This window comes from Polypterus senegalus, chromosome 10, assembly GCF_016835505.1.
Source record: "Polypterus senegalus isolate Bchr_013 chromosome 10, ASM1683550v1, whole genome shotgun sequence".
NCBI classification, from domain to species: Eukaryota; Metazoa; Chordata; class Cladistia; order Polypteriformes; family Polypteridae; genus Polypterus; species Polypterus senegalus.
In genome coordinates, this window is record NC_053163.1 from 157,253,140 (window position 1) to 157,397,318 (window position 144,179).

The 144,179-nt window shown below is 43.9% G+C and overlaps 2 protein-coding genes and 1 non-coding gene across 5 annotated transcripts in view; 1 reads left to right on the forward strand and 2 right to left on the reverse strand.

The window, feature by feature from the left end:
• Window positions 1-11,812: 11,812 nt before the first annotated feature.
• On the reverse strand, window positions 11,813-64,739 carry gipc3 (GIPC PDZ domain containing family, member 3). 2 transcript variants are annotated; one of them, XM_039764628.1, is made up of 6 exons: window positions 64,010-64,739; window positions 56,063-56,248; window positions 51,462-51,642; window positions 31,340-31,452; window positions 23,407-23,488; window positions 11,813-12,390 (listed from the first exon to the last, which is right to left on the reverse strand). In XM_039764628.1, the coding sequence occupies exons 1-6, from the start codon at window positions 64,229-64,231 to the stop codon at window positions 12,239-12,241; spliced, it is 936 nt and encodes a 311-aa protein (XP_039620562.1). In that variant the 5' UTR covers window positions 64,232-64,739; the 3' UTR covers window positions 11,813-12,238. The 2 variants fall into 2 exon arrangements, with proteins under 2 accessions (XP_039620562.1, XP_039620563.1); XM_039764629.1 differs by lacking the exon at window positions 64,010-64,739 and adding an exon at window positions 63,319-63,453.
• An 11,885-nt stretch (window positions 64,740-76,624) lies between these two features.
• si:zfos-943e10.1 (GRAM domain-containing protein 2B) overlaps window positions 76,625-144,179 on the forward strand; it is a 167,898-nt gene continuing 100,343 nt past the window's right edge. The window contains exon 1 of one of the 2 annotated variants that reach the window (XM_039767111.1): window positions 76,625-76,758. In XM_039767111.1, the coding sequence (XP_039623045.1) occupies window positions 76,667-76,758 (92 nt within the window). In that variant the 5' untranslated portion in view covers window positions 76,625-76,666. Of the gene's footprint in view, window positions 76,759-92,118; window positions 92,226-144,179 lie in introns of those variants that run through there. The other variant, XM_039767112.1, reaches the window with a different exon arrangement.
• Window positions 77,147-77,218, reverse strand: trnae-cuc. Its single transcript has one exon. It is a non-coding gene; the product is annotated as a tRNA-Glu (tRNA).

Consider the following 144,179-nt stretch of genomic DNA (forward strand, 5'->3'; position numbering starts at 1 on the left):
CACAGTCCTGTGCCTCTCTTTCTCCTGGCCGCCTCCAGTCCTCACTCCAGCTCTGTCCTCTTCCACCCGACTTCCGCCAATGACTGGAGGGAGGCGGCCCCTTTTATAGGAACCGGATGGGCTCCAGCTGCTCTTTTCATGTATATCTATCTATCTATCTCATTGTATTCTGAACTGAACAGTGCTTTTTATATTTATTTATCTATACCCTTCATGTTAGATAGATTGATTGATAGATACTTTATTAATCCCAAGGGGAAATTCACAATTTAATTTGGCATCCTCCGCTCCCACCTTCTCCTGGCATGAGAACTGCAGAGGGTCGAGGGCGTGGTGGACCTGTGGCCTCAGGTGGTAAAGCAGCAGCTGTTCCATGGTCTTCATCGCATGTGACGTCAGAGCGAGAAGCTGGAAGTCATTCAGCTCACTAGGATGTGATACCTTTGTGACTGGGGTGATACAAGATGTTTTCTAAAGCCTCGGGACTCTTTCCTGTTCTAGGCTCAGGTTGAAGATGTGCTGTAGAGGACTTCCCAGCTCCAACGCACTGACCTTCAGCAGTCGTGGCGATACTCCATCTGGACCCACTGCTTTGCTGGCACAAAGTCTCCTCAGCTCTCTGCTCACCTGGGCTGCTGTAATTGTAGGTGGGGATGTCTCTCCTATGCCGGTATCGCCAGAAGGATTGGTGGTGGGTGCAGTACTCCGAGTTGAGAGTGGGTTAGGCTGGTCAAACCTGTTAAAGAAGTTGTTCATTTGGTTTGCTCTCTCCACATCTCTCTCGATGGTGGCACCCCGCTTCGAGCTGCACCCAGTGATGATCTTCATCCCATCCCACACTTCCTTCTGCTGTTATTCTGCAACGTCTGCTCCAGCTTTCTCCTGTACTGCTCCTTTGCCACCCTGAGCTGGACTCGAAGTTCCTTCTGTACGCACTTGAGCTCATGATGTTCACCGCCTTTAAAAGCCCTTTTCTTCTGGTTCAAATGGCCCTTGATGTCACTTGTAACCCATGGCTTGTTGTTAGCATAGCAGCGTACTGTTCTTCTTGGAACTACAATGTCCATACAGAAGTTGTTATACTATATAGTACCTTCCATGTATATCTGTCTATCTATACCTTTCATCATTCCTCATATTCTGTATAATGCCTTTCATATCTATCATTCTATAAAGTGCCTTTCAGATTTATCAGTCCCCTTCTGTCTACTGCTCTTTTAATCTTATCCCCTGCTTTCCACATTTACCTACCCTTCACCATTTCATTGTATATTTTGTGCTTGCCAGTGATCTCAGTTTCCTTTTCTTTAGGCTCATCCTCTCTTATCCTGTGCTCCTGGCCTCCCTGCCTTATTGTCTGTAGGTGGTCCAATGTCAGGAGGTGCTGCATAATCATTGTAGGGTATCGCTTTGCCTGGTCACTGTACTGCTGTCTCTCGTGTCAGTCAAAGGTTGTTGACCCCACCCTGGTACCGTCCTTCAAGTCAGAGTGCTTCTCCTTGTAGGTCTGCCACAGTTCTTAAAGGCTGACATGCCACTTCACCCCATTGGCAAGCTCCCAAACTGCTGCTTGAGCCAAACCAGCAGCCCCAAACTCAATGGCACTTTCAACACGAGTATCTCAATTTCCGATCGGCTCCTGCACATTCCCGTCTGCTAAAGCTGCTTCGAGAACGTCGCGCTTATTTTACTCCGATTTTATCGTCAAAGGATTTCCTCATCAAGAAAGCAAAATCACAGTGTGTGCCATCCCAGAGAGTTGTATCCTGAAATGTCATGGCACGGTGGAAGTGGAAAACATAAACCGCCCTCTTAATTTGAGCTGTAAATGTCCTCCTCTCTCCTGGGGTGTCTCTGGTATGTCAATGCTTTTAATGCTCTTCCTTAATTTGTTTGAAAACATCTAACTGCTTAACACAAATAAATGAATCCTCCGCAGTTTAATAAAATGGTTCCTTTTCTGGATCATTTTCCATAACTACTTTAAGATGTTGCCTCACATCTCCTCAAACAATGGCACATTTGAAACATAGGAATGCTGTGGCCAAAGTGCTTCACAATAATAGAATAAAAGAAAACATACAATTAACATAAATAGAAATAAAACAAATGAACATAAATAAAATAACTAATAAATAGAAGTAATGTTATATAATCACAATGAGGAAACCATCAGTATTACTGAAGGTCATGGAAAGCAAGTGACTAGAAATGAGTCTTTAATGTCGTTCTGAATTGTCGACGACTCCTTTATGTGACGAGGTAAAGAGGAGCAGCAGCTGCACAAGTCCTGTCTGTCCCCCTTAGTTTCACACTCGGTATGAGGGACAACAAGAGACAACTGACCAGAAGATCTAAGCACTCTGGATGGCTGGTGTAAAGCACACAATTCAGATAAATAGGCAGCAGCGAGCCCATGTAAAGATTTAAAAAATAGCAACAAGATTTTAAATCAATTTGAAAACTGACAGGCAGCCAGCGTAAAGAAGCTAAGATTGGAGAAACAGAATCGGACTTTCTTGCCCCAACCAGAAAGCGAGTGGCAGCACTCTGGACCAACTGTAACCTGCGTATCAGAGATTTGCTAATTCCAGAATACAGCGAGTTGCAGTAATCAAGGCGAGAAAAAATAAAAGCAGGAGTAGCTTTCTCAAGATCCCTAGAAGAAGATAAAGGCTTGATCTTACCTAACAGACGAAGCTGGAAAAAGCAACTCTTGACTAGAGAATGAATCTGTTTCTCAAAAGAGAGGTTACTGTCAAAGATAACACGAATATTGGGGACTTGAGGTTTGCAAAAGACCGAGAGAGCCGAGAAGTCTAGGACCGATTTGGGCTTTAGCTGATGGACCCACTATAAGTACCTCCATTTTATTTTAATTCAGATCAAGGAAATGATTAGCCAACCAGGATCTTAGTTCAGGAAAACCAGTTGTGCAGTTGATTTATTGCAGAGTTGCAGACGGGAATATAAACCTGAGTGTCATCAACATAGCAGTGAAATGAAATGTGAAATTAAAAATAGCTCCAATAGTGTGAAGGCATATAGATAATAAGATAGGACCAAAAATGGATCCCTGAGGAACACCACATTTAAGAGGAGCAGTAGACGAAAAAGAGGAATTTAAAGTCACTGTCTACCAGTTAGATCAGACCTGAACCAGTTAAGAGCAGCCCCTTTAAGACCAACAAGATGTTCAAGTCACAACAGCAATATCTCACGGTCAATCGTGTCAAAGGCAGAGGACCGGACAAGGACTGCAGTGCCACCCGAATCAGTAATAATAGAGATGTGATTGAATACTTTCAGGAGGGCCGTCTCAACACCATGATAACGCCTAAAGCCAGATTGGTAGATCTCAAATAAATTATTAAAGTTGAGGTGATCAATTGATTATAAATAATTCTTTCTAATATTTTAGCCAGAAATGGGGGAAATTGGGCAAAAATTGGCTAAAACTCCAGGATCCAATTCTGCCTTTTTTAGACAGGGACGTACCACAGCATGTTGCAAACAAGCTTGGATACTCGCTAAGTGGGGATTAAATGTGGTTTAAATTAAATGTGATTAAATGAAGCACTGACTTCAGCTGCAGTCCACTCTTTGTGAATCTCCCCCACAGTTTTGTCTCACAGTCCTCTCCAGGGTACAAGCGGTTATCTCCATTGCTTGTACACTTTTTTCTACCCCATCTTGTCCTTCCCTTCGCCTCTCTATTAATGTGCTTGGACACAGAGCTCTGTGAACAGCCAGCCTCTTTAGCAGTGACCTTTTGTGTCTTGCCCTCCTTGTTCAAGGTGTCAATGGTCGTCTTTTGGACAACCGTCAAGTCAGCAGTCTTCCCCATGATTGTGTAGCCTACAGAACTCGACTGAGAGACCATTTAAAGGCTTTTGAGTTCATTAGCTGATTAGAGTGAGTGTGGCACCAGGTGTCTTCAATATTAACCTTTTCACAATATTCTAATTTTCCGAGATATTGAATTTGGGACTTTCATTAGTTGTCAGTTATAATCATCAAAATTAAAGGAAATAAACACTTGAAATACATCAGTCTGTGTGAAATGAATGAATCTAATATACAAGTTTCACTTTTTGAATGGAATGGAATAATATATGTGTATATATATGTTTGTATGTATGTGGGTGTGTGTGTATATTGTGATATGGCTGGCAGTTTATCCCGGCCAATACCCCCACACCGCTAGATGGAGTCCGCCCTGCAACATGGAGGGGCCCGGAATTCCAGCAGGGCATCATGGACATTGGAGTTTTACTTCACAGCCCTGCTGGATACCGTGGGGGCCGCCAGGGGACACTGCAGGGAGGCACGAGTATTCTTATGACCCGGAAGTACTCCCTAATCACGGGGGCAGAAGGAATTAAGTACTTCCGGGCTGAAGAAGGAGGAGTTTTCATCTGACCCGGAAGTGCTATGAAATCACATGGACTGAGGGAAAGAAGCTCTTCCGGGTCAGGGAATATAAGAGGACAATGGGAAACCCCAGCAGGGAGAGCCGAGTTGGGAGGAAGAGTGACGAAGCTGCTGGGTGGAGAGGAGGATTTTTTGGATTATTATTGTGATTATTGTATTGATTTATTGAGGATTGTGGAGGTGAAGGTGCTTTGTGCACATTATTGAAATAATAAATTAATTATTGGGACTTTTTACCTGGTGTCTGAACGTGTTGTCTAAGGGTTCAGGGGTCAACAGCGCCCCCTATCTGTCACAATATACAGTTGTGCTTGAAAGTTTGTGAACCCTTTAGAATTTTCTATATTTCTGAATAAATATGACCTAAAACATCATCAGTTTTTCACTCAAGTCCTAAAAGTAGATAAAGAGAAACCAGTTAAACAAATGAGACAAAAATATTATACATGGTCATTTATTTATTAAGGAAAATGATTGAATATTACATATTTGTGAGTGGCAAAAGTATGTGAACCTTTGCTCTCAGTATCTGGTGTGACCCCCCAATAACTGCAACTAAACGTTTCTGGTGACTTCTGATCATTCCTGCACACGGGCTTGGCAGAATTTTCGCCCATTCCTCCATACAGAACAGCTTCAACTCTGGGATGTTGGTGGGTTTCCTCACATGAACTGCTTGCTTCAGGTCCTTCCACAACATTTCGACTGGATTAAGGTCAGGACTTTGACTTGGCCATTCCTAAACATTCACTTTATTCTTCTTGAACCATTCTTTGGTAGAACAACTTGTGTGCTTATGGTCGTTGTCTTGCTGCATGACCCACCTTCTCTTGAGATTCAGTTCATGGACAGATGTCCTGACATTTTCCTTTAGAATTCTCTGATATCATTCAGAATTCATTGTTCCATCAAGGAAGGCAAGCCGTCCTGGCCCAGATGCAGCAAAACAGGCCCAGACCATGAAACTACCACCACCATGTTTCACAGATGGGATAAGGTTCTTATGCTGGAATGCAGTGTTTTCCTTTCTCCAAACATAACGCTTTTCATTTCAAACCATAAAGTTCTATTTGGTCTCATCCGTCCACAAAACATTCTTCCAATAGCCTTCTGGTTTGTCCACATGATCTTTAGCAAACTGCAGATGAGCAGCAATGTTTTTTTTTGGAGAGCAGTGGTTTTCTCCTTGCAACCCTGCCATGCACACCATTGTTGTTCCGTGTTCTCCTGATGGTGGACTCATGAAGATGAACATTAGCCAATGTGAGAGAGGCCTTCAGTTGCTTAGAAGTTACCCTGGGGTCCTTTGTGACCTCGCCGACTATTACACGTGTGCCTTGCTCTTGGAGTGATCTTTGTTGGTCGACCACTCCTGGGGAGGGTAACAATGGTCTTGAATTTCCTCCATTTGTACTCAATCTGTCTGACTGTGGATTGGTGGAGTCCAAACTCTTTAGAGATGGTTTTGGAACTTTTTCCAGCCTGATTAGCATCAACAACTCTTTTTGTGAGGTCCTCAGAAATCTCCTTTGTTCGTGCCATGATACACTTCCACAAACGTGTTGTGAAGAGCAGACTTTGATAGATCCTGTTCTTTAAATAACACAGGGTGCCCACTCACACCTGATTGGCATCCCATTGATTGAAAACACCGGACTCGAATTTCACCTTCAAACTAACTGCTAATCCTAGAGGTTCACATACTTTTGCCACTCACAAATATGTAAAATTCGATCATTTTCCATCCATCCATCCATCCATCCATCCTCTTCCGCTTATCCAAGGTCGGGTCAGGCAGCAGCAAGCAGAGAGGCCCAGACTTCCCTCTCCCGGCCACTTCTTCCAGCTCTTCGGGAGAATCCCAAAGGCGTTCCCAGGCCAGCCGGAGACATAGTCCCTCCAGCGTGTCCTGGGTCTTCCCCGGGCCTCCTCCCGGTTGGGCGTGCCGGAACACCTCACCAGGAGGCGTCCAGGAGGCATCCTGATCAGATGCCGAGCCACCTCATCTGACTCCTCTCTCGGAGGAGCAGCGGCTCTACTCTGAGCCCCTCCCGGATGACTGAGCTTCTCACCCTATCTTTAAGGGAAAGCCCAGACACCCTGCGGAGGAAACTCATTTCAGCCGCTTGTATTTGCGATCTCGTTCTTTCGGTCACTACCCATAGCTCACTACCATAGGTGAGGGTAGGAGCGTAGATCGACTGGTAAATTGAGAGCTTTGCCTTACGGCTCAGTTCTTTTTTCACCACGACAGACCGATGCAGAGCCCGCATCACTGCGGATGCCGCACCGATCCGCCTGTCGATCTCACGCTCCATTCTTCCCTCACTCGTGAACAAGACCCGAGATACTTGAACTCCTCCACTTGGGGCAGGATCTCTCCCCAACCCTGAGAGGGCACTCCACCCTTTTCGGCTGAGGACCATGTCTCGGATTTGGAGGTGCTGATTCTCATCCCAGCCGCTTCACACTCAGCTGCGAACCGATCCAGAGAGCTGAAGATCACGGCCTGATGAAGCAAACAGGACAACATCATCTGCAAAAGCAGTGACCCAATCCTGAGTCCACCAAACCGGACCCCTTCAACACCCTGGCTGCGCCTAGAAATTCTGTCCATAAAAGTTATGAACAGAATGGTGACAAAGGGCAGCCCTGGCGAGTCCAACTCTCACTGGAAGCGGGCTCGACTTACTGCGGCAATGCGGACCAAGCTCTGACACGGTTGTACAGGACCGAACAGCTCTTATCAGGGGTCCGGTACCCCATACTCCCGAGCACCCCCACAGGATTCCCGAGGGACACGGTCGAATGCCTTTTCCAAGTCCACAAAACACATGTAGACCGGTGGGCAAACTCCCATGCACCCTCAGGACTCTGCTAAGGGTGAAGAGCTGGTCCACTGTTCAGCGACCAGGGACGAAAACCACACTGTTCCTCCTGAATCCGAGGTTGACTATCCGGCGGACCCTCCTCTCCAGAACCCCGAATAGACTTTTCCAGGGAGGCTGAGGTGTGATCCCTCTATAGTTGGAACACACCCTCCGGTCCCCTTTTAAAGAGGGGACCACCACCCGGTCTGCCAATCCAGAGGCACTGTCCCGATGTCCATGCGATGTTGCAGAGGCGTGTCAACCAAGACAGTCCTACAACATCCAGAGCCTTAAGGAACTCGGTATCTCATCCACCCGGGGCCCGGCCACCAAGGAGTTTTTTGACCACCTCGGTGACTTCAGTCCCAGAGATGGGAGAGCCCACCTCAGAGTCCCCAGGCTCTGCTTCCTCGTGGAAGGCATGTTAGTGGGATTGAGGAGGTCTTGAAGTACTCCTCCCACCGACCCACAGCGTCAGTGAGGTCAGCAGCGCACCATCCCCACCATATCACGGTGTTGACACTGCACTGCTTCCCCTCCTGAGGCGCGGACGGTGGACCAGAATCTCCTCGAAGCCGTCCGAAAGTCGTTCTCCATGGCCTCTCCAAACTCCTCCCATGCCCGAGTTTTGCCTCAGCAACAACGAAGCAGCGTTCGCTTGGCCTGCGGTACCTATCAGCTGCCTCCAGAGACCCACAGGACAAAAAGTCCTATAGGACTCCTTCTTCAGCTTGGCGGCATCCCTCACCGGTGTCCACCAGCGGGTTGGGGATTGCCGCCACGACAGGCACCGACCACCTTGCGGCCACAGCTCCGGTCAGCCGCCTCAACAATAGAGGCACGGAACATGGCCCATTCGGACTCAATGTCCCCACCTCCCTCGGGGCGTGGTTGAAGTTCTGCGGAGGTGGGAGTTGAAGCTACTTCTGACAGGGGACTCTGCCAGCCGTTCCCAGCAGACCCTCACAACACGTTTGGGCCTACCAGGTCTGACCGGCATCTTCCCCACCATCGAAGCCAACTCACCACCAGGTGGTGATCAGTTGACAGCTCCGCCCCTCTCTTCACCCGAGTGTCCAAGACATATGGCGCAAGTCCGGCGACACACCACAAAGTCGATCATCGACCTGAGGCCTAGGGTGTCCTGGTGCCAAGTGCACATATGAACACCCTTATGCTTGAACATGGTGTTCGTTATGGACAATCCATGGCGAGCACAGAAGTCCAATAACAAAACACGCTCGGGTTCAGATCGGGGCCATTCCTCCCAATCACGCCCTTCCAGGTCTCACTGTCATTGCCCACGTGAGCATTGAAGTCTCCCAGCAAAGCGAGGGAATCCCAGAAGGTATGCCCTCTAGCACCCCTCCAGAGACTCCAAAAGGGTGGATACTCCAAACTGCTGTTCGGCGCATACGCACAAACAACAGTCAGGACCCTAACCCGGAGGGAGGCCACCCTCTCGTCCACCGGGGTAAACCCCAACGCACAGGCTCCAAGTCGGGGGGCAATAAGTATGCCCACACCTGCTCGGCCTCTCACGGGGCAACTCCAGAGTGGTAGAGAGTCCAGCCCCTCTCAAGGAGATTGGTTCCAGAGTCCAAGCTGTGCGTCGAGGTGAGTCCGACTATATCTAGCGGAACCTCTCACCTCGCGCACTAGCTCAGGCTCCTTCCCTTCAGAGAGGTGACATTCCACGTCCCAAGAGCCAGTTTCTGTAGCCGAGGATCAGACCGCCAAGGTCCCCGCCTCGGCCACCACCCAACTCACACTGCACCCAACCTCCTTGGCCCCTCCCATAGGTGGTGAGCCCATGGGAAGGAGGATCCACGTTACCTCTTCGGGCTGTGCCCGCCGAGCCCCATGGGTGCAGGCCCGGCCACCAGCGCTCGCCATCGAGCCCCACCTCCAGGCCTGGCTCCAGAGGGGCCCGGTGACCAGCGTCGGGCAAGGAAAACGTCGTCCACAGTTTTTATTCTTCATTGGAGGTGTTGAACCGCTCGTTGTCTTATCCCTCGCCTTGGGTGGCCCTACCAGGGGCATAAAGCCCAGGACAACATAGCTCCTAGGATCATTGGGACACGCAAACCCCTCCACCATGATAAGGTGACGGCTCAAGGAGGAGTCGATCATTTTCCTCAATAAATAAATGACCAAGTATAATATTTTTGTCTCATCTGTTTAACTGCTTTCTCTTTATCTACTTTCAGGGCTTGAGTGAAAATCTGATGATGTTTAGGTCATGTTTATGCAGAAATCTAGAAAATTCTAAAGGGTTCACAAACTTTCAAGCATATATAATGTGTGTGTGTATATATATATATATATATATATATATATATATATATATATATATATATATATATATATATATATATAATGTGTGTGTGTGTGTATTGAAATTGTCAGAAAAAAATTGAAATGTAGAGATGTCAGGCAATTGAAAGGAACTATTCTGGGCATCTCTCTCCTAGTGTGATTAAGATGATACGCCCATGGAGCCATGTAAGTATGGGCCAGTACCGAGAGATTGAGAAAAAGAGAGAGAACAGAGGTAGAAGAGCAGTCTCAGGACGACAATCAGGCCACCTGGAAGAGGAAAGGCAGCACAAGCTGGGGCCCTGCGAAGGAGTGTAGGCTGTGGCGCGCTAGGGGCTGGCTTGCCTCACTGAATAATGGCATTGAGCGGGGCGAGCATGGCAGATGACCTTCCTATGTAACCGAGGTGCGACTGCAGGAGCGCAAAGGAAGACAGGAGGAGAGCCGACCTCGGACGGCTTGGAGGCAGCTGATAAGGGTCAGAGGATGACATTCGTTGCTGCTGAGTCTCCGCCGGCAGTGTTAGTGATGGGTGAGCTGGGGAGACGAAGAAAGAGGTGTGCTGAAATTGGGAGGAGCCCGTGACTGCACTTTAACCTTTGGTTTTAATGGATTTATTTATTATGGTTTTTATCCCCCACTTTTCTTTTGGATTTTATGGATATATTTATGGACATTTTGAGCACACTGCACTGTGGACACTGTTTTTGGTTGTGTTTTTTTTTTTTTTTTTCATTTTTTTAATAAAAGCACCTTTGCACTTTTCCACCATCCCCTTGTCAAAATGTGAGATTTATCTCCATTAGTCAACTCAGTTCGGTCATAACTATCGACGGTGTTGGTTTCGAAGGGCTCCCAAAAGAGAAGATGGAGTCTGGAGTGGACCCGCATCATTACAGTCCCAACAAAGTGGGTCCAGGCCATATTAGAAGATCTTTGTAGAATAAGCAACACTTGATCTCTTGTCACGCTTGCTTTGCTGTACTCGATGACATCTCAGATCTATCCATGGCATACAGGAGACAATTGCTTTTTGTGTCATTACTGTTCAGGGGGCATGCAGCACTTTTTTTAATGAGCTGGAATGCGAGCAACAAATTTGTCCACATCTGTAGATACTGGTCAAATGAAGATCAAATTCTGAGATGTCCACATGCCCTGTTTAGGTGTTGCTCCTGCTTTGCATCTTGTGCCTACCCAGATGGGCTCCAGCTTCCACACAACCCTACTCAGGATAAAACAGTCGTAGAAAATGGATGGATGGTGTCACACACATGTGAATAGGAGACTGCTTAAGGACCTGAGTAACAGTAATTCCATTCCAGACCAGAGGGTGGGGAGGTGCACGAACTGTCTTTCTCAATCTCTTGCAGACCATTCTCAGGAAATCCCGCACGGCTCTGGCGCCTTTGATGATGTCACTTACGGTCCTGAAGACGTCACTTTCAAGTCTGCCGCTATTGATGACGTCACTTCCAGTCCCCACAACGTCACTTTTGGTTCTGGTGCCTCTGACGTCACTTCCTGTCCTGAAGGTATCACTTCCGGGTCCGGCGCTATTGATGACGTCACTTCCAGTCTCAATGATGTCACTTTCGGTTCTGGTGCCTCTGATGACGTCACTTCCGATCCAGAAGGTATCACTTCAGGGTCCGGCGCTATTGATGACATCACTTCTGGTCCCTACACTGGCCTTTAAAGCCGCCATCTTCATCTTCAGTTCTGTTTTTGGACTCTTGGTGAACATCTCGCAATTATTTCAAATCCCTTTTGCAGCCAAGGCACGTTATACGGGTGGCTGCCCCAAACCTTTACGAAGTTTTTGTGTCTCTGTGACAATGGACATGTCCAAGTATGTTAAAAGGAATAAAAACTTTTAATGAGGTGTCCTTACATTTTCAAATGTATTCAGTTATTTGCTCATCTGTTTATTTCACTGACGCCACACATGACCTGAAAGACCCCTCGAGATTTAAACTGTCATTTTCACCCATTAAAGTTAAGATGGTGGGCTCTAGTGATTACTGTCTTTTGGCTCCAAACCCATACTACAGACTGGGAATTGGTCCCTGAAATGGTAAGGCAGCAGCACTGCGGAGGATTCCCCCTAAATAAGCCATGTTAGCACACGGATTCAGAAAGCAGAAGCTCAGCCAATCAGTTTATAAGTTTTATTAGAAAAATGGAGACAAAGGAGAAGCTTTGGTGCACTCAAATCAGAGAAAACGGAACAAAACCCAACCTCCCATTGGTGGCCAGGCAAGTCACAATGGACACCGTCAGACCTCTGTAGTGACAGCTGATCCAAAGGGGCTCCGTGATGGACTGGTGACAGAAGTCATCTTAATTAGTGCCCACCTGGATAAGCGTCTTTATCGTCATTGTCTGACGGCCACGGGTAAATCCTTTTGAAGAGACTTTATCTAGGAAAAGGATTCAGTCCAACCCTGTCAGTGCAGCAGAATAGAGGAGCAGGACAGATTGACACACAAGTGGACATACCCACCCCACCCAAAGTTGATGTTCATCAGCTGATGGTTGAAGCGAGATGACAAATATAGTAGAAGAAATCTCAAGGTGACACAACTAAGACATGGGTCTTCTGGTTGCCCCTGCTAGATCCTTCCAGTCTTCACATCTCCGATGGCCCCCCAGACATCAAAGAGAAACACATCAGGGAAGGCAAAGTCACCCAAGACGGAGTCGAGAGCCTCAGCAAAGTCGCCCGGGTTCTTCTTGTCCTTCCCTGCTTCCACTATTGTGGATGCTGAAAGAGAAAAAGGACATGCTGAGGTGACTAACACTCTGGAAGCCTGACACACTTGGTGTAGAGTATTCAAACTCGTAGAGACACAAGGAGAACATGCAAACTACACCCTGATAGCAGACCCCCCTGGCTTTGAACCCAAACTACGTTTTAGGATACATCAAAACAAACCTTGAAACGGGGATGCCTGCTTTTATAACGTCTCGTCTAGATGACTGCAATGCACTTCTTCTTGGAATTAGCCAGGCCTCCATTGCTCGCCTACAGCAGGTGCAAAATGCTGCTACTCAATGTTTAAACGATACAAACAGGCAGGAGCACGCTACCCCAATTTTGGCTTTTCTTCATTGTCTTGTAGTTCATTTTTGAATCCATTTTAAGATTCCTGTATTTGTTTTTAAATCCTTTAATGGTTGTGCCCCATTTTATCTGTCTGAACTGCTGCACCCTTCTGTACCGTCTCGCTTTCTGAGGTCAGCAGACCGGACGCTTTTACTCGTCCCTAAGACACAATGCAAACTCCTGAGGTGATCGGGCTTTTTCAGTTGTAGCTCCAAAACTCGGGAACGATTTGCCGTTGCACGTTAGGCAGGCCTCCGTCACTTGCTGGCTATAAATCTTATTTAAAAACACACTTTTACTCCCTGGCCTTGGACCCAGTGTGAGATGTTGACTATCTGCGCACTATTTTATTATGAATTTCTTCAGCTCTTAAGTCTGTCTGTTTCTTTTACCATTTTGGTTATTGTGTGTCTGATATGTTGGGTTTTATTATACAGCATTTTGGTCAGCCTTGATGTTCTTTCTAAAGTGCTTAATAAATAAATACATATATACATACATCTCTCTATTATATAATAAAATCCTGTGACAAGAGAAAAGTTTTTCAAGTCCCGCCCTCCTCTCACCATTTCCGGTTCACGGCCCACGCCCGCGGTCCTCTCACCTCTCATTCGTGTAAATGCTTTTGTCAGACACAATTCCTGTGCTCTCAGTTCTTATACACGTTTATGTTTTTCCTCACTTTAAATTGCCAATTAAAGAAGACGTATTACAGTACACCCCCAAAATTCGTGGGGGTTACGTTCATAGAGCACCCGCAAATTGTGAAAAACCACGACTTTTGGTTGTGGTTAAAAATGCCTTTTAAATGCCTACTTTTATAGTTTAAATCTTAAAAACAGTATACCCCCAAAGCACTTTAATTTTGTTGCAAACTCAGCTTAATACATTAATACATTACCTAAAAACAGAATGTAAAGGTAAATCTGTATACTGTACAGTACCGTGTACTGCTATGTCTCCCGCGGTGCTAGAATGTAAAATAGAGATGTTACCGCTATACGTACTATAATTCATGCAAGCACGTTTTCTTTGGTATGCACTGTCATTTTCTTTGTTATAAGTAGAGTAAATACATAATAATTTCATTTAATTAAAATAGATAGATACTTTATTAATCCCAAGGGGAAATTCACATAAAGCGTCTGTCTGTCTGTCTGTTCTAATACAGTAAAATGTACGGGTATTCACCAATGATGAATGATATTGATGATGATGTGCAGTACAATGCAGAGGATTTAAAACTCCTCGGGTGGCACCTCTTCAGGCGCTTCAGGAGGAGTCGTATCTTTGGACGGGTCTTCTTCTGGTGGGATTTCATGCCGGCTTTTCTTTATAGGTTTCAGGAGCATTGTGATGGGAAGTTGCTACATTGTCTCCTGTAGCAAACTGCTGATACAATTTCCATGCTTTCTCACAGTTGATGTTACCGTCCAAGGGGATGTTCTTCTTCCTGCAGTCGGTGATCCACAATTCCAAGGCAGATTCTGTCCTGACGATATTTTTATTCCTTACGGTTGTTACCTTTTTGGCACTATCACAGAAACTTTCAGATACGGTACTCCAGATTGCTGCTTCGTTCTTCTTTATGTAGCGTGCGGTGCTTTCATTAATGCCATAGTGGCGCGCTACTGCAGCATAACTTTTTTAGTTCCAGGAGCAAATCCAGTAGTTCAGTCTTCTCCTGGAGTGTTTTAAACTTCTTCTGGCGCTTAAGCTCAGTGCCAGAAGCCTTAGAAGGTGCAGGGCGATTCGGCGAAATCGTGTGCGTTTAAGAAGAACAAAATGAATACAATAACAAAATCGAAAACACGAGGGCACTCAGCTGGAGTCGCGTCACAGGGCAGTAGTCAATCAGCAGCAAGGAGCAATGAATAACGCTCTCGGATTGGCTACTTTCACCATTCCAAACCGCGTTTCCCTCAGTGGTTGCTTCCGGTTCTCTCTACAGCACAGTATTGCCACGAAAAAAGCCATAAAAAATTGCGGAGGATATTTCCGCTTTCCGCTAACAATTAATAGTTAGGTTCTAAGGAAAAGTCCGTGAACCCTGAACCGCAACTTCGCCAGAATTTCATCATGAAGGGTTATCAACAGAACACGGTGTCAGTCCTAGCACTGAGAAACGATGAAGTCAAACAAATTAACGTGAAAATTGTCGTTCAGTTACACAGTAAACTGATTAAGTGCATATCAGTAGACTCTGCTGAAACAGCTGGATGCTGATGGTACAGAAGATGAAAACATCAACTTACATTATCACGAAGAATATTTACAACTGTTAATACGCGCAGAGGATTAACAAACAATGCAGCAGCACCAGAGACACACATCGTATGTGGCAGAGCATTCAGACAATTACAAACTACAAGCCCAACCCACACAGCAGTGATGGTGATGCCTTCCTTCTGGATGAGCTGAATAACTTCTTTACAAGGTTTGAGGCGCAGAACAAAGAGCCTGCGAGAAAAGCAACACCTTCCTCCACTGACCAGGCACTCTGTCTCTACATAACTGACGTGAAGAGGACTCTATCCAGAGTCAATTCACGCAAGGCTGCAGGACCTGACAACATACCTGGTCGTGTGCTCAAAGAGTGTGCCAGTCAACTGGTTGGCGTCCTCACAGACATCTTCAGCACATCTCTGAGCCAGTCGTCAGTCCCAGCATGCTTCAAGTCGACCACCATCATACCAGTGCTGAAGTCGTCATCAGCGACATGCTTGAATGACTACCGACCAGTTGCACTCACGCCAATCATAATGAAGTGCTTCGAAAGGGTTAGTCATGTCACACATAAAGGCGAATCTCCCTGCCTCCCTTGACCCTTCAGTTTGCATACCGCTCAGACAAGTCAACTGAGGATGCCATATGTTCTGCCCTTCACCTCTCCCTGACACATCTGGAGAAAAGTGACACATATGTCAGGATGCTATTCATAGACTTTAGCTCTGCCTTCAACACAATTGTCCTTCAAGAGCTGGTTGTGAAACTGAGCAGGTTGGGCCTGAACAGCACCTCCTGCAATTGGATCCTGGAGTTCTTGACAGCGAGGCCCCAGTCAGCTCAGATGGCCTGCAACATCACACTGAACACTGGAGCGCCGCAGGGCTGTGTGCTTAGTCCACTGTTCTTCACCCTGCTGACTCACGACTGCACAGCCACGCATAGCGCCAACCACATCATCAAGTTTGCGGATGATACGACGGTGCTGGGACTGATAAGCAGGGATGATGAAACAGCATACAGAGATGAGGTGGAACGGCTGTTAATGGTGTGAAGATAACAATCTGTCTCTCAATGTCGACAAGACAAAAGAGATCATCGTGGACTTCAGAAAATCACATCCTGCCCGCATCCCACTCAGCATCAACGGTTTATATGTGGAGACTGTTAGGAGTACCAAGTTCCTTGGTGTGCACAAAACTGAGGACCTTATGTGGACGCATAACACCTCATCACTGATCAAGAAAGCCCAGCAGAGACTACACTTCCTGAGGCGGCTGAAGTGAGCAAGTCTTCCCCCTTCCATCTTCACCATGTTCTACAGAGGCACCATTGAGAGTGTGCTGACCAGCTGCATCACCGTCTGGTATGGCAACTGCAACATATCCGACCGCAAGCGCCTGCAGAGGATAGTGAAGACAGCAGAGAGCATTATTGGGGTGTCTCTCCCTTCACTACAGGACACATTTTACAAACGCAGTGTCTGCAAGGCCTGCAGCATTGAGCAGGACCCCCTTACACCCCTCACATGGACTTTTCACACTTCTGCCATCCAAGAGAAGATACTGCAGCATCAAAGCCAGATCTTCCAGGCTGTAGGAGAGTTTTTACCTCCAAGCTGTCAGACCCCTTAACACCAGGCTGCCCCCTGAGATCTTCCACACGACCTCAACCACCTCTAAAAGCAGAACTTTTATACATCAAGTCACTGACCTGTAAAGACAAGTGTGCATGTAGAGAAGAACTGAACATCTCATACTGACCTTTAAGGATTTTGACACTCTTGATATCCTTGTGCTGTGAAACATTCTGACCTGTCATTGATTACACGTCTTCAACAACTATCATCATACACTGATCATTTCTGTATTATCTACTGTATATCTCCATCCCATCCATCCATTATCCAACCTGCTATATCCTAACTACAGGGTCACGGGGGGCTGCTGGAGCCAATCCCAGCCAACACAGGGTGCAAGGCAGGAAAAAATACCCGGTCAGGGTGCCAACCCACTGCAGGGCACACACACACACCAAGCACACACTAGGGACAATTTAGAATCACCGATGCACCTAAACTGCATGTCTTTGGACTGTGGGAGGAAAATCTATATCTATTTATTTATTTATTTATTTATTAAATTACATATCGATTGACTATATTTATGTATCTAGATTGCAAATACCATACATTGCATCAGTGTTCATATTGCTAACTACACGTCAATATTGCTGTTACTTCTTTGTCTTGTCTTTGCACAGTGTCTTGTCTTGTTTGTGTTTTAATTTTAAATTCAAATTTTAATTCTGTTTTTAATTTATTATTTGCACGTCATGTTGTTACTCTGTGGACCCTGAGCTTCGCAATTTCATCTATATGTATACTTGTATATGGTTGAGATGACAATAAAGTTCACTTTGACTTTGGGGGAAAAAAAAATTCACTTTGACCGCCCGGTCTTCCACCGGCAGAATTACTGTAGAAAGAAGGACGTATCCAAGAAAGGTAACGGAGTACATCTAACATTAGACAACAAAGGAGGTCTTGATATGCCATTCATATTAAAACATTAACATTAGAACACTCGAGACGAGAACAGGCCATTCAGCCCAATAAAGCTCGTCAGTCCTATCCACTTATTTCCTCCAAGAAAACATCAAGTCGAGTTTTGAAAGTCCCTAACGTCTTACTGTCTACCACACTACTTGGTAGCTTATTCCAAGTGTCTATCGTTCTTTGTGTAAAGAAAAACTTCCTAATGTTTGTGTGAAATTTACCCTGAACAAGTTTCCAACTGTGTCCCCGTGTTCTTGATGAGCTCATTTTAAAATACAAGTCTCGATCCACTGTACTAATTCCCTTCATAATTTTAAACACTTCAATCATGTCACCTCTTAATCTTCTTTTGCTTAAACTGTAAAGGCTCAGCTCTTTTAATCTTTCCTCATAACTCAACCCATGTAGACCTGGAATCAGCCCAGTCACTCTTCTCTGGACCTTCTCTTGTGCTGTTATGTCCTTTTTGTAGCCTGGAGACCAAAACTGCACACAGTACTCAAGATGAGGCCTCACCAGTGTGTTATAAAGGTTGAGCAGAACCTCCTGTGACTTGTACTCCACACATCAAGGCGCTATATAACCTGACATTCTGTTAGCCTTCTTAATGGCTTCTCACCAGTGTCGTGAAGTTGATAGCTTGGAGTCCACTATGACTCCTAAATCCTTCTCATAAGGTGTACTCTCGATTTTCCGACCGCCCATTGTGTATTCAAACCTAATATTTTTACTTCCTATGTGTAATTCTTTACATTTACTGACATTAAATTTCATCTGCCACAAATCTGCCCAAGCCTGTCTGCTATCCAAGTTCTTCTGTAATGATATAACGGATTCCAAATTATCTGCTAATCCACCTCTCTTGGTATCATCTGCAAACTTAACCAGCTTGTTCCTTATATTCCTATCTAAATCATTTATATATAATAAAAATAGCAGCGGCCCCAGCACTGCCCCTGCTGGTCACCACTCTTAACATTGGCCAGTTCTGATGAGGTTCCTCGCACCATCACCCTCTGCTTCCTGTGTTTGAGCCAATTCTGCACCCATCTAAAAACATCACCCTGAACTCCAACTTCTTTTAATTTGATGCCCAACCTCTCATGTGGCACCTTATCAAATGCTTTCTGAAAGTCCAGATAAATAATATCATGAGCTCCACTTTGATCGTATCCTTTTGTTGCCTCCTCATAGAATTCCAACATGTTAGTAAAACACAACCTCCCTCTTCTGAACCCATGCTGACTGTTCAGTTAAACTCCTGTCCTTGTCATGTGTTGCTCAATCTTATCCTTAATAATTCCTTCCATTAATTTTCCTGTGATGCTTGTTAAGCTTACTGGCCTATAGTTGCTTGGATCTGCCCTGTCACCCTTTTTATATAATGGGATGATATTTGCCAATTTCCAGTCCTTCTGAATTTCTCCAGTGTGCAATGACTTCCTAAAAATATGTGTCAAGGGTTTATATCTGTACTCACTAGCCTCCTTAAGAACACGAGGTTGAATATTATCTGGTCCTGGTGATTTGTTTGATTTCATCTTATTTAATCTCAGCAGCTCTTCTCCCTCTACAATTTCCAAATCCCTCAGCACCTCCTTAGTAGTCCCTGTTACTGCTCTGAGGTTATCCACTTGCTCACTTGTGAACACCTCAGAAAAATGTAAGTTTAGTGCATCTGCTATTTCATTTTCTGTATCTTTCAATTCCCCTTTGCTATTCCTGATGAACTTCACCTCCTCCTTAACTGTTCTTTTACTACTAAAATACTGAAAGAATCTCTCAGGGTCGTCTTTTGCCTTATCTGCTCTGTTCCTCTCCAACTGTCTTTTAGCCTCCCTGATATCCTTCTTAATGGTTGCCCTCATGTTCTCATTAGCGCTACGGTTCTCTTTGCAGTCATTAGTCTTATATGCCTTATACAGCGGTTTTTTTCCTTTGCAACGTATCCAAGAAAGGTAACGGAGTACATCTAACATTAGACAACAAAGGAGGTCTTGATATGCCATTCATATTAAAACATTAACAGTTTCCCGTTATAATAGCTTTCGCAAAGACAATCAACAAATTCCAGAGCAAAATATTTGAAAAAGTCGGTTTATTTAATAGAGAGAAAGAAATGATATTCACTCACGGGCAGTTATACATTGTCACGATGAAAGTCCAAGCACAGAATCACAATTCAGAGCGGAAATTGATGAAAAGTAAATTCAAAAAATTGTTTTTACTGAAGTTTTACAGCAAGTTTAAAATTTTTGTGTATTCATTTCAAAGCCAAATAGAACAAAATTGTATTACGCAACAAATAACTCTAAAGCAACAGTCAGTCAGTCAATCAGTCATTTTCCAACCCGCTATATCCTAACTACAGGGTCACGGGATTCTGCTGGAGCCAATCCCAGCCAACGCAGGGCGCAAGGCAGGAACAAACCCGGGCAGGGCGCCAGCCGACTGCAGGGCACCTCTAAAGCAACATGAAACTTAATTTAATTTCAAATTATTACGTATTTACTATTTTTTAATATGGTTAATTACTCGCTGTAATGTAAAATAGTAAATTGTACAGCTGCATCCCCATACGTGAGCGGCAGAACTGCAAAGAGACTAGCGTGTAGTGCAAGCAAAGCCCCCTAGTACATACAGAAAAGTAACTGCCATGCAGAGCCTGGCCCTGTCTAAAAACAGAAAGGCACAAGTACAAGCCTTTGTAGAATTATTATGTGAGGTTTTCTGCACCCTTACTGCATAATCTCCACCACAGGTCACCCTGCACACACTTGGTCTGGAATCGCTCCACAGCATCTGCATTCGGTGACCTAAAGCAGACCCCAATGTCCGCATGTGTTTTTGATTACTCCGAAAGCCTCCCATCCTTTTATTCTGTAGATGGACTTCTCTGAGTCCAGCCTGAGTGCTGTGATCTGTGAGAATGTCAACAGTTTTGGACAGTCCGTTTTGTACTGAAGCTGGAAACTGCAGAACTGGGAATCCGGTGTGCTGTGGTCGAGTGGAAAGCTCTCACTATTAGCATCTTTCTGGACAAATATTTTTTATATGCCTATCAGACAGCCGAGGTCTCCCAATCCCTCCTAATCCATTAACAGCTGTGTTTGGGGGGCTCACAGTGGGGCTTAAAGTGGAGAAGGACAAACAAACCTATAATGGCCTTTACTTCACTATTAGCACATAGACTTATCTTGCTCAACTAGAAGAATCCCAGCCCACCTCTTTTAAGTCAGCGGGTAACTGATGCTATATACTATTTGAAATTGGAAAAAATCAAATTCACACATAGAGGATCTGTGCAAAAGTTTTGGTTTTTTTTTTTAAACCTGGCAGGATCAAATCGATAGCATTTTAGAATAAGCCTTTATATCGAGGAGAAAGACACCTTTTCTCTCTTTTCTACTCTTAAAGTAGTTACTCTGGCTGTTGGCCTTCCTCTCTTTCTCATAGGTGGGAGTTGATTTGGATTTAGTTTTGTTAAGATTGACTTGATTGTATTCTTCTTCTTTCGGCTGCTCCAATTAGGGGTTGCCACAGCAGATCATCTTTCTCCATATCTTTCTGTCCTCGTCATCTTGTTCTGTCACACCCATCACCTGCATGTCCTCTCTCACCACATCCATAAACCTTCTCTTAGGCCTTCCTCTTCCCTGGCAGCTCTAACCTCAGCATCCTTCTCCTAAAATAGTCCTCATCTCTCCTCTGTCCAAACCAACTCAGTCACACCTCTCTGTCTCCTACCCATCAACCTGAGCTGCCCCTCTAATGTCCTCATTTCTAATCCTGTCCATCCTCGTCACACCCAATGTAAATCTTAACATCTTTAACTCTGCCACCTCCAGCTCTGTCTCCTCTGCCACCGTCTCCAGCCCATATAACATAGCTGGTCTCACTACCATCCTGTAGACCTTCCCTTTCACTCTTGCTTATACCCGTCTGTCACAAATCACTTCAGACACTCTTCTCCACCAATTCCATCCTGCCTGGACTCTCTTCTTTTCACCTTCTCTTCCACAATCCTTGATCCCAAGTATTTAAACTCATCCACCTTCACCTTCTCTACTCCCCTCATCCTCGCCATTCCACTGACCTCCCTCTCATTCACACACATGTATTCTCTCGTGGTGGTCCTACTGACCTTCATTCATTCCTCTCCTCCTCATATCTCCACCTCTCCAGGGTCTCCTCCACCTGCTCCTTACTCTCGCTACAGATCACAATGTCATCAGCAAACATCACAGTCCACGGGGACTCCTGTCTAATCTCGTCTGTCAGCCTGTCCATCACAATTGCAAATAAGAAAGGCCTCAGAGCCGATCCCTGATGTAATCCCCCCTTCGTCACTCCAACCGCAGACCTCACCACGGTCACACTTCCCTCGTACATATCCTGTACAACTCTTACACACTTTTCTGACTTTGATTTTACTTCTATGACCTGATTGTATAGATATGTTAAATGTTTTAAATAAATTCAATAAAAGATAAAGTGAATGTCAACACTTTTGGACACTCCGTTTTGCACTTAAGCTGGAAACTGCAGGACCAGTGGTCCGGTGTACTGTGGTTGAGTGGAAAACTCTCGCTATTTAAAGGGCTGTTACAAAACCCAAGTAATACGTCGTAGGTCGAGTGTTGGCAGAGGAGAAGGTTATTCTCCTGTAATTGTTCAGCTCTGGGCAGAGTCTTGGTTGTTCCAAACTTCCTACATTTAGGAATCTTGGAGGCCACTGTGCTGTTGGAGACCCTCAGTGCTGCAGGAATTAAGTTTTGTAGCCTTCTGAAACCTGTGCCACAGAGACACCATCCTGACTCTAAGCTCTGCAGATAATTCCTTCAACCTCATGGCTTGGTTTTCGCTTAAATGTGGAACCTTCTACAGACAGGTGTGTACTTTCACTAATCAAACAAGAAACATTGCAGTGGTCATCATTGGCGTGGCATGCACTCGAGCCTAAGCAGAGGTTCAGAATAAGGCGACGTTTAAATATTTTATTTTTTTTTTAAATTGGTTGAAATCAAAGTAATCAACGTAGAGCTTGTCATTAATGTTTGCAACATGTTTGGAACTGGAATGTGTTTTGTAATGCATGTAGTTTTAAAACACATTACATTTGTCATTCCAACTGATGGTGCAGCACAACAACTACAAATATTTGTGATGTGCCTTCTGTTCGAAAGACAAATGCAATGCATTTTATTACTGCAAATGTTTGTTATGCACCATGTGTTGAAATGAAAAATGCAAAGCTTTTCATTGTTACAAATGTTTGTGATGGGCCATCTTTTGGAATGACATATGCAGTGCATTTCATTGCTACAGTTCTTTGTGGTGTGCCATATGTTGGAATGACCAATGCAATGTGTTTTAGTACTACAAATGTCATAATGTCATAATCTGTTGGACTGATAAATGCAAAGCATTTTATTACTACGAATGGTTGTGACGTGCCATTTGTTGGAATGACATATACAGTGCATTTTATTATTACAAATCTTTGTGGTGCACCTTGTGTTGGAATGACCAATGCAATGCATTTTATTACTACGAATGTTGGTGATGAGCCATCTCTTCAAACAACAAATGAATTGCATTTTATTACTACAAATGGTTGTGGTGCACCATCTGTTGGAATGAAAATTTTATTACTGCAGATGTTTGTGATGGGCCATTTGTTGGAATGATAGACAATATAGCAACTGGACAGACACACAGATACACAGACAGTTGTACTTTTATTAAAGTGGATAGATAAATATGAAAGGCCCTGATAAACAGACAGATATGAAAGGCACTATATAGTAGATAGACGAAGACACTATATGATAGATGGAACATTTTACAGATATTGTTGATAAAGGCTCCGAGGTACAGGCCCCACTTACCAAGCTCAGTGTCTCGAATGCCCATGTAGCTCTCCAGGAGGTCATCCACTTTCTTCGTGGCCCTTTCCTCAAATTCATTTGGCTGCAGGAAGGAAAGCAGAAAATCAAAATGATTAGGAGAACAATGCAGGTGGAAATTCTTATCGCTCTTCAGAGTGGCCCGAGCCTTTGGATCACCACAAATGGGCACCGAAAACACATTAAAGATGAAAACACAACAATGGAAACCTCCCTTTCCGGCTGCAATACCCAGACCCATTTACTATCGAGTGGCAGCCATTTATATTCTGGATGTTTCATGTTTATGCTATGAAGGGAGAAACAGGATTTCTCACTTTTCAGCAGTTTATGTCTGATTTTCCCTTTTCCTTAACAAAATTCAGTAAACCTACAGGAAATCTTGAGATTTCTGGGAATGACCGCTTTGGATGTTGCAAAAGAGGTGAATTCTCGGTTAAAAACACGTCAGAAAATGCGTTTAGTGACTAAATTAACTGACATGAAACTCGGAGCATTTCACAGTTTTCATTTACTTTATCCAAGAGTCTGTTATTATTACACTGTTGTTTATTAAACAGATTCGTAACAACGAGTCAAACTCACAAGTAATAATAATAAGAGAATGCAATTCCATGTGTTAGTAGACAACATTAAATATGCAGTTTTTACAATGTCATGTAGTGGTGGTGGCGGCTCAATGGCTTTCATACACAGAAGACTGCAGTTCAAGTGGCGTGAGAATGAAATCAACTGACGTGCTGTTAATAGAACTTTATTTAGCCCCAGGGGGACATTTGGTACTTTACAGTTTCTCATTGGATAGATAGATAAATGTGAAAGGCACTACATGTGCCGGTCATAAAATTAGAATATCATGACAAAGTTGATTTATTTCAGTAATTCCATTCAAAAAGTGAAACTTGTATATTAGATTCATTCATTACACACAGACTGATGTATTTCAAATGTTTATTTCTTTTAATTTTGATGATAATAACTGACAACTAATGAAAGTCCCAAATTCAGTATCTCGGAAAATTAGAATATCAATTAAGACCAATGCAAAAAAAGGATTTTTAGAAATGTTGGCCAACTGAAAGGTATGAACATGAAAAGTATGAGCAGGTACAGCACTCAATATTTAGTTGGGGCTCCTCTGGCCTGGATTACTGCAGCAATGTGGCGTGGCATGGAGTCGATCAGTCTGTGGCACTGCTCAGGTGTTATGAGAGCCCATGTTGCTCTGATGGTGGCCTTCAGCTCTTCTGAATTGTTGGGTCTGGCGTATTGCATCTTCCTCTTCACAATACCCCATAGATTTTCTATGGGGTTAAGGTCAGGCGAGTTTGCTGGCCAATCAAGAACAGGGATACCATGGTACTTAAACCAGGTACTGCTAGCTTTGGCACTTTGTGCAGCTGCCAGGTCCTGTTGGAAAATGAAATCTCCATCTCCATAAAGTTTGTCAGCAGCAGGAAGCATGAAGTGCTCTAAAACTTCCTGGTAGACGGCTGTGTTGACCTTGGACCTCAGAAAACACAATGGACCAACACCAGCAGATGACATGGCACCCCAAACCATCACTGACTGTGGAAACTTTACACTGGACCTCAAGCAACGTGGATTCTGTGCCTCTCCTCTCTTCCTCCAGACTCTGGGACCTTGATTTCCAAAGGACTTGCAAAATTTACTTTCATCAGAGAACTTAACTTTGGACCACACAGCAGCAGTCCAGTTGAGACACTTCTGACGCTGTCTCTTGTTCAAGAGGGGCTTGACACAAGGAATGTGACAGCTGAAGCCCATGTCTTGCATACCTCTGTGCCTGGTGGTCCTTGAAGCACTGACTTCAGCTGCAGTCCACTCTTTGTGAATCTCCCCCTCAGTTTTGTTTCACAATCCTCTCCAGGGTACCAGCGGTTATCCCCATTGCTTGTACACTTTTTTCTACCACATCTTGTCCTTCCCTTCGCCTCTCTATTAATGTGCTTGGACACAGAGCTCTGTGAACAGCCAGCCTCTTTAGCAGTGACCTTTTGTGTCTTGCCCTCCTTGTGCCAGGTGTCAATGGTCGTCTTTTGGACAACCGTCAAGTCAGCAGTCTTCCCCATGATTGTGTAGCCTACAGAACTCGACTGAGAGACCATTTAAAGGCTTTTGAGTTCATTAGCTGATTAGAGTGAGTGTGGCACCAGGTGTCTTCAATATTGAACCTGTTCACAATATTCAAATTTTCCGAGATACTGAATTTGGGACTTTCATTAGTTGTCAGTTATAATCATCAAAATTAAAAGAAATAAACACCTGAAATACATCAGTCTGTGTGTAATGAATGAATCTAATATACAAGTTTCACTTTTTGAATGGAATTAGATAGATAGATAGATAGATAGATAGATAGATAGATAGATAGATAGATAGATAGATAGATAGATAGATAGATAGATAGAAAGGTACTATATAATAGATAGATAGATAGATAGATAGAGTAAGGCACTATATAATAGATAGATAGATAGATAGATAGATAGATAGATAGATACTGTAGATAGATACTTTATTAATCCCAAGGGGAAATTCACAATTACTGAATTACTGAAATAAATCAACTTTGTCAGGATATTCTAATTTTATGACCGGCACCTGTATATGATATATGAATAGATAGATGGATGTGAAAGGGCATTATATAGGAAGATAGATACGAAAGGCGCTATATTAGTTAGATAGATAGATACAATTCCAGTAAGGCACTATACAAACATATTGCTGTTGGTAGAGCCCCAGTTGCATTTCTTGACACGCTTCTACTGAATAATTTATTTTCTTAAAGTTGTCAGTGTTGTGTCACAGAGAGAGAGGATGTGCAGCGTTCATAATGACACTCAGCTTTGTCTTCATCCTCTCCTCCATTACTACCTCCAGGGGGTCCAGAGTGTGTCCTCTAACTGATCCTCTCCTTTTAATCAGCTTGTTGATTCGGTGGCCAGCACAAAGATGTGAAGGCTGTCACTTCCTACATGAATGCCGTCTCCTAAGAATGAAGAGCCTTCTTTCTCTGACCTTCTTCTGCAGTTCCTCTGTGATAAGAAGCCAGTCCAGCTTGCCGTTGATGTGGACCCCCCCTCACCCAAATACTTGTAAGAGTGGACCACCTCTACATGCACTCCCTGAATAGTGACCGGTCATAGAGAGTCTTTTGTTTGGTGAAAGTCAATAAGCAGTTTGTTGGTTGTGCTGATGTTTAGCTGCTGACAATTCTCTCCTTTGTCTCATTCCCCTTATCAATACACCCCCATAAGTGCAGAATCATTTGTGAATTTCACAGGTGACCTGTCCTGGTGTTATATTTATAATAGGCGGCACACAAAGTGAGGAGAAGTGATGACAGGCCTGTTCCTTTTGGTGCTCCAGTGTCCCCCTCTCAGTCCTCAAGCCTCACAAACTGCGGTCAGCTGGGCAGACAGTTGTGGAAGGTCTGCGAGTGTTTTTTCGTGTTAGGTTTCCCCCTTTTGTACTCGTAGACTTTACCAACATGTCTCTCACCACACTGCCAGGTATTGTAGTCCAGCACTTCTCCATTCCTTATTAAATTCTGTACCACCAGGCAATTAAACAGAATAAAAGAACAGGCAGATGCTAAGTGACCCATTCATTTATGTATTACAAATAATATGTCCAAAGATAATAAAACCAAGTAAAAATGAGTGCTGGCAATGTAATAATAATATCACCTGGGTAATCCGTTCATCTTGCTTAAACCCCCAGGTGGCTCCGTGTTCGATCAGTCTTTGGTCCAGCCTTGGCCAGCACGGCCCTTGAATGGTATATTTCTTGGCTTCCTCCTCCTTCTCCTTAGGTGGAAAATGGCAGAGAAGCAGGCAGGAAGACCAAATGTATACCAGTTCCTGTCACACGTCATGGACCCAATGGGGTGTCATGGTACAGAGTGGCCCTCCTTATTCATTGGCCAACCCTACACAACCACACCAGCCCACCAGTCCCTATTTCGACAAGATGCCATGACTAAATGCCAAACCATTCAGTCCAGCTAGACTGCACTTTCACCTCCGACTAGCTGCTCAGTTTATGACCTACCTGGGTGAGATGGCTCATTGAACGTCCTGCATAGACTTATAACAAACCACCCTTTAAAACCGGCTATGGCATCTCTAAAAGTTTGGGGAGCTCACAATGACTCGCTTAGAGAAAGTTATTTCCTATTTTAAATTACCAGATTATTCTTAAACTAGCTGTGCTACCCGTATAAGATGGTTTGAAATGTAATTAATTAACAAGGACCTCGGCAATAACATTTGCAGTGTGCCATCTGTTGTAATGTAGTTTGTAATGCATGTAGTAATAAAATGCATTGAATTTGTCATTCTAGCATATGGCACATCATAAACATTAACACTGCTTTTAATAATTCCATGCCAGAGATATATTCATATATTTATCAATCCAACAGATGACACATCACAAACATTTGTATTAATATAATGCATAAGATTTGTCATTCCAACAGATGGTGCATCACAAACAATAGCTGTGATTTTATAAACCACATACCAAATGGCATGTAAATGAGACATATGCATTGTAATTGCCATTCCAACAGATGGCGCATCACAGACCTTTACAAATGACATACCAAATGGCATACAAGAGACACATGCATTGCATTTATCATTTCGAACAGATGAGCCATTACGAACATTTGTCATGTTAAAATGCATTGCATTTCTCATTCCAACAGATGGCCCTTTACCACCATATAAAGTGCTTTTATGAATCCCATACTAAATGGCATATAACAGCGACATATGCATTGCATTTGTCATTCCAACAGATGGAACATCACAAACTTTAGCACTGTTTTTACTAATCCTGTACCAAATGGGATATAACAGAGAAATACGTATTGCACTGCAAATGTTAACGCTGAGGTCTATGTTGATTACTTATATTTCAACCCATCTTGGACGGATAGCACAGCTAGTAACAGGATTAGGGTCAGTGTGGTCATTGTTTTTTCTATGTCTTTGTCATTCCAACAGATGACGCATGGCAAGCATTAACATTGCTTTTTTCAAATTCCATACCAAATGCCATATAACAGAGACATCTGCATATATTTATCATGATGCATCACAAGCATGTGTATTAATAAAATGCATTGCATTTGTCAGTCCAACAGATGGTGCATCACAAACAATAGCTGTGATTTTACAAACCCCATACCAAATGGCATATAACCGAGATATAAGCATTGTATGTGTCATTCCAATAGGTGGCACATCACAAAGTTTTACGAAGAGCATACCAGATGGCATATGCATTGCATTTATCATTTCAGCAGATGAGGCATTATAAACATGTGTCATAACAAAATGCATTGTATTTTTCATTCCAACTGATGGTTCAACACAAACATTAAAAGTGCTTTCATGAATCCCATACTAAATGGCATATAACAGCAACATATGCATTTCATTTGTCATTCCAACAGATGGAACATCACAAACATTAGTGCTGTTTTTACAAATCCTATACCAAATGGGGAAAAAACAGAGAAATACATATTGCATAGTGAACTACAAATGTTAACACTGAGGTCTACGTTGATTACTTATATTTCAACCCGCCTTAGATGGATAGCACAGCTAGTAAAAGAATTAGGGTCTGTGTGGTCATTGTTTTTCTATGTCCTTGTCATTCCAACAGATGATGCACAGCAAACATTAACACTGCTTTTACAAACCCCATACCAAATGGCATATAACAGAGACATCTGCATATATTTATCATGACGCATCACAAGCATGTGTAGTAATAAAATGCACTGTGTTTGTCATTCCAACAGATGGTGCATCACAAACAATAGCTGTGATTTTACAAACCCCATACCAAATGGCATATAACCGAGATATATGCATTGTATGTGTCATGACAACAGGTGGCACATCACAAACTTTTACAAATAACATACCAGATGGCATACAAGAGACATATGCATTGTATTTATCATTTCAGCACATGAGGCATTACAAACATTTGTCATAATAAAATGCATTGCATTTTTTATTCCAACTGATGGTTCAACACAAACATTAGCACTGTTTCTCCAAATCCTACACCAAATGGGATATAACAGAGGAATACGTACTGCATGGTGAACTGCAAATGTTAACACTGAGGTCTGCGTTGATTACTTATATTTCAACCCGTCTTAGACGGATAGCACAGCTAGTTAAAGGACTAGGGTCTGTGTGGTCATTGTTTTTTTATGTCCTTGTCATTCCAACAGATGACACATAGCAAACATTAACACACTGCTTTTACAAATTCTATACCAAATGGCAGATAACAGAGACATATGCATTGCACTGCATTTATTGAAGAGCGCAGTCTGTAATAACAGCACTATTGTACTTTGCACTTTCTCTTGCCCATTATGTGTCCTCATTGCCCTGTTCATCCTGGTCTCGGGTTTAAGGACATGACGACAGCTGCAGCCAACCCGTACCATCACAAGGAGAGATTTCAGATTTGATTTTAATACATTGGCAGTCGTTTCTGAAAACATGTTTTCATTTTGTCATTATGGGTTATTGTTGACTGATTTTCAAAAATGGCAGCGTTATCCACACAATAAAGTGTAGAAAGTGAAGGGGGTCCAAGTACTGTTTGAATCCGCTGTGCGTTAAGTAACTCATGAAGGCCACAAGCAGTAAAATCAAAGGTGGTAAATTATCAGACCATTTTAAATGGAGGTGTAAAAGGCAAGGTGGTCAGCAGAAAGTTGATTGGAGTTAATGGTGGTCAACCAGATGGCTAAATGGGTGTATTTTTCTGAAAACTAATTCTAATGTACTAACTGTTGTCAATAGGTAATAATTGCTAATGGACAATATGGTTAATGGAGGAAGTTCATACTAATGGACAAGTTAATAATGTTGTGTTTCAGCCGGATTTTGTTCCTTGGCTTATGTTTATTGCCCTTTTTGTTACTGTAGTTTTGTTTTTTTTTATCTTTAAGTACCTTGGGGTCTTGATCAGAAGTGAGGGGAAAAGAGATGGAGAGATCAACAGATGGACTTATGTGAGCTCTGTACTGATCCATAGTGGTGGAGAAGGAGCTGAGTCAGAAGACAAAGTTGTCAGTTTACAAGTTGATCTTCATCTTCATCATCCTCACCTATGATCATGAGCTTTGTGTAATGGCAGAAAAAATGAGATTGTGAGTACAAGTGGCCGAAATCAGCTTTTTCTGCAAGGTGGCTGGGCTCTCCCTAAGAGATATGGTGACATGGCTCAGAGTAGAGCCGCAGACCCTCCACATTGAGAGGACCCTATTGAGGTGAGGATAAGGATTCCTCCCAGATGCCTTTCTGTAGAGGTTTTATGGACGTGACCAGCTGGGAGGAGACCCCAGGAAAGACCCAGGGCTCGCTGAAAGCATTATATGTCCCACTTGCATCTGATCTCCTGGATAGAGGAGTGGTTGATTTCCAGTTGTTTAAAGATCTTTCCTTCCCCAACTCATGGACCCTTCTTTCTGAAGCCCGAGAGACCTCTTTTGATCTCGGCATGGTGACGGCATACACTTCAAACCCAACTAAACGTTCGAGTTTTAAATTAAATAAAATTTAAGATATTTGAGGTGGTGATTATTAGAGGTGTGCACTTAGCTTTTTCTCAAGCAAAATTTGAATATATGTTTATTTAAATTAAACAATGGACAACAAAATGGAATGTGCCCTGATGTTTGTTATATGATATCAGCTTTATCTACAGATACTGACCACAAAAAAGGGAAAAAATAATAATCAATGGGTGCACTTACTTTTTCACACAAGTGTATATTGGAAACGTGTAGTTTCACTGCAAATGTAATTTCACGCGGTTTGCTTCATTCATCCCTACTTACCGCTTCCTGTACTGTGGCCGACCCCTTTGACCGTAATCGTAATGTCTCTCTGCCGCTGGCCACCTTTGCCTCACAGCTGAACTTCGCAGATTTCGTCCTCTGGCCGATCATATCTACAAAAAAATGCAATTAGATTCATTGGCCTTTTTCTTTTTTTTTTTTGTCTTTGAAATTTTGAAATCTAAGCTGTTGGAAATAACCAAAAAACCAAAGGGTGTCAGTCATCTGTTCCTGTTCTTTAGGGTCTTGATTCACTGGAGCAACAAAAAATCAGGGGATAGTCCTGTAGGTGGTCTGAGTTCTGGCTCCACAAAACTCAAAAGGCCTGAAAACTCAAGGTAGGCCTCAAACTATTAACACTAGAATTACCAGAGCCTACGAAAAAAACTCGTAGATCCGTCCCACCTTAAATCGCTTCGCACCTCTCCATCAGCGTCTTTTGTCCTGTAAATGTGTCGATAAGCAGCAAGCAGCCTACTATCACATCCTCCTCTGGTGCACAGTTTTCTCAGCTCAAGTCTGTTTACCTGTGTGTCAGTTGCTTAGAGTTGTACAGAGTGAGAAGTCAAGCAAAATGACACCTTTTATAAGTACAGTGGTACCTTGAGATACGAGTGCCCCAACGTACGAGTTTTTTGAGATACGAGCCATCACTAGGTCAATTTTTTGTCTTGACTTACGAGGCAAAATTCGAAATACAAGCCATCAAAGAGCTTGTTCCCACACATTCCGAGGAACTGACGACAGAGGAGTTGACGGAACTACAGACGCAGCAACATACGGAGGTTCTGCAGGAGATCGGCATCGCGGAGGAGTTTATCTCTTAAAGTGAGACAAAGGAAGTGTTTGCAATGTGGGAAAAAGTTTCAAACTGTAAAGAAAAGAAACACCCTGAAAAAGTTACAACTGATCGTGCAGCGGCGCTATTTAACGACACTTGCCTAACGCCTGACTTTATTGAAAAGAAACTGATCGTGCAGCGGCGCTATTTAACGACACTTGCCTAACGCCTGACTTTATTGAAAAGAAACTGATCGTGCTGCGGCGCTATTTAACGACACTTGCCTAACTCATTTCAAAAACATTCTAAAGGGGAGGACTAAACAAAGCTCCTTGGACAGGTTTGTATTGAAACGCCCTGCGAATGAAAGTGACGAAAGCGTGGCAAAAAAGAAAAAAACTAGTGAAGAAGAAAATTAAGTTAAGCAAAAGTGAAGTGAAAGAAAAAAACATTACAATACGCTAATCGGCTTCGCCAACATCTGTTTATTTCTTTGGATTCTCTTTTATGTATTAGGTTTTATTTTGTCAGTGTACAATATTTGTTCTTTATAAATACATTTTTGTTACGTTGAAAACATTTAACAAAAAATTGGGGTTATTTTTTGGGGGCTGGCACGAATTAATCTCATTTCAATTAACTTCAGTGGGGAAAATGAATTTGAGATACGAGCATTTTGACTTACAAGCTCGGTCACGGAACAAATTAAGCTCGTGTCTCAAGTTATCGCTGTACTATATTGTTATTTGGAACACTTGCATTTCATCCATTCCGCAGTTGCTAAATTACAAACAGAGCACCCTGAGGTGCTTGTGCAAATCTCTGGAGACTTTAACCATGTGATGCTGGACAAAACATTACCTGCCTTCTCCCAGTATGTGGACTGTAACACAAAGGAGCAGTACAGGAGAAAGCTGGAGCAGAAATTGCAGAATAACAGCATGAAGGAAGTGTGGGATGGGATGAAGATCATCAAAAGAGACGTGGAGAAAGCAAACGAGATGAACAACTTCTTTAACAGGTTTGACCAGCTATGCTGATACCAGCATAGGTGAGACATCCCCACCCACAATTACAGCAGCGCAGGGGAGCAGAGAGCTGAGGAGACTTCGTGCCAGCAAAGCAGCGGGTCCAGATGGTGTATCGCCACGACTGCTGAAGGCCTGTGCGCTGGAGCTGGGGAGTCCTCTACAGCGCATCTTCAACCTGAGCCTGGAACGGGAGAGTCCCAAGGCTTTGGAAAACATCTTGTATCACCCCAGTCCCAAAGGTATCACGTCCTAGTGAGCTGAATGCCTGTCGCTCTGACGTCACATGTGATGAAGACCATGGAGCGGCTGCTGCTTCACCACCTGATGCCACAGGTCCGTCATGCCCTTGACCCTCTGCAGTTCGTATACCAGGAGAAGGTGGGAGCGGAGGATGCCATCATCCACATGCTACACCGATCCCTCTACCACTTGAACAGAGGCAGTGGTGCTGTAAGAATTATGTTCCTGGACTTCTCTAGCACCTTCAACACCATCCAACCTCTGCTCCTTAGGGATAAGATGACTGAGATGGGAGTAGATTCATACCTGGTGCCATGGATCTTGGACTATCTTACAGCCAGACCTCAATATGTGCATCTCGGGAACTGCAGGTCTGACATTGTAGTCAGCAGCACAGGAGCGCCGCAGGGGACTGGACTTTCTCCGGTCCTGTTCAGCCAACGTACATCGGACTTCTAATACAACTCGGAGTCCTGACACGTGCAAAAGTTCGCTGATGACACTGCTATGGTGGGCTGCATCAGGAGTGGGCAGGAGGAGGAGGAGTACAGGAACCTAATCAAGGACTTTGTTAAATGGTGCGACTCAAACCACCTACACCTGAACACCAGCAAGACTAAGGAACTGGTGGTGGATTTTAGGAGGACCAGGCCCTTCATGGACCCCGTGATCATCAGAGGTGACTGTGCAGAGGGTGCAGACCTATAAATACCTGGGAGTGCAGCTGGATGATAAATTGAACTGGACTGCCAATACTGATGCTCTGTGCAAGAGAGGACAGAGTCGACTATACTTCATTAGAAGGCGGGCGTCCTTCAACATCTGCAATAAGATGCTGCAGATGTTCTACCAGACGGTTGTGGCGCGCCTCTTCTACGCGGTGGTGTGCTGAGTAGGCAGCATAAAGAAGAGGGACGCCTCACGCCTGGACAAACTGGTGAGGAAGGCAGGCTCTATTGTGGGCACAGAGCTGGACAGTTTGACATCCGTGGCAGAGCGACGGGCGCTGAGCAGACTCCTATCAATCATGGAGAATCCACTGAACAGGATCATCTCCAGACAGAGGAGCAGCTTCAGCGACAGACTTTTGTCACCGTCCTGCTCCACTGACAGACTGAGGAGACCCCACACTATGCCACCCGGGGGGATAAACGTTAACATTATACAAAGTTATTGTCTGTTATACCTGCATTGTTATCACTCTTTAATTTAATATTGTTTCTTTGTATCAGTATGCTGCTGCTGGAGTTTGTGAATTTCCCCTTGGGATTAATAAAGTATCTATCTATCTATCTATCTATCTATGGGATGTGTTTCAGTCAGGTTTAAAAAAAACTTCATAGTACTAAATGGGCTCTGCTGAACGTAAAAAATTATATTCTATTAACTTTGGACTCTTCTGCAGTCTTAGTCTTGCATGATCTCAGTGCGGCATTTGACACAGTGCACCATGGAGTTCTGTTAAAACGGCTTGAGGATGAAGTAGGCATTGAAATTATTCGTCTCCTACCTGAAAGGCAGAACTGTGTCTGGTAACATAGATGAGAATTTCTCTCAGCCCGCTCCACTCACACAAGGCGTCCCTCAAGGTTCTTTCCTGGCTCCCCTTCTTTTTTCCCTTTTATCTGCTCCACCTATGGGGCCATCTTTTACAAAGATGATGTCGAGTATCATTGTTGTGCTGATGATACGCAGCTGTACCTCAACGTTAGTTATGACATCACTTCATCTGTAAAAAAAGCTGTTGAATTGTTTTGAGGATATTAAATATGGGATGGCATGAAATTGAGCAAAAATAAAACAGAAGTCATTATTTTTGGTCCTACCACATCTGCAGTTGAAATCGGCATGCAGTTAGGACCTTTGGCAGCAATGATTCATAATGTTGTCAGATTCATACTGGTATCATCTTTGAGTCATCACTTCTTCTTTTTTCGGCTGCTCCCGTTAGGGGTTGCCACAGCAGATCATCTTGGTCCATATCTTCCTGTCTTCGTCATCTTGCTCTGTCACACCCATCACCTGCATGTCCTCTCTCACCATATCCATAAACCTCCTCTTAGTCCTTCTTCTTTTCCTCTTCCCTGACAGCTCTATCCTTAGTATCCTTCTCCCAATATACTCCTTATCTCTCCTCTGCACATGTCCAAAACAACGCAATCTCTCCTCTCTGGCTTTGTCTCCCAACCGTCCCACCCGAGCTGACCCTCTAATGTCCTCGTTTCTAATCCTGTCCATCCTCGTCACACCCAATGCCAATCTTAACATCTTTAACTCTGCCACCTCCAGCTCTGTCTCCTGTGCCACCGTCTCCATCCCGTCCTGTAGACCTTCCCTTTCACACTTGCTGATGCCCATCTGTCACAAATCACTCTTGACTGCGATGGACGCCTGTAATGTAGCAATTACAGAGGAGATACAAGTACGTACATTTTATATAGTGCCTTTCACAGTTTTAAAACCACCCAAATGTCGTGTGTTTTGTGAAACCATTGATAATACAAAATGAGCCGAAGGGAGAAACAGTGGAGTGGAAAGCAGGAGACGCTTTCCAGTAGCAGACCAACTTGAGCTTCGGCCTCCCGCAAATTAGAAGGTCGCCGGAAGAGCCGATCCCAAAGACTTGCAGAGGAGACAGAAACGCGTCCATTAGAAGTCCAGAAAGGAGCGACGCAAAAGACGGCGAGAAGGTGAAGAGCTTTAAATGGAGTTGTCAGAGCTGATGACTTCAAGATGGCCAGGCTGCCGTGTCCACAGCTACTGAACATCTGCTTGCTTCATGGGCTTCTTTTACTCTGTTTCTCATTTTGTGCTTTTTTGGCAATGCCAGACTCCTGTAAATTGCAGCCTTTCATCTCCGTAAAGAAGTGGGGCTTTTAATCCAGGAAACAGTCAACATAAATTCTTGCTCTGGCTCGCTGACACAAAATGGTAACATACGGGTCTGTGTTGTGTCAGAATGGAAAAGTGCGTGCGTGTTCATGTGTGTGGTGGGGGACTGTCCAACTGGGGCAAGGGCAGACTTCTACGAGAGAGCAGCTGCATTAACCAAAGGAGAAAGACTGGCACCACTGGGGGTACAGTAGACTCTGGCAAGAAATCCATCCATTTTCTAACCCGCTGAATCCGAACACAGGGTCACGGGGGTCTGCTGGAGCCAATCCCAGCTAACACAGGGCACAAGGCAGGAACCAATCCTGGGCAGGGTGCCAACCCACCGCAGGACACACACACAAACACACCCACGCACACATTAGGGCCAATTTAGAATCGCCAATCCACCTAACCTGCATGTCTTTGGACTGTGGGAGGAAACCCACGCAGACACGGGGAGAACATGCAAACTCCACGCAGGGAGGACCCGGAAGCGAACCCACAGGTCTCCTAACTGCGAGGCAGCAGCGCTACCACTGCGCCACCGTGCTGCCCCTCTGCCAAGAAATAAGGAAACAAAATGGAATCCGAATGAAAAGTGTGTGGTGTGACAGGGGCCATCGGGCAGTGTTTGTAGGAATTGGGCACCAACAAAGGGATAGAGATCATCAGAATGTTAGGGGAGAGGAGTCACATTTATCACAAGAGAAACGCCTCCGCCAGTAGGGGGCAGCAGACTCTGCCAATTAATAATGAAACTAAACACATCACTGTGTGTGTGTGTGTGTGTGTGGTTTTGGGGTGTTGGAAATGGGTGTCCCACTGGGACAAGGGCACCAGTAAAGGTATAGATCATCAAAATGTTAGGGGAGAGTAGCTGCATGTACCAGAGAAGAAACACTGGGCAGCATAATCTGCCAAGCAATGATGAGAAAAATGGAAGCATATGGATCTGTGTTATATCAAAATGAAAAGTGTATGTGTATGGGGTGGCAAGAGGCATCAGGCAGTGCTTATAGAAAGGGGGTACCCTACTGGAACCAGGGCACCAACAAAGGGATAGAGATCATCAAAATGTTAGGGGAGAGGAACCACATTTATCACAAGAGAAAAGCGTGCGCCAGTAGGGGGCAGCAGACTCTGCCAATTAATAATGAAACAAAACACAAACATAAGGGTATGTGTTATGTCATAATGGAGAAGAGTGTGTATGTGCATTTCCATGTGTGTGATCTTGGGGCACCACCAAAGGGATAGAGATAATTACACTGGTAGGGGAGAGCAGCTGCATGTACCAGAGAAGAAAGGCTGGCACCACTGAGGTACAGTAGACTCTGCCAGGGAGTAAGAAAACAAAATGGAAGCAGATAGATCTGTGTTATATCAGAATGAAAAGTGCATGAAGTGTGGTGTGACAAGAATGGGCATCAGGCAGTGGTTATAGGAATGGGGTGCCCTACAGGAGCCAGGGCACCAACAAAGGGATAGGGATCATCAAAATGTTAGGGGAGAGGAGCCCACATTTATCACAAGGAAAAAAAAGATTATACCAGTAGGGGGGCAGCAGACTCTGCCAATTAATAATGAAACAAAAGTGTGTGTGGTTTGGGGGTGTTGGAAACGGGTGTCCCACTGGGACAAGGGCACCAGCAAAGGTAGAGATCATCAAAATGTTAGGGGAGAGCAGCTGCATGTACCAGAGAAGAAACACTGGGCAGAAGTATCTGCCAACCAATGATGAGAAAAATGGAAGCATATGGATCTGTGTTATATCATAATGAAAAGTGTATGTGTGTGGGGGGTGGCAAGAATGGGCGTCAGGCAGTGGTTATAGAAAGGGGGTACACAGTTTAGAAAAGAACACCGCCAAAGGCATAGAGATAATAAAAATGCTAGGGGAGAGCAGCCACTTTTACCAGAAGAGAAAGGTTGGCAACACTAGGGGGCAAAAGACTCGGCCAAGCAGTGATGAAACAAAACAGAAACATAAGGGCCTGTGTGATAGCAGAATGAAAAGTGAAGGTGGCCAGGGGTGTCCTGCTGGAGCAAAGGCACTGCCAAAGAGACAGAGAGGTAATCACAATGTTTACCAGTGTATAAGAGTTGGCACCACTAGGGGCAGAAGACTCTGCCAAACGATGATTAAACAAAATAAAAGCATTTGGATCGGTGTCATCTCAGAATGAAAAGTGTATGTGTGATGTGACAAGAAAGGAATGGGGTACCGGGCTGGGGTTAAGTCACCACTTAAGGGGTAGATATAATCAGTGGCAGGGGTTATAGTGGTTACAGCAGCTGCATGTACCACAGGAGAAAGGCTGGCACAACTAGGGGGCAGAAGACTGTGCCAGGCAATGATGAAACAATAAGTAAAATGTATGGATCTCTGTTATATAAGAATGGAAAGTGTAAAGGCAGGCAGGAATGTTGGAAAGGGGTGTCCTGCTGGGCAAAGGGCACCCCAAAACGAGATAGAGGTAATTACACTGATGGTGGAGAGAAACTATGTTCACCAGTACATAAGGGCTGGCACCACGAGGTACTCTGCCAAGCATTGTTGAAACAAAATGGAAGCATAAGGGTCTGTGTCATTTCAGAAAGGAAAAGTGTGATTGCAGGAAGGGGTGCCCAAATGGGGTAAGGGCAAGAGAATATTGCAACGGCAGTGTTAGTGATAAAAAGGCTTGCGCCACTAGGGAGCAGTATACCCTGATAAGCATCCATCCATTATCCAACCCGTTATATCCTAACTACAGGGTCACGGGGGTCTGCCGGAGCCAATCCCAGCTAACTCAGGGTGCAAGGCAGGAAACAAATCCCGGGCAGGGCACATGCACACACACACCAAGCACACACTAGGGTCAATTTCGGATCGCCAATGCACCTAACCTGCATGTCTTTGGACTGTGAGAGGAAACCCACACGGGGAGAACATGGAAACTCCACACAGGGAAGCGAACCCAGGTCTCCTTACTGTGAGTCAGCAGCACTACCGCTGCGCCACCGTGCCGCCCCCTGATAAGCAGTACGTGGAAAACTGTTATGTCTGTCTGTCTTTAATTGAGGTGAAAATCCTCAAAAATGAAAATCTGTGCTGCACTCTCACAGTGGGCAAAATATGTTGGCTTCACCAGCATGAGGCAGCCAAGCCCCAAACACAAGTTGCAGGCTTATGACCTACACAGGCCTAAGTGGCCTTAAAGTCAAAAACTACCTGTAGACATCTGTTCTGACAATGGGCATCCTTTGGAAAAGGTTGGCAGGAAGAACCTTCAGAGAAGTTGGACAGAATTTGAATGCAACCAAGGAGATGTTGTACTGGGGCAGGGGCACCATCCGTGGAGATAAAGAGAATCACAGCGGTAGGAGAGAGCAGCAGCATTTATACCAAAGAAGAAAGGCTGGCACCACTAGAGAACAGTAGACTCTGCCAAGCAGTGATGAAACAAAACTGGTCTGTGTGATATCCGAATGGAAAGTGTATGTGTGTGATGTGACGTGTTGGAAAGGGGTTTCTTGCTGGAGCAAGGCATATGGAATCACACTGGTAGAGGAGAGCAGCTTTGTTTACCAGTGCATAAGAGCTGGCACCACTAGGGGGCAGAAGACTCGGCCAAGCAATGATTAAACAAAATAGAAGCATTTGGATCGATGTCCTTTCAGAATGAAAAGTGCATGCGTGTGATGAGACAAGTGGCAGTGGTTATAGGAATGGGGTACCAGACTGGGGTAAAGGCACCACCTAAGGGACAGATATAATCCTTGGCAGTGGTTATAGTGATTACTGCGGCTGCATGTACCACAGGAGACAGGCTGGCACAACTAGGGGACAGAAGATTCTGCCAAGCAATGATGACACGAAAACATTAGAATCTGTGCTATGTAAGAATAAATGGCGTATTTGTGTGGTATGACAAGGGGCAGTGGTTATAGAAATGGGGTACAAGACTGGGGTTAGGAACCCACGAAAGGGATAGAAGCCACCTTCTATGAAAAATGCAATGAATATGTTTCTGTTATATGCCATTTGGTATGGGATTTGCCAAAGCAGTGCTAATGTTTGTGATGCGCCATCTGTTAGAAAAAAAATGCAATGCGTTTTATTACTACATGCATCACAATGGATTGTGGACTCCAAACATTAATGTTGAGGTCTGTGTTGATTACGTACTGGGTAGCAAAGCTACTTATTATGTTTTCAAAATCTTTTGGTGTTAATATGAGCGTTTGATGTGACACCTAGTGGTCACACTCCCACATATAATTTTAATATAGTGCCTTGGACACTAAGCAGAATATTACAGTGCTTATTTTAATTACTCAGGTTACATACAGCGAGCCAGACGTCCACTTTCTGGTCACTAAGTCACACTGATGCTCATATTTTATTTAATTTTCTTGATTTTATGTTATTTTTTCCTTGGAATATCCTGCCTGTCGTCCCCTCCTCAACACAGGACTTCTTTCAAAGATGCACTCCTTATTACTTCCTCTGCATCCTATTGGATTCCATTTTGGCAGCTGTTGGAAATTCCCACTAACATGACATAAGACGATTTCATTCCCGTTTTGGCCCGTTTGCCTGAAGGTCAACTTTTTGTTTCCTCCCAGCCTTCTCAACAGGACGTCCCAGTCAGACAACACCTTTGTGCATTCCAGGAATGGAAACTGCTAAGTAACGGAGTGCTGATGAAGGCTTACAGAGTTAGTGTCTTCTCCTTTCCAGAGCCAGTGACCCCTTTGGAATGATCTGATTTTCTGAATTAATTGGTCATAAAATATGACCCCATCTTCACCCAAGCATTGACAAACACGATGTGCTGACTCAAGTAACACACAAATAGTTCCAATCTTTCATGTCTCTGTTGATCACACCCATGAAATGTTCACAATCTGCTGTGGAAAAAGGAAATGAGGCCGTCTGGTCAAACCTCCCTTGGCAGTAAGAACCTCAAACAAGTGGATGAGACCTTGTGATAAGTGGTCTGTGGCGCAGAGCAGATTTGAAATAAATAATAATCAACTCTCGAGAGCGTGCGGACTCAAAATGGGCACAGGTGGGCGCAAGACGGTGCCACTCCAGGGTGGATGGAGGTGCTTGACTGAGCGGATCGATCAGGGTCCTCATTCACGCCTCAGAGTGGGTAGAGGGCTGAATATTCAGTCAGTAAGTCATTTTCTAACCCGCTATACAGGGTCACGGGGGGGTCTGCTGGAGCCAATACCAGCCAGCATAGGGCGCAAGGCAGGAACAAATCCCCAGGCAGGGCGCCAGCCCACCGCAGGGCGCACACACACACACACACACACACACACCAAGGACAATTTAGGATCGCCAATGCATCTAACCTGTAGGTCTTTGGACTGTGGGAGGAATCCCAGGGAGACACGGGGAGAACATGCAGGGAGGACCGGGGAAGCGAACCGGCACTACCACTGTGCCACCGTGCCACCATGCCGCCCAGGCTGAATATTTTTTTTCCAAAAAACACAGTTTTCTGAAAGGCACAGATAACAATGGTTTCAAGAAGAAATTGATAAAAAAAAACGTTGATGCTGTTGCTCCGTACTGTGACCGCCAGTTTGCTGGCTGCCAAGCTGTTTTCAAGTGGCCAGAGGCGGCAGTGCATCACCATCTGGTCTGTACCACTTGTCATTTGTGGCAGGCCCCGGCCGGGATGCAGTGACAAAGGAGGGACTTGGGGAGGAGAGAGCTTTTTCAGGACATTATCTCCCCCAGACCAATAGAGGGAAGCCCCCTTGGCTTACAGCGGAGAAACGGGTTCGGAGTATGGAAGCGTAACCCTGCTGGGATCCATGGCCACTGGCACCTGGACGTTTACTGGGCCCTGTTTGGCAGCACTTCAGCGACACCATGGTGTGCTGGCAGAAGAAGGTCGCTGGACACCTGGAGTCCTTCCAGGTGCCCTATCAATGGGGGCAGCACTCACTACTCAATGACCAGGGTCAGTAGGAAGAAGGACAAAGATTGTAAGGAAGACTGGAGGTGAAGGGACTGTGCTGTGGGGAACTGAGAAGAGAGCACTTCCCCGCTTCAAATAAATGTGTGCTGTGAGGTTTACTTACCTTGGCAGTGACATTCATGTGACTCTGGTGACTCTTCCGTTGTAGAACATTAGAACACTCGTGACGAGAACAGGCCATTCAGCCCAACAACACTCGCCAGTCCTATCCACTTGTTTCCTTCAAGAAAACATCAAGTTGAGTTTTGAAAGTCCCTAACGTCTTACTGTCCACCACACTTCTTGGTCGCTTATTCCAAGTGTCTATCGTTCTTTGTGTAAAGAAAAACTTCCTAATGTTTGTGTGGAATTTACCCTTAACAAGTTTCCAACTGTGTCCCCGTGTTCTTGATGAACTCATTTTAAGTCAGTGGATGGATTGGGAGAGCATGGGGGGTCATTGGGAGAGCATGGGGGGTCATGAGGTCACTGGAAAGGAGTGTGTGGTGCTCCCGATATCTGTAAAAGGATGAAGGTCCAAGTCTTTAGAGTCCTGGTGTTTCCTGTTTGCAAGACATGGACGCTATCCAGTGACCTAAAACTGAGACTGGTGGACTCCTTCATGTGTGTCTCTCTGGAAAATCCTTGGGTCCCACTGGTTTGACTTTGTGTTGCTCACGGAGTCCCGAATGAGGCACATGACCTGCATTGTAAGGGAGCGTCAGTTACGGCACTACGGCCATCTGGCACCATTACCCGAGGGTGATCCGGCTCGTAAGATCCTCATTGTTGGGGACCTGAGTGGCTGGACCAGGCCAAGGGGTCGCCCACGTAACACCTGGCTGCGGCAGGTAGAGGGTGGGAACTGGACTGGACTGGGCATGTCTGTGCAGGGGGGTTGCCAACCGGGATCCCGAGTTGTTTCATCGTGTGGTGGGAGCAGCAACGCTTTGTACCAGTGCTTGCTCCCCAACTTGACTTGTGAGGTGAAACTTGTGTGCTGCCTGTCTGTGTCGGGTTAGGGCGCCCTGGGCTTCACACCGTGTAAGTGGAGGTTCTCCCAGGTGAACGTTGCCGTTGGTGCGTCACCTACCCGAACCTGTGCAGCACCACCATTAACTGGGGACCGATCAGCATTTTCGATCACTGATATCAAAATCGGAGCCGGACAAATCAGGGTCTGATTCAGCGATAATATGTAAAATGTCATCCACGGGGTATTTTGCTTTACGCATTCGCTTCGATCTCTCGCCAGATGTCGATGCGTTTTTTGCCATCGTTTGCTCCTCGCTACTCATGCAAACACAGGGGTCTTGGTGAGACAAATGAAGCTAACTTTCTTTCTAGCAAAGAGAGTCGAACTGAAACATAACAGCGGATTTTGTCACCGTTTACAGTTGATTACCATCGTCAACCACCTCCTTTTGACAAAAGCCTCCTAAAAGAGTTAATCCAAAATAAGAAGAGCCTGCAAGGAAGAGGGAGAAAGAAAGGAAGGGAACAGAAAATGGAGGAAAGAGAACAAGAAAAAAGGAAGGGAGGTTAAAGATGGAAGAACGAAGGCAGGTTTGAGAGACTCCAGCATACGAGAAGATGGAGGCAGACAGCCGAGAGGAGAGCCCCTCGGAGGAGAGCTGAAGAGGGCCATTTGGCTGAGCATTTGTTTTTTTTTTATTAGGGTAGCTGGAGTGGCCCGTCACACACTCTCGAGTAAGACAGCAAGAGCGATGGGAGCGAGACTCGGCACAGCGTCCTGCTGGGAGCCTGAGCCTGAGAGAAAAAGATTAGCTACCCTACCCCTTGCTGTAAGTGTGTGTCCTCATCTGCCTGGCTGATCTCGGTCTACGACTATCGATGGCTCGGGTTCAAGAGTGTGGGGCTGACCCGGACTGTCACAGGCCTGCACAACCTTCAGGGGGAATTTTGGACCATTACAGGACTGCTTCAGCTCACCCATAATCCTAGGATGACTGGTGAGAACGGCTCTTGTGGGCCGTCGTGTTTTAGCCACCATTTCCCCCCCTTGCTGGGGTTCAAAGTCGTCTCTTGTGTCTAATTTTATATGGTGATGTTTCTTTATTATGTGCATTTTTCTTCGTGTTCAGTTGTAAATAGTATTATGTCCCTTGCGTCCTGTGGGTGGTTCCACAAGGGGCGGGGCTATCTGCCAATCATCTCCAAGAACAGCCCTCCCACCCTTATTTATGGGAGGGCCTTCCGTACTTCCTGGCAGTTCAATTTGAACGCACTAGGCAGTGGAGTGTTTCTCGTCTTTGTCCTTTGCCTTCCCTGGATTTTCTAACCTGTGCTCTGTTTCTCGACGGCACCTTTGGATTCTGTATTGGGACTTTGTTTATTGTGATTGCCTGGCCTTTTCAGGCAATTCCTTTGGTACTCTTTGGAGTTACATGCATTGCAAAGCCTTTTGGTAAAGTAGGCCCTTTCATGTCAGGGTTTGACAGTATCCCAAAGAGGGCAAAGTGCTTTGGAGCTTTTGAGCCTTTGGGACAGTAGAACAATCGAGACGAGAACAGGCCATTCAGCCCAGCAAAGCTCGCCAGTCTTATTGACTTACTGTATTTCTTCCAAAAAAAACATCAAGTCGAGTTTTGAAAGTCCCTAAAGTCTTACTGTCTACCACACTACTTGGTCGCTTATTCCATGTGTCTGCCATTCTTTGTGTAAGGAAAAACTTCCTAACGTGGAAGTTTCTTCCATCTCCATACAAGTTCTGTGAGGTACAGCTCAGCAACCATCAGCTTCTTGGTCACCTTTCTTACCAAGGTCCTTCTCTGTCATGATTGTTCAGCTTGACCAGACAGCCAGCCCTAGGAAGAGTTGTCATTGTTCCAAAATGATAATCATGGAGTCCACGTTGTTTTTGGGAACCTTCAATGCTGCAGATATTGTTTGTAGCCTTCCCCATTTCTTGACCTTGGCACCATCCTGTCTTTGAGCTCACGAATGTCATTTCTTTGACCTCATGGCTTGGTTCTTGTCAACTGTGGGACCTTCTAAAGACAGGTGGGTGCCTTTCCTAACCACGTCCAATCAACTGCATTGACCACAGGTGGACTCCAAAATGGGTACAGAAACATCTGAACGATGATCCGCAGAATGAGCCACAGCAAAGGGCGTGAAGGCTTGTGTCATGTGACAGTTTCCATCCATCCATCTATTATCCAACCTGCTATATCCTAACTACAGGGTCACGGGGGTCTGCTGGAGCCAATCCCAGCCAGCACAGGGCACAAGGCAGGAAACAAACCCCGGGCAGGGCGCCAACCCACCACAGATGTGGCAATTTACTTTTGGAATTGCAATAAATGCATTTGAAAAAAATCCCTAAAATCCTGCTTTTCCTTTGTCATTCTGGAGTATTGAGTGTTACTTGATGAGGGAACAAAATGAATTGAAATGGTTTTGACACAAGACGACCACAGAGTAAAAGTGACGGGGTCTGCATATATTTTCTGAATCTACTGTATATACACATACATATACAAGCATATACAAATGTGCATATACAAATTTATATATATATACATATATACTCATCAAAAAAAGAAACGTCCCTTTTTCCAGGACTGTGTATTTCAACAATAATGTTTTAAAAATCCAAATAACTTTACAGATCTTCATTGTAAAGGGTTTAAACAATGTTTTCCATGCATGTTCAATTAACCATAATCAATAAATTAACATGCACCTGTGGAATGGTCGTTAAGACCTTAACAGCTTACAGAAAGTAGGCATTTAAGGTCACAGTTGTAAAAACGCAGGACACTAAAGAGACTTGTCTACCGACTGTGAAAGATGCCCAGGGTCCCTGCTCATCTGCGTGAACGTGCATTAGGCCTGCTGCAGGGAGGCATGAGGACTGCTGAATAAATTGCCATGTCCGCACTGTGAGACGCCTAAGACAGCGCTACAGGGAGACAGGAAGGACAGCTGATCATCCTCGCAGTGGAAGACCACGTGTAACAACACCTGCACAGGATCGGTACATCCGAATATCACACCTGCGTGACAGGTACAGGATGGCCACAACAACTGCCCGAGTCACACCAGGAACACACAATCCCTCCATCGGGGCTCAGACTGTCCGCAATAGGCTGAGAGAGGCTGGACTGAGGGCTTGTAGGCCTGTTGTAAGGCAGGTCCTTACCAGACATCACCAGCAACAACGCCGCCTATGGGCACAAACCCACCTTCGCTGGACCAGACAGGAGTGGCAAAAAGTGCTCTTCACTGATGAGTCACGGTTTTGTCTCACCAGGGGTGATGGATGGATTCGTGTTTATCGTCGAAGGAATTGAGCACGTCTGGGACCTGTTGGATCGCAGGGTGAGGGCTAGGGCCATTCCCCCCAGAAATGTCCAGGAACTTGCAGGTGCCTTGGTGGAAGAGTGGGGTAACATCTCACAGCAAGACCTGACAAATCTGGTCCAGTCCATGAGGAGGAGATGCACTGCAGTACTTCAAGCAGCTGGTGGCCACACCACATACTGACTGGTACTTTTGATTTTGAGCCTCCCTTCATTCAGGGACACATTGTGAAACATTTTTAGTTTATGTCTTATGGTGTTGACTCTCTTAGTGTTCATACAAATATTTACACATTAAGTTTACTGAAAGTAAAAACAGTTGAAAGTCAGAGGACGTGTCTTTTTTTGCTGAGTATATATATATATATACTAGGGGGATTTGCCCCCTGCTTGCTTCATTCATCCAACCCACCACCTGCAAGAAGCCTGAGCTACGTGCCAGCCACTTCACGTCTCTGCCACACGCGTTGTCCCCAGTTAAATGTATGTCCACAAGAAATCAACAGCAGAACGTTTATAGCATTCCATGCAGTTCTTGCCCAGTGGTATACATAAGACAAACATCAAAAAGAATCGCAACACGTATACAGGAACTTTGCAATGATCACTGATCTATACGCATGCAAAATCAACCAGACATACATTTAACTGGGACAATGTACAAGTAAGATTTCAGGCCAGTACTAAAAGTGCCAGAGAGCTGGCTGAATCTTGGCTATCAAACGAAAACACCATTAACAGACATTTAGACATAAACTCAGCATATGCAAACTTAAGAAGAACATGTTCATAATAAATAAAATTTTACATAAAACACCCTGGTCTGATGAGTCTCGATTTCTGTTGAGACATTCAAATGGTAGAGTCAGAATTTGGCGTAAACAGAATGAGAACATGGATCCATCATGCCTTGTTACCACTGTGCAGGCTGGTGCTGGTGGTGGTGTAATGGTGTGGGGGATGTTTTCTTGGCACACTTTAGGCCCCTTAGTGCCAATTGGGCATCGTTTAAATGCCACGGGCTACCTGAGCATTGTTTCTGACCATGTCCATCCCTTCATGACCACCATATACCCATCCTCTGATGGCTACTTCCAGCAGGATAATGCACCATGTCACAAAGCTCGAATCATTTCAAATTGGTTTCTTGAACATGACAATGAGTTCACTGTACTAAAATGGCCCCCACAGTCACCAGATCTCAACCCAGTAGAGCATCTTTGGGATGTGGTGGAACGGGAGCTTCGTGCCCTGGATGTGCATCCCACAAATCTCCATCAACTGCAAGATGCTATCCTATCAATATGGGCCAACATTTCTAAAGAATGCTTTCAGCACCTTGTTGAATCAATGCCACGTAGAATTAAGGCAGTTCTGAAGGCGAAAGGGGGTCAAACACCGGATTAGTATGGTGGTCCTAATAATCCTTTAGGTGAGTGTATATTGTCTTGGGCCTTGATAATAACTTAAAGGCTCTGGTGGTGGTAATTCCTCAACAAACCACAGAGTGGCACTGTATTCTAACGCCACTTCTCTTCCTGCATCTGCAGACTGGATGATTGACAACCTTGCCAACTCTGCCATTAGTTCCAGTGCCAGTCCACTTGGACCCGTTGCCTTCCAGGCTCAGAGATAATAAGGAATCCTACCCTGGAACAACAGAGGGCACTCACGCTAACCATTTCTTCTCTCTGAACCGCGATTCTGAGTAGACATCCAACCACCATATCTAGCCCCTCCCACAGTGCCTGGAAAAGGCTCTGCCCCTCCCACCCAGGATGCCATGGAAACAGGAGTTCACCGGAAGGAAGGCATTCATTTTGGACCTCAACGGTGACTGAGCTCCCATCTAATGCAGTACCTTTGGGTACTGAAGGCCCCAATAACTTGCATCTTGAAGGCATTCGACTTTTATTTTCTACAGTTGAACAGGGTTGCCCGGTGGGCACCCCAACCTTTATTCTGGCATTGCTCATCTCTTCACCATATACTGTATATCTTGGCTGGCATGCATATATGGAGATCCTGTGCGAAAAATAAATCAGACTTCTGTCTCTGATCCCAGAATAGAGATGGAGCCCACAGAAGACCAGTGACTTCACTTCCAGTTTGCACTGGTGTCCCCAATCACATAAATGAACGTAGCTAGCACGTTAGACTGGAGGAGCAATAAACTGGAACTTGTCTGATCTGAAGTTCTTTTGCTTCCATTACTTTTACTTTAGCGTTGTTGCTATTTATCGGACCCCAAAACGTTATTCACAACATGCACAACAATTTTTGCCCGTGAATGTTTCCAGGTTTCCTACTGAAATCCGATATTAAATTAAGGGCCACCAAGTGACAAAATATATTTTCAGACTTGTTTATCTTGTGATCGACCCCGACTGCCACTGAAAACATTCAGTAAGTGCCCCTAATTGAATCATTCTAGTTAAAAGCATCAAGTCAGAGTCCAGGCCCCCCTTAACCAACTATTTTTTAAAATGGATGGATTTCCAGGCATATTTCTGTGATTAACTTTAGGATCGCAGAGATTCTGATGTCTTTTTGGCTCGGAGTTGCATGTCTTAACCACTCAGTCACAAGATAAATTGTGTCTCTCAGCAGGGCCTCAAGATTTAGAATTAATCAAAGGGGGTGTCACGGGCAAAGTGATGTTCTTCTGGTTTGAGTCTCCAGACCAGGGAGAAGCTGGAAAGGCTCCCAGAATCTGGACTGTAAACTTCAGAGTGCGGGGCCTTGACATCAGCATTCCACAGGACCACCAGTATCAGGCTTTGGAATGTCGGATTTAGATTTACACGGATCTGGACTTAAGGAAGTGAGTGGGCAGCTACATTGATGGGGGACTGACAGTTGGGTGGGTAGATGTCATTTAATCAATACTCGGGGGGACAGAGCCTCACTGACACCTTACAGTAAACTCCCACTACTGGCCATGTTGACCCTAAACTTTATTTACACCCAGGACCCTAACTTCACCTCCAGTCTTTCATTTAATGCACATTGCTACCCTGATTTGGTTAGACGTTTTCTGTATAGTCGTGTATCTAATGACACCTGTACACAGCAGCGTATCCTCCTGAGACAAGGCAGGGACGTTATTTCAAAAACGGACAAGGGAAGCTTTGGGTCTGGTAGTTCAACTCAATAATCCTGGTGCTGGAGATCAACGACCTGCTGAACTCAGATTAGCACGTGAAGGTAAGAACTGCATTGGGCTCACAGTGAGGAGATATAGATGCACTCCTGTCAGACCCCTCGACGTGATCCAAAGTCAGTCTCTCCACAAAGAAAGAAAGAAAGAAAGAAAGAAAGAAAGAAAGAAAGAAAGAAAGACATGCTCCCCAAGTCCTAACTTATCAGGGTTAAATAAAGAACCTTGCTGTTCTGGACTTAGTGAAAAGAAGGAGAAATACACAAGTTCAATAATCAGTGAATCAAAATGTCTACACAGGCGTGTGAGCTCAGCAGTCTACACAACTTACAAAAATTATAAATGTACAGGACTGGCAGGGAACGGGAAACAAGGAATAAAAAATAAAAACATGAACAGAGGTCATCTGGCGCCACCTCCTGGTAATGGAGAATTTTACAAAAAGAGAGCAAAACAAGTGACTGCCGTTTGTCCATCTGTACCTGTCTGTCTCGATATCAGTTTTACATATATCTATTTTTTTGTTAGTTTTTCATATTAAGATATTAAGTAGTTTAATAAATTATCTTTAATGCATACCATTCGATTTTTAGTTATACTCTGCACAATGACAATAAAGTTGATCTAATCTAATGTATAGCACTTAGTCGTATATAGTGCCTTACCTATCTGTCTGTTTTCAATGCCTTCTCTATCTTTGCCAGCACTATCTATTATAACATAAGCCTCATCCATATCAAGATTATATTAAATTAATATAAACGTTATTAATCCCAAAGGGAAATATAAATCTATCTATCTATCTATCTATTATATAGTGCCTTTCACATCTATCTATCTATCTATCTATCTATCTATTATATAGTGCCTTTCATGTCTATCTATCTATCATATAGTGCCTTTCACATCTATCTATCTATCTATTATATAGCTCCTTTCACATCTATCTCTCTATCTATCTATCTATCTATCAATCTATCTATTATATAGCTCCTTTCACATCTATCTATCTATTATATAGTGCCTTTCACATCATTCTTTCTATCTACCTATCTATCTATCTATCTATTATATAGTGCCTTTCACATCTATCTATCTATGATATAGCTCCTTTCACATCTATCTATCATATAGTGCCTTCACATCTGTCTATCTATCTATCTATCTATCTATCTATCTATCTATCTATTATATAGTGCCTTTCACATCTATCTATCTATGATATAGCTCCTTTCACATCTATCTATCATATAGTGCCTTCACATCTTCTATCTATCTATCTATCTATCTATCTCTCTATCTATCTATCTCTCTATCTATTATATAGTGCCTTCACATCTATCTATATCTGTTATATAGCGCCTTTCTTAGCTGCCTTTCTATTTTGTATTATATTTTTTAGCTTTCCCTATCCCAGTTAATCCCAGTCAGCCTCCCCAGCAAGTCCTTGAGGTGCAGAAGGACATTGCCTGCCAGGTGCCATCTCCGCCCATTGAAGATCCCTACAGCTGAGCTCAGGTCCCTGGACTTTCCAAGCCACAGTCTTTTGACTTGCTGATGTATAATTTGTTAACTGTGCCCCCGTGTTATGCGTGCCCTCCGTGTGGTCTAACAGAGCTACACCTTGACCAGTTTCTTAAAAAGACGGTGATGATGAGCCGCTCTTCTAGTATCACTAGGCTGCCTGTCTCTATTCTCCCAGCCGGTGGTCCGGTGTGCTCAGAGAATTCCACCCTCCTACTCACCAAAAGCTTTTTTCGGTTCCACCAGGCGCAGGGTGAATGGTTGTCCCTTGGGGAGTTCCTTAAGCATCTTGGCGACCTCGTAATGGCGGCAGCCCACGATGCTGTGGTCATTGATGGCCTCGATGTGATCGCCCACACACACCGTCTTCAGCCGATCTATGACGCTGCCCTCCTTGATCCGCTGGAATGAAGAACACAAGTTAGACCAACGTGTGCCGTGAGCGTTGTGCTTGATACACAGCTACACCCGCCATTTCCTCCATAGGACCTCATGGTATCATCTACAATCTCTGCCTGTCTCATCAATATTGCAAGCTGGAAGAAAGAACCTCCTGTCCAGCTCAGCCTGGCAAAGATGGCACTTCTAGTTAGCCCAGCTCTTAGCCCACCTATTAAGCACCCCATTATGAGTAGCACCCGCCAGGCCAATACACAACCTTGGGTTGGCGATAGATGACCAGCCGTCCTTCAAGGACCATGCTGCTACAATCTGCCGGTTCACTCTTTATGACATCCTCAACATCAGCATATGCAGCTACACTCTTGGTCCAGGTCATCCTCTTGTTACATCCAGACTACTGCCACTCTTTGCGGGCAGGACCACCTGTATGTGCTACCAAGCTGCTGCAGATGGTTCAAAATGGCAGTCCTCTTTTCTGATCACTACATTGGCTCCCTATGGTGGCACACATTAAGCTCACATCCGTCGGTCAGCACTTATATACAGTATACATGGAGACACTTGAGGTGGTCCTATGCTTCTTCTCACCCAGTCAGGTCTGCTGATGACCTCTTTGTGGCCACAAACCTCAATCCAGACTCTTCACCTTCCACATGTAACTCCTGGCTGGTGGAATGAGCTGCTCACCTGCATTTGAATTTCTGACTCCCTCAAAGTTTTTAAGGTGTTTTTGAAGACCCTCTTGTTTGGAGAATTTCTGTCCTAGCAGATGTCAGCTGTCAGGTTCTTGTACTCCAGGAATTGGAACTTAATGGCATTTTGTTTCAGGGCTCTTTACGTGTGATGATCAATTTTGTACCCTTGTCCTGTAGATCCCCCCAGACTGATGTCTCCGTCATTTTGTGGACTTCTTTTGTAAGTCGCTTTGGGATGGTCCTAGCATTTTTGTTGCCCTCTGGGAAAAAGCTGTAAATGGCACCCTGCCACCTCCCATTGCTTTGAGTGGGTTCATCCCAACCAGATAGAAAACAGGAGATACGAGAGAGGAGCCAGGACTGGGTGAGAGAGAAATAAGCAGCGAGGGGGCATTTGAACAAAATCGGAAAACAAAATCGGCTTACGAAACCGTCTCAGAAAAATGTGCTGTTAGGTGACGGCATCTCAGAAAACACAAATCAACTGGGCTGTGATAGCTATCTCTGCAGCCCAGAGCCTCCACTCTGGAGCTCCAAGTAGGTGGAGCTAACCCACATGACAGTAGGTGGAGCTAACCCACATGACAGTGCCTGACATTATTTGAGTGAAATAACCCTCCCACAACCCTAATCTTATCCAATAGTGTGAGTGGGTGGAGCTTTTGAGATCGGCAGCTCTTTAGGTGCCCATTGGAGTCACCTGTATGTATGTGGAGCTCTAGCGTGGAGGCTCCGGTCTGCAGACATATGTGCTTGGTATTAATAGTATTTATTTATTTATTAGGCAGCACGGTGGCGCAGTGGGTAGCCTCGCAGTTAGGAGACCTGAGTTCGCTTCCCGGGTCCTCCCTGCATGGAGTTTGCATGTTCCCCCCCGTGTCTTTGTGGATTTCCTCCCACAATCCAAAGACTTGCAGGTTAGGTGCATTGGCAATTCTAAATTGTCCTTAGTGTCACTGCCTGGTGTCTGTGCCCTGTGGTGGGTTGGCGCCCTGCCTTGGGTTTGTTTCCTGCCCTGTGTTGGCTGAGATTGGCTCCGGCAGACCACCATGACCCTGTAGTTAGGATATACTGGGTTGGATAATGGATGGATGGATATTTATTTATTTATATTCATCCATTTTTTATAATCTATCATTTATACATTTATATCTTGTTTAAAAATGTTATACATCATTTTTAGCTGAAAACCCAACTCAGTAAATGACACCCCCAATTTGTCCCCCACTGGAGTTTTAGCGTGGCCGACGTCCCACCACCTTCCTGTTTCCCTGCTGCCAAACCCTTTGCCTTTTTGGAGTCTGGCTGCTATTGGCGTTCAGGGAGGGGTCCCCGTGGAATCTGGACCCTCTCAGGGTTGGGGGCCGCTCACTCTGAGTCTAGGGGTGGGGTTCGTTTCCTACTTTTTAGCACCAATGAAAATAAAACTAAAACTGTGAACCTGCTGCAGAAAAAAACCAAAGAAACATAGAGAAGCTGAGTGACCCTGCAGTTAGGGTATAGAGGGTTGGAAACTGACTGACTTTGAAGACGTTAAGACCAAACCTCACTAGTATGCGAAAATAATTTAAAACCAATATCATTGTTATATCGAGTCCGAGTGCTGCCAACCAAATTTTGACACCCTAGGCGACAGCATAGTTCGCCCAATAGAGCCGGCCGTCTAAATGTAAATGTAACCTGCACATCTTTGGGACTGTGGGAGGAAACTCACGTGGACACAGGGAGAACAAGCAAACTCCACGCTGGGATCCCACGGCACGTGAAACCCCCTGTCCTTGTTGCGCCTCCTTGCACTGCGCCACCGTAAATCAATCACACATTCTCAACTGTGTACTTTCTTAAACGAATTCAGAAACCTGAATGTTTTTATATTAACACAAATTATCCAGTCAATGTACTCATAAAGCATCTTCACCGCATTCCTAAAACTTTAAACTTTCTTAAATGAAGATCAGCCGGCGACGGGGACGCTGAGCAATACGAACGCACGTGTCCTCGGCTCGTCATAAAGTGGTGTCACGGTGCCCTCTGGTGGCCACCTGCAGCTACTGCGCTTCAAATATTCACTTAACATTCTCTTTTGCTTTTATTTGTAGGCAGCTCATGGCAGGCTCTGGAAGGTTTCAGTTACTTTTATCTTTTCTGTTAAATTTCGGAACCATCAAAATTCTCAGTTTGTGCCATGTTTGTTATAAATGTGATATACATCAGCAAAAGGTGATTCAAACAGAAAAATAAGAAAAAAAAAAAAAAACAAATAGTGGAGCCACAAGGCAAAAGAAATAAGAGAAACAAACTGGTAAGAACCAGGAGGGCCAGAGAGGCTGGAAACTTTGTAGATTGCCCAAATGAAATTGACAAGCGCAGAAGGCGTCCCCTTTTTTGACCAGTGCTATTGCAATTACATATGAAATAGATAGATAGATAGATAGATAGATAGATAGATAGATAGATAGATAGATAGATAGATAGATAGATACTTTATATAATAATAATAATAATAATAATAATAATAATAATAATAATAATAACCCAGCCACAGGGGATGCACAAACCAGTGTGTTTCATTGTGCCAGTCCCAAGCCTGAAGGAATGGACAGGGTTATGTCAGGAAGGGCATCTGGTGGAAAAGTTTGCCAGATCAATATGCAAATGAATAAAAATGATAATAATAATAAAAGTCTTCTTCTTCTTCTATTTTCGGCTGCTCCTGTTAGTGGTCACCAAAGTGGATCATCTTCTTCCATCTCTTCCTGTCCTCATCGTCTTGTTCTGTCACACCCATCGCCTGCATGTCCTCTCTCACGACATCCGTAAACCTTCTCTTAGTCCTTCCTCTTCTCCTCTTACCTATCAGCTCTGTCCTTAGCACCCTTCTCCCAATATACCCCTCATGTCTCCTCTGCACATGTCCAAACCAACGCAATCTCACCTCTCTGACTTTGTCCCCCAACTGCCCAACCTTGAGCTGACCCTCTAATGTCCTCATTTCTAATCCTATCCATCCTCCTCATACACAATGCCAATCTTAACATCTTTAACTCTGCCACCTCCAACTCTGTCTCCTGTGCCACCGTCTCCAACCTGTATAACACAGTTGGTCTCACTCTCTCTCTCTCTCTCTTTCTTTCTTTCTCTGTCTGCCTCTCTCTCTTTTTCTCTTTCTGTCACTCACTCTATTTCTCTCTTTCTGTCTCTCTTTCTCTCTCTCTTACTCACTCTATTTCTCTCTTTCTGTCTCTATCTCTCTTACTTTCTCTCTCTTTCTCTCTCTCACTCTCTCTGTCACTCTATTTCCCTCTCTCTGTCTCTATCTCTCTTACTTTCTCTCTCTCTCTCTCTTTTTCACTCTCTCTCTCTTTCTCTCCATCTCTCTCACTTTCTCTCTTTCTCTCTCTGTCACTCACTCTATTTCTCTCTTTCTTCTCTCTCAGTACACATTTATCCACAGGGCTCACTCCACCACGGTTTGCTAAGATGCGCCTCTGGGGGTCTTTTCTGCCCGCTGCTATCAGGCAAGTGAATGTTTCCACCCGATGTACTCGTTAAGCTTATTTCTATTGATTATTGATTGATTATTCATTGGTTGGCCATATTATTTGCCTTGTGAGTCTGAATTCTTGTTTTTTAAGAGCCCGCTGCTCTATGTATCTGAATTTTCCCACCTGATTAATACGATTCATTAAATCGAAACTGAAGTGAACTCGAACCCCAATGGGTACCTTAATGAAGGCGTAACCGGCGCCGTTGTCTGTGATGGTCAATCCCAGGGCGTCCTCGCTCTTTGTCACCTCCACTTCCTTGGTCTGTCCTCTGACGTGGGCGAAGATGAAGTCCTCCAGGCCAATCTGGCCCCCTAACAGCTTCTGCATGTCCACTTTGTGGGAATTCAGAGTACAAAAGAGGATCTGCAAACAAACGAGACAGAAACAAGAAGGACGCCTCCTTTATATGAGCAAAATGCAAACGCTTACAGAAACAGACCCCTCTCCTGGGCACAGATGAGACCACCACTGGAACACCTTTAAATACATCACAATGTCCCACTCGGTTCACCCTCTCTACCCTCCACCAGTCCCACCCAGCTGTGCTTGGCTTACAGCAAGACCCCCACTCTTCAGACTGTCACCCCTCATGTCACCCAAAATGAAGAACAAGATGTCCTCCCGGAGATGTCACACTGTACAGTGGAGTCACAAAGTCTTCAGACCCCTTCACCTTCTGCGCACTTTATTGTGCTGTAAATTTAATTTGAAGCGGCTACGTTTGCCATTTACACTCAACACCCCATAATGATAAAGTGACAACATCTGTACACAGCGAGAGAGGTGGGGAGCATGCGCTGATGTGCACCCACCACACACCGAACCACCCGGACTGGCACCCGAGTGGCACCTCAGCACCACCCTGCAACACAGTGAGGTGTCTGATGATGACTGGAGTGCCAATCCTGCCACCAACCACCAAGTGTTTTCCCTACAAGATGGAGGACCCGCTTACAGATTAAAGTCACCCCCAGGAGGAATGTTTGCAGAAAGGTTTGCACATTTTTTTAAAAAATCAGAAATTGAAATCCTTCACTCATCTCGGCATTCAGACCAACAATTCGGCACTTTGGTAACAATTCCAGCTTTGGGGTCTCTACAAGTTGATCCCCTTCTTCATGGCAGATCCATTACACTGGATGGGCAGCCTCTATGAAGTGCCACCTCCAGCTCTCTCCACACCACGGTTATTATACAGTAATCCCTCGCTATATCGCGCTTCACTCCATCACGGATTTTAAATGTAAGCACATCTAAATATATATCACGGATTTTTTGCTGGTTCGCGGATTTCTGCAGACAATGGGTCTTTCAATTTAGGTTACACGCTTCCTCAGTTTGTTTGCCCAGTTGATTTCATACAAGGGACGCTATTGGCAGATGGCTGAGAAGCTACCCAATCAGAGCGCGTATTACATATTAACTAAAACTCCTCAGTGATAAACGATATGCTTCCTGCTCGCTGCTTCGCACACTTAAAAGCTCTAACAGTCCGGATTGATTTTTCATTGTTTGCTTTTCTCTGTCTGTCACTCTCTCTGAGAAATACTTATCCATCATGCAATACCATCAGGGCGGCGTATGATTGGCCCCACGATCTGCTCCTGACGGAGGGGGTGTGAGCAGAGGGGCTGTTTGCTTAGAAGATACGGACGCGCCTGTAAAAAAATGCTGAAAGGCTACCTTCACGTTGATCCCTTCATTGTGCCGCTTTATCGCCGTGCTTGCATACTTAAAAGCCCAACAGCATGTATTGATTTTTTGATTGTTTGCTTTTCTCTCTCTCTCTCTCTCTGACATTCTCTGCTCCTGATGCAGACACTCCTTTGAAGAGAAGATATGTTTGCATTCTTTTAATTGTGAGAAAGAACTGTCTGGTCATGGAGCACAGTTTAAACTTTTGACTAAAGGGTGTTACTTCGTGTCTAGAGGGCTCTAATAATGTTAAGAAACGTATTTAGAAGGTCGTAAACAGGTTTTCAATGCTCTAACTGCAAAAATATTAGATTTATAAATAAAGAATCCTACTTCTTGGAAATCCATTTATCTGTCTGGAGCGGATCAACCGCTATAAACGAGGATTTACTGTATAACTGTGCGGAGAATATTTATAAACAGTGTGGGAGAGGTTCTAAGAGCTTAAAATATATAAAAATAACCATACAAACATATGGTCTCTACATCGCGGATTTTCACCTATCATGTGGGGGTCTGGAACGCAACCCCCGTGATCGAGGAGGGATTACTGTACTTTTGACTTTTTATATTACTTTTTATTTCTAGATTTTTTCTCACCTTACTTGGAAATTCAGTTTAGTTTTAGTTTTCCTTCAATGTGCATTTCTAGTTTTAATTTAGTTTTTATTTTACAAAGACATTTCTATTTTATTTTTATACCTATTAGTTCCAGTAATTATGGTCTGGTTAAAGAGCCACTATGGAGTTTAGTTTTTGTGCCACAATGAGACCGAACTGTACATTTAACAGGTTTGGATACACAGCGGTACCTCGGTATACGTCCTTAATCCGCTCCAAATCCTTTGACGTTTACCAAACAGGAAATAAAGGGAAAATGATTCATCCGTTCCCATGAAAAAAAAATCCTATTGTTATAGGCATATTATACATTGATGGGGTTGTATAAAATAATTTAAACACTGCTTAATACTAAAATACATAAATACAAAAGCAATTAGATGAAATTAATGAAAATGTAACCTCACTTTACTTTTTAATAACGTCTTTGTTTTTCACAATCGTAGATACCGTCGTTCTCGGCATACGGTATGCAGCAGCCAAGTCCCGGATACGCATGCCACCTTCATACTTTTCAACAATCAATTCAAATGTACGTGAAAAATCACAAAGAGTTATAGCGCGGGATGTTCACTGAATGCTAGCAACTGGCGTACGGACGCTCGTGGGCAGTCGTGGCTTTGTCTCGAGAGAGGTGAACAAGGGTAGTATTCTCCAGATTGAAGTAGCGACACACTCAGAATAACATTTCAAATGCTGTTTATTTTGAACCCTGTTTAACCAACTCTCCATACAGCGTGCCTTCTAAACCACACCCCACCTCCGGCAGTCATACGTCTCAAAAGACGCAGACCATAGCAATCAACAGCTGAACATAAAGCAATAGACAACAGCATCATTGAACAATCGTATACAACAGGTAGCACGCGGGTTGTTCACTGAATGCTAGTAACTGCCGTACTGACGCTCGTGGACAGTCGTGGCTTTGTCTCGAGAGAGAGAGGTAAACAAGGGTAGCGCGCGAGTTGTATTCCAAACAAGGGTGGAATGCTGAGCAAAATTTTTCGTGTCCAAACAGGACGTATACCAAGTTGGACTTATTCCAAAGCTGACGTATACCAAGGTATCTCTGTAATATGAGTTTAATGTTAGTGGAAGCTTACTACACGGCATGACACACTTTACTATTTGGTTTTGTTTTTGTCTGAATAAAAACAAACATAATCGAAACCAGGTACTGAAGATGAACAATTTTACACAATTTTATCGTTTTAAAAATATTTTCTATGTCATTTATGCTGAACAAGTCTGTGCTGCCTGTTGGCACTTTTTCCCTATTCCTTTTATTGCCCAGAATGGGCCAAATTGTAATGAAATTTAGATGAGTTTTAAGGTGTGAGGGGTTTATTTTTCACTCTAAATGTCTACAGCACATAACATATCCCGCTCCAAGACAATGTGCTTTTAATGAATGCCTTCAATATTGCATTCAAAAATCTCCAACACTGGGCTTTGTTATTTTATACGAGCCATATTGATCTCTGAATCCATCTCATGCACAGACAATTTATAGACAGAATTTTGCCACCTGCAGGCCTGAAATAAATATTAAAAAAAAAAATTAAAAAGAGAATCTACTGTGCTGCAGTGGACTGGCACCCTGCCCAGGGTTTGTTTCCTGCCTTGCGCCCTGTGTTGGCTGGGATTGGCTCCAGCAGATCCCCGTGACCCCGTAGTTAGGATATAGTGGGTTGGATAATGGATGGATGGATAGATAGATGTGAAAGGCACTATATAATAGATAGATAGATAGATAGATAGATAGATAGATAGATAGATAGATAGATACTGTATGAGAGACACTATATAATAGATAGATAGATAGATAGATAGATAGATAGATAGATAGATACTGAGGTGGGCTGGCACCCTGCCCGGGTTTGTTTCCTGTCTTGCAACCTGTGTTGGCTGGGATTGGCTCCAGCAGACCCCCGTGACCCCGTAGTTAGGATATAGTGGGGTGGATAATGGATGGATAGATGGATAGATAGATAGATGTGAAAGGCACTATATAATAAATAGATAGATAGATAGATAGATAGATAGATGATAAATGAATGAAGGAACAAGTGAGTAAAGGAATGAATGAGCGAGGGAGCAAGTTAGTTAGTTAGTTAGTTCTCTTGCTAACCTGACAGCTTCTAGCAGACTTCAGGCCCCCTGAAGACCCCTGCCATCTGATCTCCATGGCTGAGACCCAGCAAGTGGCCCAGAGGTCACTAATAAAGCAGCAGGGTGCGGCCGGCGTCCTGCTGGAGGGTCCAGGGAGACGTTTCTCAAACATTCTCTTCAGACGGCTAATTTTGAGGTGGCTGACTGATTAAAGACTCGGGCGTAATTAGAGGGTCGCGTGCAGAGACGAGTCCGTGCCAGAGGCAGCAATTTAGGAAAACGTCCCGTGTTATATAAAGAAGAGAAATAACTAAGTGCTGAAAATAGTCTGGAACATTTGAAACTGCTAGAGTGTCTGCCAGAAAACGGTACAGGCTAAAAATAAAACTCTTAAAAATATGCAAACTGTAAAAGTACCAAAAAATGGGAAATGGGAAGCAAACTACTTGGATGTTGTGGCGGATGCCCCTTTAACACTGGTTCCTGGGGAGCAGCCATGGGATGCACGGTACATCCCCCGGAACACTTTGTGGCACCACCCGCCCGGGTTGCATTGGGGCTGGCAATATGGAACACCACTCCTGGTTGGACTCCCGTGGCCACCGCCAGGGGGAGCTGCAAGGCTTCCTGAGCCCGTGTGGGCGGCAAAGCATCCACACCCGGAGGTGCAGCCTAATTTAGGAATTACCACCTGAAGCACTTCTGGGCGGGCTATAAAGGGAGCCTGCAGGGCACCAGAGTCGGGAGGAGGAGGTGGACGACGACAAAGAAGAAAAAGAAGAAGCCGCCCTGGGAGGAGTGGAGGAAGAAAGAGTGTGATTTGGGTGTTTTATTTGTGTTTCGGGACGGTGGAGGGCCAGTGGAACACGGGGAAGACGTATCCCACGGCTGAAGAAAATAAAGAGTTTTGTTTATTTTGCCCGTGCCGCTGGTGTCAGTCCGTGTCGGGTCGGTGCCAATAAAGCACCTTTATCACAATGTCTAATACATCCGTGTGAAACACCAAACATCATACAAATCAAACAAGATTACACTCTAAATGTACTTTATGTAGTGCCGTTCACCTCAATGACCATCGCAAGGCCCTGATACACACATAAAAACAACAACAACATAAGTCTCCACAATTCCACCATCTGTCTTGTGTGTCCCATAGGACAGCACTGTCACCAGCTCTACCACTTCACAAATCCAACATCCGGGGTTTAAATCTCAGCCTGACCTCCATCTGTGTAGAAATGACATGTCTGCCAGTGTCCACGTCCTTTTGGTCATCCTGTGTTTTCTCTCCCTGCTGTGTATCAAGCTAGTTGAGGACACCAACCCAGTGAGTGTGTTTAAATGAGTGGAATCTCTGATGGACTTTGCCCGGTCCAGGGTTGGGTCCTTCCTGGGATCCCAAAGCAGCTGCGCTGGACGAACTGAGTCTGAGAATGTTGGGGTAGTGAAGTGAAATGGAAAATCAAAAAGACGCCAGCAATGTCAGCAGAGTGTAATTGTAATAACACAGAACCTATGAGGCCAGCCGTGTACATCATCCAAACATCACGAAATGCCCTCAACATCAGCCACATAACACCCATTGTATTAGACTATGGTTAACATTAGGGCTCCATTACACTGTGGTTAAGATTAGGGTTGTAGGAGGGTCATCTGAGCCAAAGGGCATTTGTGACTGACGTGGGCTTTACCTGACCCTCATCATAGGTATTGAAAACTGCAGTTAGACCCTGAAGCAAAGTCAAAAGATAAATAAATAGATGAGAGAGGCACTATATAATAGATAGATAGATAGATAGATAGAATATGAAAGGCACTATATAGGAGATAGATAGATAGATAGATAGATAGATAGATAGATAGATAGATAGATAGATAGATAGATAGATAGATAGAAAGGCAGTATATAATAGATAGATAGATAGATAGATAGATAGATAGATAGATAGTGTAGTTGGCAGGATTAGATAGATAGATAGTGTAGTTGGCAGGATTAGATAGATAGATAGATAGATAGATAGATAGATAGATAGATAGATAGATAGATAGATAGATAGATAGATAGATAGATAGTGTAGTTGGCAGGATTAGATAGATAGATAGATAGATAGATAGATAGATAGATAGATAGATAGATAGATAGAAAGGGCAGTATATAATAGATAGATAGATAGATAGATAGATAGAAAGGCAGTATATAATAGATAGATAGATAGATAGATAGATAGATAGATAGATAGATAGATAGATAGATAGATAGATAGGACATTATACAATAGATAAATAGATATGCACAGCTCTATATAATAATAGATCACAGGTGTCAAACTCCAGTCCTGGAGGTCCGCAGTGGCTGCAGGTTTTCATTCTAACCCTTTTCCTAATCGGTGACCAGTTTTCACTGCTAATTAACTCCTTTTCCCTTGATTTTAATGACCCTGTTTTTAAGGATTCACTCCTCTGAATTGATCCTTTCCATTATTAAATGGCAGCCCAACAGGAATGACACATGAAATGAGCTGACAGATGACCAGCTAAATTAGGGGTTCAAACTCCAACCAGTTTCATTCCAACCAGGTTCTTAATGAGAAGGTGATTCTTGCTGTTAATAAACCTGTTATTTAATTCCTCTCATTCTGCCACAGCAGACATTTCCAAAACTGTTGATTTTCTGTTTTTTCTATGAATGCAGTCAAAATGTTTTGGTGACCTGAGAGATCAGCCTTACTGAGGCCTGCACTTTTCTTTACTTTTAGATATTGAGTGATGGACACAGGTGAGCTGGTCAAGTGGCGGCTTGTTTTGTGTCTCATTATTGTTTGGTTGCTGATTAAGGAAAAAGAAACAACAAAGGAGTCTAAGTCACGTTAATTAAAACTAAAGCAAAAGCAGTTAATTAGCATCCAAAACTGGTCACTGATTAACAAGATGGTTAGAATGTTGCTGCCCTCCTGACTGGAGTTTGACACTCCTGTAGATAGATAGATAGATAGGACTCTATTTACAGCTCTATGTGTTGCTGTTCGTTTTAACATCGGCCTTGCAGCGGCTCGTGATGCGCCGTTCACCGTAACAGAGCGCGTCGGCTTCTTTTCTTTTCATTCTCTTTTTTTATTCCACTTGAGACTCATCGCTAAGTTCTGCTCCATCAAAGCGCAGCTCATCGCCGGTTTTACCTGAAATCTGAGCCCACCGCCCTTCTCAGCACGCACATTAGATTATCGCTCTCCTTCTCTAATAAAGTTTCTCACCCGAATGACGGCGACGGAAAATGAACCGCACTGCGGGGCTGATTCTCCAGTTGGCGCCGAGCGGTTTTTCTGCGCATGCGATCACTTTGTGCAGTACGTGTCTGACCCAATGCCAGTCAGGGTGGTCAGCGCTGTGGTGGTCCTCGGTGAGAGTGACGGGATGTGGCGTATTTCCTAACCGCACTCCGCTTTTGCCTTACTACCACTTCCTTTTTTATCTCCTTCATATCAGCCACTCGCAAAAGACGAATGTCACCGAACACGTGCTGTGTAAACGAATTTCCGACTACCGCATTCTGTCTCCATTAAACCGATTGTGGTGTCCTCCTCGTATTTCGATTATTGTTGCTGATTATTTGCCAGTTATAAGGACGACCCAAAGGAGCTCCTTTCTCTACACCGCCCTCTTTATCCCTGCGGCATCTAACATAAAAAGCCCCCTCACCTCAGCCGGCGAGATTTCGAACACCTCGGCGATCCTGGCGTAGAGCTCCTTGACGTTGGTGAAGCCTTCGATGCGTCCGGTGGGACTCCCATGAGCCAGCTGGGTGTGAAAGACCAGTCGGGGCCTGGGACTGGGAGCTGGGGGCGCCTGGGGGGCCAGCCCGTCCCCTGACCTGTGCTGTCCCTGCACCTGGGGGCTCATGAGTGACGGTCCGTTCTGCATCGGCCTCGGTTGCCAGATGCCAGCCAGCGCTGCGATGCTGCCCTGTCTTGTCAGGGCCTACCTGCCAGCTTGTTGAATAAATGATGATCTCAAGCAGGGAGCGGGGGCACGAGATACGGTTACCCTTGCAAGGAAGAAATCCAACACCTAGGGAGCAGTGGATCTTAGTGGTGTTACCTGAGATGGTGGCAACAAAAACAAGGCGTATTACAAGCAGATTACCTCATAACAACAAAGGGCGCCTAACACTGGAAACCGGCCGCCCTTTTTATGGTGCCAGCGTTCATTCATTCTCTAAATCTCCGGGACCCCATCCAGGGGTGTGACAAAAGCCCCACCGGCTTTCCTACACAGAAATGTTGAACAACTGCCATTGAGCTGCCTGCACCTGACCGACCGAGGTGTCTTGTGGCCCGCTGCAACGTTATCTAGAACAAGAGCCAAATGCTTCTAGAGTTTCGCAGGTCAGAGGGTCTCTTGACCGAACCCACCCAGCAAGGAATCAAAGCCCCCCCCAACTCTGCGGGTCCAAATGACCCGCGTCCTTTCGTAACCAGAGGCCTTGTAAAGCCACTATTGGGGCGACAGCGCCCTCCGCGGACGGGGTCGTGTGGAACTGGGACTGGCGGCGAAGCGGACATCGTCTGGGTTACTGGTATTAAATGTCTGGCTGTTTTCTTGTTGCTTTTATCGACTGCGAACATCATCCCGAAAGACACTAAACTTTCATTTAAACTGTTTTCTAATTAAAATAACTTGACTGTATAAAAAGAATAGACTTGTATCTCCGTTGATTCCGTACGGTTCGTTAGCGTGCTCATCCTGAAAGGCGCTATATGAAATGAAACCTGGGGGTGCTGTGTAGCCATTTGTTTTCTGTATCCAACTGATAATTACGTGTTTTTCATTTTTTATTTAATGTTGCCTTATTAAATATTTGATTGTAATATTCATCCTGAACGGCGCTATATGAAACGAAACCTAAGAATGCAATGTAGCCTCTTGATATTTCTATTTACTGTTTCCTCTTTAAAAATGTGATTGTAAGTAGTAAAACCAGACAGAAACTGTTAAATGGATGATGGATGACCTTAAGCCCTGCCCCAAAATGAAAATAGAATTTATGAACATATGACATTATGAAATATAACGTATGAAAATATCCATCCATTATCCAACCCGCTATATCCTAACTACAGGGTCACGGGGGTCTGCTGGAGCCAATCCCAGCCAACACAGGGCACAAGGCAGGAAACAAACATCGGGCAGGGTGCCAGCCCACCGCAGAATAACTAATATATTAAATGGAAAATCCAATACAAACAACAACAATCAGACAGATCTCCACTTTCCCTTACGGCGATACACACAACAATGACCCACAACAATAAACAGTCACGACAATGTCCTTATATCCTAATTTTCAAGTTTAGGTATAGGTATATTTTTGTATATACAGTATGTGCAGCTATATGTGTAGATATCCATCCATTATCCAACCCGCTATATCCTAACTACAGGGTCACGGGGGTCTGCTGAAGCCAATCCCAGCCAACACAAAGCGCAAGGCAGGAAACAAACCCTGGGCAGGGCACCAACCCACCGCAGCGTATGAAAATATACATTACGAAATATAACGTATTATGAAAATACAAATTAGTAGTAATATCAGACAGGAACTGTAACGCATATTATGAAGATAGAAAAATATTGATTTTACAGAATTTCGCTGTAAAAAATAATGAAATGCATTGTTTAAAATATACAGGTAACTTTCCTTTTTTCAGAAAGGCTGTTTTCCTTTCACTATTCACAGTATTTTTACAGTTAAATGTACGGACATTTGTTTACGGTGTAATACTCATCTAGACAGGCGCTAACATGATCTTTGAAGCGCTCATCCTGAGCAAACCTTCTTGAATATGCTGCTGTTAGATTTTTACTGATTACACCAGCGCTTCTCAACCTTTAAGTATTCATAACAGTTTTAATCGCGCCCCCCTAACGTTTTTTTGAAAGGAGCCCACTAATACCATTTTGCTCTTTTTTAATTAATGATATATCATAGATGCATATTTTATTATCTGCGGTGGGTTGGCACCCTGCCCAGGATTGGTTCCTGCCTTGTGCCCTGTGTTGGCTGGGATTGGCTCCGGCAGACCCCCGTGACCCTGTATTCGGATTCAGCGGGTTAGAAAATGGATGGATGGATGGATATTTTATTATACCTACTTAACTTTTATCGACATTTATCTAACTCTATATTTATTTTTCTAGTATCAGAATGTAGTTTAAGTTCATTTGTTTTGGTTTCAATAGATGTATTTTTCATATTTTCGATTCTTGTTTTCTTTTGTTTCACATCTTCACGCCCCCCTTTTTGTTACTTCGCGCCCCCCCTAGGGGTGCCGCCCCACAGTTTGAGAACCACTGGGTTACGTGGAATGTTTGCCCTGAAAGGCACAATACAAAGTTAAAGATCTCTAGATTATGGAGCTGTTTATATTAACTTTTGTAAAAGGCATTTAATTTTTTATATTTATTCTCTCATTATTTTAGTATTTGATTACAGTGCTCACCCCGAAAGGCGCTATATGAAACCTTAAATTGATGGTTGATAAATTGAAACGCCTATGTCTGTTTTTATTTTGAATGTATTATGTAGCCACTTCCTTTTCATCTTTATCTAAGTAATAAATACACGCGATTAGTTCTTAGTATTTGATTAGAGTGCTCCCCTCGAAAGGCACTATATGAAACTGGGAGTTGATCGTTGATAAATTATAACGTCTGTATCCAATTTTTTGTTTTTACTTTGCAATAAAATCTTTAATCTTTGCTGAATTCTCATGCCTTGTGAGTGTTCAGGGCAAAAGGCACTATATACAATGAAATGTTAGTATATTATGTAGCCATTTCCTTTTCTTCTTTAGCTATTAAATGCATTGTATTAATGTGTGTATTTACAGATATCAATCTGTTTACAGTGCTCAGCCTGAAAGACGATATGTGCAATATCTATATACTTCTGTCATATCACCTGTCCATATATTCGATCTCTTTTCGCTGTTCCGTTATTTCACCGACTAATAATTTCCGTTAGTTAGCGCTAATGCGATCTCTACTATCAGTTTTTTAGACTTTCGATTTTTCGTACTTCCATTATCTCTAACCTGCTCTGCACGTGTACCACGCCAACGTTTTTGAATTCTTTACAACGTCCTACTTTGTCATCTAATCTTTGTCTTTTATTTCCGACCCCGCTTGGAGCTGAGAGCGCAGGGACTTGACTGACAATGAGAAGTGAGAGGACCCTGGACGCACCAGTCACTTCACGTCTCTGCCGCTCGCGTTTGTGGATTTCACTTTCACCAAATAACAAATCTTTTAATTCTCGCGGATACGCCTCTTCATTGAGAAGAAACGCTCATTTTCTCCGATGGCAACACGAATTTGACCAGTGGTTCTCAACCCTAGGGGGGCGCGAAGTAACAAAAGGGGCGAAAATGTGAAAAAAGAAAACAAGAATCATTCATCGTTTCAGGGTAAACATTCCATGTAACCCAGTGGTTCTCAAACTGTGGGGCGGGTCCCCCTAGGGGGGCGCGAAGTAACAAAAAGGGGGGCGTGAAGATGTGAAACAAAAGAATCGAAAATATGAAAAATACATCTATTGAAACCAAAACAAATGAACTTAAACTACATTCTGATACTAGAAAAATAAATATAGAGTTAGATAAATGTCGATAAAAGTTAAGTAGGTTTAATAAAGTATGTAACTACATTTCAAAGAAATGTTAGGGGGGGCGCGATTAAAACTGTTATGAAAACTCGGGTCGTAAATACTTAAAGGTTGAGAAACGCTGAATTAGACGATCTACACGTCTCCGACATAAAGTTTAAAGGCGAACAATAATTCTATACTTCTGTCATATCACTTATGTCCATATATTCGATCTCTTTTCGCTGTTCCGTTATTTCAGTAAGTACTCATTTCTGTTTGTTAGCGCTAATGCGATCTTTACTATCAGTTTTTGAGACTTTCGAATTGTATTACTTTCATAATTTTCATAATACTTTCATAATCTCTAACCTGCTCTGCATGTGTAATCGCGGCAACGTTTTTGAACCTATTTACGACGTTCTGCTTTGTCTTCTACTCTTTGTCTTTTCTTCTTCTATTGTTTGTCTTTTCTTCTTCTACTGTTCGTCTTTTATTTCCGCCCCGCTCGGACCTGTTAGGTTTTCAATTTCAAGTCTCATCTCGGGGGACATGAACTTAGCTCTCTGAATATGTCTCCCCCTTGTCCCAAGATTTTTTTATATAATAGAGATATATAGCCACTTCCTTTTCATCTTTATCTAAATAATACGGTATTGGTACTTATTTTTTAGTTTTTGATTACAGTGCTTACCCTGCAAGACACTCTGTGAAACCTTGAATTGACTGTTTAAAAATTAAACATCTGTGTCCTGACCTGTCTGTTTAAAAAAAAAAAAACCGTCTGTTATCTCCTTTGATTCCGTAGGTTTCGCTAGTATCTGATAACCGCGATCATTCAGAAAGGAGCTATATGAAATAAAACGTAACTGTGTTATGCAGCCACTTATTTTCTCTATTTATCTGATAAATACATGGGATTGTATCCTCATCCAGAAAGGCACTAAAATTCATTTGCAGGGTTCCTTCTGGGTAAGTTAACCCCTTCATGGCTGACTCCATGTATTAGAAAGTTTTATTTATTTATTTTGAGTGGTCTAAGGCTCTGTGCTGGTATGTGGAAGGCTGTCACTGCCAGAAGGGGTCCTACTCCATTGAGGGCTTGAGCAGCACCCTTAACCTTAAAATTGTTCCACGGCGGCTGCTGACCCTAAGGTCTGTCCCCCAAAGGTCACGTTAAAAGACAATTTCCCCTCTGGGAATAGCAAAGTATATCAAATCAAAAAAAAATTCTTTAGATATTTTTATTGATTGCATAGAATGTTTGCAGAAAAAGGTCCTCCACAAAGTTAAACCTGAGTAGATTATGGAGTTGCTTAAATGATTAGATACATGGCATTTAAGAATTAACAAAGATGAAAGGCGGAGCCTCAGACACCAACAAGGAGGGGTCAGGAGGACAAAGAGCTGACCAAAGTAAAGGTTGGGGGTGGAGCCTCAGACACCATCAAGGAGGGGTCAGGAGGACAAAGAGCTGACCAAAGTAAAGGTTGGGGGTGGAGCCTCAGACACCATCAAGGAGGGGTCAGGAGGACAAAGAGCTGACCAAAGTAAAGGTTGGGGGTGGAGCCTCAGACACCATCAAGGAGGGGTCAGGAGGACTAAGAGCTGACCAAAGTAAAGGTTGGGGGTGGAGCCTCAGACACCATCAAGGAGGGGTCAGGAGGACAAAGAGCTGACCAAAGTAAAGGTTGGGGGTGGAGCCTCAGACACCATCAAGGAGGGGTCAGGAGGACAAAGAGCTGACTAAAGTAAAGGTTGGGGGTGGAGCCTCATCTAGTTTTCTAATTAAAGAAAAAAAGACAATCAAGGAATTTGTGAAATCTCAGGGACACACTGAAAATGAAAAAGGAAACAGCAAATGAATTGAATAAATAATTTCACCCAAGTATTTGTAAAGGAAGAAATAAAATGGAACCCTCAATACTTTGAACAAGAATAAAACCAGAAGACCTGATTGAATTTTACCAATAAAAAAACTGACAGAGGTGGTCTCTAAACCCTTATGAGGCAAAGGTGAGCAGCCACTTGAGATGGGAGAAGTGCCTGAGGACTGGACAGTTGCAAATGTAACTGCAATCTTCAGGAAGGGAGAAAAAGACGGATCCTGGTCATTTCTGACCATTACATCTGACTTGTATACCATGCAGAATAATGGAAACGATAAAAAAGAAAGACTTGGAGAAGTTACCCAGATGTAAACAAATATCCCAAATAACAGCCAGCATGGCCTTATGGGAGGAAGATCCGATCTTTTCGATTTGTTTGGACCATAAATTGCAGTAGTGGAAAAAAAGCAAACCATAAGACAGAATTGACTTTGACTTTCTGAAAGGTGGAGATGAAACTCGAAGCTGCTGACATCGGAGGTCATCTGCAGAACTGGAGCTCAGGTTGGTCAATGGGCAGAAGATAAAGATTTCAGATAATGGAGCCATCAGTCATGGGGGTGGGAGTCTGTCCACCGACCCTCCTTCCCTTTTCAGATTAATGTAATGACATTGATTCCGGTGTAGACTTGTGAAATGGGCAGATGACACTAAAATTGGAGGAATGGTGGTCACTGAGGAGAAAGCAGAGAATGACATGGACCAGCCTTGGCAAACGCTTGGAAATTGCAGTTTAATGAAGAAAAGTGCAAAGTGTTACATGTGGACAACCACCATCATGGAATTAGGTAGCTGATGAGCTGAGCCCACCACAATCAGACAACGTGCTCAGATAACACCTGCTCTGTTACTGTCACCAGACGAGTGAAGCACAGGTGTGCACGATGTCACTGGCAGCAGCAGGTCATATCTTTACAAAGTTCACAATCCTTTTGAAAAGTAAGATAATAAAAATCTTTCTTTTTTTTTTGTGGCAGGAATAAGCTGGTTGGCACCCAGAGATTGGGATTTACAGTTAAGTATGCCTATGACATGCCATACATTCACAACAAGGGCTGGGGAACTCATGAAAACCCAGAGACGTGTCCTCAAGCCACTCCAGTGTTGATTTGGCTGTCTGCTTCGACTCACTGGATTGTCTCTCTCCGGTATGGAACAGGAAGCCTCAAGGACCTCTGTGTTCATCCGAACCTCCATTCTGTCAGGTCTCCGTGTCACCATTGCTGAGAAATACCTACATAACATGATGCTGCACCACAGAGATGGAATTAGGTGAGTGATGAGCTGCGTCTGGTCTTCTGGTATTTGGAGTTCTGCCCAAAGAGTTCAATATTTTGTCTCATCAGACCAGAGAACCTTCATCGTCCTGTTGTCAGAGCCTTTTAAACGTTATCCACTTAAGAGGGGCTTCACTTGAGTAATGTTGGGCTGCTGAGACAGCACTGCTTCTGACAGGCTTTCCCATCTCAGCAGAAGACCTCAGACGCCCAGGAGGACGAGAGGAGGGCTTGTGCCTCCTCCAGACCGCGAGGGGGCGTCCGTCCTGGTTATCTTGGGGGCCTCGGGTACAGGGCTTGGAAGCCCAGCCCTGTAGGGACCCGTGGCCACCACCAGTTGGCGCCCCAGTGCCTGATTATCCCGGGAGCAAAGACGAGCCGGGGGGAAGACGACCGGGTGCGCAGCCGGCACTTCCGCCACACGGGGGTGTGTCCGCGGGAGATTGCCGGGAAGCAGCTGGAGCCCATCCGGGTTCCTATAAAAGGGGCCGCTCCCTCCAGTCATTGGCGGAAGTCGGGTGGAAGAAGACGGAGCTGGAGTGAGGACTGGAGGCGGCCAGGAGAAAAAGAGGCACAGGACTGTGTGGCCTGGACATTGGGGGAATCGGTGCTCGAAGCAATGGGGTTTGTGAGTGCACTAATTGTAAATATTGTGAAAATAAACGTGTGTTGGGTGGAACTATGTTGTCCATCTGTGTGTGTCCGGGCCAGCGTTCACACTATCTATCTATCTATCTATTATATAGTGCCTTTCACATCTATCTATCTATCTATCTATCTATCTATCTATCTATCTATCTATCTATCATATAGTGCCTTTCACTTCTATCTATCTATCTATTTATCTATCTATCTATCTATCTATCTATCTATCTATCTATCTATTTATCTATCTATTATATAGTGCCTTTCCTATCTATCTATCTATCTATCTATCTATCTATCTATCTATCTATCTACCTATCATATAGTGCCTTTCCTATCTATCTATCTATCTATCTATCTATCTATCTATCTATCTATCTATCTATCATATAGTGCCTTTCACTTCTATCTATCTATCTATCTATCTATCTATCTATCTATCTATCTATCTATCTATCTATTATATAGTGCCTTTCCTATCTATCTATCTATCTATCTATCTATCTATCTATCTATCTATCTATCTATCTATCTATCTATCCCCCTGATCTCATCGACAGGGTGATGGTGGTCCACACATTTGCACAAACTGGCGACAGCTGCCTCTCCACACATATGTCATTGTTATGAAGGTTTCAGAGTGACTTGCAAGTGTTGCTCCCCAAATAGAAAGTCAGAGTCCTCGTTTAGTGTTTGCCCAGCCTCAGGTTAGGGGTCAATGGGCAGAGGGGGTCCTGAGAATAAGCTTAAGGAATCAGTTGCTTCAGAGTCTCCTTGCGATTTATGGATTGTCAAGAAAGAGGAGCGCGTGACCACAAAGAGCACAGCTGCGAGGCGGTCAGTCAGGCGGCTCCAATTTGACTTAACCCGGTTAAGGAGAGAAGTAGGTCAGCCTGAGAAGCTCTCATTCAACATGGACTCTCAGTGTTGTACTGCAAATTTATAAGGCAATGAAGGAAATAAAAGCATAAGTGATGAGTGCTAACCTACTTAAACTGGTCAGGTCTGACTGTCCGTTTTAAACTCAAGTACAGGAGACTCCAAGTCTGAAGAGGGTCAGCTTCAAGTGGGGTGGAAAAAAAGGAACACTTCAGCCAGAAATGATGACATCTGTGGCTTGTACTCTATACGTATGTTGTATACAGTGATGGCAGAGAAGAAAAATGTTCAGGTGATGTTTTCAGTGTTAAATTGGACTCAGTGGAACTGGCAACACCCACAGAATGTCCTTTGTGTAGGACAGGAAGGAGGCTGCAGGATGCCCAGGTGGCACATACACTGGCAGCACTGTCAGTTCAGTTGAAAGTGAACCAGCTATGAAATGGAAGAAGTTTGAAACCACCAAGGAAGCAGTCTGGTCACACTGAGTAACTGGGCCAGAAGGACCCTGGCCAGGGTGGTGACCAAATGGTTAATCTAACAGGGCTGAAGGCGTCCTCTGCTGACAATCCAAGAATTCAGTACATGACATGGCTGACTCTACCGAGAGAGAAAACTGAATTTAAATTTGATTAGAGCTTTACATTCACAGGGCCTAGTGGAGAGGGGCCTGGGGGAAGGGGTCTGCGGCGGCTTCACAGCCCTTGGATTTGAATCTCAGCTCAAGCATTGAATGAGTTAACACCTTCATCTGCCATGAATTAGGGCCTTGTCTGTGTGTCCATTAGAGAATGACTTACAAATCTAATTAAAATTTGTGAATTTCCCCTTGGGGTTAATAAAGTATCTATCTATCTATCTATCTATCTATCTATCTATCTATCTATCTATCTATCTATCTATCTATCTATCTATCTATCTATCTATCTATCTATTATATAGTGCCTTTCTATCTATCTATCTATCTATCTATCTATTATATAGTGCCTTTCTATCTATCTATCTATCTATCTATCTATCTATCTATCTATCTATCAGCTACAAATCAGAGAATTGAAAGTACAGTTGCACAGGTTCGTGTCCACAATAGAACTGCCTGGATGAGTCAAAGATGGCGTCTTTAAGGGATGACAGAGGAAGTGACGTCATTGAGGCCAGAAGCTGGAATTCTATGAAGAAGCAACCAAAGAGTACAATCAGAGAGACGCAGGTGACTCTGGTCAAACTGAAAGAAGTGGCGATTCAGGGCACGGTCTGTGTTTAGCTCTCAAAATTGAATCAAACTCGGGAAGGAAAGAGTTATGTTGAGGGTAACTTTTAAAGAGCAAAGTGATACTAGAAGTGGTGTCCAGCAGAGGGCAGTGCTGGTGTTGCTGATATTTTTAATATATTTAAATGATTTGGATTGGAATATAAATAACAAGCTGGTTAAGTTTGCAGATGATACCAAGATAGGTGGATTGGCAGATAATCGAGAATCTTGTTGGATCATCACAGAGGGTTTTGGACAGGCTTGGGCAGATTTGTGGATGATGTCATTTAATTTCAGGAAATGTGAAGAATTACACATAGAAAGTAGAAATGACTCCATCTCTACAATATATAAAATCCTTTTACAATCCCTTCCTTTCAAAGATCCAAGAGGACACTGGGAAAATGACCTCTTAATTAATATATCAGAAAAGGAGTGGAAAGTAGCAATGCAGAGAATTCACTCAAGCTCCATATGCGCAAAGCATACAATTATACAACTCAAAATTATATATCGAGCACATCTGTCTCGACTAAAACTCTCCAAAATGTTTCCAGGGCGAGAGCCAACCTGCGAACGTTGCAACCAAGTCCCAGCCTCACTAGGTCACATGTTCTGGGCCTGCACCAAATTAACATTATTCTGGACAAAAATTTTTAATTACCTCTCAGACAGTCTTGGACTCACAATCCCTCCTAACCCATTAACAGCTGTGTTTGGGGTTCTTCCAGAGGGTCTTAAAGTGGAGAAAGACAAACAAATTGTGATTGCATTCACTACACTGTTGGCACGCAGACTTATTCTGATAAACTGGAAGAACCCAAACTCTCCTCTTTTAAGTCAGTGGGAAACCGATGTGTTATATTATTTAAAATTGGAAAAATCAAATACTCAGTTAGAGGATCTGTGCAGACTTTTTTCAAAACATGGCAGGATCTAATCAGTAATATTTTGAAATGATTTTATAAAGCACATAGAATTTGTTGATTTAGGTATTTTTAAAAGCCTTAAATTTTACACCGTTTGGCTTGCTCTCTCTCTCAAGGGTGGGGATCGATCTGTTCTTAGCATATTCTTTTTTTTTTTTTTGTAAAACTTGATTGCTATGTATTGATTGTAATAAAATTAATAAATAAATAAATTAAAAAAAAAAAAAAAAAAAAGTAGAAATGTTAGGATTAGGAATCCCAAGACACATTAAGTCCCAGAAAGTTGCAAGAGCACTACTAATAATGCCCACTAGAAGGGGACATACCGCCAAACAATGGTGAGTTTTTTGGGCAGACACAGAAATGTCATAAAAATTTTAAAAGATATTATTCCTCACAAAAATGCTCTGTTTCATGGGGAAGCTCTGCAGAGCACAGCAACAAAATGGAGTTGCCTAGAAACACAAGGCAAACAATGGAGGAGTCCAGAGGTGCAGTCATAAACCATACAGGTCAAAATTAGCAAAGAAAAGGCACAAGAACTCACCGGATATCCAGAGCACATTCACGGTGAACCACCGGGAACTGTGGGAGACCCTCCAGATGTTTAGGGCAGAGGGCAGTTCATGGTGCTGATTGGCTCGTGGAAAATTAAATGAATGAATCCTTTCTGTAATGGGCTTACATTTAAACTTGTGTTAAAACTTGGCAAATATCGTTTTCTGTTTTTTACTACAACCTTATGGCAAGTTAAAGAAGTTCCTACTGGGGAAAAAAAAAACTCTGAGGTTGTGCATTGATTGGATAGTCGCTTTACATTATTTACATATCTGTGATAAGATGGGTTGCAATTAAAGCAATCAAAATACACCTCAGTGTATTCTTCATTAACGCTTAACAGTGCAACATCTATTTGAAAGTACTTTGTAATGCAAGTAATAATACAGTAATGTGTGTTTCATTTTTTATTCCAACGAATGGAGCATCACAAAAATGTGTACCAATAAAATTCATTGAATTTTTCATAGATAGAATTAAAGGCACTATAGATAGATAGATAGATAGAATTAAAGGCACTATATAATAGATAGATAGATAGATAGATAGAGTGAAAGGCACTAAATAATAGATAGATAGATAGATAGATAGATAGATAGATAGATAGATAGATATAGATAGATAGATAGATAGATAGATAGATAGATAGATAGATAGATAGATAGATAGATAGATAGAATTAAAGGCACTATATAATAGATAGATAGATAGATAGATAGATAGATAGATAGATAGATAGATAGATAGATAGATAGATAGATAGATAGATAGGACACGCACGTACACTCACCTGCACTCCCACTGATATGACAATGACGTTTATTCTTTTTTTATGACAATGCCATTCTGTATATTTTCGGGTGGTTTTCCGTTATCTTAACGATTTCATTGCTTTATGCAGATTATTCTAAAAGGTACGTTGACAAATACAAGTGACCGACGGCTGTACATGATAGTTAATGGCCACATTGCCTGTTGCCTACGACCCTGTGGTGGAATGAGAGGAATTGGTGAAAATGTAAACAAACGTTGATATTCCGATGTTCGCCTGACTTGTTCAAACTCTTCAGGCGTTCGATAAGAAATCAATCGGACGGGCTTGACGCTCGTAGAGCCCAGTATAGCGTGACTGAGGAGGGGCGGGCATTCAAATTAGACACGTGACATCGCGGCCTCTTGATTGGTTGTTCGACTATTCCGGTGTACGATTTGCGTTTTCAATGGCAATGAGAGAACCAGCAGGACGGGGCCGAGACGGGGAGTAGACGCAGTTTGGCAGAGGAGGATGCTGGAGGGCAAGAAAGAAAGACTAAAATGTCTCTTGAAAAAGATTGACGTGAAAGCCACTCGTGCCATTAAAAACTTCATGAGAGAAAGGTAGGACGTGCCTTCCGCCGTCATAACTCGGTCTACACACTGGCAATGTGACCGCTGTAGATGAGCTTTATTTAGAGTGTTAAACGTTTCGTCGAACTAAGCGGAAGAGGATGAAACTTAAACTTCTTTTCCCTGTATTGTTTTTTTTTTTTTTTTCTTTTAGTCTTTCAATTTACAAACAAAACACGACCATGAAAGTGCGGTTAGCAAAATGATTGGAATCGGCAAAGTACTGTATACTCCTAAACCTAACAGCATTAATTGACACTTCGGATATATTAACTTTTGTAAATATATGCAAATATCACTGTAGAATTTCAAACATTTTATGTTAACTGACATAATCGTCCTGAACATGTTTAATTAATGCAATTTAATGAAAACACATTTCCCTGACCGGGAATCGAACCCGGGCCGCGGCGGTGAGAGCGCCGAATCCTAACCACTAGACCACCAGGGATATCTGCTTGAGTTCGTTGTCAGGAAATTTTTATGTGTTTCATGTTTAGCTGGCTATTTAGTGTGTCTTTTAGGGGCTGCGTGGTAGCGCAGTGAGTAGTACCGTAGCCTCGTGGGTTATTCCAACGTCAGCCTGCCTTTTTCCCCCACATATCCTCAAGGACGTTCCCGGTTAGGTTAATTAACGATTACAAACGAGACCTTGGTTGAGCCTGCAATGGACTGGCACCTTGTTTAGAGATGGTTGCCCAGTACTGCCTCGTCCACCTGTGGCCATCAGTTGGATTAATGAAGTCTGAGCCTGTGATGTTCAGTATATCAGTAATAGCCAAGTGACAGTTATCAAATCCACCCCGTTATTGCCGAAATGGGTCGGGTCTTCACGCGATCTAGTCCCGTGAAACGCGAGTTCAGACAATGGAGTGACAGACGGAATCCTTTATCACTGTAAAGAAGGAAATCTGGAACCAAGCAGAGGGCACTTTTCACACAGCTGTTCCTGCCCCCCTTCAGCTTTTAGGGCAATTCTAGCAGCAGATTAGCACGGCTGTCCTGAAGCAAATCCGCCTGCGGCAGCAGCAAAAGTTGACATTCACTGATTTCACTCAAACGGGTTTCAGAATGTCCGGTCATGTCATATTATGTTATAACAAATTTTGATCAGCGAATTGTCTGCGTTCGCCCTTGTTCATCGAAACATTTATTAATAATTCCACCGGTTTAGGATTTTTACCAGCGCTCCATAATGCATTGCGAGCCCAGCGCGACATCCCCCGAAGCTGTAACAGACAGCATTGATGGGACCGCCCCCCGGGTATTTAATGCTGATCATTTGCATTTCACTCTCTGGAGGGACGAGTAACCTGTGCTTGTAGCCAAATGTGCAGGTCGAGCTTCAAGTTCCACGTCAACAGAAGTGGAGGAGGCGCGCGCCTTATGCATGCATAATAATTAGCCACGTGCGTGACGCGCAGAGAGTGAAAACAAACCTTGAAGGAGCCCGACACCCCCACCCCCAATCTCAGGGGGGGGGCTCAATGAAATATTAATACTAATTATAATGAAAGATGTATTACTATTTACATGACATCTGCATCTTTTGATAGCAGAAAAATGGCAATGCATCCGTACAGATATTTTGGAGAGCCTCCAGCGCGTCTTCAAAAAAACAGGACGAGCCAGCGGCCTCAATCATGACGCGCCACTCTAAACTGCACATTTTTTGCCGACTACGATTTCTGCTTTTCTGCTTTATTTTGATAAAACCTGTGATTGCGCGGCTCTGACTGCGTTCTTTGATCTCATGGAAGCACGGTGGTGCAGTGGTTGGCACTGCTGCCGCACAGCTCAGGTTACTGGCCACAGTAATTGGTCCAGTATTGACGTTTTTCTGACTGTTAGGGACACTTTAAAGATACAACAACATTTATTTATATAGCACATTTTCATTCTAATAACGAAGCTGAAAGTCCGTTACATGATGAAGAAAACAGAAAAAAAGACAAGGTAAAATTAGAAACACTAATTAACATAGAATAGGAGTAAGGCCGATGGCATTATTTATTTATTTATTTTATTTTTTTTATTTTTTTTTATTAATTTTATTACACTCCATACAAAGCAATCAAATTTTTACAAAAAGAAAAATAGAGTTAAGAACAGATCGATTCCCACCCTTATAAAATAAATTATATTTTTATATATTTTTTTATATATAAAATATTTATTTATTTTATAATTTTTATTAATTTTATTACAATCTTGTCCAATCCTTTTCAGTTAGACCTTCCCCATTGACTTCACTGCATTTCACCGAGTTCGGCGATGTTCCCGCGAACATTTCAAGGATTTCGCCGAACTCGAGACGAAGTAAACAGCACTACTGATGACACACAAGATACAAGGGGATGGCACTATATACAATACTGACATGACAAGGCGATCGCATGGACGCTCGGCCGGCTGCGGCACTTGTGCTGCTGTGCACACTTGAAGATAACAAGTCTGAAGTGGCACTTCACTGGGTAGTGGCTCTTTCCTCTCTCCTGGTCGGGATGCCCTTCTGCCTGCTCGGAGCCTCCCATCCGGGTAAAGAATCCGCCCCATTTCCGGGGGGGATGCCCGTCCAACCCCTGTGGCATTTACAATAAATATAGCAAAGTAATGTAAATATGTTAATTATTTAATGGTGGTTTTATTTTACAAAAAAACATATTTTTTGCTGGTATGCTCTAATGTCATCTCTATCAAGAATAGGGCACAAGGCAGGTACAAATTCTGGAAAAGAGCGCCAGTCATTCACAGTTTAATAAATGTTCTTTACAATATTGACAAAAGCAAGTTACTTAAATCCAAAACTGCTTTTTCTTGACTTTATCTTTGCAGACTTTGAAACAATTTGTTTTAAATCCATTGTTTGGGCGACTTCACGCTCAACTGATGAGATTTTTTAGAATTCCATTAATTATAAGGACATATTGTGGCCTGCAGACACAAGTTAAGCAACACATACGTCTTTTATTACACCGTGGGAAACTCTTCCCAAAGTGATTCCCACCACCAAAGCACAGTACAATATAAATAACACAACAATGCCTTTCTCCTCTTCTCCTTCTCTCTCTCTCTCTCTCTCTCTCCTTCCTCCTCCACTCCCTTCCAGCCATCTTCATCATCTTCCTTCCGATTTTGGTTTCTGAAGCTCTGGCAGTGGGCTTCTTTTATCCTGCACCCGGGAGTACTTCCAGTGGCCCATTTAGCATTTTCCAGAAGCACTTCCAGGGTGAGATGGAAGCCTAACAAAGTAGGGCTCTACAGACCCTGCAGCTCCCCCTGGTGGCACCCTTGGAACCCAACAGGGCTGTGCCAAATTCCAACTCCCATGAATCCCTGTGGGAATCCGAGGCACTGCTGCAACCCAGGGGTGGGGGCTGCCATCTAGAGCTCCATGACACCCTGTGAAGGTCGTCTCCCCCGGTCCTTCCATAAAACAGGCATCCCAGTCAGGTAAGGGCCCTGGCTGTCCACCACAATATAAATATATACACCTGTCAGTATATAGTTTGTGGGTTTTTTGAAACCCACTTATCCTATACATGGATAGATATGAAAGGCGCTATATGATATATAAATACTGTAGATATATTCTTAATGTATTTTGGATGACATGAAATGCACAATATAATAGATAGTGAGATATGAAAGGTGCTTTGTAATACTTTCTCTAAATATAAAGCTTGCTTTGTTCTGCAGGAGGCAGACATGTCTATGAAGTAGACCTGATCAGCCATCATTTTCTTATCGTTCTCTTTATATATCACTGTATGATATATAAATACTGTAGATAAATTCTTAATGTATTTTGGATGACATGAAAGGCACCTTACACAAATGCTCACCCTTTTATTTAGGTGGATCTGTATGTCTGTCATTCCAACAGATGGCACATCCTAAACATTATCACTGCTTTTATGAAATCCCATACCACATTGCATATAAATGAGAGAAGTCCGTTGCATTTGTCTTTCCAACAGATGGTGCCTCACAAACATTTGCAGTAAGAAGTCAGATGTTAGAGCTGGAAATGACGTCACTCCCGAGTTGACTGCGTTCCAATAAAACATATCAGAAAATCAATATGGATGTGTGTGGGAAAACACTTGTTGCGCTTGCACCGGTGGAATAAATAGCAGTACTTTGTGTATTCAAACTGGCTGGACGGCTGCCCAGAACATTTCAGCCTTGCTGTGAAGATGGCTTCTTCTCCTATTTTTAAAACACTCTTCTGGTGGTGACAGTTTTGCTAGCTGCTTAAATGTAATACAGCATCCACCCAGTAGGGGGCAACAGCCTTCTTCTATTAGCCAGTCAGCCATTATCCAACCCACTATAGCCTAACTACAGGGTCACGGGGGGGTCTGCAGGAGCCAATCCCAGCCAACACAGGGCACAAGGCAGGAACAAATCCCCGGGCAGGGCGCCAGCCCACCGCTGGGTGAGTAGACAATTCATTATAAATACTAGGCTGACCGGCCTTTTATGGCGACCGACTTTTAAGTTGACCACTTCTTAAGGCAATTCAATATGTAGATCAATTTGATATTTTATACAAACTCATTAATTTGGTTATATTGCATTTGAGCGTATTACTTTAATACTCGTAGTTTCTGTTATTTTTGTGATGAAATGTAAACTTTTTTTCTATATTGAGGTCGCCCTTTTTGAACCCCCCTGATATTTACTACGCGGTGAGGCATTTGTACTCCTTCAACATGAATTATTTCCAGAGACATAATTTTGTCTATTTTTCCAGCACATCGCGCACTAAAGCAAGGGAACGATGGGAGCACCAGAACTCTGCTCACATCATGTCGCTTCGTACCGCAAGCTGCAAGTAGTAAGTCTGTGATAAGCGGAATACCGCTACGCTTTCCACTCACGGGACGGAAGGACAATCCCGACTGCTTTTATATAGTAAGAAAGAAAGAAGAAGACATCGCACAGTCTGGAGTAGAAAATCATCTTTTACCTGGAAAAACGAAACTACAAATCCCATCAAGCATTGCAAGATGGACGGGGCATGTGTGAAACTCCACGCCTGCGTAGCACTCACGGGACGAAAGGACAATCCTGACCGCTTTTATATAGAAGGATCAGTCATTTTCCAAGCTGCTATATATCCTAACACAGGGTCAAGGGGGTCCGCTGGTGCCAATCTCAGCCAGCACAGGGCACAAGGCAGGAACAAACCCTGGACAGGGTGCCAGCCCACCACAGGGCACACACACACCAAGCACACACTAGGGACAATTTAGGATCGTCAGTGCACCTAACCTGCATGTCTTTGGACTGTGGGAGGAAACCCACGCAGACACGGGCAGAACATGCAAACTCCACACAGGGAGGACCGGGAAGCAAAACAGGGTCTCCTAACTGTGTGGCGGCAGCACTACCCACTGTGCCACCATGCTGCCCTTCTTCTAGTAGCAATAAGGATAATGCACGGTGTTGTAGAAGCTGATTTGTCCATTTTGGGGTGACGGGGAGTCAGAGCCTGTCTGGATGGCATTGTGCAGAAGGTAGGAATCCGCCCCGTGAGGCATGCCATTTGCTCACAGGGGGCCAATTTAGACCCTGCCCGACCCTGCCCGAGGTTTGTTTCTGCCTCGTGCCCTGTGTTGGCTGGGATTGGCTCCTGCAGACCCCCCCTTGACCCTGTAGTTAGGCTATAGTGGGTTGGATAGATGGATGGAATTCACCTAATCCGCACACCTTTGGGGAAGACCCCAGAATAGAAACAGACCACAAGAGACCTGTGCACACGGGATGCCCTCGGAATCTGTTAGACCTGGAGGAAGTGGGCAAGATGTGCCAAACTGATAGACTCGTACCCAAAATGACTGAGTGCTGGAATCAAATCAAAAGGGGCTTCATCTAAGTGCTAGTTTAGGGGGTCTGCACACTCATGCAACCAGGCTTTTGTTGGATTTTGTTTTTCCCTTTTCTCACTAAGCAGTTTCTGATTTTTCACTTTCATTGTATGGATTGCAATTTTTGTGACAAAGGTGGAATTAAGTTCTGACAGGATTTCTCTTGGTTTCATTTTTTTTTAGCACACATAACCTGCCATTTTGACAAGGGGGTGGGCTGTGGACTTTTATCATCCACTGCATACTGCAAACCCCCCCCCAAGACCTGCCGTTATGGAGACGCTCTGAGCCGGTCATCCCACCATCACAATTTGTCTCTTGTCAGAGTCGCTCAGATCCTTACACTTGGCCACATCAGCTTCAGGAACTGACTGCTCACTTGCTGCCTGATATATGCCACCCCTTGGCAGGAGCCATTGGCACGAGATCAACAAATGTTAGTCACTTCACCTCTCAATGCTTTTACTGTTGCACCTAGTCTGTGCGTCTATGTGTGTGTGTGTATATATATATATATACTGCTCAAAAGAATTAAAGGAACACTTTTTAATCAGAGTATAGCATAAAGTCAATGAAACTTATGGGATATTAATCTGGTCAGTTAAGTAGCAGAGGGGGTTGTTAATCAGTTTCAGCTGCTGTGGTGTTAATGAAATTAACAACAGATGCACTAGAGGGGCAACAATGAGATGACCCCCAAAACAGGAATGGTTTAACAGGTGGAGGCCACTGACATTTTTCCCTCCTCATCTTTTCTGACTGTTTCTTCACTAGTTTTGCATTTGGCTACAGTCAGTGTCACTACTGGTAGCATGAGGCGATACCTGGACCCTACAGAGGTTGCACAGGTAGTCCAACTTCTCCAGGATGGCACATCAATACGTGTCATTGCCAGAAGGTTTGCTGTGTCTCCCTGCACAGTCTCAAGGGCATGGAGGAGATTCTAGGAGACAAGCAGTTACTCTAGGAGAGCTGGAGAGGGCCATAGAAGGTCCATAACCCATCAGCAGGACCAGTATCTGCTCCTTTGGGCAAGGAGGAACAGGATGAGCACTGCCAGAGCCCTACAAAATGACCTCCAGCAGGCCACTGGTGTGAATGTCTCTGACCAAACAACCAGAAAGACTTCATGAGGGTAACCCAAGGGCCCCATGTCCTCTAATGGGCCCTGAGCTCACTGCCCAGCAGCATGCAGCTCGATTGGCATTCGCCATAGAATACCAGAATTGGCAGATGCACCACTGGTGCCCTGTGCTTTTACAGATGAGAGCAGGTTCACCCTGAGCACGTGACAGAAGTGAAAGGGTCTGGAGAAGCCATGGAGAACATTATGCTGCCTGTAACATCATTCAGCATGAGCAGTTTGGTGGTGGGTTAATGATTGTCTGGGGAGGCATATCCATGGAGGGTCACACAGACCACTACAGGCTTGACAAAGGCACCTTGGCTGCCATTAGGTATCAGGATGAAATCCTTGGACCCATTGTCAGACCCTATGCTGGTACAGTGGCTCCTGGTGCACGACAATTCCTGGCCTCATGTGGTGAGAGTATGCAGGCAGTTCCTGGAGGATGAAGGAATTGATACCATTGACTGGCCACCACACTTTCCTGACCTAAATCCAATAGAACACCTCTGGGACATTATGTTTTGGTCCATCCAATGCCACCAGGTTGCACCTCAGACTGTCCAGGAGCTCAGTGATGCCCTGGTCCAGATCTGGGAGGAGATCCCCACAACACCATCTGTCATCTCATTAGAAGCATGCACCGATGTTGTCAGGCATGTATACAAGAACACAGGGGCCATACAAAGTGCTGCGTACAATTTGAGTTGCTGCAATTAAATTTTGGCAAAATGGACTAGCCTGCCACATAATTTTTCACTCTGATTTTTGGGCGTCTTTGAATTCAGGGCTCTGTAGGTTGATCATTTTCATTTCCATCAAACGATGTGGCATCCTTTCGTTCCTAACACATTACCCAGTCTATATCAGTATAGATATCCAGGAGGATTTCTTTTTCCCATTGAGATCTGATGTGTTTTCAAAGTGTTCCTTTAATTTTTTTGAGCAGTATATATATATATATATATATATATATATAAATAAATAAACTGGAGTTTGCATGTTCCCCCTGTGTCTGCGTGGGTTTCCTCCCACAGTCCAAAGACATGCTGGTTAGGTGGATTGGCGATTCTACATTGGCCCTAGTGTGTGCTTGGTGTGTGGCTGTGTTTGTCTGTGTCCTGCGGTGGGTTGGCATCCTGCCCAGGATTGGTTCCTGCCTTGTGCCCTGTGTTGGCTGGGATTGGCTCCAGCAGACTCCCGTGACCCTGTGTTCGGATTCAGCGGGTTAGAAAATGGATGGATGGATATATATATAACTCCTTAAAAATTAAAGGAACCCTTTTTAATGAGAGTGTCGCATCAAGTCAGTGACACTTGTGGGCTGTTGATCTGCTCAGTGAAGTAGCTGAGGGGCTCATTCATCAGTTTCAGCTGCTTTGGTGCACTAGAGGGGCAACACTGAGACGACCCCCAAAACAGGAATGAATGGGTTAACAGGAAGGCCACTGACATTCTGTCCTCCTCATCTGTTTTGTCACTCATTTTGCATTTGGCTACGGTCAGTGTCACAACTGGTGGCATGAGGCCATACCTGGACCCTACAGAGCTGGCACAGGTAGTCCAACTTCTCCAGGATGGCACATTAATATCACGTGGCATTGCCAGAAGGTTTGCTGCGTCTCCCAGCACAGTCTGAAGGTCATGGAGGAGATTCCAGGAGACAGACAGGCAGTTCCTCTAGGAGAGCTGAACAGGGCCCCTCGTAGAAGGTCCTTAAACCATCAGCAGGACCCACCGCTATCTGCTCCTTTGGGCGAGGAGGAACAGGATGAGCACTGGCAGAGCCTACAAAATGACCTCCAGCAGGCAGGCCACTGGTGTGAATGTCTCTGACCAAACAATCAGAAACAGACTTCATGAGGGTGGCCTGAGAGCCCAACATCCTCTAGTGGGCACCGTGGAGCTCGATTGGCATTTGCCATAGAATACCAGAATTGGCAGTTGCACCACTGGCGCCCTGTGCTTTTTACAGATGAGAGCACAAGTGACAGACGTGAAAGGGTCTGGAGAAGCTGTGGAGAACATTATGCTGCCTGTAACATCGTGCAGCACGGCCGGTGTGGTGGTCTGGGGAGGCATATCCATGGAGGGAGAGAGACACAGACCGCTACAGGATAGGCAACGGTGGGCACCTTGACTGCCGTTCGGTATCAGGATGAAATCCTTGAACCCATTGTCAGACCCCATGCTGGTTCCTTCTGGTGCACGACAATGCCCGGCCTCATGTGGCAAGAGGATGAAGGAATTGATACCATTGACTGCCCCCCAAACCCCCACCACCACCCCCTCGCTCACTCGCCTGACTTCAATCGAATAGAACACCTCTGGGTGGGACATTATGTTTGGGTTCATCTGACGCCTCAGCCTGTCCAGGAGCTCAGTGATGCCCTGGTCCAGATCTGGGAGGAGATCCCCTAGGACACCACCTGCTGTCTCATTAGGACATCGGGCATTGGCATACAAACTGCTGAGTACGATTGTGAGTTGCTGCAATGACATTTTGGCCAAATGGACTCGCCTGCCTGCAGCATCATTTTGTTCCCTTTGATTTTTGGGGTATCCCTCTGTCGGTTCATCAGTTTCATTTCCATCCTTTCGTTCCTCACACATCACCATACCAGTCCATAGCAGTAGACAGAGGCAACAGGATTTTTTTTTCCCCATTGAGATCTGATGTGTTTTCAAAGTGGTCCTTTAATTTTTTTGATCAGTTTTTATAGATATCTATATCTACACATTATATTTATATGTATATATGGACTTATGTACTTTGGGGTCCACATTAATGACAGGTTGGACTGGTCTCAGAGCACAGAGGAACAAAAAAAGAATGGGCAGAGCAGGCTCAGAGACTCTGCTCCTTCAGTGTGGGAAGTGACATCCTTCAGATCTTCTACAACTCTGTGATGGCCACTGTGGTGTGCTGAGCTTCTAACATCACATCAAAAAAGGACCACCAAATCAACAAGCTGATTAAAAGGGCAGGATCAATTCTGGGATGTACTCTGGACCCCCAGGGGGTTGTAGCAGAGGAGAGAATGAAGACAAAACTGAGTGCCTTTATGAACAACACTGTACATCCTCTCTGTGACACAACAATACCGACGAGGGTCAGGAAATGCGACTGGGGGTCCTTTACACTAACGGCAATACACCTGTATAGCGCCTCACTGGGACTGCTGTGTCTGAAGTTTGTTTTCCTTGTTTAGTTTTTCTAATTTGTTCAGACGTAAGTAAGTCAGTCTGTCTGTCTATCATATAGTGCCTTTCATCTCTCTGTCTATCTGTTATATGACCGTTCATTTTTATCTATCTATCTATCTATTATATAGTGCCTTTCCCATTACACAATAATTCTGAACTCGCCCAGCCACACTTTAGCTGGCAAAGCAGAGAGGATCCCGTGCCGTTAGTGGCAGTGACGGTTATGGAGTACGTGTGGAGTGGCAGACAGTGGGGTCCCCAATTTTCTAAATGCATCAACGCTTGTCTGCAGTTTCTCTAAAACGTTTTTAAAATGCCGCTATTTATGTCCGTTAACGGTAAGTTGTGCCCGAAGTAATTACTGCTTACGCTACCCTTTGCACATGTCGCTGTATGTTGATTTATTTGAAAGCTTATCTCTATTTTTATGGTTTAAGTGCAAAGACCAGAGCAGTATTGGGTGAAGGTAAATAGACTGTAAATTTATTAGGCTTTGGTTTCTACCGCGCTGGGGAGCGGCTGGTCTGCGGAGTTCAGGGAGTGCGCAGCACGAGACGCGCAGTGGCTGACAGTACTTTTTTCTCTTTTTTTTCCTACTTTTTAAAAGGAACTCATAGATCCAGTTACGGAATATAAAAAAATAAGTGTATCATTATCGAAAGAAAATGAAATTGAGGTGAAGTTTATGCGCGTGACACTTGTTAGGCGCATGCGCAGAAACTCCGATTCGGTGTCCTCCTTATGGCTTTCGGGATTTCCTGCGTCCATACCGTGATAAGTGGGGTCTCTGAGGTTCTTCTTCTTCCATTCTTTATTTTTTGCAATCCCCGAACAGCTCAATGCAGAGACTGTGTCATTTAATTTCTACTATCAGCCTTGTACTGCTGTCAGTGTAACCCGAGGGGGGCGAGCTGCAGTAAGTAAGAATTTAATTATACTGTAGTGCGACATGTGACAAGAAACTTGAACTTGACCTCGAGTGTGGAGGCAGTGCGCCGTCAGTCTCCCGGTTGTCACGATCTCCATAAAATTTAAGAGGGAGGACATCAGCGACAACAACAGAGAATGTTCAGCGAGTAGCCCAGCCTAATAATTGTCTGTTTGTTTCTGAGTTATCTCCGTTTACCTTTCATAATAACTGCTGCTTTTAAGTCTGTGATGCAGACTTCGTTAAGTAGCAGTAACGGGAAAGACCAGGCCGTTGTGCCACAAACGGCATCCCGTTTAAAGAAGGTCGAGCCCCTCCTCTTAAGCCAAAACTGAACGTTCTAGCGCCCCCAGTGCATGGGACAAGGGGGCAACATCCACAACCCCTGAGAACGAAAAGAGAGAGATTGGAATCGTTCCAGCTATTTTATACAGCGCCTTTCATGCCAAGGGTTGTGGTAAAAATGTATTGTGTCGCTTTTTTACTGCCGATTTAATTTGCGCCAAGTCCATTTACATGCATCAAAAACTCTAGTAGGGGGCAACTGCTTCTTTACTGACTGAAGTGTTGTTTAAAAAAGGATTACAAAGTTCACAAGCGCACTTTTTAAGGCACAATTCATCAGCCGCATGCGCTAAGAGTCGTAGCCCTAACAGATGTGGCACTGCTTCATTCCCTGCTAGATCTAAAATATATTATCTTTATCGTTTCTAAAACACTCCTTCCAGATGTTCCCAGGTGTGCTCAGTCACAGTCATAATCTGACGGCCAGACTGTAGTTTGAAATTTGTGTAATTGTGTGATGGTGGAGGTGGTTTAGCCAAACGGGTCACCTCTCTGTTCACAACAAAGTGACAGGAGATACCAGCGATCGAAACAAAATAAAATTAAAGTGATGTTCAGCGTCAGGCACATTGTCTAAGATAAGAAAATGATGGCTGATCTGGTCTACTTCAAGGACACCTCTGCCTCCTGCAGAACAAAGCAAACTTTATATTTAGAAAGTATTATAGAGCACCTATCATATCTCACTATCTATTACTGTATATAGTGCCTTATCTATCTATCTATCTATCTATTGTAAGAGATCAGCCTCGGCACAGACAGACACGGACTCCCGATGTACAAAAACACGCACCATTTATTGTACACCACACACAATATTGTGCCCAGTCCTTTTCTGTACTCTTCAGCCGCGTCCACTTCTCCTTGTAAGCTCCATACTCTTCCACCCGACTCTGGCTCCCGGTATGGAGTGAGGCGGCCCCTTTTATCACCGGCAGCAGTCCCCAGTGTGGCGGAAGTGCTGCCCTCCAGGGTTCTAGGACCGTCCTGGGGCCCCATGTTGGTGGCCATGGGTCCCCACAGGGCTGAGCTTCCCAGCTCCATTTCCGTGGCCCTGATGGAATCCAGGGGGGCTGCCCTCTTGCGCCCAGGGAGAGAGAGAGAGAGTGGCCCTCTCCCGGTCTGTCGTTCTTCCTGGTGTCCCTGTGGGGCAAGATCCCTGGTCGTCTGTCTGTCTGATAGAGCCTTTCACATCTATATATCATATAGTGTCATTCCTAGTTATGTATTATATAGTGTCTTTTAATATCTATGTGTCCATTTATCTATAATTCAAATACAGGTAGTATTTTTTTCTGATATATTTAATGTATGGTGCCTTGTCAATCTATTATACAGTGCCTTTCACATCTGTCTATCTCTATCTATTATATAGTGCCTTTCACATCTGTCTATCTCTATCTATTATATAGTGCCTTTCACATCTGTCTATCTTTATCTATTATATAGTGCCTTTCACATCTGTCTATCTCTATCTATTATATAGTGCCTTTCACATCTGTCTATCTCTATCTATTATATAGTGCCTTTCACATCTGTACATTATATAGTTTCTTTCCTATTTATTTATTGTGGAGGACAGCCAGAGCCCTTACCCGGCCAGGAGAGTGTATTTTCAGGACATTTTCTCACTCGGGCCAAAAGAGGGCAGCCATCTTTGTTTCCAGCAGGGCCACAGGTCATGAGCATGGGAGCTCAGCCCGAATGTGGCCTAGAGCCACTGCCAGGGGGCACATAGACTTTTATAGGGTCCTATTTGGCAGCACCCCGGAAGTGTTGTCAGAAGAAGCTTGTTGGGCACCTGGAGTCCTTCTGGGTGCCCTGTTAAATGAATCAGTTACCATTACTCAATGGTCAGAGTCGGGAGGAAGAGGACAAAGCCTGAGGAGGAGTGCAGGTGGAGAGAATGGAGGCTGAGAAGGGGCTGTGTGCTGAACTGAAAATAAACTGGGTGTTGTGTGCTTAACCTGCGTTCTGCCTGTCTGTGTCGGGTTTGGGCGGCTGTACGCACCCAGGGCTTCACAGTACTTTATAGTATCTATCTATCTACCTATCTATCTACCTATCTATCTATTATATAGTGCCTTTCATATCTATCTATCTATCTATTATATAGTGCCTTTCATATCTATCTATCTATCTATCACCAGACTTGAATTGAACCCGAGTCCAAGACGCACTAGCTGCTGCTCCACTGCCATGCTGTCTGCCGTGAGATTTGCCACTTAACGATACAGCGACTCCTTATTAAACCCTCCCTGTAAACGCCACAGACTTGAATTTGAACCCGGGTCTTTGAAGCTCCAGCCACATTGCCCCACTGTGCCATCTACTATGAAATGTGTCTCAAAATGAGCCAATACTTCTTATTATCAAACCCACTAATCAAACTCCACATGAGCAGATCCCAGATTTGAAATTGAACCCAGGTCGTAGAAGTGCCAACTACTGTGCCCTCAAACCATGAGCTACAGTATATTAAAAATGATTGATTACATGGTTTGTATTAATTTGCAAAGGTCCGTCCATTTATTTTCCTGCCTGTGGTGACAGCTCCACAAATACCGCGAGCAGGCCTTGAATTGAACTCGGGTCCAAGAAGCACTGGGCACTAATCTTTTGTGCCATCTGCTGTGAGATGTGCCATGTAATGATCCATCCATTTATCACCAAACCTACTAGGCAAACTGCACATGCACAGTGGCCAGGCCTGAAAGTGGTCCTAGAAGTGCCCACTACTCTGCCACCATGCCATTGCTAATTTCGAAACTGACTCTTTTGTTTGTATGAACTTTGAATTTTCCATCGGTTTCTTACCAAACCTGATATGTCATCTCCACCTAAACAAAGACCAGACTTGGAAACTGACAACTGTGCCATCTGCTGTGACAGTCACAAGTTTTAAAGCTAGTCTGAATGTTTGGGCACATATTTCTTTCTGGCACCTTCTTGCATTCTGATTGTGCTTTAAATGCCCACTTGGCAGTGGCACACTGGCATTACTTGAAGTGATCGTGCAGTTTAACTGTCCATCCATCCATCCATCTGTGTGTCTCCTTAACGCAGCCATCCAAGACAGGGACATAGAGTAGCTGGAGCCTATCCCGGCATTAGTGGGCACAAGGCAGGAACAACACCTGGAACACAGTGCCAGTCCATCATATTTATTATTAGATCCATTTAGTTCAGTTCAGGGTTGTTGGTGCCACAGTTAGCCCTGGACAAGCTGCCAGGCCACCTGAGGCCACATGCACACCCTCAGTGGGGCCACACTGTGCCACCAAATTGCCACACATGTCAGTGGGATAAAAATTAGAAGTTCTGGGCGAACACGCCATCTTCATACAGAAAGCCAGCCAGGCTGAGATTTGAACCTCTTGGGATGCTTGCTATGAGACGCTGCAGTACCAGCTGCTGTGCCACCAGTTTTGCATGGTGTTCCATTTGCATTTTATATAGTGCCTTTCATAGTAAAATCTCTGTGTGGACATGGGGAGAAGGTGCAAACTGCACATAGATAAGGGGTGTGAATGTCAAAACCTGGAATTGTGAGGTAGCACTACTGTGCCACCCACCCATAAAGAGTTAATTCCAAAGAATTAGCAGGACCAAGAAAGAGAGACCTGCTGGAAAAAGTTGTATTGTCGTCATTGGTGGCAGCGGCTAATCTCACAAAGCAGGTCAGCCGCGCTGCGTTGGAGTGCAGTGCCAACGGCTGGCAGTGTCTCCCAGAGAGGACCCTGGGGCCCTGGAGATAAGCTTGTGCTGAGACCGGCACACCAGCCCTGCTTCCTTTTTTCATTTGACTCCCTGCCAGCTGGAGAGGACTTTGAACCCTGACTTATTTCTCGTGCGCAGCCAGCATTTTCCCTCATTTGAGTTCCATGGAGAATCAGAGCTTGGCAGTTCACCGACAGAGCAACATGGACCTTACGGAGCCCGACTTGGCCACGGAGCAGGTGGAAGATGTGGAAAAGTAAGTGTCTGCTTGTGTTAGTTTCTTTGATTTGTGGCTGCAGGCAAAGGAAGGAGCGGTGGCACACGGGCAGAGGTGTTCGCGGTTATTACCTGGGCGTGCAGGGGCAGTCGACATTTTAAAATGCAAGTTGTCCACAGCCGAGCCCATCTTGGTATTAATATTAAAAAAAGTCTTAAATCTGGGGGTTGAGGCTGCACCAGAAACGATCTGGGCTGCACTGGGGGCATGGCACAAACCTCTGGATGGGGCACAGTCCACTCATCTGATGCCAATTTAGAGTCACTTAACCTTCATGTGTCTGGGATGGTGGGGTTAAAAGCAAAATATCTGCTGAAGACCGTGCAGAAACCATGGGAGAACATACAAACTCCACATGGACGGTGCCTCATATATCAGATACTACTATGCGAATGGAAAATCTGAACATCTATAAGACGTCAAGCTGGCATGCAAAGGTTGGCATTGATCAGAAGTTTTTTTTGTTTTTTTTCCTTCATGGTTTTTCCATTCCATTGTAATGAGATATCTGACCTGGATGGATTTCTTTTCTGTGAATACATGGCACCCGTTGTTGGGCGCCATCTGTTGGAATGACAAATGCAGTGAATTTTATAACTACAAACTAGCTGTGCTACTCTAAGATGGATTGAAATCTAAGTAATCAACCTCAGCATTAAGGTTTGCAGTTTACCATGCAATGTGCGTGTCTCTCTTATATGCCATTTGGTATGGGATTTGTAAGAGCAGTGATAATGTTTGTGATGTGCCATCTGTTGGAATGATAAATGCAATGCATTTATTATTACTTAGTGTTTGTGATGCACCATCTTTTGGAATGACAGGGACATAGTAACTGGATGAACACACAGGCAGACACACTTCTCCTTTATGGCAGATATTTGGGAGGCGTCATCTGTTGGAATGACAGAGACATAGCAACCGACACAGACTTGCAGATACACAGACGTACAAGACACTTCTCCTTATTTCATTCTGATTGTATTGTATATTTATTAGTCTTTTTTAAATTGAGTATGCTTTGTTCCTTATTTTGAGCCAAGGGGGTGGAGGTGGTGGAGGTGTTTTAGCCAGAGGGTCTTTTCCTGGCTTATGTCTAAATTCTGTAATTATGTGTTTTTTGTTCAGTCACTATTCTGCAATTACTATAATTTATGTTCATTTTGTTATTTTTTATTTATTTATTTATTTATTTATTTGTCTAATATGTATTCTTCATCAATTTTTTTTTCATTATTGTCTTTCCACTGTCATGGGAAAAAGTAAGTACCCCCAACCCCCCACTTCAACTTCGTGGATACTATTGACTTTTTCAACTTATCCAGGCAGCCACCCAGTGGGCTTTCTTGCAGACAGGGCCCTACAGATAAAGGTGAAACACTTGATTTTTTTTTCCAATCGTTTATCCAACAAATATAATGAGAAGTCGAGCAAAATGGCTCCCTTTATTGGCTAACTGAACACATTACAGTAAGAAAGGGCCTGAGTTGCCTCCAAAGCTCGCATATTGTAATCCTTTCAGCTCGCCAATAAAGGGGGTCATTTTGCTTGACTTCTCATTACATCCATAATGGCTAACATGGTATGACACCTTAGTACTTCCAACAAATATATCAAGAGATGTGATTGTCTACTTAAGTGAGACCACCATTGGCCTCAGAAGGTTGGTTTTGCCCCCCTTTAGACTTCTTGTAGGCGTTTTTCAGTTTCTGACTTCTTGTGAGATGTTTGTGGGTTTTCTTTGGCATCCTGCCCGTTTTTCGTCATTTCAATGGGGTGATCTAAATCAGAGCTTTTGACCTGGTCAGTCCATATCCCTCCATTTCTTCTTCTTCGGACCCTTCCTAGTGGATCTTTTGTGTGTTGAAAGGTCCAGCTCCACCAATGGGTTCACATATGAAGCAGAATTCATCGCCGACTCCACTAACTGCAAGCTGCCCAGGCCCTCGAGTGCAGCAAAGCAGCCTCAAACCAGAGTATCTCCACTGCCAGGCTTGCCAGTTGGTGTGACGTTCTGTCAAAAGTGTCTACTGTTTCTGTGGCCACACAACTCCATCTTGGATTTGCGTGTCCAGAGCACTTTATTCCAGAAGCTCTGGACTTTGCCTCGATGTTTGATGGCAAACTATCCTCCTGCCCTGATGTTCTTTTGGGAGAGCAAAGGTGTTTTGCTGGCACACCTCACACGTGGGGCACATTTGTGCCCGTCTCTTTCTGATTGTAGATGCAGGCTCTTTGACACCAACTGTTACGAGAGTTCCTTGCAGATCCCGTGATGAAGTTTTTGGAGATTTCATTTCATATCAAAGTGATCAGCTCTTGGGCTAAATATGCTGGGCTGGCCAGTCCTGGACACCTTAGTGGTCGTCTGTAACCTACACCCTGATCAGACTGATTGATCAGATTGATCAGACTCAACCACAGCATTTCTTTAACTAGCACATTCTCAGGCAAATGGTGTAGCTGTACGAGATGAAGAAGGAAAAGTTTATAAAAACAGAAATATAAAAATAAGATTAGGCAATACTAAATAACAAAGAGTAAAGTAAGCTCTGATGGCCAGGGGGACAGAAAAAAACAAAATCTGCAGGGGGTTCCAAGACCAGCCGGCCCCCCACTGGGCCTTCCACCTAACATCAATGAGCTCAATCAGTCCTCAGGGCTTTCAGGCTTCACGTGAAAGAATTTGATGATGATGATGATGATGGTCATGTGGACCTCTGGCCTTCAACCCATCAATGTAAGGACTGCACGGTGCCCTGATCAGGTGGTGAGGGTGCAGATCACCACCACAGAAAACCAGAAAAAGAACAGAAGAGAAACTAGAGGTTGGTACAGCTTGTTGAGCCATAATAGAAGTGATGATAATTCAATGCATATACAGAACATCAGGGTCACACTAAAATGAAGCTGAGAGAAAGCCATGTTAACATAACGGGTGTTTAGCAGTTTGTTAAAGTGCTCCAGCGTATTAGCCTGGCGAACTTCTATTGGTAAACTCATATTCGAGATTTGAGGTGCCTAACAGCAGAAGGCCGCCCGCCTCACCACTTATTTCAAGTTTAGCTCTTGGAATTCTAAGCAGACCCTCATTTCATTTATGTTAGGTAGAATGCCCAGAGGGGACTGGTCAGGTGGTCTCATGGTCTGGAATCCCTTCAGATTTTATTTTTTCTCCAGCCGTCTGGAGTTTTTTTGTTTTTTCTGTCCCCCCTGGCCATTGAACCTTACTCTTATTCGATGTTAATTAAATTTGATTTATTTTGTTTTCTTATTGTGTCTTTTATTTTTCTATTCTTTATTATGTAAAGCACTTTGAGCTACTGTTTGTATGAAAATGTGCTATAGAAATAAATGTTGTTGTTGTTGTTGTCTCATTTGAAGATTTGAGGTAACGATTTGGAGTGTAAGGTGCGAGGCATTCAGAGATATAAGATGGAGCAGATTATGAAAGGCTTTGTAAACCACCAGCAGGATTTTAAAGTCAATTCTAAATGGCTCAGGTAACCAGTGTAGTGACGCTAAGACTGGGGTGATGTGCTCGGATTTCCTTTTCCTGGTTAAGATTCTAGCAGCTCCATTCTGCACTCGTTGTAACTCTTTATTCGGTGGTCCTGAGAGGAGTGCGTTACAGTAATCTAGCCGACTGAAAACAAAAGCGTGAACTCCTTTCTCAGCATCTTGCAAAGTTATGAGGTCTAACTTTTGTTATATTTCTTCGGTGAAATAGCAATCTGATTAAAATGTGATTTAAAATTCAGGTCAGAGTCAATAATTACCCCTGAATTCTTTACCTCCATCTTGACTTTTAATCCTTTTGCATCAAGTTTATTTCTAATACCCTCATTATATCCAGCCATTATCCAACCCGCTATATTCTAACTATAGGGTCACGGGGGTCTGCTGGAGCCAATCCCAGCCAACACAGGGCACAAGGCAGGAAACAAACCCCGGGCAGGGTGCCAGCCCACCGCAGGGCACACACACCAAGCACACAGTAGGGACAATTTAGGATCACCAATGTACCTAACCTGCATGTCTTTGGACTGTGAGAGGAAACCCACACGAACATGCAAACTCCATGCAGGGAGGACCTGGGAAGCAAAACCGGGTCTCCTTACTTCCAGGCAGCAGCTCTACCCGCTACGCCACCGTGCCACCCTCATTATATCCATTTCTTTTGTAAGCCATCAGCAGGATTTTAAAGTCAATTCTAAATGGCACAGGTAACCAGTGTAGTGACGCTAAGACTGGGGTGATGTGCTCGGATTTTCTTTTCCTGGTTAAGATTCTAGCAGCTCCATTCTGCACTCGTTGTAACTGATTGATGTCTTTATTGGGTGGTCCTGAGAGGAGTGCGTTACAGTAATCTAAAAACAACTCATTTGTCAGCTCTGAAGAAATCCAAATCCTATTATGGGATATGCTGCCAGGGAGGAGATTTTCCCATCACCCAAGCCTTTAAGCCGCTGCTCCCCAATGCTTATTCAGAGGGTCTCTCAGATTTGGCCGTTGGCTTTACTGCTTCGTTTTGCAATGTAACAAGTAATCTGAGATTTGTTTGTCGGAGATTTTGGTGTTGTTTGCTCTTTAAGAGCCTGTCATGTCCATTCTCCATTTAAATTTCCATAGCAGTTTCTAAGCCCACTTTATCCCATGTAGTGTTTCAGGGGGGCTGGAGCGCCTATCCCAGTAACCATAGGGGCGCAAGGTAGGAACATCACCTGGATGGGGTGCCAGTCCATCACACTCGCACCAGGGACAAGTTTTAAAGTCACCAGCCCACCTAACCGCCATGTCACTGGAGTGTGGGAGGACACTGGAGCACCCAAAGGGCATTCCATTGGGAGAACATGCAAGGGATGTGAACCCTGATCTCATGGCGCTACCCACCAGCACAAATTTCTTTACCATCGTTACAAACAGTGACCATCAGCACCGATTAATGTGGAGTGAGGAAAAGATTCCAAATCATTAGTGAAATATGCCAAGTATTCCATGAAGCAGAGATCTCCAAACACAGATGGAGAAAATTGAACCCATGACCCTAAAGCTGGGTTGATGGGTTCAATAGAAAGCTGAACAGTGAAGTCTCCCAAGCAGAGAATGAAAACCGAAGCTGGTGTGTGAATTTGATGACTTGGGGGGGGCCCTGTGGGTAGACCCCTACCGGCAGACCCCCGGGGTTCCACAAACTGAAGCCTTCAATTCCCCCTCATTAAGGAGAACCTTGGCGATCGAGAGGTGGCTGCAGCAGCTTGACGGCTCTCCCCGGCCACACTTCGTAGTCGAGTCCTCGGCGCGTGTTCAGAAATTTGGAGCTCCGCACACCACGTCGACAGATTGGATCGTGTTTGGAATGTGGGAGTCGGAGAAGGCCTGAGTCAGCATGGATCTGCAACAAGAAAAGAAAAATGCTGACAGAAATGAATTCCACCTGGAAATGAGAAATGAAACCAGTACTTTGGAGACGCAGCGTTTCAACTTGCAATCTGTAAGCCCACCTTACAAAGTTGGATTTTTATTCCATCCAGGGAGCGCGGGAGAAGATGATAGGATGTGGCAGACATGAGAAAGTTGAGATGCATGTGTGGAGCTGCACAGAAGGAGAGAAGGAGAAATGAGAGCATCAGAGGTGCAAGAAAAGTGGGAGAGAAATCTAAGGAAATACTGGAAAGAAGTTTGGAATGGTATGGCCATTTGATACGATACAATTAACAATACAATACAGTTTATTTTTGAAGAGCCCAGAATCACACAATGGGCTTTAACAGGCCCTGCTTTTTGACAAAAGCCTTGACAAGAACTCCAAAAAAAAAAAAAAACTTTTAGAGAAACAAAAAATGGAAGAAACCTCGGGAAAGGCAGTTCAAAGAGAGACCCCTTTCCAGGTAGGTTGGGCGTGCAGTGGGTGTCAAACAAAGGGGGTCAATACAATACACAGAACAAAACACAAGTAATCCCCAATACAATAGTACAATAGAAATATTACAAGTACAGAGCAGAATTCAACAGTAGATGACATCCCATAATACGATTTGGATTTGTTCAGAGTCCTGGAGACCTCATCTATCAAGTTGCCTCCCCCTATTGGCCATTCCACAGCTGAGTCAACGCTGGGCCAGCCAATCCAATAAAAGGACCCCTCTACCCCACGATTCCTGTGATCCTCCATCACAGATGACTTTACCTTAGGCAGGCAAAACAACTTGGCAGGAGGGCAGTAACTGACAACAGAGATGCAGTCTGTAGAGTTAATCAGCAGCTCTAGTCAGGGTATGTTATACTGAGAATAGAAATATTACAAGTACAGAGCAGAGTTCAACAGTAGATGATATCCCATAATATGATTTGATGAGGAGAGACCGGGAATAAGTGGACTAAGGAAGAAGTTGGAAGAATGGAGAAGGGCTGTGGAAGATCCAGGACTGAAGATTAAGGTCTGATCAGGGAGCCTGTACCGGTACAGCGCATTGACCACACGACTAAACCGCTCGGGATCCTCGTTGGCAACCCCCCAGGCAGACACGCGGTCCAGTCCCACCTGTCCGGAAATGACCCTCTATCTGCCGCAGCCAGGTATTACGAGGGCGTCCCCTTAGCCTGGTCCAGCTGCTCAGGTCCTCAACAATAAGGTTCACCCTCGGGTAATCACCCCACATGGCTGTAATGCCGTAACTGACTCTCCCTCACAATGCAGGTCATGTGATTCATTCAGGACTTCGTGAGCAACACAAAGTCAAACCAGCGGGACCCAAGTACTCTGCGAAGAGACACACATGAAGAGAGTCCAGTCTTCATTTCAGGTCACTCGATAGTGTCCATGTCTCACAAACAGGAAGTACCAAGACTCTAAAGACTTGGACCTTCATCCTTTTTCAGAGGTATCGGGATGATGATGATCATAATTCAGAAGTCAGCCTGCAGGGGGAGCTACTGTAAAAAATTGATATGTCTTAATATCTGGGATCAGTGGTGGAACTCAAGATGGAGAATCAGATGCAGCGATAACCCACCAAGTGCAGTGTGGATGGAACAATTGGAAGAGGGCATCGGGAGTGTTGTGTGATCGAAGAATTAAGGCAAAGGTGAAAGGTCAGGCTTTGAAGACCACTGTAAGACTGGCAATGACGTATGGAGCACAGCAGGAGAAGAAGTTGGATGTGGTAGAAATGAGAATGTGGAGATGGACATGTGGAGTTACACAGAAGGACAGAATAAGAAAGGAGGCCATCAGAGGTTCAAGAAAAGTGGGAGAGACGTCCAAGAAAGTCCAGGAAAGTAGGTTTGAAAAGTAGGATGGACCTGTGATGAGGAGAGATGATGAAGATGTGGGCAAAAGAGCAATTGGAAAGCAAGGGAGGGCAATGTGGAGGTGGATGGAGAAAAGTAAAAAGATTTGAAGGAAAAGGGTCTGCCTGTGAGGAGGAGGTGCGGGACTGAGCTGTCTGGAGAAGCACATCGACCCCCCCAATAGAAGTGGAGGAAAGATGAAGAGGAAGAAGACGACGACCATTATGGTCAGGCCAAGATTCCTTCTTTTCATGATTTTCTGTAATTTTTTTTATCATATTGTTCTGTTACTTTATTTGTCTAATTATGTAATTTTGGTTACTTTTCTTTTTTGGCGCAGCTCTTCCCATTTTTACACGGAGTCTCTATTTGTTTCACTAGACTTCTCCAACAGAAGGTTCACATAGTTTCTATATGTATATGAATATATTCTCTGATGCTCCTTGTATTTTGTGGGCAGTCCCCTCTAAAGATGTGGCCACCTGTCCATCACAATTAAAGCACCGCCCCCCAGCCCTCTTGAACCTTAGGGGAAATGCAGTCCCTCGCCGTTCATTGTGAATGTGCTTGTTGGATTGGAGTTCTCATTTGAATTATTTGCTTCTTTGTATTTATTTGTTTTTTGTAAAATCTGCTATTGTTTTAAGGATTCGGGTTTCTGTTTTTGTGTTGGTACTTGTTTGCTGAAGATTTGCCTTTTAATTTTGTTGTTTATTTAGTTTCTATTTGTCCAAGTATCTCCTGCTGTGTTCTTTGTTTTGTTTTTTGTGGGCGCTGACCCAAGGAGGCGGGGCCACTGATCAATCACTGCAAGTGGCTGTCTTCAGCCCTATAAATCCAGTCCCCAGTCCCTTGCGGTTCATTGAATGTGTTTGTGGTGTGTTCTCCAGTGTTGTGTTTTTTTTCTGTCCATTTCTAATATTCTGGATTTTTTTTTTTGATCTTTTGCACTGTTTTTGACTTGTGAAACGCAGCGTGTGGTTTGGCAAGTTCTCATTTTGAATATTCTCTTCTTTGTGACTTCCTCTACTGTTCTAAGAATTTCTGTTTCTTGTGCTGTTTCTGTTGTGTTTTGTTGATTATTTAGTTTCCGTTTGTTCAAGTATCACCTGGGGGTGTGTTGAGGGAAGTGAGCAGGGGCAAAGCCCCCTATTATATATATTGTGACATGTGAGTCCCTACGTTGCACCCCAAAACACAAGGCCAAGTCTCAGTACTTTAGCAAAACCAGCTTTTATTTGGCTTGAAACAGGAACAGCACATTTTATTTCTTGTAGTGGGATCTGCCGCTCTACTCCACACAGACCCAGCAATCAGGCAGAGTCGTGGTGAAGTAAAGCTGTTCCCATCATTGATAATGTTCCTTGCATCACCCATTGCCAACAGGCACTTATTCGCGGCGAGGCGCTGGGAGCCATCGGTTGCCCCGGCAACAGATGTGCTGTCTTCCACAGATACTGTGATCGTAGTTTGGGACGCTGTTCAGCATGTCATCCCGTTGGGGAGAGTCCCAAAATAGTTTAGAATAGTTTACTAAATATACACTCACCTAAAGGATTATTAGGACCACCATACTAATACGGTGTTTGACCCCCTTTCGCCTTCAGAACTGCCTTAATTCTACGTGACATTGATTCAACAAGGTGCTGAAAGCATTCTTTAGAAATGTTGGCCCATATTGATAGGATAGCATCTTGCAGTTGATGGAGATTTGTGGGATGCACATCCAGGGCACGAAGCTCCCGTTCCACCACATCCCAAAGATGCTCTACTGGGTTGAGATCTGGTGACTGTGGGGGCCATTTTAGTACAGTGAACTCATTGTCATGTTCAAGAAACCAATTTGAAATGATTCGAGCTTTGTGACATGGTGCATTATCCTGCTGGAAGTAGCCATCAGAGGATGGGTACATGGTGGTCATGAAGGGATGGACATGGTCAAAAACAATGCTCAGGTAGCCCGTGGCATTTAAACGATGCCCAATTGGCACTAAGGGGCCTAAAGTGTGCCAAGAAAACATCCCCCACACCATTACACCACCACCACCAGCCTGCACAGTGGTAACAAGGCATGATGGATCCATGTTCTCATTCTGTTTATGCCAAATTCTGACTCTACCATTTGAATGTCTCAACAGAAATCGAGACTCATCAGACCAGGCAACATTTTTCCAGTCTTCAACTGTCCAATTTTGGTGAGCTCGTGGAAATTGTAGCCTCTTTTTCCTATTTGTAGTGGAGATGAGTGGTACCCGGTGGGGTCTTCTGCTGTTGTAGCCCATCCGCCTCAAGGTTGTGCGTGTTGTGGCTTCACAAATGCTTTGCTGCATACCTCGGTTGTAACGAGTGGTTATTTCAGTCAAAGTTGCTCTTCTATCAGCTTGAATCAGTCGGCCCATTCTCCTCTGACCTCTAGCATCAACAAGGCATTTTCGCCCACAGGACTGCCGCATACTGGATGTTTTTCCCTTTTCACACCATTCTTTGTAAACCCTAGAAATGGCTGTGCGTGAAAATCCCAGTAACTGAGCAGATTGTGAAATACTCAGACCGGCCCGTCTGGCACCAACAACCATGCCACGTTCAGAATTGCTTAAATCACCTTTCTTTCCCATTCTGACATTCAGTTTGGAGTTCAGGAGATTGTCTTGACCAGGACCACACCCCTAAATGCATTGAAGCAACTGCCATGTGATTGGTTGATTAGATAATTGCATTAATGAGAAATTGAACAGGTGTTCCTAATAATCCTTTAGGTGAGTGTATATATATATATATATATAAATCCAGCGTATGTCTTTCTGTTTGTCTGTCCACTTTTCACGAGAGAATTACTTAACAGATTTAGATGTTTTTTCTTTCTATAATTTGTGGTTGTTTTTGCGACTTCTCCCATCACATTATCAGAGTTCGCTTGCGGCGCAGATTTATTCATGCGAATCCAAGAGAGACTTTGTGGGCTGAGAGGAGGGGGAGGCGGGCAGGGCCCTCCTCACTCATGTGCCAGCCTCCATTCAAGTCACTCTACCTGTCGCCACCTGTTGGAGCGCACCTTACCTCCACTTAGCTAGCGGTACCTGTTTGCTCAGCAGACATTATCATCTACAGATTGTTAAGGAGTAACGTTTGACGTTTCTGAGAGAGAGATCAGAGCTACGTGTGTTTTAGAGGGCAGCTGCTCATTGGCAGACGTGTCGCGGCCGTCACAGATGAACACGATCAGATACAGTGCCAGCGTGTGACATTAGAGCACACCTATCTTCCGCTTGGCCAGAATTATATTTTTTATTTTATTTTTTGATTGATTTTTAAAGTTTGGTCCTGTTTCACTACTATGTGGGCGGAGCCGCGGGGGACAGCTAGTAATCAAATAAATGTAAGAACGGGTGACAGTTTGGGAACAAGTGTGACAGGACAAGGGTACAAAATGGATCTCCACAAGTGAGGAGCTCAGAAGGAAATGCCAGCTCGTTACGCTTCATTAGTTACAAGAACTTCTCATAGCCGTCATCAGTGAGCGAGAAATGAACAGGAGCAGAGAGTCCTCAAACACTTCTTACACACGTTGAGGGAGTCAGCAGTTCAGATGGAGGTGAGCAGCTCACTCCACACACGAAGAGAGTCTGGACTGAGATTTGATGTCACCTCTCCTGACGTGGTTCATCACACACTGTAGGCAGATCAAAAACATAAGAAATCTGATAAATGAGACGAGACCACTCAGTCCATCGGCCTTCTTTCTTATGCCTCCTTTGCCAGGACACACGATAGGACTCGAACCATCTGTGGGCAGTGCCAGTAATGCTGAGGTCAGAGATGGTGGCAAGGAGGATCTGGTTGTTGATCAAATCAGATGCCAAGGAGAGAGATCTAGAAGGACATGCTCAGATATGGACCGAATTTACTGGATGGCAGGTCTTAGTGAGGTGGCATAACAAGAGCAGAGGACTCAGCATTGACCCTTGAGGCATCCCTGTGCTTGACTGATGCACCCTTGACATCTCTCCTTCGCCAGCACACATGGTGGGACCTTTTCAAAGATATAGGACTCAAAACAACTGTGGGCAGGGCCAGTAATGCCGAGGTCAGAAAGGGTGGCAAGGAGGATATGATGGCTGACCATATCGGAGGCCTGGGAGAGATCTTGAATGACACTCTGAGAGAGAGAGAGCCATGGGACTGGATGGCAGGGCTTAGTGAGGTGGCATAAGAAGAGGAGGAGAGGACCCAGCACTGACCCTTGAGCCATACCTGTGCTTGACCAGAGCACCCTTGACATCTCTCCATCATCAGGACACATGGTGGGACCTGTCCAAAAGATAGGACTCAAAACATTTGTGGGTAGTGCCAGTGATGCTAAGGTCAGAGAGGGTGGCAAGGAGGATCTGGTTGTTGACCAAATCAGAGGCCAAGGAGAGAGATCTAGAAGGACACGCTCAGATATGGAGTGAATTTACTGGATGGTAGGTCTTAATGAGGTGGCATAACAAGATCAAAGGACCCAGCCCTTGAGGCATCCCTGTGCTTGACTGATGCACCTTTGACATCACTTCTTGCCAGGACACATGGGTGGGACCTGCCCAAGAGGTAAGACTCAAAACATCTGTGGGCAGTGCCAGTAATGCTGAGGTCAGAGAGGGTGGCAAGGAGGACATGATGTCTGAACATATCTGAGGCCTAGGAGAGATCTTGAATGACACTCTGAGATAGAGAGCCATGGGACTGGATGGCAGGGCTTAGTGAGGTGGCGTAATAAGAGGAGGAGAGGACCCAGCACTGACCCTTGAGCCATACCTGTGCTTGACCGGAGCACCCTTGACATCTTTCCTTTGCCAGGACGCATGGTGGGGCCTGTCCAAGAGATAGGACTCAAAACATCTGTGGGCAGTGCCAGTAATGCTAAGATCAGAGAGAGTGGCAAGGAGGATCTGGTGGTTGACCGTATTAAAGGCCAAGAAGAGATCTAGAAGGACATGCTGGGACACAGAGCCATGGGACTAGAGGATCGGGCTTAGTGAGGCGATGTAAGAAGAGCAGAGGATATGGGTGACCATGTCAAAGGCAAACGACAGATCTAGCAGGATCAAGAAGAGGTGACATGCTGGCAGCCCAAGTTGGCCATAATGAGTCAACCACAGTGTGTAGAGCTGTCTCGGTGTGATGGCTCCTTATTAAGCCTGACTGATTAGGATCAAGTAGAACGTTCTTAGCATTGGTAGAACTACACGGTCATGCAAGCGGGGTGAAGAAGGGCTGAAGCAGAGTCCAGGCCTCTTGAGTCCATTACTGCATGGGGCTTAGTGCTTTATAGCCCAGGGGTACTGCATGGATTGGTCACCTGTGTGTCGTTGTGTCCACACCGGGAAAAAGGAGGAGGAGAAGGAGGAGGAAGGTCACTTCATCTCAATAAACCTGCTATTCTTGATAAATTTTAGTCGGGTTTTAGAACAAATCACAGCACAGAAACTGCACTCGTTAAAGTAGTAAATGATTTGCGAGTGAATGCAGACAGAGGCCATTTATCTGTTCTCATCCTCTTAGATCTGAGTGCTGCATTTGACACCATTGATCACAACATTCTTAGAAATCGCCTTAGTCAATGGGTGGGCCTCTCTGGCAGGGTCTTAAATTGGTTTGAATCCTACCTGGCAGGGAGAAAATTCTTTGTTAGTTGTGGTAATCAAATCTCAAAGTCACATGATATCCAATATTGTGGTCCACAAGGCTCTGTCCTGGGTCCGCTGCTCTTCTCAATCTACATGCTGCCGTTAGGTCAGATTATCTCAGGGCACAACGTGAGCTACCACAGCTATGCTGATGACACACAGCTGTACTTATCAATAGCACCTGATGACCCGACTCTCTTGATTCACTAACACAATGTCTGACTTGTATCTCAGAATGGATGAATAGTAACTTTCTCAAGTTAAATAAAGAGAAAACTGAAATTTTAGTGATCAGCAATAATGGATACAATGAGGCTATTAGAAATAAACTGGATACATTAGGATTAAAAGTCAAGACGGAGGTAAAAAGCTTAGGGGGTAACCGTTGACTGTAATTTGAATTTTAAATCGCATATTAATCAGATCACTAGGACAGCATTTTTTCACTTAAGAAACACAAGTAAAGTTAGACCTCTTATATCACTGAAAGATGCTGAGAAATTAGTTCACGCGTTTGTTTTCAGTCGACTAGATTACTGTAACGCACTCCTCTCAGGACTACCCAAGAAAGATATAAATCGTTTGCAACGAGTGCAGAATGCAGCTGCTAGAATCCTAACTAGGAAAAGAAAATCTGAACACATTTCTCCAGTTTTGATGTCTCTACACTGGTTACCTGTGTCATTCAGGATTGACTTTAAAATTCTGCTTATGGTTTATAAAGCCTTAAATAATCTGCTCCATCTTATATATCGGAATGTCTGACACCTTATATTCCAAATCGTAACCTCAGATCTTCAAATGAGTGTCTCCTTAGAATTCCAAAAACAAAACTTAAAAGAAGTGGTGAGGCGGCCTTCTGCTGTTATGCACCTAAAATCTGGAATAGCCTGCCAATAGGAATTCACCAGGCTGATACAGTAGAGCACTTTAAAACACTGCTGAAAACACATTACTGTAACATGGCCTTTTTATAACTTCAATTTAACTTAATCCTGATACTCTATATGTTCAATTCTTCATAACTACTCATGGTGGCTCTAAAATCCGTACTGACCCCTACTCTCTCTTCTGTTTCTTGTTCCGGTTTCTTTGTGGTGGTAGCCTGCGCCACCTCCACCTACTCAAAGCTTCATGATGCTCCAACAATGATGGACGGATTAAAAGGCAGAAGTCTACGTGACCATCATCATCATCAAGCCCTTCCGTGAGAACCCTAAATCCAAAGAGGACTGTTTCATTTATGTTAGGTAGAATGCCCAGAGGGGACTGGTCAGGGGGTCTCATGGTCTGGAACCCCTACAGATTTTATTTTTTTTCTCCAGCCGTCTGGAGTTTTTTTGTTTTTTCTGTCCGCCCTGGCCATCGGTCCTTACTCTTATTCGATGTTAATTAATGTTGACTTATTTTGTTTTCTTATTGTGTCTTTTATTTTTCTGTTCTTTATTATGTACAGCACTTTGAGCTACTGTTTGTATGAAAATGTGCTATAGAAATAAATGTTGTTGTTGTTGTTCATCTTCTGGTGCCACATGCCGTTGAGTTCCTGAAGCTCCAAATCCATTGTTTCTATTCCACCATAATCTGTGCAAGACAAATGGCTTCAGGTGTGACACCCTTATTGAGTTTGCTTATGCTTTGTACCCGAGGAGGGTGGCAGGACGATACACTTTCACAAGTGCCCTAGCACTTCTGTGGGCACTTAGCATGCTCCTTTCATGTTTCCAAGGGGCCACACAGTTATGTGTGTGTGTGTGCCTGGTGGTGAACTGGCATCCTATCCAAGGTTTGCCTGGATTAGGGAACCAAACGCGGGAAACAAAAGATACAAAAAGATCAAGAAAGTCAATAGGTGGCATCTGCCCAGTGCCCATCAAAGAGGGATGTTGCAAGCAAAGGGGCGCCACCACCAGATGAATGCTGGAATGACTTGGAATGGCTGATGTGGAATGGAAAAGTCAACGGCAGTATGGGATATAATGCGGAGGGTCTGATGGTTCCAGAATCATCTGTCCTTGTGCCCTTTTGGACCCTTACAGTGGCCGCTCGTGAAAATGTCAAGCAAATCACCGATTGTGAAATTAGCCAGCTGTTTGACTGTCTCAGATATCTCCAGTGCCTTATCGGCCATCGCTTTACAAGGAGGCTGTAAATCATCCATCTCAATGTCATCGTGGTGGACTCGTTCACCGATGTCCTTGACCTCCTCATTCCGCTTGTGTAAGGCCGCCTTGACAAGCGTTGGCTTATCAAAGTCCATTGCTTTCCTGGTGCGTTTTTGTTTTTCTCCTTCTGTACGTGTAAAACAACAGCGCAGCGGTGGCCTGAGAACTGCTGAGCTCAGGGGCCTGTCACACGATCAGCTGGGCTGTCACTGAGGGGGCACATTTTATGTGCTGTTCACCCGTGAGCCCCCCACCCACCACCTGTGTGTGGAGGTTGTCATGTCTCAGAGATTGAGGGCTTATGTGTCTGGTGTCCTTATGATGGAGAAAGAAGGGGGTCCTGGCCAGAGAATTACTGAGACACATGGTGGGCTTACTGGGGGCCGACTGTGTACCGCATCTTTGGTGACAACTAGACAACAGTGAAAGGTGCTACATAAAAGAAAAAAAGTGACCGATTGGCAAACAATTCTTAGCTCACCTGACAACACATAGATAAACAGGTGTGGAAATGTGACAATAAAATGGACAACTTCAGCATTAACTGAATAGAGAGAGAGGGGGAGATGAAAGGCACTATAACCCCAATAGATAGATGGGTAACAAAATATGAAGGGCACTGTATAATAGATTGATAGAAAGGCACTATATAACATATAGATATGGATAGCACTATATAATAGATATGAAAGGCACTATATGATAGATACATACTTCCTTTCATATTTATCTGATGGAAAGTCACTATATAATCGACAGATATGAAATGCACTATATGATACATAGATATACTGCATTTCATATCTGTCTTATAGAAAGTCCCATATAATTGACTTATACAGGGTGGTCCAGATCTAATTATGCAGATCCAGATCGTCTTGATGACTTTGATTTATGCAGAGACGATTCCAGTTCGGCGTGAAGACGATTCTTCATGTCGTCAGTTCGCACATTCTCGATGGTCCAGAATTTTTCGGGTGATTTTCTATGTAATATACTTAATAAGTTATAGCATAATGAAAATTGTATAATTAGATCTGGACCATCCTATTTTAAAGGCACTATATGATGGATAGATGTGACAGTCACTATATAATAGATATGAAAGGCACTATATGATAGATATATACTGCCTTTCATATTTATCTGATGGAAAGTCACTATATAATTGACAGCTATGAAAGATGCTATATAATGGATATGACGGGCACTATATGATACATATATACAGTACTACATTTCATATCTATCTGATAGAAACACCCTATGATTGACATGTATTAAAGGCACTTTATGATAGATAGATAGATATGAAAGGCGCTATATAATATATACATAATGCCTTTCATATTTATCAATTGGAAAGTCACTATATAATCAACAGATATGAAATGCACTATATGTATGACGTGACTTGTCCGTCTCTGTCTCGTCTCCGGAAGTGTCTCGTTGCATGATTTTTTTTATATAATAAAGAGATATAATAAGTACTATGCAATAAATGCATAGATATGAAAGGCAGTCTGTGATAGATAGAGAGGAGCAGCACTGTTTGATAGGCATGGCGCTATATAATACAGTAGGCGGATATCTTAGGGGATGTCCGTAGTTTGTTTCCAAGTCCAAGAAGTGCTTGGTGGCTTCAGTCCTAAATGTACTCCCCCTTCATCTCCACTAGGGGTCCTCAAAGACACAAGTGTTCATTTAGTCAAAAGAATTTTGCGGGATCTTCTTTTTCAGTGCCTTGAGAGGTCTCCAGGCTTCCCAGGTGTATTTGTTTTGTTTTTGCTGCCTTTAGTGTCTGCCATTCCTCCAAATTTCATTTCATCTCTGAATTTTTCAACTTTACTAACTAATCAGTGTCCAAGTCGAAGTCAATTTTGTTGTATGCTTTGCTTTTGTCACCTACTGCAGTTGCCTGTTCAAACAAAATCTAAAGATTGGTTTTGGAAGATCTCCTTCTCAGGAAACCATACTGGCTGCTATGTATGTAGCGTATCATTTACATACCAGCATTTGTCTAGTTTATTTCTTATTAAAGTTTACATAATTTAGAGTTTTTGCACATTGGAAATAAGACTCATTGGTCTGTAATTACCAGGATTCGATAGATAGATAGATAGCGTAGTTGGCAGGATTAGATAGATATGAAAGGCACTATATAATAGTCAGCCGTTGATTGGCACCACCTCCATTGTAGTTGTTGCTATATAATAGAGAAATATGAACAGCACTATATAACAGATAGATGTGAAAGACACCATATTATAGATGTGAAAGGAGCTATATAATAGACAGACAGCCTGCCATTGACTGGCACCACCTCCGTTGTAGTTTCTTCTCTCATCACCAATGTCACCAGAACTCCCATGACCCTGAATTAGAGACAAAGCAGACTCAGAAATGGCTGGGTGTTTGACCTGTTATGTCACATTCCTTGGCTGGGACAGTAAGGACAGATGTCACGAGTTGAAGAAACATCTGCATAAGAGATGTGACTGAAGAAACTGCCTTTAATGTACGCAGGGTTCACCAGAGTGCAGTGGCCACACGTGTGGCAATGGAAGAGGCACCTTGAGGCCTACATCTTCAAGTGTATCTCTTTCAACCACTGTTGGAAAGCTTAGTAAGGTGTGGCCCAGTGGTGTAATGAGGGCAGCGGCCTCCAGAGGGCAGTATCTTCTGGTCTGTCAGGATGAGTGGAACTTCTTGTATGAGTGACTGCACCCCTGTGATAGACTGGCATCCCATTCCAGGCTGGCACTTTTATTTTTCTTGATCCCCATACCATTGATGTAATGGTTATACTGACTGGAAACTCTTGACCACCACAGTATGAGTGACAAGTGCTCTGTGATGGATGGGCATCTGACCACAGATGATATTTTATTTTTTCTACCCCAGTGCCACACATTTACAATTAAGGTTGACTGGTGACTGTTGATTGGCCGAGAATGAATGAACTGACTGGTGTCCCATCTGGGGAATAGTACCCCATTATCCTTCTCCTCCTGTCCCATTGATATACATGCTAGGATGAGTGGCAACTCTCAGTTGCCTCGGTACGAGTGATAGACTGGCGACCTCTCGATGGGTAGTTTTCCATTATTCTTCTGCCAATCTATAGACAGATTGGTTAAGTTAAATGGCAGCTCTTGACTGGCCCAGTGTGGATGATATGTCCTGTAATGGGCAGATTTTGTGCTGTTATTCCAGTATTTATACCACACTGTGCCCCAGACAGTTCACTGCCCATTTCTTGATTTCCACACATGACATACTGTGCCCTGATGTCCTGTCCAGAACTGGCAATCCAATATTCTTACCCAAATGCCAACCCCCTATGCTATATACATACAAGTCTGGTCGACTTCCAGCTCTTGATTGTGCCTACTGGTGGACTGGCATCCCATTAAAAGGCTTGTACTTCAGTATTCTTAGTTCCCATCCCACAAGGGCTGCTTGGCACATCCTGAATGGTCCAGAATGACTGACTGTGCCCTGTGGAGGACTGGCATCTGGTCCAGGGCTGGAATTCTGTTATGCTGTGCCCACTCCTACGGATAAGCTTTATTTATTTATTTATTTATTTATTTATTTATTTATTTATTTATTTAATCTCTTGATTGAAATGGCTGTGAAGGATTTCAAAGATGAGTGCTGTCAATGTGTGTCTGAAAATCCTGCCAGTCTTCCCAACCTCAGAATTACAGTCATGCCAGTCCATTGTGCTTCCATCATGTATAAGCCGGGGTTCCTCCCCTGGCTGGGGTTCAGATTTATGTTTGTCTCTTTTGCTCATTTTTATGCTGATTATATGAATCTTTAGATAGATAGATTAGTAATCCCAAGGGGAAATTCACAAGGCACTATGAATTCTTTATGTGAATCTTTATTTCTTATTTTGTTGTGTTATATGGGTGGTCCTCCAAGAGGTGGGGCCACCTGCCAATCACTGCCAGGTGCTGCCCTTATAAATCCCGCAGATCTCCCACAGTTCCTGGCGGTCCATTGTGAATGCTCTCTGGAGTTGGTGAGTCGTTTGTGTTCTTGCTGTGCTTATGTCTTTGGTATATTCCAGAATTTTGACTTTCATGCTCTGTCCCCAAGGACATTTCTGGAATTCTGTACTGGGACTTTGTTTGCGTTGGACCAACTTTGTTTTTGGGGCAATTCTTTTACTTCTTGTGGTCTGTAAAGCTTCATTGTTACTGAATAGTATTTTGTCAGAATAAGATTCAGTGCTTGCCTTTATTACTAGCTGGGGTTTGACGGGGTGATATCCCCCTCTCGTGGGCATTTTTTGGAAATGCTTTTGGTACTGATTTTTCACCACAGCATCCTAAAACTTTAAAAAGAGTATTAAACACACCTGAACTATCATAAAATTGGGGTAAATCAGTACAAGGAGACCAACTGACCGCACTGCGCCGCCATAAATGTTACACCCACCGCAATAATGAGGATGCTACAGAGGTCATGTGACCGGCAGCAGCCATGGCAACCATAAACAATAAGGCCACACTCAAACAAACAAAGGTGCAAAACAAAATCACAACTTCAACATGAAGTCATTGATGAAGTGCGAAGTGACCACCCGCTCTGTCAGAAGAGGACCACGTTACACTTGAGCAATACACCCAGATAATGCAGTGGTGGATTTCTTTCATCCAAAGCAACTTCCAAATCACAAAGATGTCTATCCATCTACAAAGCAAGGCTGGCAGGCGTAACGGCCTGTGGTGTGTTGATGGTGGGCGTTTAAGCCAGCCCCCCAGCAAAAGCAGGCCACATTAAAAAAAAAAATGAAATCAAAACTGAAAGCCTCCGCAGTCTGGTGACATATTGGTGTCACAGTTCAAGGTGTCACCGAGTTTATCAGTTCAGGTTCAGTGGAAACAAAGCTCCGGGCTTTTCTGTTTTGATACGGATGAGGGTGTGCTGATGAGGGTGGCAGGCTGGACAGATGCCAAAAAGAGGTTTGAACTCAAAATGCGGGTGACATCTGCACCTGCTGCCAATGTGACTTTTGTCATTTTCTGTGGGTGTGTGTGGGTGTCTGAGCACACAATTCAAGTGAACTCGCCAGACTCTGGTAACCAGGAAAATCTTTCTTTTTAGTCATTCTGGTGCATGTTTGTGTATATCTATCTATCATATAGTGTCTTTCACATCTCTATCTATCTATCTATCTATCTGTTATATAGTGCCTTTCATATCTATCGATCTCTATCTGTTATATAGTGCCTTTCATATCTATCTATCTATCTATCTATCTATCTGTTATATAGTGCCTTTCATATCTATCTATCTATCTATCTATCTATCTATCTATCTATCTATCTATCTGTTATATAGTGCCTTTCATATCTATCTGTCTGTCTGTTTCTGTACAAAACCATATTTCCCCCTGGGATCAAGTAAAGTTCTATCTAACAGATTTTAAATAAGATTTTGAAACCCAACCAAGGGAGAAACTATGGGGCCCCAAAGTGCCAGCAATAAAAAATGTAAAGATGTGACAGCACAGTTAAACAAGGTGACGCACCCCAGTTTCGTTTGGTCGTTTTTTTAACAAGTAATTAAGTCCTGCATGGGGGGAAAAAAGGAACGTATGGTCGCCTGTTTTCTTACACAGGGAGCAGTTGAATTGATCACTGAAAGCTTCATTAACTTTCCCTCACTGGGCACACCACTTAACCGGATATTTTCTCTGTGGACTGACAGACAAACCTTTGCCACCAGTCCGTGTTTTCCTTTTCTTTTGCCAAGGCGCCTACCCTTTCCGTGCACTTTTGCTCGTCGTCACCCCTCTGACTGTGAGTGCCTCGTCTCTAATTTTGCGTGTGGCACCACATGTGATTCTGCGCGTCACCTCGTTTAAATTTTCTGTCGCTTACTTTTTTGGGGCCACATAACAGAGACGCTCGTCCTTTTATTAAGGTGGATGTAAATTGGAATCTTGGGTAGATGTTTGAAGATAACCCTTATACTTCAGTTTCATTGAATTTTGTGTTTACATGAAGCTTGTCAGCTTATTTTCATTAATGTGAATGACAAGTGTGTGTTTCTGGAGCCACCTTGGTGAGATGATAACTGGATTGTCACCATCACTGTAAGCACCCTGACAGGCTTAAGGCGGTTTGAATCCCGAGCTTCAAAGTGCAGTGCAGTTTAGTTCTCAATTTCAGTCCCGGGGCACCCCTGTAGCATTTTAACTTTAGAACATTAACAATGGAAGGAAAGATTTTGCTTTTGAATGCAATTATAATACCAGAGCTTACGTGTGCAGCCACGGTCTTTTGTTCTGCCCATGAAAACACTACAGAGAATTCAAAGAACTCACTTGGTTTTCCAGACGTGATAAAAAAAATGTCAAGAAAAGTTATGAGAAGTAGCGAAGGCATTCCACTGGAGCAAAATGACTTTTGATTTAGAGATCAAACGATGTAACGAGAACCAAACCAGAGAGACAAGGGAGGCAAGAATCCGAACCATAAGCCAGAAAACCAATAACGAAAATAACCAAGAAGAATGACCCAAACATGGATACCGAAAACGGCAGATAAATACGGTCGCGCTGATGATGCCACGTGTGCGCACTCCTGGAGAACTCTGGGAGGTTACCTCGGCAACGGTCGATGCAAAACTCAACCATAATGACGGCACCCATAAATATCCTAACAGGCGCCACCATAGACATACAGGGTATATAGATTGACGTCGCATTCACTGTGTTGTCCAGTTGACACGATACGTCCGCGTGTCCGTCATATTGCGAGTGGCAAGAGTGCCATTTAAACTATAGGGTGGTCCAGATTTAATTATGCAATTTTCATTACGCTATAACTTATTTAGTTTATTACATAGAAAATCGCCTGAAAAATCCCGGACCATCGAGAAGTGTGTGAACTGATAACATGAAGAATCGTCTTCGCGCCGAACTGGAATCGTCCCCACATAAATCAGAGTCATCCAGACGATCTGCATCTGCATAATTAGATCTGGAAACTGGGTCTTCTGATGAAAAAATAATAACGTTTAAAGCAGTATCGTTTACATACAACAGATTTTGGCGAATTATTTAAATGCAATTATCTCCATTTATACACTAATAATGGCAATTATTAAATAATAATAATTATTATTATTAAATAATTCCTCCCATATAAGTAACATTTCTCGGACTGTCGTCTTCCATCTCTAAAACATTTCTAGACTTCATCCTGTTCTTAAGTATCGGTTAATGCCCGAGTCACCTCACGTACAGATCACTGTAATGCAATTCTATCTGGCATCCCACACAAACGTATCCATAGCTTACAACTTCTTCAAAATTCTGCTGCCAGGATGATAACCTGCTGTTCTAAATCCACTGAACATATCACACCTACAGTTGTGTTTAAAAGTTTGTGAACCCTTTAGAATTTTCTATATTTCTGTATAAACATGACCTAAAACATCATCAGATTTTCACTAAAAGTAGATAAAGAGAAACCAGTTAAACAAATGAGACAAAAATATTATACTTGGTCATTTACTGATTGTGGAAAATGATCGAATATTACAATATTTGTGAGAGGCAAAAGTATGTGAACCTTTGCTTTCAGTATCTGCTGTGACCTCCCAATAACTGCAACTAAACGTTTCCAGTAACTTCTGATCATTCCTGCACACCGCCTTGGAGGAGTTTTTGCCCATTCCTCCGTACAGAACAGCTTCAACTCTGGGATGTTGGTGGGTTTCCTCACATGAACTGCTCACTTCAGGTCCTTCCACAATATTTTGACTGGATTAAGGTCAGGACTTTGACTTGGCCATTCCTAAACATGAACTTTATTCTTCTTGAACCATTCTTTGGTAGAACGACTTGTGTGCTTACGGTCTTGTCTTGCTGCATGACCCACCTTCTCTTGAGATTCAGTTCATGGACCGATGTCCTGACATTTTCCTTTAGAATTCTCTGATATCATTCAGAATTCATTGTTCCATCAATGAAGAAAAGCTGTCCTGGCCCAGATGTAGTAAAACAGGACCAAACCATGATACTACCACCAGCATGTTTCACAGATGGGATGAGGTTCTTATGCTGGAATGCAGCGTTTTCCTTTCTCCAGACCTAACGCTTTTCATTTAAACCATAAAGTTCTATTTGGTCTCATCCGTCCACAAAACATTCTTCTAATAGCCTTCTGGTTTGTCCACGTGATCTTTAGCAAACTGCAGATGAGCAGCAATGTTTTTTTTGGAGAGCAGTGGCTTTCTCCTTGCAACCCTGCCATGCACACCATTGTTGTTCCGTGTTCTCCTGATGGTGGACTCATGAACATGAACATCAGCCAGTGTGAGAGAGGCCTTCAGTGGCTTAGAAGTTCCCCTGGGGTTGTTTGTGACCTCGCTGACTATTACACGCCTTGCTCTTGGAGTCATCTTTGTTGGTTGACCACTCCTGGGGAGGGTAACAATGGTCTTGAATTTCCTCCATTTGTACTCAATCTGTCCGACTGTGGATTGGTGGAGTCCAAACTCTTCAGAGATGGTTTGGTAACCTTTTCCAGCCTGATGAGCATCAACAGCTCTTTTTGTGAGGTCCTCAGAAATCTCCTTTGTTTGTGCCATGATACACTTCCACAAACGTGTGTTGTGAAGAGCAGACTTTGATAGATCCTGTTCTTGAAATAACACAGTGTGCCCACTCACACCTGATTGGCATCCCATTGATTGAAAACACCAGACTCGATTTTCACCTTCAAACTAACTGCGCATCGCTGCTGAGGTGGGACGCAGTAAGACAGTCATTTGGAATTTCTTAAATGATCCTGAGGGTTATGGAACAAAAAAGTCAAGTGGAAGACCCAAAAAAATTTCACCAGCACTGAGCCGGAGGATCCAATTGGCTGTCCGTCAACTGGACGATCCTCGACCCAAATTAAGGCCGTTACTAGTGCTGACTGCAGCCCTATAACCATCAGCATCTGAGACTGAAGGGCTTCAAAAACAAAAAACGTCTTCAAAGACCTCGTCGTCTTGAACGCCACAGAACTGCTCGTTTGGACTTTGCAAGAGAGCACCAAACATGGGACATTCAAAGGTGGAAGAAAGTTTTATTCTCTGATGAGAAAAAAATTAACCTTGATGGTCCTGATGGTTTCCAACATTACTGGCATGACAAGCAGATCCCACCTGAGATGTTTTCTACGCGCCACAGTGGAGGGGGCGCCATAATGGTCTGGGGTGCTTTTTCCTTCAGTGGAACAATGGAGCTTCAGGAAGTGCAGGGGCGTCAAACGGCCGCTGGCTATGTCCAGATGTTGCAGAGAGCATTCCTCATGACTGAGGGCCCTCGTCTGGGTTTTTCAACAGGACAACGCTACAGTACACAATGCCCGCAGGACAAGGGACTTCTTCCAGGAGAATAACATCACTCTTTTGGCCCATCCTGCTTGTTCCCCTGATCTAAATCCAATTGAGAACCTTTGGGGATGGATGGCAAGGGAAGTTTACAAAACTGGACAACCGTTCCAGACAGTAGATGTCCTTCGTGCGGCCGTCTTCACCACTTGGAGAAATGTTCCCAGTCACCTCATGGAAACGCTTACATCAAGCATGCCGCAACGAATTTTTGAAGTGATCACCAATACCGGTGGAGCTACTCAGTACTGAGTTCATGTTTGGAAGTTTGATTTCTGTTTTGGGGGTTTACGGGTTTTTTTGGAGGTGTGGTCCTAAATTTTTGATCAGCTGTAAAACATCCTCTTTCAGTTTAATCGTTGTTTTCATTAAATTGCATCCTCAAAAAATGTTTTGTCTCACTCCCATGTCGTCTTGTTGCATGTTGAAGCTCTACGTGGAACCTTGTTAAGATCCAACCATGCAAAATATGATATTTTGCCATTTTTCAAGTGGTCTTAAACTTTTGATCAGGACTGTATAGAAAATTCTAAAGGGTTCACAAACTTTCAAGCACAACTGTATTCTCTCTCAGCTTCACTGGCTCCCTGTTCACTACACAATACAATACTAAATCCCGCTCTTAATATTTAAAGCTCTCCACAGCCTCACTGATCTCCTACAGACTGGCACTCCTCCCGCTCTCTCAGATCCTCCTCTGCAGCTCAACTTTCTGTACCACACATCAGACTCAGTGCTATGGGAGCTCGAGCGTCTCTCATTGTCCTCCTCAACTCTGGGTTAGTGAAGAGGGGGACAAGTGATAAAATGTTAAAACGGCTACGGAAACTAATTATTGTAATAAAATGAAAGCCAAAAAAAAAAGTGTGGTGGGAGAGAAACGAGCTTGTAATTCACGGGAGGTTTTTACAGAGATGTGCGTTGGAGAATCATAAGAGATGAAGGGATGCTAAGAGAAGAGCAGGTTAATAAATGTCCTCTTGACAAAACACCACCACAGGCCTGGAGAAAGAGGGAATGAATGTTTTAGACCTATGCTGTTTAAAAAGTTGGGGGGGGACCCGCGTGTGGTGACGTGACGTCAAGTATTGAAGATTAGAGAAGACTTTAGAAATTAAATGTAAATGGGGCTGAGCAGACAATGAAGTGGTTAGACGATATACAAAATACGTCACATATGACCTTCATAAAAGGATAATCTCTCCTGCATGGCCTGCGTTTGTCCCGAAGGGTCTTCTCCATGTTGGGCAAGCCTGCAACGCCTCCCCACGGAGACCTCCATGGGGCACCCTACCCAGATACCAGAATCACTTCTTTGACATGTCTGCGCTCCTCAGCTTTATCTCTCCGGCTGAGCCCCAGCACCTCGAGAAGGAAGCTCCTTTCCACCGTTTGATTCCATAGGTGATGTTCTTTCCATCGCTACCTACAGCTCATGACCACAAGTAAAGATAGGAATATAGGCTGACCAATAAATGGAGAGCTTTCAGCTCAGCTCTGTCATCACCACGACGGACCACTACAACATCCACATAACCTGTCGACTTCCTGCTCCCTTCTTCCCTCACTCGTGAACAAGACCCCAAGATATTTGAAGTTCTTCCCTTGATGTTGCACTTCATCCCTAACCCGGAGAGGATGCGCCACTCGCTTACCAGCTGACTTCGAACTTGGAGGTGCTGATCCTCAACCCCAGTCACTGTCCAAGCTCAAAGCCTGGTGAAGCCAGCAGGAACATACACTAGATGTTCGGTAGCAATCCTGAGATTACCGAGGTGCACCCTCTTCTCACCTAGAAATTCTGTCCATAAAAATTATGAACAGGATCAGTGACAGAGATCAGCAAAGGTGGAGTCCCACACCCTCCAGGAACGGGTCTGACATACCACGGGCATTGTGAGACAAACCAAATAGCCTGGGTCCACCATGTCCGGTACCCCTTTCTTGCGCAGGACACCCTGAGGGAGGCGGCCGTATACTTTTTACAAGTCCACACATCACATGTGGACTGGTTTGGGCAAACTCCCATGAACTCTCCAGAATAGTGAAAGGTTCAGTTTTGACAATCCGTAAAACCTCCCATTGAGGAGCATTAGAGATCCTGTGAACTTCCTTATGATAAAACAAGGAACCATCCGGTGTGACTTCAACTAAAGACTACCTTACTGGTTCAAATCTACCTTGAGAAGACGTCACTCCGGCTTGTGTGTTTTGCAGATTTTCCTCTTCTACTCATCTCTTGATGGCAAAAAGGGATCCCCATTAATGTACCAGGAGAGGCGCATGCCCGTGTGAAAGCCACCGGAACAGCAGTGCACCTAGTTGGGCAATCAGTTGGGTAGAGTGGATGGGCAAACTCCCATTAACCCTCCAGAATAGTGAAAGGTTCAGTTTTGACAATCCGTAAAACCTCTGGTTGAGGAGCATTAGAGATCTTGTGATCTCCTTTATCATAAAACGGGGAACCTTCTGGTGTGACTTCAACTAATGACTACCTTACTGGTTCAAATCTACCTTGAGAAGACGTCACTCCGGCTTGCGTGTGTTGCAGTTTTTCCTCTTTTACTCATCCCTGGAGGCAAAAGGGGGTCCCCATTGATACGCCAGAAGAGGGGGTACACTCATGCACAAGCCGCTGGTACAGCCACACACTTCTCCTTCTGCATGAGGAAAGTAAAGTCAGAAGGTAAAAAGTTGCTTATCTAGAAGTGAATGTGAGTGGAATTGAATTATGTAAGCGTTTCTCTGTTAGCACAGTGTGAACAAACATGTCCTCGGTATTTATAGCACATGACACTTAAGAAAAAGGTATGGCTGCCTTATCTGCACATTGAAATGATTCAGCATTTCTCCGGGGCACTCATTTTATCAGAAAAGCGCCAGACATGCTCACCATCACAGGGGCAAAACAGCCAACAGTTCTAGCTCGAGTCTTCACCAGAGCTTTCTAAATCCCCATCTGTACTTCTTGGAAAAATGTTAATGTATAAGAAAATTGAACTCAAATTAGCCAGAGACCCTCCGCAACCAGCAAATGACAACAAACATTAGTGCCTGCTATTCTGACACCACCGGAAGTCGGACCCTGAAGGCTGTGATTGCTGTTGAGCCACCAGAGGTCTGTTTGGACTTCATGACGTTGTGCTCTTAAAAAGAGTGCACCTCATGTCGTCTCTTAATGCATTTAATTGCACTCTCTTATTGCTGTTATATTTGAACTGGCACAGCAAAGTGCCCGTCTCGTAAGAAAGTGGGCATAATGGTACCTCTGTCTCTTTCTACTGCAAAGTGATATTAGGAACCTCTGTTAACTGGATATGCTAGTCCTTATGTCCTTCTTTCTTTCTCTTTGCCTTTGTTCATCAGACATTCCAGCCCCCTTCTGGATGTTGGGAAACATTACGCCCGGGCACAGATGCTGGACATTTTCTCATTGTGTGTGTATATTTATTTATTTATATATATATATATATATATATATATATATATATATATATATATATATATATATATATATATATATATATATATTTTATGCTGTGACAGATAGGGGTTGCTGTTGACCCCTAAACTCTAAGACAATATGTTCGACACTGGATAAAAAGTCCCAATAATGATTTATTATTTCAATAATGTGCGCAAAGCACCTCCACGATACTCATCCATCCATTCATTTTCTAACCCACTGAATCCGAATACAGGGTCACGGGGGTCTGCTGGAGCCAATCCCAGCCAACACAGGGCACAAGGCAGGAACCAATCCCGGGCAGGGTTCCAACCCACCGCAGGACACACACAAACCAAGCACACACTAAGGCCAATTTAAAGTCGCCAATCCACCTAACCTGCATGTCTCTGGATTGTGGGAGGAAACCGGAGCGCCCGGAGGAAACCCACGAGACACGGGAGAACATGCAAACTCCACGCAGGGAGGACCGGGAAGCGAACCCGGGCCTCCTAACTGCGAGGCAGCAGCACTACCACTGCGCCACTGTGCCGCCCACCAATAATACAATAATAATAATAAATCACAATAATTAATCACAATAAATCCTCCTCTCCTCCCAGCAGCTCCGTCACCCTTCCTCCCAACTCGGCTCTCAGTCTGCTGGGGTTTCCCATCGTCCTTTTATATTCCCTGAACCTGGAAGTGCTTCTTTCCCCTCAGTCCATGTGATTTCTTAGCACTTCCGGGTCAGATGAAAACCTCTTCTTCTTCAGCCCGGAAGTACTTCATTCCTTCCGTTCCCGTGATTAGGGCTATAAAAATACTCGTGCCTCCCTGCAGCGTCTCCTGGTGGCCCCCACGGTATCCAGCAGGGCTGTGAAGTAAAACTCCAATGTCCATGATGCCCTGCTGGAATTTGAGGCCCCTCCATGTTGCAGGGAGAACTCCATCTGGGGGTATTGGCCGGGATAAACTGCCGGCCATATATCACAATGCATATATAGACTAGCTATGACACCCATTTAAGAGGGGTTCAAATGTAAGACATCAGCATTAATGCAGTGCACCCTCTGTTGGAATGTATTTTGTAAGGCATGTAGTAATAAAAGGCATTACATTTGTCATTCCAACTGATGGCACATCACTAACGTTAGCACATTTTTTTTTTTTTTGTTTTTTTACAAATACCTACCAAATCCACCTGAATAAAAGGACAAATGTCTGTGTATTTGTGTGGCCATCTGGTTGCTCTGTCCCTGTCATTCCAATAGATGGTTTATCATAAACATTTCTTGATATAAAATGCATTTCATTTGTCATTCCAACAGATGGTGCATTACAAACATTTCCACTGCTCTTCCAAATCTCATACAAAATTCACCTTAATACCTGCAAGGATACAGGTCGGTGTGTTTGTGGATTTGTGTGTCCATCCGTTTGCTCTGTCTTTGTCATGCCAGTAGACGGTGCATCACATGCATTTGTAGTACTAAAATGCATTACATCTGTCATTGCAACAGATGGTACATCACTAACCATTAGTAGTGTTTTTACAAATATCATACCAAATCCACCTTCATAAAATGTGTTTGTGTGGCCATCTGGTTACTCTACCTCTGTCATTCCAACAGATGGTGTATCGCAAACATTTGTACATATAAAATGCATTACATTTGTCATTCCAACAGATGGCACCTCACTAAGGTTAGGACTACTTTTACAAATACCATACCAAATCCACCTTAATAAAAGGATATGTTTCTGTGGATTTGCGTGTCCATCTGGATTCCCTGCCTTTGTCATTCCAACAGATGGTGTATGTCAAACATTTCACTTGTTATTCCAACAGTTGGCGCATCACAATGATTAGCATTGCTTTTGAAAATCTGATACCAAATTCAGCTTAATACAAGGATACAGGCCAGCGTATCTCTGTGTCCATCCATTTGCATTGCATTTTTCATTTCAACAGATGGCACATCACAAACATTAACACTCTTTTTACAAATCCCATTCGACATCCACCTTAATAAAAGGATATTGCTCTGTCTTTCTGTGCATCTCTGTGTCAGTCTGGAGTACTATATCTCTGGCATTCCAACAGCTGGTGTATCGCAAACATTTGTATCAATAAAATGCATTGAATTTGTCATTCCAACAGATGGCACATCACAAATCCCATACCAAATCCACCTTATGAAAAGGACATGGGTCTGTCTGACTGTTTGTCTGTCTGGTTGCTGTGTCTCTGTCATTCCAACAGATGGCACATCACGAGCATTAGCAGTACTTTTACAAATCCTGTTCCAAATCCACCTTAATTAAAGGATTCAGGTCTACATGTCTGTGTATCTCTGTGTCCATCCGCCTGCTATGTCCCTGTCATTCCAACAGATGGCGTATCACAAACATTTGCGTTGCATTTGTCGTTCCAACAGCTGAGATGTATGGACCTGCAGAGCCACAGCACCCTATGTCTTCACAGGTCCACAACAGCAGTTTCAGAGTGGAAGTGATGTCACCGCATGTCTAGACCAGCAGTTTGGTAATAAGCATTTATAGGTCGTCACAAATCAAATTGATTGGTATGCTAACCCCACCAAACCCTAACCTTAACAAAACTCACCCCTAAGCTTAACCAGTGATCCTACACGCTAACCATACTAACCCCTGACCTTAACTTCCGTCCTATAACTGCTGGTCTAGAACCGTTGGCATAAACCTGCAGTGCCGTGTGGTGCTCTGGCTCTGCAGTTGGATTTTCCTACAGCAGCCTGTGGCTGATCACTTTATCAGATGGGGTATAGAGGCTGCAGTCCAAGGAGATGCCAAGTCAGGAAACGGCTTTCAATGGCATAGACCGCCTGGATAGCTACAGCGTAGGCTCGATGCAGGTGTATAAATCAGCATTAGGAGGGTCTGGCAGTGCCCACACAAGCCAAGGGACTTGTGTTCCGGGTATATCCATCCATCCATCCATTATCCAACCCGCTATATCCTAACTACAGGGTCACAGGGGTCTGCTGAAGCCAATCCCAGCTAACAGGGTGCAAGGCAGGAACAAATCCCGGGCAGGGCACCCACACACAGCACCCACTAGGGACAGTTTAGGACTGGCAATGCCCCTAACCTGCATGTCTTTGGACTGTGGGAGGAAACCCACATGGACACGGGAGAACATACAAACTCCACGCAGGGAGGACCCGGGAAGTGAACCCAGGTCTCCTTACTACGAGGCAGCAGGACTATCACTGTACCACCGTGCCACCCGTTCCAGGTATAGCAAAATGGATAATGTCAGTCTGTCCTACACTGTGGCATTCAAGTGATGATCGATTGGTATGGTAATGGGCTCAATGTGGGCCAAGAAAACCCTAATTCCCCACACCATTACACCACCAGCCTGGCCTGTTGACACCAGACAGGTGGACTGCAAGGATTCTTGCTGTTCTGAGCCCGGCATCTGTTGTGCCTGTGCAGAAATCGAGATTCACGGTGTTCAGTTTTGGTGCCCCTTTGCCCACTGCTGCCTCAGTGGAACTCAACGTGGTCTCCTGCCATCGTAGGCCACCTACCTGATGTTGCAGAGGTGTTGTGTATTCTGAGGTGCTGTGGTGCTCACCATAGTTGTACAGAGTGGCTATTACCGCTGCCTTTCTGCCAGCTCATGCCAGTCCGGCCATTCTCCCTCTGCCCTCTCTCATCAACATGGCGTTTCTGTCCTCAAGTCTGCCGCTTGCTGGTTGCTTCTTATTGTTCACACCATTCAGAGGAAACTCCAGACGCTGTTGTGTGTGAAGAATCCCTGGAGATCAGCAGTTCCAGAAATACAAATTTTTGTTTTATTTTTACCCATTCTGCTGTTTGAAGTAAACATGAACTGAAGCACCTGACCTGTAACTGCAGGAGTTAATGCATTGCACTGCTGCCACACGATTGGCTGACTGGCTAATTGCATGCATAAGCAGGTGTGCCTAATAATTTGCTCTGTGAATATGTGTCATAAAATGTAATTTTTCCACCTTTCAGGCCCCTGAACGTTGCACCACACTTAGATTTGCTAACTTGTTTTACTGTTTTCTTTTTTTATTTTGTAGTGAATTGGCAGATTATCGTTATCTTTGAAAGCATCAGGTTAAACAACCCGACACTCACAAAAACACACGCACACAGGCAGAATGGAGATTAAGGTGTCAAAAGACATGCTGAGTAAACTCGTCAAGTGCAACATAAACACAGGCAGCTCCGGGACTTGAAGCTGCAGCCATAACTGCACGGGTTCAAATCCTGTGTGAATTTAAAGTAGGGCTACTATGGCACAGTGGCATTGTGACTCAGGTGCAAGGGTGCCCACTCAGACCCCCTCTGCTTGACTCCCTTCATTTGCCAGGATCCCTAGTGCAGAAATGCCAGTACTTGTAGATCTTTATCCAAGGCAACTTACATATTTTGGACACAGGACAACTGTCTCCATGTTTTGTTTTGTTTGCTTTAAAAACTGCACAGGCAGGTGAAGTGACCTGCTCAGGGTCACACAGTAAAGTCAGAGGGGTCAGATGAGCCAGCAGCCATGAGGTGCAGTGCCCATGGCTTCAGACGATACAACATGCTGCCTTGGATTCGTTTCAAGCAGAGAAGGGTTTAAATGAAAGCAGCAATGCCAGCGGTGTGGCGCAGTGGCTAAGGCTTTGGACTCTAAACTCTGCGGCGGTGCGTTCAGATCCCACTGCTGACACCACGTGGGACCACGAACAAGTCACTTCACCTGCCTGTGCTTCAATGGGGAAAACAAAAGAAATGGAGTCAATTGTATCTCAAGTGTTGAAAGTCGCCTTAGACAAAGACGTCAGCCAAATAATGAATAGGAATAAATCAACTGAGGGTCTGGAAATGACTTTGAATGATGCAATCTGCAGGTTTGACTTGGAAATCACCTGAAACGGTGTACTGGTGTATGTCTGTGTCTTGGAAGTCATTTTGGATATTTTGCAAGTGGACATTTGTGATGTTAAAGGTGGTGTGGATGATTTGCGGTTGTACATCTGTGGTTTATAAGCCACTGGTGTGCATGTGTGATTTGGAAGTCACTTTGGATTATGTTCAGGTGTGCATTTGTAATGTAGACATCACTTTGGATGATACACAGGTGTGCACTGGTGATTTGGAAGTCGCTTTAGATCATGTGCAGGTGTACATTTGTAATTTAGATGTCACTTTGGATGATACACAGACATGCACTGCTGATTTGGAAGTCACTTTGGATGATGTGCAGATGTACATTTGTAATTTAGATGTTGCTTTGGACCAGTTATGTACTGGTGATTTGGAAGTCACTATGGATGATGCATAGTTGTGCCCAGGTGATTTGGAAGTCACTCATAGATCATGTGCAGGTGAACATTTGTAATTTAGATGTCACTTTGGATGACACATAATTGTGCTCTGGTGATCCGGGAGTCACTTTGGATGATTTTCAGTTCTACATTTTGTAATTTCGATGTCACTCTGGATGGTACACATTTATACACTTGGGATTTGGAAGTCACTTTGAATCATTTGCTGCGTTTGATGGTGACCACTTTGAAAGGATGTCATGTGAAAGGTAGAACCTTTTGCTTTGCCGTTGCTGTTACAGAGAAAGACCTTTAATTAAACTTGGATTAAATGTTCACTTTTAAGGGGATTTGATCAAATCCAAATTCATGGGCAGGCAATGCAGTTTGTGACTTTACTCATTTGGAAAGGCGTTATATTAAACAGACGATTTTTTAAGGCATCTTTTGGATTAATTCTCATTGTTAATGCCTCTTTATAAATATAAATTGAGTGTCGGCTCAAAGCCTTTGTGATGGTGCTCACCTTTACTCAGAAAGGCGCTATATAAACAGACTGCAGAGCAGAGCCCTTTGTGTTAACTCTGTCAAAGTTTCTATATACATATGAACGAGGTGACAGCTCAAGGCTTTGGTGACAGTGCTCACCTTCACTAAGATAGGCGCTATATGAAACAAAGTGAAGGCTGCTGTGTATAACCTCTTGTGTTCATTTTCACTATCAAAGCTGCTATATCAATATGAACTTGGTGACAGCTGAAGGTGAGCACTTTTGTGACAGTATTAACCTTCCTATTGAAAGGCGCTATATTAAATTAAATGGAGATTGCTGGGTACAACCCTGTGTGCTCATTCTCATTGTTGAAGTTGCTATATAAATGTGAATGAGGTGGCAGCTCAAGGCTTTTGTGAAAGGCGCTATATAACATAAAATGAAGATTACTGTATATAACCTTTTCTGTTAATTCTGTCAAAGCTGCCATGTAAATATGAACCAAGTGACAACTGAAGGCTTTTGTGAAAGGCACTATATAAAACAGACTACAGAGTACAGTGGCCCTTTGTCAAAGTGACAGTGTAATTATGTCTGAAATGGCAGCTCCCCATCTTTTGTTTTGCTGCTCCCTACGAATGTGCAACGTTTTACAAAGACGTATCGACCGGGAAACCTTTTTGTGACAGTCGTCTTGGAGAAAGGCGCTATATAAATTCCAAACCGATTGTCCTGTTTAGCACTATGCACTTGTTAAACTCAGATCTCCTTTCGTTTTTTGTTCAGCGTCTCTCCGTTGTGCCCGCCTGGTCGTATTTTCTCTGGCAATAAATCACCGCAGGGACTAACCCCCCCCCTCCCCCTACCAGGAAGGAACAACGGAAAATACAAAAAGCATTGTGTGTGTGTCAAGTGAAGGTGTCACATTGGCATGTAGGGGAGGAGAAACAAAGTTGGAGTGGCGCAAACCGAAAGGCCACATGGCACCCTGTCTGCTGTCCCAGAGGGTCTCGTACCTCACGCGGATGGCAGGCCCACCGGCTCCATTCGTTTTCACTGCCAGCGCTCCGCTGCTCCACGTCATTCTTTCTTCCTACGAGAAAACCATTGTCCCCGTCCACAGTCACCTACACAATGGTGGAACAAGAAGAACGTGCCAAGGCACACTGCTGAGCCTGCCATCTACGAGGGGAGATACGACGTGGGCAGCAAAGCAGCAGACGCCTCGTGGGCACAGTAGTCACGTGTAAGTGGTCAGCTTACCTGCCCATACAAGCTGGTGCTGCTGCCTTGATGGGTTTTTTTTTGGCTCTTCATCCTCCACACTGGTTTTTCCTCCCACAGTCCAAAGAATGGCAGGTTAGATGAGTTGGTGATTCTGAACTGGCCCTTAATGTGTGTGTTTGTGTGTGTGCGTGTGTGTGTGCGTGTGTGTGTGCGTGTGTGTGTGCGCTCACCCTACAATAAACTGCCACCCTGTGACTGGTACCCTGACCCAGGTCTTTCCTACCTTGCACCTGTTGCTGCCTGGATAAGCTAAGACCTCCCAGACAGCAGATTTGAGAATGTCATATCATATTTTGGGCACCAGGTGGCGCACTAGTTAGTCTGGGTGTTGTTTTTCCCCTCCGTTTTCCTCTGGTTTTCTTACGACACGCCATAGACGCATAGCTCCTTGCGTTGTGCTTGACATGGCTGGCATAGACAGCAGCCCCCTGGGACCCTAAAGTGGAATTGGTGAAGGTATCGCATTGCAACACCCCCTTATCCGCTTCAGTACTGGCATCAGGCCAACCTGGATGGGGCGCCCGTCCATCATAGGGCCCACTGACAGTTACGGTCATCAGTTTGGTGTTCAGTGCGACCTCCAGTGGGTCCAGGGGGTGTCCCATAACTGAGCCTGTCCATTTACTGTCGCGTGAAAAAGAAAGTGCACCCCATGAAATGTTTTTTGTTAAAAATTTTTTTTTTGTTTGTTTGTTTAAAAAAAAAAAACAATAGTAGAGATAAAGGTGATGTCATTGGGGAAAAAAAACAATATAAATAGACTTATTATGTAATACTTTAATTTGACTTTTTAAAACAATTTATTAAATGGGAAAACCATCTGTTGAGAAAGTAAGCCCACTATGACCAGTGGGGGCCACTGCAGCCTCCCCAATCTCAGACACCACCACACAGAGACAGCCCCGGGTTCAAACAGATGTTTCATTTATCAACTATCCTGCAGGGATATATGGGAGTTGTAGTCCTGAGGGACAATCCTGTCAGGGTCCTTGGGCACTGCCAGGGGGTGCTGCAGGGAGAGGGTAATTCCCTCCCAATGAGGTATAATAAGCACCAAATCTCTTTTCTCTTTTGAAGGTTCCAGTGCTATGAGGTGGTAGCAGCAACACCAACTGCTGTGCCACCATACCCTTCTCTCCCATCCCACCACCACAATAACTCCCAATGGGTAGAAGATGCACCTTCCTGAAGGGTCTAACTGCCATCGCCTCCAACACCAGCTTTAACCTGGCAGTGTGGGTGTCTCCCTGGTTGGCCTTTGTCTTTGCCGACTGTCATTGTCATGCTCTGTAACAGTAGGAGACGCAAACCTGGTCAGTAATTGGTGGCCTGACCACCCCCACATCATCCCACCTTGGTACATATTCCAAAACAGAACCCCCCCCACCCAACACACACACACACACACACAGCAGCCGCACTTTTTGTCTCAGAAGCGGACATAAAGTGGGTGGCTCTGAACTTATGGGGTCATGAAGGACCCTCGGGGATGGCTGGCAGAACTCCTGTTGATGGCCCCAGCGCTCCTCCTTTTACTTTTCACCTCCTTCCTTCTCTTAAGCGTCGTTGCCTGAAGCTCCACTGATTGTGCCCGTGATTAGAGCGGGCCTTCCCGTCAGAGAGCCCGAGTCAGCGGTGTCACCGAGTCACACGACTTTATCTCGAGTCAAACAGAAAGGAAGTTTTTGAAAATGAAATTCCATTCTTTTGACCAATGGGGGGCAGCGGGGGAGTTGAGGGAGGGGGGGAGCTTATAAAAAAGTCCTGAAGGGCTGTGGGCAAACTTGGGAGCATGGCACGCGATGTTTGGGACATTAAGGTGACAGAGGGGTGAATGCCTGTCTGTCACTAGTAGTGAAAAATATGAACAACAGCCGGGGGGGGCGACAACAACAACAACTTTGTGTGGCACATTTTCATATACAGGATGAAGAAATAAATACAAGAAAAGAACAAAGAAGTCAAATTAGTTAAAGGATAAGTAAAGTAAATGAGTGCGAGCTTACGTGACATAAATAGAAAAGAGGAGTTCTTATGTGACATTTCTCTGATATTCTGCTGTAAGTCTCTAAAAGATGAATACAATGACGGGGATGGAAAATACATTTAAAAAAGAAAGAGGTGGCGTGCTGGAGAAAAAAAAAAACAATCCATAGGGGTTCAAAGCCAAAAGACCACCGGGACCCCACTGGGTATTCTGTAGGCAAAAGTACAAAGCAGGCTCTCAACAATGGGATCCCCCAAGTTATCAGGACACCCACCGTTTAAAGCCACAGACCCGTTCAGTTTAACGTCACGTCTTTGGACAGACTGAAGGGCCCAGTGCTGTGAGGTGGCAGCAGCAACACCAACTGCTGTGCCACCATGCCCTTCTCTCCTATCCCACCACCACCATAACTCCCTCCCCCTCCCTGCCAGGGTAGACGACGCACTTTCCTGAAGGGTCTAACTGCCATCACCCCTAACACCAACTGCTGTGCCACCATGCCCACCACCACCAGCATAACTAAATGCTCTTAAGAAGTCACCCCTCATTGTTTCAGAGGATTTGACACAGTGGGTCTCGCTGACATAACAGGTGTCTGACTGCATGGTGGTGGCAGTGGGCGCAAAAAGTCACCTTAGAAGAACAGGAGAAGAAAGCAGAGAAAAGTCGAAATTTGGAAAAGGCTGCAAATTCCGTGAAAGAATCCGATAATTCAATGCGTGCAAAGTCGATGGGGAGTACAACTGACACAAGTTAAAAAAGGGGGGCTTATAGGAGGCCAGCCGCTCAGCACACATGAGCTATTAGGTGGTAAAGGGGTGACAGAAAATTAACCAATTAGAGACCGGGGGTGATTAGGGGGGCAGAACTACTAGGCCGTGGTGGGCAATTTAGTCAGAACATCAGGATACACTCGACTCTTTACGAAGGATGACCAGAGACCCCTTAGAGCCAGGACCCTCAGTTTTAAGGCTCATGCAAAGGAATGATGCCATTTTTTTACAGCACTGTGTCACTTCCACTTGGGCATTGGGTTCAACATTTAGACCACAGGGTAAGCGCCCCCTGCTGGTCTCACCAACACCTCTTCCAGTAGCAACCCAAGCTTTTCCTAGATGGACTCCCACCCAAGTGCTTAGCGTCAGGTGGATGACCTGCTGTGAAGTGTGGGGGGTATGGCTGCTGATAAAACTTTTATTAATCCCAGGGGGATTACAGCGGCAGAAACATAAAAAAAACAAGAATACAGACTCACAGGACAGATAATACAGTCAATCTATTAATGAATCGATCAATCGATCAATAAATAACAAACGTAACAAGCACATGAGGAGGAAGACAGCAGTGGGCAGAAAAGACCCCCAGAGGTGCTTCTTAACATACAGTGCAGGAATGAGCCCTGTGGCTAAAAGTGCTCCATGAGAGCGCCCCCTGGAGGGGATGGAGGGGATTTTTCATGATGCCATCCAATTTTGCCCACCACCCACAGCTTCCAGTGTGTCCAGGGCTCGCCATGTGATGAAGCAGGCTTTCCTGATGATTATATTATATTATATTATATTATATTATATTATATTATATTATATTATATTATAGGGCGGTGCAGTGGTAGCACAGCTGCCTCACAGTAACTTAGACCAGGGTTTACATCTCGGGTCCTCCCTGCATGGAGTCTGCATGTTCTCCCCGTGTCTCTGAGGGTTTCCTCCATGCACTCCATTTTCCTCCCGCAGTCCAAACAGGTGCAGGTTAGTCAGATTGGCGACGCTCAACTGTCCCCTGATGTGTGTCTGTCCACACTGTGATGGACTGGTGCCACGTCCAAGGTGTTGTTCCTGTCTTGTGCCCAGTGGTTGCTGGGATAGGCTTCAGCTGCCCCTCGACCCTGCTCTGCATAAATGGATTAGAAAAGTGAATGAATAGTGTAAGGTGGAAAGCATTTGATGAGGTGCCACTTGAGAGGGTGGGCATCAAACTAAAAGAAGTGGCAGTTCAGGGTGTGGGGTGTAGGTGGGTGTAGAATTGGCTCAGGCACAGAAAGCACAGGGTGAGAGGGTGAGGGTGGCCAATGTTAAGAGTGGTGACCAGCAGGGGTCAGTGCTGGGGCGGCTGCTATTTTTAATATAAATAAATGATTTGGACAGGAATATAAGCAACAATTGCAGTGGGCTGGCACCATACCCAGGGTTTGTTTCCTGCCTTGCGCCCTGTGCTGGCTGGGATTGGCTCCAGCAGACCCCCGTGACCCTGTAGTTAGGAAATAGTGTGTTGGATAATGGCTGGATATAAGTAACAACCTGGTGAAGTTTGCAGATGATAACAAGATAGGTGGATTAACAGAAAATCGAGAATCTCATTGGATCAGCACAGAAGGACTTGGACAGCAGACTGGCTCGGGCAGATTTGTGGACGATGAAATTTAATGTCAGGAAATTTATTACAGTATTACAGATAGGAAGTTAAAATGTGAGGTTTGAGTACACAATAGGAGGTCTGAAAATTGAGATTCCGCCTTTGGAGAAGGATTTAGGGGTTGAAGTGGACTCTAAGCTATCAACTGCCAGACAGTGTTGAGAAGCCATTGTGAGGGATGCCAGGGGCAACGACCCGGCCGGAACGCCGTGAGGGACCGGATGTGGGTCTGCGCCCACCCTGGATCACGTGGGGGCCGCCATCCTGGTTGCTTTGGGGGCCACGGGTTGAGGGCATGGAAGCCCCACCCTGTAGGGGCCCGTGGTCACCGCCAAGAGGCGCCCCAATGCCTTAGGGTCCTGTTACCTCAGCCAGGAAGTCCTGGGGGGAAGATTTAAGAGGACACCCGGAGGGCTGCCGGTGAGAACAGCTGCCACTTCCGCCACGCTGGAGCGTGGCCAACGAAGGAGTGTCGGGAATCACCTGGAGCTCATCCGGGAGAATATAAAAGGGGCCGTCTCCCTTCATTCAGGGCTGGACTCGGGTGGAAGAAGGACAAGGCCCGAGAGGAGTGTGGAGGCGGCCCGAAGAAAGGCATTGTGAGGCCAGGACTGTGTGTTGGGGTTTGTTTGTGTCTGAGTGACACTGGACTTTTGTAAATATTGTAAATAATAAACGTGTGGAGGTGATTAAGAACATGTCCGCCTGTCTGTGTCCGGGTCGGCTCCACACCATTAAGAAGGCTAACAGAATGTCAGGTTATATAGCGCCTTGATGTGTGCAGTACAAGTCACAGGAGGTTCTGCTTAGGCTTTATAACACACTGGTGAGGCCTCATCTGGAGTCCTGGGTGCAGTTTGGGTCTCCAGGCTACAAAAAGGACATAACAGCACAAGAGAAGGTCCAGAGAAGAGCGAGGAGGCTGATTCAGGGCTACAGGGATTGAGTTATGAGGAAAGATTAAAGGAGATGAGCCTTTATGGGAGATGAAGAGGAGACCTGACTGAAGTGTTTAAAATGATGAAGGGAATCAGTCCAGTGGGTCGAGACGGTGACTTTAAAATGAGCTCATCAAGAACACGGGGACACAGTTGGAAACTTGTGAAGGGGAAATTTCACACAAACATTAGGAAGTTTTTCTTAAAAAAGAATACTTGGAATAAGCGACCAAGTAGCGTGGTGGACAGGAGGACTTTAGGGACCTCCACAACTCAACTTGCTATTACTTTAGAAGAACTAAACCTTTCAGCCCTGGATTTTCTGTTTTTATGGGAAAAAATATTATTTAGAAGATTGAAGTGGATAGGACTGGCAGGCTTTGTTGGGCCAAATGGCCTGCTCTCGTTCAAATTGCTCTAATGCTCTTATTACATAAATTTGACACCAGAGATTAATTTTGTATGCAATTATACAATTATGAAAAGTGAGACTCGCTAACAGGAGTTTTTTTTGTTGTTGTTGTGAAAAGTAAGATCTGTTAACTCTGTAAGGGTTTATCCGCAGCCATGACTGCTGTCCAGTTTTCCGCTACTCCTTCCTCGTGACCCCTCGCTCTCTCTTCTGCCTCACGTTCCTTACACTTGCACCCTGCTGGCTCCCGTCACTCATTCGGAGTCACAGGTGGTTCCCTCTGTGCTCACTTTCCCCATCTCTGTATGCCAATCTCATGCCAGGATCTTTCTTTGGGTCATGGATTTGAGCCCAGAAAAAGGGCCAATACTCTGTAACTACTCTCCCCTTTCAATGCTCTCCATGTTCTGCATTAGGATACATTCTGGCCATGGGTCTGCACATGGAGAAAATGTCTGCAGATGAGACGGAAGTATATGTGCTGATGGTGCCAGTTTTCCTTGTGATGAGACGCTGTTTGTTTTAAGCCAGACTTTTAAGTTTTTACTGCAAATTCAGTTTTGCTTGAATCATTTCAGTGACCAGTTAATGTAATTAAAAAATAATGATGCCACAATGACTTTTCAGCGCAGTGTGTCTCCATTTATGTCTCCGCCATTCCAACAGATGGCGCATCACAAGCATTTATAGTTATAAAAATGTGTTGCATTTTTCATTCCAACAGATGGCACCTCACAAGTACTACCACTGCTTTGATGAATCACATACCAATTGACATGTAACAGAGATATAAATTAACAAAACTAAGAAAATATTGTACACAGAAAAATAATAATAATAATAAATTTCATTTACATAGTACCTTTCCCATGCTCAAGGCATATACAGAAGAAGTACATACAAGAAATGCAAAGTGGGAGCAGACCGCTTTATTTTTTGTTCCCTGTGATCATCCCCCTGCTGTGTTATTTTAGAGTTTTTAATCTTTATTGCAGACCCTGAAGCACTTCCGGTGTTCAGAAACTGGGGCTTGAGAGCACTTCAGGGTGCATTTGAAGTCCCATTAAGTAGGCATCTCTAGTCCATTCATTGCACCACCAATGGCACCCAACAGGCTTGACCCAAAGAACTACAACTCCCATGATGCTCTGTGGGTATCCTCAGGGTTTCCATTGTCCTGGGACTCTGCCATGTAGCATATGGGGGGGGTTGGGGAGAGACAAAAGCCTGAAAATATATCTCCCCCCAAGCCCCCCCGCCCCCAGTCCTTCTGTGATATCAGCAACCCGACCATACAAGGATCCCACATCAATTCCTGCTGTGATGCCGGTCCTAGTGTCTTGTCCCTCGCATCAGAATAATGGAGTAAGTTGTAGAGGAGCGGGTAAAGAGTCTGTCAAAGAAGTGTAAGTTAAAAATGGAGAGAATGGATGGAGGAAAAATGGAGTGAGGCGATGGCGTAGTCTCAGGCAGAAAAGAAAGGAATTTCGAGAAAACTGTCTGTGGTTGATACGAATGCCATGGATTTAGAGGCGAAGGAGCTTTAGGATAAGGGGGTGCCTGCCCAAGTACCAGTTAAACTCTGGATGAAGAAGAGGAGTTAAAGTCTCCTCTGGAGGAAGCCCCCTATGAACAAAGTCCCTTCTGACGAGTCTGTGGCTTCTTCAACTTTCATAATTTATAAATTAAATGGTAAATAAAGCAATAAAGAGGCTGTGCGGGAGGAGAAGGTGAAAAGGATGATAAACCAAAGATGGTCACCCTTGCAGAAATATTCTAAGTTGGCATAAGCTGGAGGTAGAAGTGCCGTAATGTCCTGGCAAAATGCCCTTCTCCTCAGGCAGAGACTGGATGTCAGTACTAACCTGCCACCCTAGTCACTGCTCTCTGCTCACCTGAGGACACAATGTGCGTGTGGCCCTTACCCTCGGTGTCACGGGACACGACTGGCGTGCCATTGTCAGACTCCTTTCACTCATTGGTAAGATCGTGCCCCACACTTAAGGGGGATTAAGTGGTTATTAATTCGGACTGGAATGTGCTTCCCAGACAACGATGAAGACGCTTTTCACTGCGGGATCAAGGCCAGGGTTCAGGAGTTCAGACTGAAAGAGCAAAGTCATTCCACAGTAACATACGAAGCGGCACGTGACGCCAGGAGATGTGTGTTTTTGTGGGCCACGCGTTCAGCACAAGAGACTTTCCAGTCTGAGGAACTCATCTTCTGGACGGCTGCCGTTTAATTTGCTGAGGTGCTGGCTGGTCCTTCCTTTACCCCGTAAGAGCAAAATGGCTTTACATGTGTAAAGCGCCACACGCTGGCCTCCATGTTTCCCTATGACTTAACTAATTATTTCCCTGCTCAAATTGAGCAGCACACACATATCACAGAAGCAGGGACTGCACTCAAGAATGAAGCTTACTGTATATTAAGAAACATAAAAAAGAGAAAAACCGTTAAAGAAATACTTTACAGCAGTGATTCTCAAAGTGAGTCCCTGGTTGCCATGATTGGGTGACAAGCACATGGAAAAAGAACAAAAAATGGTGAACAGCACAACGTTATCATTTCAACTGATGGCGCTTCACAAACATTGGTAGTAATAAAACACATTGCATTTATAATTCCAACTGATGGCGCTTCACAAACATTGGTAATAATAAAACACATTGCATTTATCATTCCAACTGATGGCTTCACAAACATTGGTAATAATAAAATACATTGCATTTATTATTCCAACTGATGGCGCTTCACAAACATTGGTAATAATAAAATACATTGCATTTATTATTCCAACTGATGGCGCTTCACAAACATTGGTAATAATAAAACACATTGCATTTATAATGCCAACTGATGGCGCTTCACAAACATTGGTAATAATAAAATACATTGCATTTATCATTCCAACTGATGGCGCTTCACAAACATTGGTAATAATAAAATACATTGCATTTATAATGCCAACTGATGGCGCTTCACAAACATTGGTAATAATAAAATACATTGCATTTATAATGCCAACTGATGGCGCTTCACAAACATTGGTAATTATAAAATAAATTGCATTTATCATTCCAACTGATGGCGCTTCACAAACATTGGTAGTAATGAAATGCATTACTACAAATGCTTTGCGATGTTGAAATGAGTAATGCAATGCACTTTATTATTATCAATGTTTGTGATGCACCATCTGTTGAAATGACAGAGGCATAGCCACCAGACAGACACTTGAATTTTTATTCTGCTGTGCTACTCGTCTAAGACAGATTGAAGTCTAAATAATCGACAGTAATGTTTGCAGTGCACCATCTATTGGAATGTGTTTTGTAATGTATGTAGTAATAAAATGCATTGTGTCTGTCATTCCAACTGATGGTGTATAACAAACATTGGTAGTAATATTTTTGGTATTTGGTACACTGTATGAATCCCTGTACAGGGAAAAAAATATGCATTGTTTGTGATGCAACACCTTTTGGAGTGCCAAATACAATTATTGCTAAAATGTTTGCCATGCTCCATCTGTTGGAATGACAGAGACATGGCCACTGTACAGACACACGGACATCTGTCCTTTTATTAAAGTGGACTTATGCTACCTGTCAAAGACAACTTGAAATCTAAGTAATCAACATTTGCAGTGCACCATTGGTTATCAGATTGATAAAAACTGTGGGTTAATGTTTGTGATGCGCCTCATGTTGGATTGACAAAAGCAATGCATTTTGTTACTACGGATGTTTATGGTGTGCCATCTATGAGAATGACAGAAACATACCCACCAGACAGACACACAAAATGACAATCGTCATCTTATTAAGGTGGACTAGCTGTGCTATCCATTTAGGACAGGTTGAAATCAAAGTAATCAACATTAACGTTTGCAGTGCACCATCTACTGGAATGCATATTTTAATGCATGTAGTAATAAACTGCATTGCATTTATCATTCTGACAGATGGTGCATCACAAACATTTGTAGAAATAAAATGCATAACTACAAATGCACCATCTGTTGGAGTGACAAATGCAATGCATATGTTACTGTTATATGCAGAAGGTCCTGTTATGAACTAGGAGTCCCAAGGCACATAGTTGCACAAGCATGTTCAATAATGCCCACTTGACGGGGTTCTACCGTAAACCCCAACTAGATAAAACGGTATAAAAATAAAGGTTTATTTCTCATTAAAAGTCTTCCAAACGATATGATGCTCTGAGAAATACAAAAATCTGGAATTGCCCTAAAACAATCTGGCAATCCAAAGCAATCAAAGTCCCCAATACAGATATCAAAGGGTGTGACAAAGACAGGAAAAGGGTCATAAATCCAGTAAGTCACCAAAAGCAGAAGTAACAGCAAATTCACAGTAATCCTCACCAACTCCCTAGTGCATTAAAAAAGGGACCACCAGGAACTGTGGGGAGACCCTCTTGATTGATAGGGTGGAGGGCAGGCCCTGGTGGCCTCGTCCTCATCTTAACCACAGAGTTGCTGGGCGTATCGCCTTTACTGTCACTGCAGCCTGACATCAGTCCCTATCCCTACCAGCCATTGGACATCTGCAGTTTATGGGCGGAGTTAAACCTTATACACTCAAGCTCCATTCGTCAGGCTGCCATGTGGGGTACCTGGTTATATGCCATTTGAAATGGGATTTGTGAAAGCAGTGTTAATGTTTGTGATGCGCCATTTGTTGGAATGAAAGATGCAATGCATTTAAGTACTACAAATGTTTGTGATGTGCCGCCTGTTAGAATGATAAAGACATGGCAATCAGACGGACACAAAAGATTCTTATCCTTTTATTATGTTGGACGAAAATGTAATGGCTGACTGTGATGGGGTAAATTATGAATCTGAACTAAATCCCCGAAGGCAGATAAATATTACATCTTGTGGGTCTTTCTAACTTGCTTATCTTAATTAGGCTCTGAATAATTTAAAGAGCACCAGAAGCCAACGGTGTGACAGCCGTGGACATTTTGTGAACTATGACCATACGACTCCGTAGCTCCCAAGGAAATGTGCTGGCACTTTGCCTTTAGAAATCCTGGTTAAGCCCGTGGATTAGTTTTTTTGTGATGTAGAATTTGTTTCTTCCTTCTGGTTTGTTTTAGACGATTATGTCTGTGCTGCACCCACTCATGGAATGATGACTCTGCATACTTTGAGAGGAATCTTTTCACCTGACTGATTTAAAGCTCATTAAAGGGAGGCCCAGCCCCACTTGTCACTCGCCTTCGTGCACAACGACAGATGTTTTCCATCAGCTTGTCGAGGCTCCACTCAATACGACTAAAAGGAAAGGAAAAGCAATTGTGGAGTTGTGCTGGAAGTGTACAGCAGACCCTGAAGCGCATTATGTCTGCATGTGTTACGCCTAAAGCACGACCTCCATTGACTTGTACTCAACACATCAGGGGCACACTATCTATAACCGAACGTCCTAATAGATTTCTTGATCACGTCTGTTCACTGACTGGATGAAAAGTCTTCACTTCACAGCACTTTCTGCACAATTTACTACATCGTAGATTACAATTTAAGATAGCTATGCTACACATCAAAGATGGGTTAAAAGCTAAATAGTCAACATAAACCTCAGCTTTAATGTATGTAGCGCACCACCTGTTGGAATTCATTTTGTAATGCATGCAGTAATAAAACTTACTGCGTTTGTCATTCCAACAGATGGTGCATCACAAACATTTGTAGTAATAAAACCCGTTTCTACGAATGTTTATGATAAGCCATCTGCTCAAATGACAAAAGCAATGCATATGTCTCTGCTCTGTTCCATTTGGTATTGGAATTCATAAAAGCAGTGTTAATATTTGTGATGTGCCATCTGTTGGAATGATACATGCAATGCATTTTATTGCTACCAATGTTTGTGATGCACAATCACCATCTGTTAGAAATGACAGAAACACGGCCACTGGACAGACCCTAAGATGCACACACACTGACACGTTTCCTTTTATTAAAGTGGACTAACTATGACACTTGTTTAAGATGGGTTATAATCTAAGTATTAATCAATATAGACCTCCACATTAATATTTGCAGTGTACCATCTATTGGAAGGTGTTTTTAATGCATGTATTAAAAAGTAAATTGCATTTGTCATTCTAACAGATGGCGCATCATACATATTTGTACACTGAAAAAAAAAATGGGATGATTCACACTTAATATTTTCAATCTGATCCAATATAATTCTTTTTAGCTTATTGATCCCACAATTTTTAAGCTGAGGCAAATCATTTAGAGTGATTGGGTGCAATTCACTTGTTTTTTTTACTGAAGTAAATCTATTTTTTAAGTTGTTCTTCTTTTTTGGCAGTTGGAAAGCCATCAAACTGGAAAGTTCGACCAAAAGAATATACAAACGGCCCCTCAAACACAGCACATGAACAACCTAAAATATTAAGTTAAACGAAATAGGATTTTTACGTTTATTCCCTCCACCATAACTTAATTTGGTACAAACAATTTTTTTTTACTTTGATTGAGATCTGAAACCAAATATTTCAAGCTGCAACACTAAATGACTAATCTTAAGTTGCTTTAAGGAGAACATTTACGTTGAATGAACAACATCAATGTTATACTTTTTTCAGTGTAGTAATAAAATGCATTGCTACAAATATTTGCCATGAGCCTTCTGTTGGAATGACAAAAGCAATGCATATTTCTCTGTTATATGCCATTTGGTAAAGGAATTCATAAAAGCAGTGTTAATATTTGTGATGTGCCATCTGTTGGAATGACAAATGCAATGCATTTTATTGCTACCAATGTTTGTGATGCACAATCACCATCTGTTAGAAATGACAGAAACACGGCCACTGGACAAACCCTCAGATGCACACACACTGACACGTTTCCTTTTATTAAAGTGGACTAACTATGACACTTGTTTAAGATGGGTTATAATCTAAGTATTAATCAATATAGACCTCCACATTAATATTTGCAGTGTACCATCTATTGGAATGTGTTTTTAATGCAAGTATTAAAAAATAAATTGCATTTGTCATTCTAACAGAGGGCGCATCATACATATTTGTAATAAAATGCATTGCTACAAATATTTGCCATGAGCCTTCTGTTGGAATGACAAAAGCAATGCATATTTCTCTGTTATATGCCATTTGGTAAGGGAATTCATAAAAGCAGTGTTAATATTTGTGATGTGCCATCTGTTGGAATGATACATGCAATGCATTTTATTACTACCAATGTAAGTGATGAGCCATCCATTGCAACGATAAAAGACATAGGCACCGGCCAGATACACAGACACTTGTCCATTGATTGAGGTGGACTAGCTGTGCCACCCGTCTAAGACAGGTTGAAATCTAATTAATCAGTGGTGACCACCATGAGGACATTTGCAGTGCACCATCTCTTGGAATTTATTTTGTAATGCATGTAGTAACAAAGTGCACTGCATCTGTCATTCCAAAAGATGGTGCATCACTAACAATTGTAGTAATAAAGTGCATTACAGTACTACAAATGTTACTGATGCGCCATTTGTTGGAATGTAAAATGCAATGCATATCTCTGTTATATGCCATTTGGTATGAGATTTGTAAAAGCAGTTTAATTTTTGTGATTTGCCATCTGTTGGAATGATATATCCAATGCATTTTATATCTACAAATGTTTGTGATGTGCCATTTGCAGGAACGACCGAGACATGACAACCGGACAGACACATAGACTAACAGACACTATCTTTTAATAAAGGTGGATAGATACATTTTCAATTTTTGCTTATAAACCTGCATTCAATGATAGCCTGACGTTTTGTGTAAGGTTTGCAATTATTTTTTAATCCCAAAATGAAATCTCTCCTTCATACAAGTATTCAAGCCCTTCATTCAGTACTTTGTAAAATCCCCTTTAGCAGAAATTCCAGCTGTGAGTCTTCTGGAGTAAGTCTCTACAAGCCCTGCCTACGAATTTGGGCAGTTTATTTTATCCTCTCAATTGCCATTAGATTGAATGAGAAGCATCTGTGAACTGCCATCTTCTGGTCTCTTCAAACATGTTCTATGGGGTTTGTGCCTGTGGTTTGGCTGGGACCCTCAAGGACATTCAGAGACTTAGGCTGAACACACACACACACACACATACACACACATATAAGGGCCACTTTTGCACTGCCAACCCACCTAACCTGCATGTCTTCCAAAACTCCAGAACACCTGAATATTACATCATGCATACATTTTATATCTTTTTTAAAAATAAGAAAGCATCAATTTTGCCACAAGTAGAATAAACAGACAAAAACAAAAAGTCATTACGATATTGTTAATGGAACTTAGATAGATTAAAAGGCACTATATAATGCAGAGATAGAGTGAAAGGGACTATGAGATAGATAGATAGATAGATAGGAAAGGTGCTATATAATAAAGAGAGTGAAATGGACTATATGATTCATTGATTGACAGACAGCTAAGAGCACTATATAATAAAGAGAGAGAGTGAAAGGCACTATATAACACATAAATATAAGGCACTATATAATTCAGAGATAGAATGAAAGGCACAATATAATAGATAAAGTTTCACATATAATACAGAGATGGATTGTGTGAAAGGCACTATATGATATATTGCGACCACAGTATATAATACAGATATAGAGTGAAAGGTACTGTACGATAAATATACTGTAATACAGAGATAGGTAGAGTAAAAGGCACTACATAATAAAAAGACAGATAACGTGGACTTTTTCATAATTTATATGTTTTAAACGTGTTTTTTTTTCTCATTTTTTTCATTTTTTCATTTTTATTACTTTTTAATTTAATATTGTTTCTTTGTATCAGTATACTGCTGCTGGATTACGTGAATTTCCTCTTGGAATTAATAAAGTATCTATCTATCTGTCTATCCATTGTCACAAAACGAGTCAAAGACAGAAAAAGGTTTGGGGCAGCCACCCATGTAATTTGGTATCCTGGCTGCAACTTCGTTTTCTTTCCAATACCAGCACTGAAGTGCTTACAACAGAGTCCAAAACAAGACTGACACAGAAGGGAAAAGGGAAGGCTTTTAAAGGGGGAGACAGGAAGTGAGGTCATAAGGGTCGGGCACGTGTTCATTGTTCATTGGTTTAGTCCCGGATGTGACATCAGGGGGGCCGGAGCTGGCAAGGTCTGTCTCCATTGGCTCGGTCCCAGAAGTGACGTCCAGAGAGACAGGTGGAACCTCCCGGGTTAGGTCTACAGGGAAGTCAGAAAGAGAGTTAGTGCGCTCTGCCACATCCCGGCATGGCTCAGAACTGCCTTCACTCGAGCCCTTTAGCTGCCTCCCATGCGCGCGTGTGTGACACCATCTATCTATCTATCGTAAGGCACTATATAATAAAGAGAATGAAAGGCACTATATTACTGTATATATAGAAACGCACTATATCATTTTTTGTTTCTTTATTTATTTATGTGTTTTTGCGTTTGGTACTCTGTATTAATCCCCTGAGGGAAAATACAGAGACAGAGTGAAAGCGCTATATGAGACATAAAAACGCACTATATAATATACTGATATATAAAATGAAAGGCACTATATAATAGATCGATAAATAACTACTATATAATACAGACACAGCATAGCTGTGAAAGGCAAGTATAACTATAAAGGGAATGGTACTATATGATAAATAGATAAAAACGCACTTTATAATACTGAGAAAACAGAGTGAAAGGCACTGTATAATAGAAAGACAGATAATTTGTGTACTTTTTCATAATTTAAAAGTTGCAAGCGTGTTTTTGTAAGTGAGATTTAGTTTAACCTTCATATAATGAAGAATATATGTATTTTTAAGACTTTAAAACATTTTTATTGGTTGTCTGTTTGTCCAGTAGTACCCCTAAGCCTAAATGCCCAACTCCGCTCATGGCTGCCGTTGTAAATTTAGTGTTGAATGTTGCCGTTTTCCTTTTTTTTTTTCTTTCCTCTCTCTTTCAGACTCGTATCTGTGCCGTTTTTCCGCTTCTCACGGTTCAAGTTCATCGTCCCGGACTCGCCGAGGCGGCCCGTGTGTGTCAAAGGGCTCCCTCGCAGTGTGATCTCGAGGTGACTCGCCTAACTGGTGTGTCCGGTACTGTTAGGCACACCTCCCGCCTCCCTCTTTGAGATTTCCTTCTGAACTCTTTTGCTTATGTAAACACTCGTCTGGTCTGACTTTTAGTCTGAATATGCGCTCTGCGTCTCCAGGGCTGTTTCCCCCGCCAAGCCACCTAACAAGATGCCTTCTCTCTGTAAAGTTAAAACAGCCGACCCTAGTGAAATAGATCTACCAAAAACGGGTTATTAAAGTTATAAATCCACATTTATTTATTTATGATATTTTTTGGAACGATCCGATACCCCTAATCCTTGTCGCTCGCCCCCGCTCTTTGTGCACTGTATCCGAGTTCGCTTCTCCACGTCCACAGTTCAATGTCTTCCCGTGTCCTTGTGCGTCTCGTTTTCACGGTCACGCCATCTTACGTGGTCGACCGACAGTCCAAGAGAACTTCGTGACGCAGTTGCTGCCCTCCCAACACACGCACCAGATGAGGACGCGTGGCGCACTCAGGGTCACACGCTGCGCCAGTGCTGATGCTCCAGTCCTGCCCCTGACCTCCCCAGTAGCTCGAACCTTTATTTATTGAATACGTTACGTTATTTAAATCGTTTGGATTGTTTAGTTATGTCTGCAGTCCGTGAGATGGAAAGGGAACAGAATCTGATCTGCAGAAACTTGACTGAATATGCAGGCGGCGTGGCGAGGTGCGGTTATGGCTTTGGATTTCCGGTTCTGAGGCTGAGGGTTCAAATCCCGCTAATGACACCGTGTGACCCTGAGCGAGTCACTTCACCTCCTGTGCTCCAATTAGAAAGAAAGAAAAACAAAACAATGAAACCCCTCGTGTCTCAAATGCTTTATAAAAGCATCCGCCAAAGAATTAGTGACACTGTGGTGTCCCCGACCAGGCTTTGTCCCTCCCTCGCACCCTCTCCTATATAATCACATGAATTTGGGGCCTCAGAAGATGGA

What these genes read in the sequence shown, in the direction of transcription:
- gipc3 (XM_039764628.1), bottom strand. Translation starts at nt 64,231, where the DNA reads ATGCAGAACGGACCGTCACTCATGAGCCCCCAGGTGCAGGGACAGCAC. An exon ending in CGGCCACAGTACAGGAAGCG is followed by an intron (nt 23,489 to 31,339) that starts GTAAGTAGGGAT and finishes TCCTTCCTGCAG; the next exon opens with CCAAATGAATTTGAGGAAAG. An exon ending in CATTCGAGACACTGAGCTTG is followed by an intron (nt 12,391 to 23,406) that starts GTAAGTGGGGCC and finishes TTTCTCTTTCAG; the next exon opens with CATCCACAATAGTGGAAGCA.